Raw genomic sequence first — 144,179 nt, 5'->3', positions numbered from 1 at the left:
AAAACATCTTGAGTGCCCTCAGGTTTTTATGACCTACATTCCATGCATTAGATGGTCTCACCCTGCCCCCCAAAAGTGACAGACACCCAAGCACAAAATGTCAATAATATTTTCCCAGAAATAGTGATGATGCATGTCTGAGTCAGGGAGACAGAAACCAATGGGTGTATAAACAATACAAGCACAGAAAGATGAAAATGATGCAAGAGAAGATGAAAATGATGCAAGAGAATCTGACAGATTATATTGTGTTCTTAGTTTTTCATAAACAGTATATTCAATACTGAAACAGTGTTATTTGCCTTTCAAAGTATTGAAGGTGAAATAATTGTTGTTTCACCACTTTAAAGGTGTTAGGCACCTTTTTCTTTCCTTCCTATAATTCTCTATTGTGCAAAAGGGCAATTATTTTTAACTTTTATAACTCAAGTGTGTGATGATGCAATTCTAATTTTTTTACCTGGATATTTATTAATGATGTCTATTGGCATATATATTAGATAGATACTCTTGATATATGTCTGAGTAGTGTTATTACTGAAGTTCTGAAATAGAGTTTTGATGCACAGTGAGATTTGAAGACAGCCCAGAACAACTAACAATGTAGTAGGTTGAATCTGAAGGCAGCCCAAAAATATGTAGCCTTCCTAAATGTCTAAGCCTCCTTTTCTTTCTTGATCCATACGACTGAGATTTCATACTTTGGATGGAACTTTTGGAATGTAACTTTCTCAATAGTATGAGAATAAAGATTGTGATACTAATGGATTTGGTGGTAGTGGGTAATCTGTTGGTTTTTAGAACAAAAAGGCAGATCACAGAATGCATTGTAGAATGACTTGAGTTGGAAGGGACTGTAAAGATCTTCTGTTTCCAGCCCCCTGCCACAGACAGTGATGTCTTTCACCACACCAGGCTGCTCAAAGCTCTAAAGTGTCCTTGAACACTTCCTGGGATGGGGCATCCACAACTTCTCTGTGCAATCTATTCCAGTGTCTCACCACCCTCACAGAGAAGCTCTTCCGAACACCAAAGCTTAACCTACTCTCCTGCAGTTTAAAGCCATCCTCCCTGGTCACTACAAACTCCTGTAATCTCTCTCAATCTTCCTTGCAGGTCCCCATTCAGGCACCAGAAGGCCACAGTTAGCTCACCCTGATGCCTTCTCTTCTCCAGGCTGAACAATCCCAAATGTTTTAGCACTTCCTCATAGCCAACAGGTAAATAACAGACTTCAGATGGCACAGAAGGAGCAAAGGTCTTTTTAGCAAAGTATTCTGTACTTTTGTGTAGCCAGTAACATCTTAAATAGGGTAAGAAAAGGGCAAATAAACAGTAGTATGTAGTTCTTCTGTTATTCTACCAGGAAAATATTCCCCTATGATTTAGGGAATTTGACATTCAGGTTATCATTCAGTGATAACTGATGGGGTTGAGGGAATCCTAATAGAAATTTCATTTCTTGTGGTAAGGCATTAGCAAGACTTAGGACAATAACTGGAAAATGTCAATGTGTGTGATAGTATTTGTCTCTGTAATCCCATTTATGCTAAGGAGAAGTGAGTATACACTGAGCAAGTTCTTCCGCTTCTATTGGCAAATCAGTTGCACAGATTTCATCAGAATATGCTGGGTGGCTTCCGTGGCTGGATGAAAAAGTATTAATTTGGAATCACAAAGTGCAACAGTCCAGCCAGTATTTTTCCATGACTCTCTTATACACAGCTTTTACATCTCCATTTCTGTATCCAAAAAAAAAAAATCATTGTTTTGATTCTGTAATGTGTTTTGCAAACATTCTGCTTGTCGCACTATAAATTTTTTTTCTACTTTGAGGGTAAGTTTTTGGTGTCTGGATGTTTCAAATAGGCCAAATAAATTGAGACACCAAATTTTGTTACATACACAGACAAGAAATTTAATTATATGGATCTAGCCCATAGGTTGTTTTCCTAAGAGAAAACTTGATGCACCAGCATTTTTAATTCATTGACCCTCTGAGTGCAAATAATTAGTGTGTATGGAAGCACATGGGCTCCCTTTGAAGAGGAGGGGAAAAACTGGACATCTTGGAAAATACATAACACATGTATTAAGCAAGGAGAAGCTTAATGCTAACCAATAGGAAAAACTAAGAAAGGGGTTTTTATGTGTTATGAATACTATCCCTCTCCAGAGCACAGACTCTGGATTGAAGCCTACAGAATGATATATCCATACATTTTAGAGTTTAGAGGGTCTTCTGTGGCTAGAGGTTTACATCTGGTTTTCGAAAGAATAATGCTTCATGCTTTTCTTCAAAAATAGTTCTCCTCAAGACAAAAGTGGTTCCCTTGTTTTATGAGTTATGCTTTAAGCTCTTACCAGGCAAGGAGCTGGGCCAGACAGGCACTGAATGAGGGGCATTCAGGCATGCTGCTCATGCCAGATAGCAGTGCTCTGGCCTCCTGGGCTGGGCTGAGGAGAACTGGAGCTCTCCCTCTCCACTAAGCAAACAGAAATCCAAGGTCCAACAGGGAACAAAGCCAGAAGGAGTATGCAGCTTGTGGCTGGTGTGGAGGAGGGAGTCTTGTGTTTTGGTCCACTCTAGCACAGAGTAAACATGCACCGAAAATTTTTTGAAGAGAGTATGGGAGGAAAACTTATACTACATACAAAAAGTATTCTGTCTTCTTCAAGGTTGGGAATCTCTCTAAAGTGAATCTTTATCTAAATCTTTGGGCAAAGCTGGAGGAATGCCTTCTGCCTGTATCCTCGAGAGGCACAAGGCAGGAACACCTAGCCTGAGACATTTGGGCATTGCTACCTTTGTTCTACCAAAGTCCTCTGTTCATGGTTTAAGTTCCTCACTGGCTGTAGCTGTTAGAGACTTGCCTAAATCTGCTCTGTTTAAACAAGGACTGATTCCAGACCTCCTCAGTCTGGCCTACAGCCTTACTGCAAAGCCAGTAAGATTTATCTTAAAGCCATTGCTTTAAGGTGCAGCCTGAGGACTCCTAAATTTGTGAATAATTTCCTCTTCTGAAAATTGATCTACCCAGATTTCCTCCATTTCAGAAGGGTGTAAAGAATTTCTGAGAAAATCCTCAACCAGCAGTGTTTGATCAGAATTCTAAGGAGCTACCTTTCTGTCAGCCATGCTCTAGGAAGCCTTGGAGAGCAAAGACAAAATATACCCTGGTTTAGCTCAAGTAAGCTTCAACCTTTCTGCTGTAAGCAAGAGGAAGGATTCAATCCCATGGAGCTGAGTTTTTCATGTTTGATGCTGAGTGAAAAGGGAAGCTTTGCTGGCACTGCTGTGACACAGAGTGACTGTACAAAGTCAGAGGCCAACCCAAAATGTGGAAAAAACTGTGACTGACTCTTCCTAACCTCAACTGTAGGTGAAATAGAACTGCAATAGCACCTTAGGATTTTCCAACCACAAACAAATATCTGTGCTTTTTTGGTTCAGTATACCAAATTTAGAAAAATTATCCAGAACGGTTTGTAATTTTCTTCTTTGGTTTCAAAAATAAAGAACTGAACACTGAACTGAACTATGGGCCATATAAATTCTGAATATCCAGAATAAAATTTCTTAGATCAGGAACTAAAATAAGGAAATGTCATGTGATGAAAAAGAAAATACAAAAGGGACATTTAATATTTTAGGGAATTGTATGTGTCAGCACATGTAGAATCTTTTAAAATATTACAGACAAATCTAGAAACTAAAATCAGGCACTGATACCTTAAGAAATCAATCTTTGAGCACAAACATTTGCATTCCATTGATATCAAACAACATTTTCCACAAACTCACTGTATCATTATTGTACCAAATAAATTAACAAAGGCTTTCCAATTTATTGTTTTTCTACCAAATAATGGTTTTTAGGATATGAAGTATTCAAATTCTTTCATTGTGTTTTAGGCCATGTCCTAGATGGAGATTACTGTAATTATTAGTTAGGTGACCAGATTGTGCAGATGCTGTTTGTCAAGTTCAGTGCAACTTCAGTCAGATCTGAGCATTTTTCACCAAAACCTCACCAGAATTCACACTGACTATGGAAGAAACATTTTTAGGCTTCATTTAGAGATGATGGAGCCATTGGTACAGTTAAACCACCAGAGGAAATCAAATTTTTGGCTTAGATGGCAGTGCTGTCTTAAACTACAGTACCCATTTCTGACCAGGCCTATTTCATATCTCTTGTAAAAGAAATAGAGGTATTTCATCATATATCATTGCTGAGCACAGCTGGGTGCTGTCAAGCAGTTAAATAATTTATAGCAGAAATAAATTGACATAATTTATAGAGACCATCTGTGAAGAAGAAAAATGCATTATAGATCACCAATGGGTTTCACAGCTACTATCTGGCAACAGCAAAGGATCAGGCTTAGGAAGCTGGGTATCAATTGCAGGCTAAAAAAAGTATGTTATGACTCTCAACTTGTCACTTCATGTCTCACCTTCTCCAAATGTTCCTATGACAGCATTGATTCTTCTGGGCCTCTTATTCCAAGTAATTCATCCAGGCTCACTTTCCATCCTCCAGGAAAGATTTAAATCTTCATTCACTCATTTTGTGTGTCATTCCCTTCACTGATCTGTCTTTGCCCCCTCCAGTTCTTAGAAGACCATTTCTCCTCTGTGCTTCCTCTCATCCAACTTCATGTTTCAGCTTGATTTTTATTGCCTAGTCTCTCTACCAAGAAGTCTGACCACAAAGAAAGGAAATCTGGAAGATGCCCTATTTCCAACTCCGAGGGACCAGCACTACAGGAGAAGTGAGACAATCAGGACTGTTCACTGAGGACAGAACTGGTGCTGTTTAGCTTTTAAAACAGAAGCAGTTCCTGCTGAGCCCATTTAATCTATGATATCATAGAAGTTTATCTTGTAAAACTTTGTCTAGATTTAATGGAAAGAAGTGAAAACATGCTTCATGTAAGAAAGCATAATTTTCACTGTGTTTCAAATATGTTTTGTAGCACAGGCTTCCATCTTCTCCAAGAAAACGTCTGTGTACTTTTAACATCGCAAAAAATATTTAATTTTCTCAGTTTTGTTTTTGAAGAAATCTGGACAGTTGCACAATTTTGGCTGATACTTGCCAATAAAATTCAGACTAAGGCTGTATTTTCTGAGCTACATGTAAAATTGCAGCCCAAAACCATTCAGGTCTGGCAAAGCTATATGCTGTTAAATACAGAGCCTTGTAAGTGGAAGTGTTAGTAATGTTTAATAGTAGGCAGTGCTACCAGCTCCACCTCTAGGATGTCTTAAATCTACTATTAGGTTTATAAATAAGATCACGCTTAAAGTAATATTAAAACAATAACAAACATGTTTTTATCAAACTTGAATGTCATGAAAGGCTTTACAGTCTTGAGCTGATTTATAAACGTAGGTTCTGATCTCGCAGTATATTCTAAGAGGAGGCAGAAGTCAACAGGTTTCAGTTGTGGTGTCAGTATTCCCACAAGACTGTGCTGGCGGGGCTTCACTACCTTGATCTGCTACATAAAATTTCCGTGGGAGTTCCTGTGCTCTGCAGTTCATGACCTGAAATCTCTGCTCCCACTGAAGTGAAGTTTCCCTGAGAGAATATTGAGCAATAACTAGATAAGGACCTCTGTGTGTGTAGAAATGTTTTTACTGTAATGCTACCCGTGTAATGTAGTTTGTCGTGTTTTTATGAGGATGGAGAACAGGATCAGGGTGAACACATGGAGGGGGGAGTAGGCAAGCAGCATAATAATTAACATCTAGCAGACCTAAATTATTTCTAAGTTGCTGGAAAACAGCTCTTAAAGGGATTAAAATAAAGAAGAAAAAGCACAGTTGTTTCTAACAATAGGTTTGCTAATGTCTTCCAAAGTATATGTTGAATTTGTGGTAGGTAAGTAAATGGAGAACTGAATGAAATGTCAGGGATCAAAATGGGTTTTGTTGGCAGAGAAAGTTGTTTTTTTCTGTCTTCCTCTTTTTTTACATCTAGAATTCTTTGGGGTGAGGGGAACCTCAACATGGAGCAAAGAGAATTAAATATCTTGATAATTGTAACCCAACTCTCATAGCTGCAACACCTTTTTACACTTCATGATCAGTAAAGATGCCCTTCCACCTCTCTGTGCCCCTGGCCCAAAGAAACCATATAAAGTTGTTGTACCAATTTTAGCTAATCCCCAAACCCCTCAGGAATTCCTAATATCTCGTCTTTTCTCATGCTCGTTTTCCCTTTCCACCTTATGTTTTTGTGTAACAATTTTTGTTGCTTTAAAGGAATTTATTTTGTCTACCTCAGGCTCGTATATTGCTTTTGTTATCTTACTGCACAGAGACAGCTGCAAGCACCAGCTACAAGGTCACAGCAGAAACATTGGTTTATTGGATCAAAGTGTTTCTGATGAGATTTTGAGCTTGAGATGCCCTAGAGGGAGATGGAAACTAGGGGTTAGCAACTGAGACTGTTGCTCTTCTTGCCAGTGTTGAGGGTTTACTCTGCAGAATGAGAGTTAGAAAATGAATGAACTCTCCAGTCCCAAGCTTTGCTGATAATTATTTTCCTTTCTGAAGAAGTTGTAGACTGTATTTTACACCACCTAAAAGTCTCTCAGTATGCTTATCCTGTGCAACAATGCTCACAGGGACAGAGGGAAGAAGGAATGAATATCATTAAATAAAAGGTTTCCTAGATAATTTATTGCTACTCTTACTTATATTTCTTATTATATTTAAGAAATTATGAGATTTCTTAAATATAATTAATAATGCAAAAAAAAATCATTAAAAGTAAATGCAAAAAATGCAATTTCTAATTGCATTTGATGGAAATAATTTCTGCCCCTGCATTGCTCTCCAGATGCTCTTTTGTGGGGTTTTGGGTTGTTTGCCCCAATGGGCAAAATAAGGAGGATTTTCCTTATCTTGATTCAGAATTCCTGCCTCTACGAATCAGATTTTCAGCTGCCTCCACTCCTCTTATCAGTAAAGACAAAGGTGGAAGGAAATCAAGGAGAAACGAATTTTCAGTAATGGAGAAGCTCAACTGTGGACTCTGTGTCTAACTCTGAAACAAAGAGCCTGTAGAAATGACAGGCCACATAGCTCTCAGTCCTGCCTGAGAAGCTAGCCTGAGAAATTCATGGGAGTATTCAAAACAATTCTCAAAGACAGAAAACAGTCCTTGCAGGTGTTGTTGTCTGTCTCTTGTTTTCTTTGCAGGAGAAAGTCAGGGGGTGGTGTGCACCACTGACCAGTGATGGTGGTGTAGTGGTTTGCTGACCAATGAGAGTTTCCTTTCTATACTTTCCACGTATCAGTCTATAAAACAAAGCTGAAGTAATAAACTAAGAGATATTCTCCTAACCGACTCCCTTGAGAGTCTGTGTCGCTCTCCCAGCCGTCCCTAATAGAGCGACACTCAACTACCCCTTAGACTGATGATTACAGAGTGAGACCTCTGAGAGTAAGCATTTTTAAAGAAAACTTTTGAAAAAGAGCAGATTTTAGTCCTTAGAACACAATAGAACTGTATTGAACACATCAAGGATGATCATACTAAACCAATTCCCACTCAGAATGCCAACTTTCCTGAAAGTATTTAGAAGATAAATAACAATAGAAATGAACTATTTTTCTAATAATGCAGATGGATGGAGCCCATGCTTATGAATTCTTGAGGAAAATTAATGAAGACAATTTCATGCTGTCTCCTTGGCATAATGATAAAACAGAAGGTCTGTATTCCTGTACTGAAAAGTGATATGACTATTCCTGAAATCCAGAGTCATCTCTTCAGCTGTCAGATCTGTTTTCCCTATTCTTGCTGTGCAGGGAATGCTTGTTCTTAACACTCCTTGGGCTTTGTGTTCTCCTTGAAGTGACATCTCTGGTTAAATGGTGTGGCAGGATTAATACACAACTGGAATTCAGAATATTTGCTGAATCTGGGCTTTATAACAGCATGGCATGGAATCTCATTTCAGAAATGAATTAAAAAGGAGTAGGATAACTACACTTTCAAGCAGGCTGGCAAGCAGACAGGGGACTATAAATCAAGGTTAATGATAATGGCAATGTTCCAGTTTGGCAGGGAAGATGAACATAAGGAGTATTACAAGAATTGGTGTTAGGCCCAGCTTTACTAAAAGCCATTATTTATTATGTTAATGGAAACTAAGGAACACTGAAGTCACACCTTGCCAAAATCTACAGAAGAGGGAGAAGACATCTTGCCTAGCTTCATCTATCTGAGTCCTACTTGTTGAGAGCATTTTAGTTTTCTAAATTCTCTTGGAAAAAAAAAAAAGGTAAAAACATACCTCAAAATGTGACAAAGTTAAGAGGAAGGATGTACTGTCTAGAAGCAGCTTTCCACAGGTTTAGGAAAAGTCCAGATGACCATAGTAGTCACATCACTGAAGTACTTTCAGAATGAATAAATGCTATTAAATATGGAAAATGGTTAAATTATGTTTTCCACCAGACTTTCTCTGGAATGAGACATATAGTTGGTGAAAGATATTTTGAAATCTTGATGTCAATGAAGAAGTTTTAACACAGATCAAGAAGAAAAACCCATATTTTAATGTTGAAGAGTTCCAGAATCTAGTGGTTTTGTGCTTCATATGTAAATTTCAGATAGGTATTAAATAATTTAATTACAATAAATAAATGAATGTTGAATTTGAAGAGTTAACAGTATTGAATGAGGAATCAATGAGTTAGTTTAACAAAGCAATGGAAGTTCCAAAAAAGGGTTATTTTGCCGATTATGACTCAGAGAGAGAAGAAAACCTGCTGAAAGTATTTATTAAAGATGAAAACAAGAGGAGTGATAGCCCAAGGGGCATGAGTAAGGAGGATGAACTCAGTGTAACATTAAGCTGAACATTATAACTATTGCTTGATACTAAATTTCTTCAGACTCAGAATTTGGTTTTGCCAAAAAGAAGATGGAAGCCAAATAACATCAGAGTTGTGAAGTTGTTGGTTTGTTTTTTAACTGGTTTTACAAAACAATGAGTGCACACTGTAGAGTGTGTTCCTATGCTACCAATGTTGTGGGCAAATCCAAAATGAAGTGAAATAAGGATGTGGCCCACTAAGGTCAGAATAAAGATTTTCTATCAATGGTACTATTAAGTTTTGATCACATGCAAGGAAAAATGAATGAGACAGAAGAAGCAATGAAATCAACACTCTAATTTAGTGGTTGGGTCGTTTCCCTGAAAGATGCAAGCATGCTCTTCTAATTTTACTGCATTTAGGAGTTTTGTATCCTATTTCTACAGTATCCATAGTAATTGGACAAGATATTTAAACAGGTCTTACAGCAAGGACTGGAACATGAGTCTGCCCTCATAAAGGAGTATTTTAAACTGAAAAAAGAAGGATTATCTCTTGGCCTAGTGAATCTTTTATAACTCCAGCAAAAGCTGTCTGTCTAGAACTGTGCATGAAATCATCTTCCAACAGTTCAATGTTTAGATCCCGTTCCTACGACATGTGAATATTTGATATTCCTTAGGCTAAGAAAACAACTGGAAATAGGTGTTTCACAGGCTGCATGAGTGCTCAGCCCACTGCCTTAACAGATGACAAAACAACACAACAACTGCCAAAACCTTTGCTAGCATTTCCATGAAGAATCCTACTCAGTAGACACGCTGAAAAAACCTGTAATGTATAAGAGAGGTAGGAGAATAGTCATACTCTTCTGATGTAACTGATGTGCTGAGCTTTTCTGTGCTGTTGTCAGTGCTAGAGCTGTTGTGGCTGATGCTGACTGGGTGCTTAGGTTACTGGTGGAAATGGAGGCTTTGAGGGGCTGCCATTTTGCAGTTACACAGCCTGTGTCACAAACCTGACTTTTTCTTGGTGAATCTGAAAAACTTAATGTGCTGACAGCAGCATCTGCCTGGGAATTCGCTGGAAAAGAATGGTCACACAGACAATAAAATCTCCAGAGCTGATTTTCAGGAGGCAGGAATGGAGGATTTGGGTCTCTGCAGGCTGCCTATTTGCACAACATCACCTGTTTTATTAATCCTGAAAACCTTGTCACTGTCTGGAAACTATTTGCTTTGACTATATTCAGGACTTCCATTTCTACCTGGCCCAAAGCAATTCCCTACACTGCAGGTAGTCCATTAAACAACACACAATCCCTGTTTAGGGTTTAAAAAAATAGCCTTTTGTTTTTTGCAGCTCCATTTGGATTTTTATTGACTGACTGTAGTAGACTATTATGTCACTTGCTCTGTATAAATGCACAAGCCATGAATGACATCAGTGTCAGAGATAAAAAGGAAAGGCCAAGGTCTGCAAAGGAGCTTAAGGTACTTAAATCCAAAACATAGATCCTTGGACTTTTTCATACCTTTCAAAGAAATGGAATTCCCATCAGTGAACGTGTCTAGAAGTCTACATTTCTGGTGTTGGAAATATGGATTTCTTTCAGAAATTCTGATAGCAGATCAGTATCTAAGTCCTCTCAGGGTTCCTACGCTCCACATGTTTTGTCAGTCTTCCTCATGACGTCCCTGTCCCCTGGGGCACACTCTCAGGATGTGTTCCAGCTCTGCCTGCAGAAAAGCTGGGAGAAGGAGCTGAAATCTCTAGTCTTTGACAATGCAATGATAAAGACACTCTGTGCATGAAAATTTTCCCTTTGTCTGGTTTGGTCCAGATGTTTTTGCTGAGAGTGTTTTTTCATATAGAGATAGTGAAGCCTCTCCTCTCTGTAGGTCCCCTCAGACTTTAGTGAGCACCTTTCACAGAAGAATAAGTGCATGTCTAAGTGCCCACTGGTCCATCAGGACCACAGGGGTGTGTGTTTGTGCACAAACACGACTTTTGTTCTCTTGAGGTCTCTCAATGGATAATTTCACTGTGCAGAAGCTGTTGACTTTTATACAATTTTAAATAGTCCTTGCAAACAATTATTAGAAATCCAGTCACTGGGTGGTAGAGGAGAGTGGTGAAAAGTCTCTCTGTTTTCAGTGGCAAGGCACTGTGCCCAGTTTATGGGCAATACAGACCTGGCTGCTCTGCCTGCATGAGCGCTGCAAGTGTGTGGATATTCAGCAGTGAGGAGGTTTGCATCTTGGCTCTGTGAGAAAACTCCTGGGCTGAGATGGGGGCTCATCCAAGGCAAAAGTCATCCTGGGTTTAAGAAAGGGTACCAAACCTTTCATTTTCAGGGGTGTGACAAGCAATCCATAGAACAGTGATGAAAGTGAAAGATCTGGCCTAGGTTCTCTAAAATTTGAAAGTTTTAGATCATGGGACTGAGGAGGAGCCTCTAACCACCAGTACAGGTGCTATGCTAGTCTGAGTTAAAGTACCCACACAATATCTTGTAATGCAGAAGTATATTGAGTCTCTCAGCAGGTACAAAGAGGCTTTTAAGGATCAGGCAAAATGGATGCCTGGGTGGCAAACACACAAAAACCATCTGGAACTTCATCAAAAGGGTTTTCTTGTTTCTCAACTGGGTATACTATTACATGTATCATAGGCCAGTCTGAGATGGATGTTCAAAAAGTTCTTGTGCAAGCTCAGTTTGCACTAGATAACTTCAAAATGCTGCAAGCAGCCCTGCCATTGTCTGCAGGGTGTGTTGAAAGTGAGGCTGAAGAAGTGGAATTGAAAGAGCATTCTTGGGGTGGGTGGATCCCTTGTCACCAGCATTTGGCAAGGTAGCTGCTGTGTCAAGGCTGTGCCTGCCTTCAAGTCTGCATTTTGAGACACTGTGTTCTTGTCTCAGATCTTCAGATATCCCTGATGTTTCATGTCATTACTAATGGTAAAAAATATCTCTGTCTTTTATTTCTATTAAAAACCTGCTGTCTAGCTCAAAGCAGATCCTTGATTTTTTGAGCACTTTCTAGTATCTACCTGGACTACTGCTAAAATAAAAATCCATTTGCTTCTCTTTAAGTAATGCGCTCAAATATGGTGTCTGCAAAATTTAATTTCCATCTAATGCTTGAACTAGACCTCATGAAATAAGATGCTGAGAAAGATTTACGAGTCACTGAAGCTCAAGCTAATGTGCTGATAGCTGTGGAATTTCAGATGTTTAAATAAAAAGTACTCACAGCTGCAGCAGGAATTTCCCAATTTGCCAAAAACCCTTAAAAAATAATCCTCCAAAATTGTAAGTAAAGGTTTAGACTATATATGTACACTTGACTTTTATACAATTTTAAATAGTCCTTGCAAACAATTATTAAAAATAAATTCATCATCTTTATATGTAAAAATACTTCTGAGGTTAGAACAAGCAAGCAAGAGTGAGATGGAGCTTTCTGTCTGCTCTGCCCCTGGGAATTCTCCTGGATGCATACACCTGATGGCACCTAGTCTGCAGAATAGCTGCTAAAACCTCCAGAGTCCTCTGGGAAGTCTCTTACTGACTTACCATCCATTGAGAATTCCCTTGGCTTCTAAACACAGCATAAAGAGCATAACAGACCTGCTCTTGCCTTGAATAATCATTTGAAAGATTCAGTGATGTTAAGTGAATGTTTTACTTAGCTGAAGGCTGCAACACCAATTTCATTATTAAAAATAATGGAGGATTTGATGCAATGGAAAGCTGATTTACAAATATATCACATGCCAAATCCAAATTTCAGGTTTCTTGGTTTGCTTAATGTTACTTCAAGATGTCAAATGGACTGTACACTATGTTGTTTTCTGCAGGAAAGATAGACTGCAATCCACATTTATATGTTTCATCCTTATAGTAAGTGTCCGGAAGAAAGGATAAAAAGCCATTTGAGAAGACAGGCAGTGCTTATAATGTAGCTGGGATTGTTTAAGAGTATTATTATTTTTCCAGTGTATATATGCTGGCATAATTCTGCTTTGGATACAGTCATGAATGTATATTAACAAAAACTTTTTTACCAGCCTGGCCAAAATCAGCTGCACAAGTATAAGCATATGTATATAAGCACAACTGTGTTTATACTGTTACCAGCTGCAGTTGAAGCCTCTTGTACAGGCAAACCCAAGCCCTTCAACTCTTCAGAATACACCAAAATGGTACCAGCCTTTATGTTTAGAGATTTGACCTTTTTTTGTAAACAAGTTTTAAAGCACTTTACTCCTCTGTGTTTGGGGAATCGTCTATAAGCAAACGTGTTTAAAGTGATGTCGTGCTTCCAACTGAGGCATTGGAAACATTTGGAGATTTTTTTTGCAGTGTCTTTCAAAAACCAGCTGTGTCAAGCAGGCCAAGTATTTGATGTTGGTTTTCTCACAGGAGAAGTTAGAAATGTATTGTTTGGGCTGATTTTGGATAAAACAAATGTTTCTATGCTTTGATGAATCCTTGATGTTGTAGTACTTTAGAGGAAAGACAGCAACATCAAACTTCAGTCAAGGACCTTCTGTTATATTTCAATTATACATAGTCAGAAATCCAGCTTCAGGGTAATCATAGAATCCTAGAATGGTTTGGGTTGGAAGGCACCTTTTCTAGTTCCAGTCCCCTGCCACGGACAGGGGCACCTCCTACTAGATCAGGTTATTCAGAGCCCCATCCAGCCTGGTCATGAGCATACCCGGGGATGGAGAGTCCACAACCTGTCCCAGTGTCTCACCACCCTCACAGCGAAGAATTTCTTCCTTTTATCCAATCCAATCCAATCCAATCCAATCCAATCCAATCCAATCCAATCCAATCCAATCCAATCCAATCCAATCCAATCCCCTATTCCAGTTTTAAGCCATCCCCATTTGTCCTGTCACTACATGCCCTAGACAAAAGCCCCTCTCCAGCTCTCCTTTATTACCCTAAGGCACTGGAAGCTGCCCTAAGATCTCCCTGGAGCCTTCTACTCTCTGGGCTGAACAACTCCAGCTCTCTCAGACTGTCTTCACAGGAAACATGCTCCAGCCCTCGGATCACAACCTGGACATGGACTGGCAACCTCACACGTGGTCTCTTAGTGAGCACCATCCTATGAGAGAGCACTGTGAACACAGTAGTACTTCTATACTACTACTCAAAGTTAATTTCGGACCAGAAACAACAGTTTCATGTCGAAATTATTAAAAATGCACAGGGAAGAGATGCAGTACAGAGACATTTCTGGACAATATGTTGATTGAACTGGTTGCCTGTCCATCCATGACATTATTCTCAAATCAGATGATCTAATAGTTAAGGGTATCTAGATGCGAATGCATTTACTGGTGAAGAAATACATCTTCTAAAGCAGTGGGTATTTTAATATAGAAAATGATCTTCCTTCTGTTCCTGTACATGGACATAAGTTAGATGTAAATCCAATTAATTATTTTTTTAATTTGCTGGTCATTGGAGAAGGCAGTGCTTTTTAAGGCTTGACCCAAAGTTCATTGAAGTCTGTAGATGCTTCTCAGCTGTTTTTCATGCTGTTTCTCCAGCCTCTTAGTAAGTCTGTATTTGCAATGTCTTCCATGATTCATTCCATTGCTCAAACTTCACGCTCTGAGGTGACATGAATGTGTGATATCAGTTTAAGGAGAATAAAAATCGCTAGAGAATTGTTCCAAGGACATTTGGGACCACCTAGCATTAAATGAGGCTATGTATTTTCAGTTCATGTTGCTGCAGCCAGTCAGTATGTGTCATTCCGAGAAGATGCAGCTGACTTAGGACGATTTCCAGTTCACTGTAGGTTTTTGGGAATTTGCTGCAACAAATGAATACTCAGTCTCTCCTAGGAGAAGGAAGCTACTAGACATCACTGGGTGTGTGAAACAAATATCTTCCAAGGGATCAGCAACATCAGATACTACTTGACCACTGATAAAACAAGAGACAGGCAGTTCAGAACAGGCAATAAATTTTATACTTTGCAAAACAAATGTCTTTGCAAGTGCAAATTCAGCATTTAAACAGAGCTTGTGGTCACAAGAAAGTTGTCAGTTTTGTTTTCCCTTGTTCCTTCTGTTTTCTTGTGAGTTGCTTTTATTAACATTGTCTTTGATATTTCCTAGAAACTCTTCTCATTTTCTTGCTATTTTTAGGAGATATGCTGTTGCAAAGCTATTGCTGTCTGAAGCTCTCCAGTGTCAAACTTCTCTTTGTTTTCAGTGTTTTAAAAATAGTTCTGCATTTAAATATTCTCTAGCATTGAAGACAATAATTGATCCATTTTCTTTATGGCTCATATTGAACAATATGTATGTGACACAGTGCTGTATAGGACTTCATGTTTTATTCATTAATTTAGTTTGAGAGAGTAACTGTTTGATGTGCAGCTATTTCAAGCCAATTTTACTTTCAAAAATCCTTCTAATCAAATTGGATAACCTCCTGATATAAATATTTAATTTTAAAAATCCTCACACTTGTGATAATTTTTATTCTGCATTATAACTTTCAAACAGAAACTGATGTCACTCTCATATAAACATGAAGATATTAACATTTATCTTCTACCTTCTAGTCAGCTTGTGTAAACATGTTTCAGTATAATTAACTAGTTTAATGTTTGAGACTGAATTTGAGTGTATGACAATGCTGTGTCTGCTCTTGTTTGTAGCTCGATAGAGCAGCTAATTTGAGGCAGAAATTGCAGATTTCCTAATGAATTTACCAAACTTTGGGCAAAGCAAGGAGGGAAGCGTGGCACTGCCTGTCTCTGAGAGGGCTGGGGTCCAGCTGTGCAGGCAGCACCCTGTTCAATGCCCTTGTGTCCAGGCCAGTGCTGGAGATGGCGAGTGCTGGGCTGGCACCAGCGAGGGGGCTCAGGTGGGTGACGAGTGCCCAGTGCCACAGGCAGGCACCAGCAGCCTCAGAGTGCTGCAGTCCTCACCCACAGCCTGTGCTGGCAGCCACAGCCAGGACACTGGGTCAGCTCTCACCCCGCTCAGGTGCATCGTCTGCGCTCCTGTCCTGAGCACAGACACTCTTCAAAGGCTCAGCTCAGAGACAGCATTCAAAGAATAGCTGGAGGGAAAGAAGGCAGAGGCAAAACTGGCCCTTTAGGTCATACCTTAATGATTTCAAATTGGGCTAAAAAATGAGAGAAGTTGGGTGATTTTCTCTTTTTATTTTTTTCCTGCAGCCTAGGAGGGCTCCTGGCTGGGCTTTGCCTCATGCCGTTGTGTTGAGACAAGCATGGATGTGCAAGTGGGAGGCTTTACAGAGAAAGTGAGCTACCAGTAAAACATAGCTTCTTCCAGGATTAACAGCAGCTGAATGAGAGTTTTCCACATCACACTTAAAAACTTAGATTACTATTCAATTACAGCTGACTTTTTTGGAGTTAGCCTTTAACCCCCCTGCCTTTTTTTCTCTATTGAGGATATATACCACCCCCTTTGTACCTCAAAGAGGGGTTTAATATCTATCTTATATTACTTCATCCCTTCCATCTTCCCACCAATAAATTACTGCTCCTGGGAGAAGTACTTAGGATTTTGTGTGGTCCAGTTTTGAAAGACTTTGGACACAAGAAACAGCCTCTTTCCTTATGGCACAGCTTCACATCCTGCTTTGTTCAAGTGGTAGAAATTCCAGTTTAAATTTTCCTTTTTCCTAACTTCTTCCTGTGAGAGCCCATTTAATTATACTGAGCAATGGAGCCAATTCTCATTCAGCCAAATTGGTGTTGGCTTAGTCTAACTCCCTCTGAGCTTGGAAAAGCACCATGCATGTGACAGAGTGGTAAAGCAAAGACATTCCCCTAACAGTGTCCAGGGAGTGTGCTGAGACCTGACCCTCACACCTTGGTGTGAGCCTGAGGGAAAGCGAACAGCCTGGTCACACATCTCCACTATCCATCCAGATTTTCCATCAGTTTGATTGCTTTTTTCTACAACCTGCTAAAAATGTTGATTTTTCTATTTTAAATAAAATAAACCCCCTCTATTTTTGCCCCATTTTTATTTACCACAAGTGGGACTGAATCATGTTTCTGCATTTCCCCTTCCTTTTTCACTTCTTGAATCTAAGCTACAGGCAAATTTGAAATGCTCTGTGGCAGGCAGCAGGGCACGTGGAACATATGCTGAATATTTTGAATGGACTCTGGAAAGAAATTTAGCATTTATTAGAAGATGGAAACACTTTTGTTTCTAATGTGCAATTAGGGAACTACAAATCTTTCGAGAAAATCCAAATGGTCAGGATAAAATATTCCAACAGCCTAATATCCCTAGTAACATCCAGGCCTGGCATTTAAATTAAGCATCTCTCTCTTTCAAGGTGTGATCCTTTTCACTCTCCCTTCCATGGCCACAAAGCAACACTCAATGCCATTTGCACACTTACGAAAGTTCATTCCTTCTGCTCAATCAAGGATCACCCTTTTCTCCTGCCCTTCCCAAAGGCAGGGAAAGGGTTGCTTAAGAACTGACACTTTGTAAGAGAAGTTATTTAATTGGAGTTGGGCAAGTTTGGATTTTTTCCAGAGCAATTCCTAGTGCAGCAGCTGCGAGGGTCCTGTCAAAACACCAGCCTAAATCATCTACTTGCTGTCCTTTTCCATTCCTCTATCTGTGAGCAAACTAAACATAAACATGAACTATGGGGCTCCAAGTAACTACAGTGAGTGTAGCATTTGAGATGATGGTGTATATTTAACAAGAAATGTTTTATAATTTAACCAGAAATAGTAGGAGCTAAATATAGGTTTTAAATTCATTTGGACTCTGGAGCTGGCAGTTTTGTCTTTATGGTATTTGTATGATTTCCTTATTTGAACCAACATGAAGTGGTTTCATTTATTTTTTTTTCAGACTGCAAGCATTTCAATGATCCAACATTTTTGGTACACACCAGCATGGAATATTTGGCAAACACAAGTCAAATTTTAAAATCGGATTTTTTCCCCTTAGACAAAGTTCCTGTGATGAAATCAAACTGGGCACTAGTGAACCCCTCAAAGGGTAACAGAGGGAAAGAATAACATTTTTTTTTTCCAAATCTATTATTTTTGTTTAATTTTGATTAACAGGTCTGGGGTGGTGATTCTTTCACTCTATTTGTAGAGAGACATGAGTTACTTCCTCCCACACTGATGCCAAGTCAGAAGTGCTCAGAGACAACTGAGTCTGCTTTGCACAGTCTACTGCTGCCATGCCAAGCTAGAAAGTCCTCTTCTGTGATTTCCCCCTTGAAAAGTTCCTGAAGAAATCACTGCACCACATTGTGGATGTTCTCTAAATTCTCCTGGGCAAGGGGGAAACAGTCTCCTTTCCTGTAGGGCAGATGTTGCCTAGTCAATGAAAAGCAAAAACACATTGGGTTGTCATTGCCCATGGATACCTGGCTGTTGTGGGCAGTACAGGGTGTGGCAGAAAATAAAGCAGGGTAATAAAAAGCAAAACACCAAGGTTTTTCTGTCCTTAAATTTCCTGGTGAATGGGCAGTAAAACATCTTGAGCAGTCCTCTCACCTAGCTGTAGCTGCCTGTAAAACAGGAGTCAGGTCTCGGCTAATTGTCTCCCTCTAAGACTGGGAGAAGGAGGAATAATCCCATCCTAATGCAGGATTAGTACTGCCCATTGGAAGTGTGACACTTTAGTGGGTACTGGAAAAGTCTAGATGCCAGTTCAGAATCAGAGAATTCTGTTCAAAGAACAGAATTACCCAGGAAAACTCAAAGATCAATGTGGGCCAATAAATAACTTGAAAGTGTTCCTGTAGAAGAGATTTTATACACTTTTTTTCTTTCTAAAACAATTTATTTGCTAAAGATACCAACACTACTTCAGCTCAATCTCAATAGAAATAAACAAAATATATTTTTCATTAAAACCAGCAATTACTGAATCACAGGATATAACTTGCCACCACATCCTGTTTCTAGCTGCAGGCCTTTTGAAAACGCACCAGCATCCCAGTGGCAGAAGTGGCATTGTTGACTGAGCTCTCTGGTGACACAGCTTTCCAATAACAGCAAGTCTCATCTTCACCTCTCCATCAGGGCTGCCAGGGGGTGAGTTCAGAATTAAGTCAGGAGGGGCAAAGACAGCACTGCATCATCTTTCAACCCTCCGAATAAAAACAAAGAACACATATTTGGCAGCACTTTAATTTCTATGGTTACTTATGAATAACAGCACAGCTGGGGAACTGTTGCTACAACCCACTAGCAGAGATCATTTAAGAGGTCACACTTAAGCAGAACCATTAAAAAAGCACAGTTTTTTTTCAGAGATAATGAATCTGAGGACTGTAGGTTGTAGTCTTTATGTCACTATCAAGTGGACTGTCCTGCTAATCATAAATTTGCCCTCATTGTTTCGAAAGCAGTAGCAGGAAGGATGGCTCTTTATTCAAAACACTAACCAGGACTGATGATTTCTGGATAAAATCTTGACCAGGAACATGATTCACTTGGATTTTGTCAGTCACAGATGTTGATGTCTCCCATGCTAATGCAGGCCAGTGCTTCACACAGCTTGGAGAGGCTTTCTGGCTGGGGAGACCTGCATCAAGCCTTTCTATCAAGTAAAATAGTTTTCCAGCAAAGTCCAGAAAAAATAATTGAGTAACCTTGAATCAGAATGATTTGGAAGCTCTGACACAGACTTCCCGCACAACCTGGGTGAAATGGCTGATCTGTGCTTTAAGTTTTAATCTTTATTTTGTTTCTTAGTTATCAGGGCAGCAGTCATGAATCCCTGGTAACTTCATTGCAATAAACTATATCTTTAATTGGTGGAACAGACTTTAAAAGCCTTTTGGCCAAGGAAAGGTTATTGCTTTGTGTTTCACTGTGTCCTAATCAGGAGGGGAGTGAAGGAAAAATTCACCCTTATTTTGTCTGCCATGCACTTACTGTGGTGTCCTCTGAAGAAAATTCACTCCTGAACAGCCAGGGATAAGGACTTCACGTACTTATTTTACTTTTGCAAATTCAAAAAGGCAACATGTCATCAGGGAATGGAAAAATTGTTATTTTACATGTTTATGGGTAGAATTTTAAAGGACACTATTACAAATATAAAATAATTACTAAACTTAGAATCACAAAATCATAAATCATAGAATGGTTTGGTTTGGGAGGGAGCTTAATGATCATCTTGTCCATCCCCCCCTCCACCATGGGCAGGGATGTCACCCACTGGATCAGGTTTCTGCATGAATGCACTGAGCCCGTGAGTCTGCCCACAGAAATGCGCTGCTGCGTCAATGCAAATGTTGTGTTCTGACATTTTACTCACTGTAATGCAGGATTAGTATCGGAAAAGACAAATTAAATCCATGTAAGTCCTTTTTCAAGACTCTTTCTACATTCTGTCCCTTCACACATTGGAATAAGCACACCATCCCAAATAAAGCCACTGACATCAGTAGAGTTTCACCTGGGACAGATTTGGCATACTTTTGCTAATTGCATCATTACCCTCAAGCTACACTGAACAATTCATTAGTGGCAGACAGTTGAATTTCTGAAAGTGTGTGTAACCTAACTCTAACCAACAGCACAGTAGAAACTACTCTCAGTAGCTCCTCTGGGCAACCAAGGACACCATGAAACTGAATAAATAAACATAAACAAAGAATGTTTTTCAATTTGCTTCCCATCTGGAGTACTGGATACTTTTCCAGTTCTTGAATTGAGGCACCTTTGCACTCTATTAAGACAATCCCCTACCTTTTGCCATCTCTAAAGACCCCAGTGAATTTAAGATTGTAGATTAGATATTTCCCTTTTCAGCATTTCTAAAGAATAAGCCAATTTGCCATGGGTTGGTAAATTTTGAAAATTCCTGCTTAAGTATTTCTGTTGTTGTTTTCTAAGGGAAAGGTCAAAGTATGATTTTGATCTTTATTCATTCTTCCTACATTTTTCTCGCCTATTTTCACCTACCCATTAAATTCCTACAAATGATGAGGCATTTCTGGGCATGGCTCCTGGCTGAGTGGGGCTGAGCAGCCAGAGCAGTGGCTGGGCTGGGGTGACAGGGACAGCCAGCCCTCCTCTGCAGCTCCTAGGGCCATTCCCCATGGTGGTGTCCTCATGCTGCTGCCCTGTCCTGGAGGACAGGCGAGCTCAGGGGCAGAGCTTGCCCTGTGCCTGCTGGCCTGGGTGCCTGACAGCCTTTCTGAACCTGATTAATTTACCAGCAGAGGCTTGACCTTTCACTGGCAGGTACGTGCTGTGCTCCTTCTTCACTTTTGTCTCTAACATCTCTAACATAAAGAGGAGCAGTATTGCTTCATCCCTCTTGTGTTAGACTCTGGATAAACAGGATGTTTCCTACAGAACTGCAGAACTTTGACTGATGTGTCTAATACCCAGTGTAGGACTTAAAGAAATATCCTCCATCCAAACAATCTTAGTTGTTGGCTAAAGTTTCATTTCTTGAGACAGAGAAAGGTAATACCTAATTTAAAATGTCATGTTCTTGTCCTCTTGCTTGCTCTCTTACTCGTGGTCATACTTCCTCTCAGTAATAGTGCTTCAGGAGGAGAGGAAACATCACTCCATCAGTGGGATCCTCTTCTTTCTCCCTGTGACAGCTGGAAATGGCAGAGGCTGTATGTAGATACTCACAGCCTTGTTTCTGGATCTCACCACAGCTGGTGGGGTGCAAGTGCAGCAGATATTGGGGACACGTGAAATACACCTACAAGTATCTGGCCTAACACATATTCCAGTCAGGAAACAAATAACTTTTTAATGTCTGCAGAAAATGTGGTGCATCTCACCCCACCACAGAGCTCTGAAATAGCTGTTATGAACTGTGCACTGCAAGACCCTGTTTCTATTCAGTGATTATAAAGGCACTCTAGACCATCACCTCAGCTGCACCTTCAATTGACATCTAAGGCCAGGAGAGGCTGGTTCAGACACCAATCCCCTGATGAATGTAGGTGTAGGTGCAGGCTGCTTGCTCATCACTTGATGAAGTATCACAGATTGTATCAGGTTTTCTCACACAGATACTATCTACAGAGCAAAAATCTGAGATCGAGTCTTCTGTTTCTCCTACATGTCTCTCCCCACCCCTATGTATTCAGCACCCTCTGGCCAATGTCCAGCTTGCAGGCTGAGCCCAAGTTTTCCTTACAGCCTGCCTGACTTGTATTTGAGCAAGACCTACGTGTTCCAGTCCCAGAATCAGCATTTTCAAGATTTTCAAAAGCTGGGCTTGTGCCCAGAGAAGTACACTGGGGACTGCATTTGTGAATATTCCTGGTAGATGCTGACTAACATGCACCTGCTGCTCAAACAGGTCCCTGTCAACATCCTGGTTGTGGTCTGGCTTTTCTGTTGTCTCAGAAGTGCTGACTCATCAGAGCCTCTCCCATTATGTGCTGGAGCAGTCTCCCCCTTTGGAGTTTCTCCAGACCTTATTACCTCTAATAGCACAGGGTTCTCAGGAAAATAAATCATCCTTCATGAATGACCTCATAAGACAAGAATTTAATTGTCCCCCACCTCTGCTGAGCTACAGAAGTTCCATGTACATAAAGGAGCTGAATCATCTTTTTCACAAATCTTTAACTTGACCCAGTCTATAAAATAGGATAAGAAAAAGATTTTTAGAAACATACATGTCCACTTTGGCTTTAGCAAAGTGTAACCAAGAACTAGAGACCAGTGTTGAATAGTACTTGGTAGAAAGCTTGTTCCTTATCCATCTATCTATCTATCTATCTATCTATCTATCTATCTATCTATCTATCTATCTATCTATCTATCTATCTATCTATCTATCACCTATCTATCATTTATCTATCATCTATCTATCTAATCTCAGTGTGTTCAATCTTTCTTTATATCTAAAAGGCTGGTCAAGTTTGGGGATAAAGAAAAGATAAAGAAAAGTCCATTAAGGCCTAAATTAAGGAGACAGCACTCTAAAACTTAGTTGAGACCACAAGCAAGTAAATTTGAAGGCAGCTACTGTGCAGCCAAGTGCTGTAAATCCCTAACAAAAAGGAGCAGGGCTTTAGATGCACCTGTCTGCAGTGTGCCTCCTATCTCTGAGTCCTGCACCTCTCTTTTTCACAATATATACACCTGCTTATACTTGTGCTCTTGCATTTTCCACCTATAGTTATGCCATACAGTTTTGGGTAACGTGATTACAGTGAGTTCATTTAGCACTTCAAAAATAAAGTGAAAATTAATATTGGTACATTTAGAATGGACAGTTTGGATTGGGACAGCAAATGGTTGTCCCACCTTAAGCAGATTTATTGTTATAATTATTTAATGAAAATAAGTTTAATTTGTTGTGTGAAATGGCTAAAAGATTTTAGGGACCATTTAATAATTATGTACAGTCTAAGCAGATAAGTAGAATAGAAAAGGAGTTTTTCAAAACTTAAGGAATCATGCATGCAGCAATGGTAATTTGACATAGAGCTTACACAATAGATTTCATTTTTTCTTAACAGAACAATAATTGAAAACTGACTTAGCCCCTTAAATAAACCAGTGACAGCCGGGAAAATCAGCAGATTGGCCATTTGTGCCTGTTTATAGTAGATTTTGGCAGAAAGATAGTTGATGTAGTCTCTATAGGATGCAGCTATTATATCTTCCAGATGTGCTTGACCTTTATCTTGGATGAAAAAGCATCTTGCCATAGAAACTATCAATTTATGTACCCTTAGCCCAAGTCATCAGCCCCTTTAAAAACCTTTCCTGTGATGGTAATGATTCTTCTGCCATTCAGTACAGATATCTAACTTGATTTTTCAAATGTGAGTACATAATTTAGATCAATGTGCCCGTAGAACTTCTAGTATTAGGAAGATCTGGAACAGGATAAGAGTTAGGACATCACAGTGCTTGCAGAGGGACATTTGGGAGCTCCTTCCTTTGCTAGCTACTCACAGTGGGTGGAAGTAGAAAGAAAAATGGCAGTGGCTTCTTCACAGGTTGCATTTTTATTTATTTATGTGTACAGGGTGATGTTACTGTTGTCTTTAGGGCTTTGGGGAAACCATCTCAAACACAGTACCCAGGGAAGAGCCAAGCTGCAGATGGTTTGCAGTGGACAAGGGCACAGGCCACCTCATACCCTCTGACTCAATGGGACAATGGCACACCTGTGGCAATGTTAATTGTCCCACTGGCAAAACCCCAGGGACAGGAAAGGAAATAAAGGAGCCTCTGGCTGTAAATGCACCTGAGTCAAAGGAAGATTTCCAGTATGTTAATCTGATTCAAATTTGTATCAAAAACTACAGTGGTGCTCGGGGTGGCACAAGAACGGAGTGAATGTCAGACATCAGTTTTTATGGGGAGGAGAATAGGGGAAATAGTGAAGCAGAGAAAAATAGGGAAAACAGGTAAAGTGTTGTGGGAAGAGAGGGAACATGTGGGAACCCTGGGCTTGGCTTGGAGGCACAGAGGAGAGTTGAGAGCATCACATCATCTTGAAAAGAGGACTTGTTTTGATGGAAAATAAAGCAAGATGATGTCAAGTGTGTTGCACTGACTGTCACATACTCCAGCCTCCGGGCTAGTAGCTGAAGATTGTGTCTGACTACCTGCCTCCCAATGGTTTTGTGGCATCTGCTAACCCTGTGGTAACTGAATTTCTTGCTTTTCTATTTCATATAGGTCAGGCATGAGAACTCCTGAAACAGACTGCAGGTTCAGTACAGGAATACAGGCTGACTCACTCACTCAGAGAGATCAGTGTCCTGGTCAGTGCATCTCAGAAAACCCCAGTGCAGCACTGCAAACATTCTGTGATGCCCTCTCATCATCACATGATGTGCTTCCTCGGTCCCCTGTGACAAGGCAGGCTCATAGGTGTGCTTGTCACCTGCTCTGAGGCATAGTGCCTTGTGCTGGGAATTTAAAGGCTTGCAGTGGGGTGTGACAGGGTGGATTCAGGTTCCAGCAGAAGAAACCTTGCTGCAAGAAAGACTAGAGCCAAGCTGCACGAGTCTGTGGCTCACCAGTAAATGATGGATATGAGTGTGGGACAGGAAGATGAGCTTACAGAAAGATGGGAGGATACAAGTGATGAAGGGAAGAGAGAAGAAAGGGGCTGAACAACATTCTCTCATCTCCACATTTCACCTGGATATAAAACCTTTGAGATCCTGTGGCACAAAACTAAGCAAGTTTCAAAGGAGTAGGAGGATTCTGGAACATAGTTTCTGGAATAGCATGTAGCACTGTTTCTGCAGCTGATTTTCTGAGGAATTGTTTGTGGGAAATTAAAAAAGAAACAAACCCACAGTAACTGCTCAAATTGGACCTAAATTGAGCACAGATCAAAAATCTTGATTTTCAGCCTTTGCATCTGTCTTCTGGCTCTTCTACTGAGTTAAAAATGCCAGCTGGCAACAGATGGATGGTGCTTTCTGAGATGTTGTTTCCTGGAGATAGGAATATTTTTAAGAGAGGGGATAGGCAAGGCAGGACTTTGCTTCATCATAGGGAGCATCTGGTGTACTGTTGTTGGAGGGCATTGCTTAGTTTTGCAAAGTGGCAGCTCTAAACTGAGCTTTCTTCCTGTGTGCTATAGCATTTCCTGAAAAGGAATATATAAATATATAAATATATAAAGAAATATATTCCATCTATAAATCCTTGTTGAGGAAGATGTCATGGTATACATGCCAATTCAACCATGTTTGGGACTTAAGTCATTTCACAGCATCTTTAAATCTTGAGGCAAAACAAGGGAAACAGTAAAGCAATATGGTAAAATGTATTTCATCAAAATAACCAAAATGTTGAAATAGCAAAAAGAAAGAAAAGGAATTTGACTGGTGGGAGGAGGAAAGAGCTGCATCACTCATTACTTTGCTGTGTAAACAATTTAAAGCAATTATAAATATGTCTCTGGTCACACTGTGTTGTAAATAAAAAGGTTTTTCATGTACACTCTTCCTCTGCTTTCAGCGGAGTGCTGCTCTTGAATGACAGGCTGTCCTGGCAATCCAGTAGCGTGTGCTGAGCTGTGTCTGTGGAGTGACACGCAGATGTTTCAGACAGAGCCTGTGCAGATGCTCTGCTTGTGCTGGGGAAGGGCAGGTGCTGTCAAACCACAGGGCTGGGCAGCTGGGCTCAGGCCATGACTTATGCTTAGGCTTGGTGCCAGGCTAGACCACAGCTCATCTTCTCAGTGCCCCCCTTGTGACTCCTACAAAATGCTGCTCAGGTTTGACCCACACCTGTGATCTTTGACAGAATTAATCTGTTTTACTCAGATGCCTCACGACATTTCAAGACAAAGCAACAAGGCATTTCCCAAACTGCAAGTCCAGGTGACTCACCAGCGTGGCCTGTCCGATGCCATGGCCCAGCGAGGGGACACTGATGGAGCTGTTGCCCTGGGTCTCCTGCCCACAGGTTCTTGTGGCACAGGCTCAGCCACTGCACACCCCTAGTGCTGTGGAGGCAGCCTCCTGTGCATGGGGCACTGCCTGCTGCTGCTGCTTCTTTCAGCTTCATGAGCTGAAACCCTCTGGCTCAGAGACCTCTGCTACTGCAGACATTTCACTGTTGGTTTTGGGATTTTTGGTGCGGTTTAACCCCTGACTAACTTGCTGTGCCATAGACACACACCATAACCTGCATGAGACACGGCAGAACTTGCATAGGTCACAAATTCAAGGCATGAGTTTAGACAGATTTTGCCTTTCAAGTGTGGAAACAGTATAATGACATAATTTAAAACACATTTTATTGCCTCAGTAATCAGAGAGGGTGTATGTGTTGACAAGGAGTTTGCATGAAACCTTCAAACTTTTCTAACCATTTATAGTTTACATAGCTATATGTTAATCCACAGACAATCTATAGTTCTCAATAGCCTCATAGCAACCACAGATCAACAAATGATTTCCCTGGGCTCTTAGGCATACCACTGCCATTAGGTCCTCTGATTTTTAATTAAGAGGAAATGTCTCTAAACATCTTGAGGTAATTAAAGTGGTAAAATCTTCTGTAAGATGCATTTGATAAAATAACAGAAATTCCCCTATGTGACACAAAAATATAACTGCAACTTCATTGCAAAAATTAGATTTACTGAATTATTTTTGTGTATAAACTTAAAATGTAAAGTATTATGCTCACAGTTCAGCTGTAATTCTTCAATGTAATAAGAGAATTCCCTCTCCCACATTTTACAGTGTAACTTTTGATATAATGATTTTACTAACTTTTATTATGATTCTAATTAATATGCCATATTACAAATACCTCTTTGCCATTCATTACGCTTTCATAAGGAGATGATTACTGTGATAATGTTATGACTCTTAAAAAATATACATAATAACCTAAATTAAGACATTTATTTTTGGTTGAATTCTGACAGAAAGAAGTAGCAACCAGAAAGAGAATGATTAACCTAAGCCTGCTTAAAATTGTTTATTTTTGCTTCCGAACACAAATGTGTGGGTTGAGTTTTGTAAATAAGTGTGTGTCTGCGTGTGTATGAAATCTGTATATGGAAATGTTGCAACATGTTGCAGTGAACCACTGGATTTTAGAAGTTTTTAGAAAATTATATTATTCCAGGTGTTGCCTAGATACATATGGAAGCAAAAAACAACTGAACAAAAATTTTAACAGATGTAATTACTTAAAGTAGAGGTTTAAGGAGAGATTTCCAATGTGAATGAAAGCTTACCATCAGCCAGTCTTGTTTTTATGTCCAAACTATCTCTAGAGTTCTCTGTAAAAACTATTGACTTCCCTCTCAAACAGCAAAACATACTTACAGATGTACCCATTATTTATTTTTCTCTGTCCTTGGAAAACGCACCTCTGTCCTTATCATTTCCATGCCAAATACAAGACATTATTTGCACTTTCTCTTAGCACAGGACTTGGCTCTGTCCCTTGCTTTCTTTGTCTCTCCACTGACTTCATTCTGACATTAAGTGTAAACCCTTGGTCTTCACTCTCAGGACTCTTCATAGCGTAATCCTAAACTTGAAATCTTTTATTCACTGAAAGGATATTTACTCCAGCTCCATGATACCATCCTGGATGCTGAGCACTGGCTACCATTTTTCGAGTAAGGTTCTTTTCCAAATTAGGAAGACTTCAGAAAATTTTGGCTAAAAATGGCAAATGGAGCATTGAGGTTGCTGCACATAGTGCTAGCCAGTACTGACATATTGATTTGTTCAAACAATTTGCATAATTTCTTGTTTTCTCTTTAAATTGCAGTGTTTTGGAGATCTATTTCTGTACAGCACTTAGGATGGTGGGACCCTGGGCTGTGATTTCCTCTCTCATGCATTACAAGTCCACCAAGAATCTACAAAAACATGTGATGAAAAAGTATTAGATTTCCAAAACAAGCTCTATGCCTGCCTGTTCCAGGAAGTTATTTACAATTTACCATTGGATCTGTATTGGAGAAAATGCGAGATTTCACAACTAACACAACTACTATTAATCTGGTCTTGAAGAACCATATGGCACTTGAGTTTCTTCAGTTCCTATGATGTGGGAACATCTGTGAATGAGTCTTTATTGAACCTCCTAATTGTTCATCTTGGTTGCATCCCTGAACGGGAATTTGAATACACAAGTGAATCTCTCTGCTAGTTCAGAGGTGAAATGATGGTTCTGAGAAGTGGTGAGACACACCACACTGCTAATGATGATGCCACTGTATTCCTCCCCTCTAAAACAAGCTGTAATCAATCATGTTGCAGATTGACCTTCTAAGGAATGTGCTTTTCTGTAGAAGTTTTTTGCTCTCTACCCAAATAAAGCAAAATACAGTATGAGCCTTTTGTCTCAGCTTTCTTAGGTCAAAATGAAAAAAAAAAATAAATTTTTTTTTTCCTTTAAACAACTAAAATCCTGTCTTGTGAGATTAGTGGGTGAATCAAGTTTTGAATAATATTATTATGGGAGAAGTCAAGCAAACAGAAAGATGACTCAAACAGTTTACTGCCAGGACTATTTCTTAACACACAGGAAAATCATATCTGGTTGCATATGGAATCCTCCCACAATGAACAGGGAGCCTGGCAACAGAAATAAAACTGCAAATGCTCCAACTTTTGCTGTTGAACTGTCCTCACAACTGAAGTGTAATAAGAAGACACCAGAAATTTGGACACTGAGGAGGACAAACCATAACACAGCTAAGCACTTCTGTGCCTATTGCCTTCCTTCTTATCAAAACTCACAAGCTGGTCATTAGAAAGGTAAAATTTTCCTTAATTATCCCTCCCCATCCAAAGAACCAAATTGAAACACAGAACAAAAACTGATCCAGAAAGACAGAGGGAAAATCCCTGAGGACATGTTCTCTCCGTAACCACGGTGTGTTGTGCAGTCTAAGGACCTGTGCCTTCTGCTCCAGTGGAATACAGCAGGACAGCGTGGCACCACGTCCAAAGGATCTCCTGGTGACTGCCACAGGCCGCCCGGGAACAGAGCCCAGCAGTGAGAGCAGAGTGGCTCTGGCTGGACCTGTGCCAAGGGGCTGTGCCTTGGATGAGCAGCACTGAGTGCAACTGTGAAAAAAATACATGGTTTTCATCTACCGTAGAGCATAGTTCAACCATGCAAATATTTATGTGTTGAGCAAAGAACTGGGCTGCCACTTGCCGTCTGAGGCACTTGTGTGTTTGTCCCGCTGCCCCACACTTCTGGCTGCAGGACTCACCCACAGATCTAGGACTGGAACAGGATACACAGTTCTGCCGTGCTGGAAGACATCCCTTTAATAAGAATTTGTAAGGAGATCAAAACAAGCACAGAAACGCAATTCCACCCTATATGTGTCAAAAATAAATTTACAGCTGGGAATACTCCCCAGGAGATATGTTTTTCCTGGCTTCTCCCTCACACTAGTGAAACACAGCCAGTGCTCAGTTCTGGACTTTGCAAACACTCATCATTGATAAACTGGATGGAAAAAGCCAAGTGTTTGTGTGGGCTTAGAAAAAAATCATTATTTAGTGACACTCAGACAAGTATGTTTTTGGAGGGCAGTTCATATGGCACCAGTTGTTTTGATTTAAAGGATCTTGGTACAGCATGTAACAAAACCGTAGACTATGGTTTGGTCATCCCAAATAATGTGTATATGCACAAACCTTCAAAGTAAACCATACCCTTAAATCTCTTCCCCAGTGATCAGACACAAATTATATTTGTTTTGACGTACAACATTTTGGTCCATTTTGGAGAAGCCTATAATACTGCAACTGCTCCAAATTTTAAGCTCCTCTTTGACATGCTAAACATTGAGTTTGTTCAGTTTTCTCTTGTACCACACTTTTCTCTGGCTTTGAATTCAGTATTTTTGCTCCTTTCTGTTATTTTGGGCCCTGTAAGGAAAGCAGGAGTTTGGCGTATGGCTTCTGCAAGCACAGATGAATACTCATACACAATACAGCTTCCATTTTCTGGACAGGCTGGCATTTGGAGCTGCCTTTTTTTAACAGGAGGACTGGACAGGAATCAATTCTCTGATCGTATTAAGGTTACAATGATCTCACATTTTCTTATTCTTCCTGTGACACTCAGAAAAAATTCAATTCTCTCCCAAATACATCAGTTGAGGTTAGTCTTTAATGACAGCAATCAGCCAGTGAGGAGAGAAAAACACTCACCTCCCCTTAGCTCTGTCTGGCCTAGGATGACAAAATCTCTCTTTACCCCTACATTTTTGAAGGAGATGTTGCATACTTGGGTCAGCAAAGCCAGTCTGGTTTAAATATATTAAGCATTTCAGATTTTATCTGTTCTCACCTTATTTTCCAGTCCACCAATCCTGCACATTTTAATAGAAGAGATTTTAAAATTATTTCCAGCTCACTGAGGAAAATAATAAGCAGTGGCAGGTTTAGGATTATCCTTAACAACATCCCTAAAGCACAGAGAATGATTTCTCCACTGATGGCTTCCTGAGATCCTGTCAGACATGAAACTCCTAACCCAATTCAAGTGTGTTTGCTGATAGACAGCTGATTTTTCAATCTCAGTGTCATGAGACACTAAATATGGTGTGTTAGAGGTAAATGTCTATGTTGCGTGTCACATATATGCAAAAATCAGAGTCTGAGAATACCTGGAATAAAAGCAAATCTGTCTGACAAACTGTACTTTCTGTAAAATTTCTGATTTATATTTTTTGTATTACTATATATTAATTATTTTATTAACTTAATACCCCTTCAGGTTTTCCATTAGCTTGTCATAGAATAAACTTTGCCACTTTTCTTCCTTTTAAAATATTGGTAGAACAGCAAACTCTAATCTGGTGAAATTTCTTTGATACTCTTGAATATATGAGAAATGAGTATGCTTAGGCCAGTCAAGTCTTCACCACCTTTTGTTACATTGCTCTGCTGATTTTAGTGCTTGCCATAGCATGTGTTGCTTCACAGCTTTCTGGGTTACTGAGGGATTGGAAAGTATTTCATCACATCCCAGTGATAAGAACACGTAAATACAGTGCAGAACCACTTGTTGAATACTTCTTCTGCCTCTTTATAAACAACTTTGGTATCAAAGCTCATTATTTTTGCCATAGGAATTATGTCTGTCTATAGATTCTTGTTTTGATTCTTATATTAAAAAAAAAAAAAAACCACACACATTTTTTTTAAAAGAGTTTTCATTCTCAGGCAACAGTTGCCCATTGCTTTTGGACAGGCTGCCCTGTGGAGTAGTAAGGACGTGGTAAGTGCAGTATATAGAGTATATATTCAATAGAGGGGCAGTATGCTGGCATTCCTCTGGATACCAGGGAGCCTGTTCTGGCCCATGGGTCACAGGAGGAAAGCATGGAGTCATGTCCCAGTCACAATCGTGGAATAAACTCCAGATCCATGCTGGTCCTTCCACGGGAAGTTAGAAGTTTTCTAACTTCTGGTTATCCATGGCAAACATGCTGCAGGCAACTGCCCTTCTAAAAAAAGTGACATCATGAATTGAGGCATTTTTTTCTATCCAAGAACATGTAATCTAAAAATATCCTTTGCTTAAAAGGAGTAATAACAATGAATATTTTATAAGTTGACAAAAATAAGTATTTAGCAGAGCTCTGATTAGAGATAAGATGACAAGTGAAATGAGTTGGGAAGGGCAGGAGGATGGAAGAACATGGGCAGGTGAAGGCAGCTAATGCCCAGTGATGCTGGGTCTCTGGAGACTGACACAAATCTCAGCAGATGCTTTACACTAAAGCTGACCAAACCAAAAATGTAAAAATGTGTAAATTGTCTTCAGGAAATACATTGTGAATCCTTCTAGCCATGCACTTACTAGTCTATTATTTGACAAACACAGTGAAGAAGTTCCTGATAGACCTTGAATTTATTCAAGAGATATTCATGCTGTGGCAATGCTGAACAAAGGCATCCAGGCTGCAAACATCTGAGAAAAAAACAAGGCAAGGTATTCAGCAGAAGTGCTGTTTTCAGCATTTACCTCTCCCTTTGCCTTGCAAAGGCCTGATGTGAAATGCTCTGCTTGTACTTCATAAACCTGTGACTTGACTTCTTGGAGAAGAATGAAGCTTTCTGCTTCTGTTGCCAGTGCCAGTGCTGTGGGCAGCCCGCTGTGATCCAGCTGAGCCCCACTTGGCTGAGCTTGGCTCAGATTATACCATCACATGGATGTCTCATGCAGAGAGCTCCCCTTTGCCTCTGCTGCTCCTTAGGCCATTGAACCGAGTTAAAGTGATCTTGCTCTGATCTCAGGCTAATGAGAATTGGGAATAACAGAACACTTGAGGCCTGTGAAGGTACGGTGCTCCCAGAGGACACACTCTGTGGTGTCCAAACGGCTGGAACAGAGAGAGACTGGCCATGCTGGTAGCACGGGCTGCTATGAAATCACCACTCACCTTTGAAAACACATTAAGTCAGTAAAGAAAATATATGAACAAAAGCAAACAGTTGAGGAGCTTGCATCCCTGCAGAATGTGTGATAAAGCATTTACTAGTGAGAAGGAGGCTTTCAGGCAGAAATAGCAGCATACGAGTCTACTTATTCCTGATGAAAACAAGCACCTCTGAATCCATATCCACAGAATTGCAGATGTAAAGCATGGCAAGGCTTTCACCTGACCCACAAAACATTCCTCCTGAAACTACCACTCCTGAAAAGGTCAAATATTCATATATTTATCTTGCTACAGCAGCAAGGGAGGTGTGTGTATTTGGTGCTCTAATGCACATAAAAAAATTCACTCTTTCTGTTAGAACCTTTCTGCTTTGAGTCACATCAGCAGAAATATCTTACCATAGAAGAAAGACCTGTTTTGAAATACCCTGGGCAGGAAGGTGGTTGGACAGTCACAAAGCAGAAAACTGCCACTCTCCAGGAGAGGAGCAGGGCACAGGGCACTGGGGAAGCAGTGTTAGGGATCTTTCAGGCCTACTTGGACTCAGCTTTCTGGTGCCTGCACGTGGCAGCTTAAAAGGAGATTCCTGAGGCCAAATTGTTTTGGACTGAAGCTACTTGACTGACTTTGACCCAGCTCCCCAACCAGATAAAATGACACATCCAACTTCATTTGGCATTTGAAGTGGGAGGGAAATGACTTCCCTGTTCTGCCAGAGGCCTCTTTTATTTAATGTTCTATAAAGAGGAAGAAACTGCATATAATAATGACATCTTGTGGTAGTTGTTGAATTATTGCCCTATGATTTAGTAGATAATCGGATGCCAAATTTCATGACATCTCTTTCCATGCTGCAGCTCTGCAAGCTCTAAGTTACAAATCCTCCTGCTCTGAGAAGCTGGACATAAGAGACCTCTGGAACCCTTGGCTGTCGACTTCAGAGGAAAAGGGTATTTTGCAAAAGATATATTGCTGATAATTTTAATCACACAGATCTGGCTAAAAATGGAGGTCTGAAATTCATAGTCATACCTGATTAAAGAACCTGATCACAGTTATCATTATTCTATATAACATCATGTTATTCATACAGAAAATACTGCTTTTGATAATGAGTGCAGAGTGGCTCTGGCCCATAGAATGAGCCTGCCTTTGCTGCACCATGGGTTTGTACTGGGTGTGAGAGAAAAGCGTGACAGCCTTTGCTGCAGCATGTAAAGTCTGACAGCTGCTGAACACCTGCACTGGGCTTGCAAACAGCCCTGGTGAGCAGCCACCAGCAGCCAGTCCTCAGTGCTTCTACTTATTTCAGCTTTGGTGCTCAGGTCTGTAACTCTTGCCATGAACCAGGTATCCAAGGGTCCCATGAAGCTCAAAGCTTACTGCAGGCTGTGTGACATTTCATATTTAGGGTCCATAACTGGGCTATTTAGCCCAGTTATTCTTTTTTATTTACTCTGCCTGCCCATAATCATGTCCTTGCTGGTGCAATTTCTGCTGTTCTTGCTCTGGTTGAAGTTAGAGGCTTTTCAGAACAAACAGCACTTTTTCCTGCCAGTTTGTACAGTCCTTATCGACAGAGAGGGGCTCAGCTTTTATCAGGGAGATTGGCTATTGCTGGAATAGTCATAATAAATAAGATTACCAGGAATGGCTTAGGGATATATTTTACAGGGTGTATCTTTATCCTGTCAAGTGTTTGGTGAGTATCCCTGAGGTTCACCAGGTCTCCAGGTCTGTGCTACTGTGACACAGTTTTGCTGTGGTTTTTTAATTGGGATGCAGGTGGCTTAAACTATATGCCAAACACCTTTGTGTTTTCTTCTGGGCTACCAAGGCCTCATAAAGAGACTCACAGCTTATACACAAGATTTACACATGGCTGTTTCCCAGATGTGGGGAAGGAGGCAAGAAAAGACCGAGTCACTTATGAAGACCTCAAAGGTGATGGTGAAATCACACACATGTATGAAACAATGCTGCTGATCAGCTCTGGTAGTACAGAGTGCAAACTGACAGATCACTGCTACTACATTTAATGTATCATGGCATTTCTTCCCCATTTGCCTTTCTCACTGCCAGATCTCCAGGTGCTCACATTGGATACTGGGTGTAAGAAGCTCTGCCTCTTTCCTTCAGAGACACTCGCTGGATTCCCTATTGATATGGAAAATTCCTAAAGATAATCATGAGACCCCATGACTCCATAACGTCTAATAAGAAGTGTTCAGCTGTATTGATCTATTTCTTTTCCATAGAATGACGCCACCTACTGGACTTTATTAAAAGAGGCAAAGCAGTTCAAAGAAAATAAATACTTTATACTGGGTTGTTTCTTTTTTTTTAGCAAAGAAGGTTAAACTTTCCTACAGTTCAATTGCCAGAAAAAGATCTCCTATTAGGACATCAGGATGGTTATGGTACCTCATTAGAGAAGAAGAAAGAATAGAGGCAGAAAAACCACAGGCAACACTGACTATCTCTGGGGAAGAAAAAGAAATTAAGGAAAAAAATTACAATTTAACAAGACAGCTTTTATCCCTTTTTCCAGTGGGACTATAAACAACAGCCACAGAATCTCGGACTTTTTGTTTGTTTTTTTTTTTTTTTAACTGAAGTGTGTAGAGGGTGATCATTTTTAATTGACTTTGAACGTGCAGTGGTAAAATCATTAATATTTAAGACTGCTCTCAGTCTGGCTAAGAAGTTGTCTTTACTAAGAGAACATTCCTTTCAGCTAAAAACCAACAGTATGACTGTTTCCAACTTCCCACTTGTGAGCTAAGACAACACAGGGTGTGTCACTAATCAGAGCCATCTTTCCATATTGCCACGTTGCTCACCCTTTGGTTCCCCAGAACTGGGGCAGTCAGCAAACTGCTGAAGGCATCCTGTGCCTCCAGGGAGGGATACCTGGCTTTGTTAACATTGAAATGATTGCTTTTCCTTACCTCTTCCTTTCTGTCTTTCTGAAAGGCAATACAGGTTTGTTCTCTGCAATCCGAGGACAGGGGAGGAAAAAGATGCTCCCCCAATGTTCTCTCACTATAATCATAGTTAATACAGGTTTTGTTCAGCCTGTCCTAATTTTTGTTTTTATCAGCTTATTCATAATCCCCCTGGTGGCAAATGTTTTTTAATTATTTACCTTCTGTAATATGAAAGTAATGACAAGATACTGATTGGAATTTTTTTTTAATATAAACTTTGCAAAGCAGCAATTATAATAAATCTTCATTTTTTAAAATTTAATTGATTAAATATGTATAGTGTGCAGATGTGTTGCTCTTGCTCTTGTCATTATTATGTTAACAGTCCTTCAGATCAAGTTGGACTTGATTTCAAAGTTATTTTAAAACTTGGCACCTCTCAATGAAAATCACTTCCATTTTCAGCATTAGACATATGGTCTCATTTCCTCCTGATGTTTGTAACAAGGTATCCACCTCAGGCCCATCCAGACTCTTAGGAGTTGCTTGGTTTACAATCTTGACCTCAGCCCGCCTATAACAGGTTTATTAATGCAAAATTCTGCCCACCATGAAGGTCTGTTCAGAGTTTTGTTGCCTTGAAGGATCTCTCCCCACATATTTTTATATAACTGCAAAATAATAATAAAAAAAAGGATTAATACATAGAGAAGAAACAAAACTTCTGCAAGATGGATTATTGAGTTAACTTATTGGATGAAATGAGATTTTGATTGAATTTCTAGATAAAAAATGTGAATAATTATGTACAGACCAGAGCAAACAACAATAAGTACAAAACTTCAAAGTACTGTAAACATCAGATTTCTGTGTGAGTCATTTATGCCATCCTTGGAATAAGAGCAGGAAACCAGTAACCTTTATTATATCTCATTTTCAACTTGACAAGAGTCATATTATCAAAGGTAGAAACTTGGAAAAAAGATTATATTAAGTTAATCTTTGTTCTGTCCAAACCTGAGGACAGTGTCTGAAAGCACTCATGGATGGTTGTTACAAAAGCTTAAAACTTTAAATAACTTGATAGGAAAATCAGGAAAGAAAGAACTATTTTCAGCAGTAAGAGAGTACAGTGTAACAAAATATTAACATAGCATAAAAGCAGTCAGTGAAGTACAGTGAAATGCCTTTTTTCTTCATCAAAAGATGCTGTGGCCCTAAATATCTGCCATGACTTAAATAAATATTGAAATATATTTAACATTAAATATATTTTACATTGATTACATGGGCTAATGTTAACTACTTATTCCATTCTAATTCTGATTAAATATTGTCTAAATTTTTTAAATTAATCCTGAAATAAATGTGGCAATGCTTTCACGGACTTAGGCTAAGATTGTCAACTCTTTATGGAGAAATTATGTCCATGCTATCGAAGTTTCTTTTAAACAGAATTTGAATTCTTCTTTAGGGATTAAACTGCCTATAAAAAGATTGGGAACTTTTCCTCAGCTCCAGCTATGATCTGTGGCTTATGGTGCAAGGCACTCCACTACAGTACAACACAACTTATCTTGAATTAAATTCACCTTTTTGTTATACTTGGATAATCCATTCTTTACAATACTGTAATTTTTACTAAAATGTTTGCATTGGTTCTTGGAAGCTGCAAAGATAGCAATGAATAGAGGACTGAACATAGACAGCCAGGAGACAAGGATCTTTATTAAGTATTTTCTTTGAGTGAGGGACTGGCAGCCTTTTTTGAAATTCAGTTGAAAATAGTTACACAAGTTGAAAACCACAGACTTACAGGCAGTTCAGAATTCTTACAGGCACTTCCTGAATTCTATAGAACACGGGTTGAACAGCATTGCCACAATGATTCAATGAATTTATAAGAAATTAAGTACATGAGGCAGTGTTTATATTCCTACGTGCATTTCTCACGTTATACTTCTAATATTAGTATCTAATCTAAATAAGTCTCTGTGGCTTCTGCATTTGCAAGAGCTAAGAGCAACCCAATGAGGAGCCAGCCAAATCCATCATGACAAGAAATCTGCAGGTGACTGCTAGAAAGGGGATACTATTCTAGGAATGTATCACTGTGTACTTGTACCATATTTTATATTTCTGCCTATAGCATCTGCTCACAGCTTCTGCTAGAGACAGAAAAATGTCTTAAAATAGGCTTTTGGCCAATACAGATACTCTTAACATTCTAATAAACTGCGCTCCGCTGAAGAGTTACCTTTGGAACTTCCCCCCCATGACCTCTTGCATTAATTTAATCCTCAAAAACCTACAGAAATGGAAACAAAGTTTCCAGTGATGATTATAGCCCTCTAGAAGATGGCTGGATAGGTAGAACCAGCCTTTCCTGCCTCATTTGCAAAGGCTGTGCTAACAAAGTAATCATTGTGTTAGGTCAGCTTAGGAACATCTGTTCTGCCCTCTGTATTGCTGGATCACCATGGGAACAAGGGGCAACTTCAGACAAGCAGTCGCAGGAAATACTGAAAACCACGGAGTCTGATGCAGCATTCCTGTCAAACATCTGGCTCCAGGGATTATCTACAGTGTCCATCTACAGCCACCCAAACTACTGTACTGTGACACTGCTCTCTACAGAACAGTTATCCCACAGCTTGGCCCTGATGAGTAGGTTTGGACCAGTAAGAAAGACTTTTGGTTTGCTGAGACTTTGGAAGAAAATACAGATCTTGAGATATGTCAGGAGCAGGAGCTGTTGTAGCCAACGCCATGGTGCATCCACATCCTGAGTCCTGCTTGTAGGTTGGGTTATGCCACTTCAGAAAGGATATGGCAGAAGCAGAAAATAGCAAAGGAAAACAAGGTCTGTAAGAGGAATGAAAAGGCTCCCACAGACAGTAAACAGATATGGACTGGGACTAGGAAGTATTTTCTCACAATACTCATAATTAAATTGTAGAAATGATGGTGTGATATAAGCCAAATGACAGCTGAATTTGAAAATGGATGGAAAAAAATGGAGAATAGACACATATGTGGATACTAAGCAGAATGATACAAACAGAACCTATGGCATAAGACACTTCTTAAACTGCCAGCAGCTGAGATATCAGGAAAAGAGCACCTCTGTTGCTATTTCATCTGTCTCACAGTGTTCTTTTTGGCCATCCACCCCTGTCAGCCACAGAGTATCCTGTGAACTGAATCCAGTGTAGCCCTTCTTATGCTCTTAACTCCTGCTTTGTGTAAGTATACCAAAAAATCTCACTCAGCCCATTTTTGGTTCAGTGCACAGATGTCCACAACAACAACTACAGCAATACCATACAAGTTTTCCATCGAAGCTTAAGCTTAAGCTCTCCATTTTCTGCTGAGATCAATTTAATTCTGGTAGTATTTTCCACTGAAAAATTATCTTTCTTTTCTTTAGTACTTGTAAAATGTCTTGAATATGTTAAGGCTAATTACAGGCAATAATCTTCTTCATGATTAAACTTAAAATTTTACAATGGGTTTTCTTACCTCTCCATTTGCTTTACCAATGGGAGAATTGAGAATGAAGTCAGAAGGAGCAAAGACATCAACCAGGGCAACTGCATCATCTTTTAACTGTTTAAAACCAAAGGACATATATTTGACAACTCGTAGTTGTCTATAGCTAAAGTACAGAGCAGAATAAAAATTATTTTTGTAAAGTATCAACTTTGATAATTTAAGAGAAATCCACAATAAGTAGCCTAGTTTTATTTTGAATTTTCACTCCCCGGGTAACTGCAAAAAGAGACCATATTTTAAACATTCTCCTCCTTTACCTAGGGGATTTTAAACGTATTTTAACAAATATGGTGCTGCTTACACATATAAACACAAATACTTTTGGACTTTAAAAACAAAATTACCAGATTCTTCTTTGAAATTTTGCTGACCTGCAAAGAATATATTGCAGTTTGGAAAGGTTTTGTGCTAATAAAGATAAAAATCACAAACTAACTCACTAATGAAATTTAAAAAAAAAACGCTGAAGTATTTAATTGTCTTTCCAATGAAGACTGCAAGGCCACAAATGCTATGGTGTTATTTGGTAGGACAAATTGTTTTCCATTTATTGATAAATAAAGACTAGATTCAGAGTCAATGAGTTGCTAAACTTTACAGAAAATTATTCAGAAACCATTTAAGTAATATCCTGCTAATGTACTCCTTGAAGTACAGAATAATCTGATGACTATAAACCATGTATCTCTTTTTTAGTGTTTATATACTATATATTTAACCACAATAAACAGGCTTACCCTGTAGCAGAGCTCCAGAATAGCATCCTGAATAAATTTCCCAGGTTGTTCACCTGAAGCATAGCCACCTTAAAAACATTCACAGAGAAGCTTATACCACTTAAGATTACACTGGTACAAACTTTTTGACAAGTTCAGTAGTCAAGACTAACTAGCTGCACCAGTGTAATTGAACTGACAGTCTTTCATTGATGAGCTGACTGCACAACTCTTAATCTAAGCTATTTAGAACCTTTTGCAGTAAGGAGCTGCACTGCAGCATCCTGCTGCCTATCCCTCATCCTCTCACACAAGCACTGGATCATAGCAAAACCTGTGATCTCTCCACCATCTCCGAGGTAAGTCAAGTTTTCGCTGCAGATTCCTGCTCCTGAAAATTTGGTTGAGAATGATTGTTTTGTACTAAACAAGCAGTAAGAAAATGCTGTAATATAAATTGTTGCTAGGATTCTCTGCCCCAGCCAAGTCAGTACTTTATAAAAGTGACATGCACAGCACATTCAGGGAGCCGATCTCACCTTGGTAGAGCACAGCCAGGTATTTATTCAAGGACCAGAGCCCGTAGAGAGCACTGAGATTCCTGAGCACTGGCTGCAGAGCCACTGGGACGCTGGGATTGTGAGTGTAGTCGTGGTAGCGCTGTAAGGCTGCTTGCTCAATAAAAGCAATAGCCAGAGATCGACAGTAGTACACCTGAGGAGACAGGGAAAAAGGACACTGAGTAACCAAATACAAAGAACCAGTCAGCCTGTGAAGAATGGCATTGTTCTGGTGGAGTTAGTGGAGTTCTGCTGATTTAGGTCTGATGATTTAGCTTGAGAAATTCTAAGAAATAGTAGGAGAAAACACTTTCCACAATGTCTGTGCAAATGTTAGTTACGAAATGTCTCTTGAAATGCCTACAGAAGTAAGACAGAATGCCTAATTATCAGTGTAATTTGGCAGCTGCACCCAGGGTTTATGAGATCAAGAAGCTACATCAGAGAGAAGACAGTATAAACTCAGGTCTGCTGAATTTAGGATTGTTAAGAATGCCACATAAATCTAAGAAGAAAAAGGTAGGTTTGTATTTATTTAATATGATCCAGAGTTTTAAAAATCTTCCTACTGAAAAATTATTACAGTCCCTTCAAATAATAAACAAAAATCTGATCATGTCAGCATGAGTGGATTCTGTTGATGGATTGTAATAGATTGCAGTATGTTTTGAAGGAACTATGCAACTAGTCCTTGCCAACTATCTGATGAGAAAGACAAGTCACCAGTTTCTGTTAATGCACAGTATATAAAACCTTAGGTGACTGTATGTACTTACATTGGAACACTTGTCTACATTTATATACTTCAGCTTTGCTATACGTGCTGCTGTGGAATAGATTACTGACTGACAACATTTGAGCTAAACAGCAGGGGAATGTGATGCCATTGCTGTCCTGGCTGACTTGTTGCAATGACATAACTCATGTTTCTTTTTAGTTTGTTTTGTTAAAGTTTGGGTGTTTAATCTTTTTCATGTAGAATTAGTTGATTAGTTTTAATTATTTTCTTTTAAATACTTGCATTATCATTGCATTTAGATCAACTGAAGCATGTAAGAAAGGCATATTCCAAAGATCACTGTCTCTCTCAACAGCAGCTGTCCAGTGGCTCACTTATGTCTATGAACAGCAAAATACACATCTGTTCTCTGCAGCATTACGGAGGACTGCCCCCTTACTAGATGGTTTTTTGAGATATGCTAATTCCCTAGTCAGAATGAAATAAGTCTGAACATCACAAACGAAACACTGAGGATTATTTTCCCATTGTTCTCCCCTATAATTTTATTTTCCTCTTTACCACTGCTTGCACTACTGCATTGTTTCTATCAAGCTGCCCCCAAACCAAAATAACCTAGGGATAGGCTAGGAATCTCTTCCAGATCCCCCACAGCATAAACAAATATTTTGTATTAGTCAACCACTGGGCTAACAGAAAAGTGTTTCTTCATGCCCAGAAAGTTTTAAATCAAATATGTACATGTCTTCAAAGCAAAGCTTCTAAATCATTTTCAGATGTTTTTGAGGCATGACATTTAAAATAAAAAGTCCTGCTGTCCTGAGGATGAATTGTAGGGAGAGAAGAAAAACTAATGACCTAAAGCACATCAACACCTATCTCAAAAGAAGTTGTGTGCCTGAACCTCTTTGAATTTTAAATATTTTATTTAAATACTTTTTATTTATAAAATAATAAAATTAATTAATACAGTCAATAATAAAGATTAAATAAGACAATCTTCATAGTTTTGAGCTCACCATTCTCTCTAATGCACTGGCCCCACCACCAGCTTCATCAAAACCTGGCTAACTGACAGGCAATCAGACTGGAGTATCTGGAAATTCATATACCTGGATTTGACCCTGAAGAGCCTCTCTAATAAGCTGTTTCTAGGGTAAAAGCAGGAAAGATTTTCTCCCCTCTACCAGTGGCTTCACACAGATCACCGCTTACTGAAGCCAGGCTCGGTCTTTCTAGGTGCAGGGTTGAATATTGACTATTCCTTCCTGCTGTTTTTTAGCTTTGCAGATAAGGTAAATGACACTGACCATCCTCAGGGAACTGAGCTTTCTCAGTGACAAATGACAAGTATTCACTCTTCATGTGAGCCAATTTTTCTCATGGAGGTAGTAGAGGAATGTGGTGAGCTCGGGGATAAATACTGAAATTTGGAGTTAAGCCATCCCTAGCTGTTAAACCTCTCTGGTGAGAGAGTGGATCTGCTATATGTAAATTGTCAATGTTTCCTTTCCAGGTTCCAGTGCTGTCAGTCTGGTATCTCTCATGAGTACTTTGCACTATAGGAATTAGAGATGAAAAAGACCTATTAGGTCATCTAGTTTACCTACCTGCCAGAGCAAGATTCTTTCCTACATTATGTATTTGGCCACAAGCACAGATGGAGAAGTAATAATCAGATGCTGCAGTGTATTTAATACTCACAGATTTAGTCCTCAGAAGTTGTGCTATCAAAATTGCAGACATCACACAGCACATGCCTGCAACTTTTCTGAAGAAAAATATGTCCTGAATATATCCTGGAAGACTTCTGCTGATGTCTAACTGTCCTCATGCTATCATGTTTTATGCAATGCACACGGTCAGGTATTAAGTTTTATTAGTTTTTTTACTTGCTGCTTTATGGTTCAGGAAATTGTACTTTATGACACAAGAAGATAAAACTAACAGAAACTGACAAACTTGGGTGAAAATAAAAAATAAGAAAGGTTTTAATAAGTATTACCTGACAGTTGTTTTTTGCCTCAAAATCACTTCGTCCAGCCTGCTTCTCCTTATTCATTTTTAGGTGACTTTCTCGGAGCAGGTAGCAAACCAGCCATTTATAAGCTGCTAAAGGAACTATAAAAAAGAAAAAAGCAAAATTCTTAACATTCATGTTTATGATGCAAGAAGTCACATGAAAATTCTGGTGCAGTCACAGATTTTGTTTCTTGAGATGGAAAGTGAAAGCATTAGTTAATCAATCCATTGACATGCCACTTTGTCCATTAATGTAGATACAATAAATATCTGGAGAGAACAGTCAGATTGAGAGTGGAGAGTGAAGACATAACCATGTCTGGCCACACACTACTTCAAATTGACCCCAAGCTGAAAGACAAGGTGTATCCACAGCTCATCTTAGACTTCTTACTTGAATAAATTTTATTATTTTTTTTTTCCATATTAAGACTTAGGCCTGCAAGGTACAAAGTCTCTTCTGAGAATACAAGAACAGAAGGTATTCCACAATTACTGAAAGTGACTTGCAACATTGTTTTCACTGGTGGCTGAATGTAATCACATTTAAATTACTATCTTTGCACATAATTGTGTCATATTTCTAAGAGCAGCTTAGAACTATTAAGGTAAAAAGTTATTCAGCATAAAGTGCCTGCATGAATCCTGCTTGCTTGTTTCTTAGCTGAAGATTTAATGTAGAATATACCTTAGGGTATAGGGAGTGTTTACATGCTGCCTAAATTAAGGCATCTAAATTAACAGTCCAGTTTCTAACAGAACAAATAAAGAAAGAGATTCAGGTATTTTTTAAACTATGGTCTGGTTCAGTAGGTATTACATGAGACAAGAGAACATGTGCTGTTGCTCTCTCATTATGTGTTGGTATTCTTTTTAGCTTCTTTTTAACTTATGAGTCCAAGGGCCAATCTGGGCTCACAGTGATGCACAAATGGGAACAGCATCTATCTAATGTCATACTTGACTTGATTATAGCAGAGTAAAGCAGGAAAACTACAGGGAACTCCTTTTCCATCATTACTCATTTTTCTCTATACAATCAAAAGCAACTGTCAAAAGCAGATGAACTTCATGGCTTTTCAACATGTAAATCCCTTGTATAGTTTTCGAAAAGAAGCTATTTAGTGATAGAAGGTAGTGGCAATCAATCCCCTTAAAGCTGGAAAACATCAATACACTAGTGAAAAACCCTAACTCAGACATGTTATTTTAGAGGAACAAAAGAGGAAAAATAATATCTGATGCTATCCTCCATTCCAGAAGAGAATCTGGGGAAAATAGAATGTATTTTGAAATGCAAACTATGTTCTTAGTAAATAAAAATGCATATAATACAAAAAACGTCAGCAAACATGACAAATATCTAATAAACAGCAGAGGTTGAATTTCAAATTTCTGGATCCCTTCCTTTGGAAAGGAATTTAAAATTCTAGAATCAGTTTAATAACAGCAGAAGCCTACCTGAGGAGTCCATGCAATCTTCAACACTAATGGCTGTGAATTTCCAGCCAAGGATATGATGGTAGTCTTGCAAAAAGTTTATTGTTCCCAAAGGGGATTCAAAAGGAGCTTTATCTGAAATACCAGAGAAAATAAAAATGATTTATGAGAAAAGAAACCAGACTTTTTGGAACTAAAAGCCTATTACAAAGCCATGCATACACTTGACAGGCCAGATGCAATTAGGCCATAATACTTATTTTATTATGGCCTAGTCCAGCCAAAAGAGGACTGGTGGACAAGCGTGGAAAAACCTGACATCACTGCCTATAATTATTCCCCATAAGATTAAACTCCAACTGCTGAGTTTTCCAGCTCTGTATGATGCTAATGAAAGTCATTGCTGGAAAACTGAAACAAAATCTAGAGAACTACAAGATGTGGTGATGGATATTGCTACCAAGTCAGGTGATATGAATTGTTCCAAGTACAATAAACAGACCTATGATGACTTTACCAATACAGAGTCACAGAATCATAGAATGGTTTGGGCTGGAAGGGACCTTAAACACCATTTTGATCTAACCCTCCCATCCTGGACAAGGACACCTTCCAGTAAACCAGGCTGCTCCAAGCCCTATCCAGCCTGGCCTTGAATATTTGCAGGGATGGGGCACCCACTTCTCCTGCCAACCTGTGCCAGTGTCTCATCACCCTTGCAGAGAAGAATTTCCTCCTAACATCTAATCTAAAACTCTCATCTTTTAGTTTAAAACCATTCTCCTTTGGCCCATGACTATCTGTCTATGTAAAAAGTAGCTCTCCCTCTTTTTTGTTAGTACTGGAAGGCCATAATGAAACTTCTCTAGGGTGAAGATACCCAACTTTCTCAGCCTGTCTTCATAACAGAGGTTCTCCAGGTCTCTGAGCATCTTGATGCCTCCTCTATCACAGACCTCTATAACATGTCCCCATCTTTCTTCTGCTTAGCACCCCAGACCTGGATGTAGTGCTAAGGAATTTCGGTTGAACTAAACTACACCTCTCAGGGAGCAAGATATGACTTAACCTGATTAGGGATGGCAAAACATCTACAGCTAGCTTCTGCAAGACAGGGAAAGACTATTTCTTGCAGCAAATATTTCTGTATTGTGAATGTACCATATGATGGAGTCTGAAGCACATTATTTATGCTCCACAAAATTATGAAATGACTGTCAACTGCTTTCAGTATGAAATTACCTCCTAATTCCATTAGCTACACACTGTTGAGTACAGCATAAGATTCCACAATGAAAACATACCTCTTATGCAATCCATCCAGCTCATTAAGTAGTTGCTGGTTTGCTGAAGCAGGACATTGTTATCTCCCTCATATGTGCAGTTTGGATCGTTGTCATTTCGGATTTCACCCAGACGATTCACTTATGAAGAAGTGCACAGTTTAATATATTGCAACACATCAGAAAAACTAAGAGAGATTAAATAATTATTCTGTGATAAAATGCAGGAGAGCCATCTCTTCCTGTAAAACTAAAGTTATAAACAGATGAGCTTGAAAACTCACTCATTACCTTGTACAGTAAAGATTTTAGAAGAGTGTGGCATTTAACTTACAAGAGAAACTTTCATCTATAAAGTCTGCATCTTTATATTCAAAATTGAGACTGAATTACTTGTACAGTCTATCAAAATGCTGGTGCGGATCCTGTATGAGTTTAGGGCGATTTTTTATGACTTCAGGTATGAAATAAAGTTTAAAAATATGGATATGAGGATAAAATACTTTCTAAACATATAGCTAAAATTCAGAAATCATAGCAGAATAGAAGTCGAAGAACTCATCAAAATAGCCATTCTCTTTCTGATCAGTGCATGCAGTGTCTGTGACTTACTGGCAAGGTAGCCGTGTCCTCCACAAGCTTCTCGGCACTCCTGGGCTGCCCGCTGAGCAGTCCAAGATGCCAGTGGTTTGCTGGCAGAAGATAAAGCATGTATCTCACGTCCCAAATCAGCCTTTGCAAAAAACAAATTATAAACGAGGAATAATTTTTATAGAAATTAATTTGGTGACCACCTAAAGCATAGATACATGTATTGCTTTATAAAGAACAGTAACTGGAAATACAGGCATAGAACTCTCTGAGATCTATGTACGTGCAAAGCATATTCTTTGGTGCCACAGAAAAACCCTGCCACAACTGAGAAACCTCCAGCACCAACTTTCTTATATGAGACAGCAATAATTTGTGTCAGGTAATGGGCACATGGGTGCATCTTAGCTGACCTGTACCAGCTGGCACAGCATTTGAGTGAGTTAGTTCACTAACCGCCAAGCTTTCCCTCCCAAAAATGGAGAAGCAGGTGGTTGAGGGTGGCCTGTCCGGAAAAAGCTTCTATCCTATCTCTCCCCAGCCAGCAACATGATATTTATAGTATTTATTGCCCTACATAGTTTTCACTGATCTTTTAAGCATCAGTTTTGCAAAGAGCAGGAAAACTTTTATGTACACCCTCAGAGACTCCAGAGGATCACAGTAGCCTGCATTTACATTAAGTCTGTTGACCTTCCTTTGAAAATACATTTGGAATTCTGGTTTCTGGAGACAGGGGCTTGATACAACCAAAGCTTGTTTAAGAGCACCTCCCTGATTGGTGGTATTTGTTTTAAGATCTTTTGTAGAGCAAAAAATGTAAGGATTACATTCTTAAAATTTTCAGCAATGATATTAATTCCTATCATGACCTTTTTCTGATAGCCACTGTTTTCCCTAAGATTAGTGACTGCACTGCAGATCTCCAGAGATGAAGTATCACAGAAAAAATCAATTAAATTCTTCTGTGTTTTGTGCAAAGAGGAGAAATTAAAATACCCTACCATTAGTATAAATTATTTTGTGAGCTTTATTCTAGCTGAAAGATCCTTGAGGATTTAAGTAAGACATGAGCAATACACAGCCAATATGTAGGCCCTCAAATTTTTTATTGCCAAAAATTATAAAAATAAATAAAATTTATATGCTGTAAAAACACATTATTGCAGTTAATTTGATTCAGAATCAGTCCTTGCACAGAGAGTGATAGATTAAACTATTTCCTCTGTAAAGAGATGACTTCCAGCAGACTGATTGTGGATGAAAAATTCCCCATTAAGACTCAAAAGTCAACTTTTTTCACTAACATTATTTATTTTAATGCATGAATTTGAATTGCAAACTCAATCCAGACTTGGAGAGTCTGTGAAGGAATTAAGGTTAGTATATTTTCAGAAAATCTTTGATATATATGTTCCCTGTAGAATCACTTCCAACTATTATAAACTGAATTTACACCATCATAATATATTTATGATAAAAAATTCTGCAAGAGACCATAACCTTCAATCTCACAGAAATCAATAATACTTTAATCATTCCATCAAAACTAATTTGATTGCTTTTCTAAACGCAACTTCAATCAGTACTTTGTATGCCCCATATTTCTGAGAATTGCTCTGTCATTCTCGATCATTAGAGAGCCTAAGACTTTAAATAGGTCTTCCATTTAACAGTTTACACTTTATTATAGTAAGAATTCAGTGAAGAGAAAATATGTAACATCTCACCTGTCTCTGACTCCTTTGCTTTGTCAACACACCTGCAAAGAACTCTACAAAGTTCTCAAACAGGGACTTTGAGAAATAATCTAAGGCATACGCAGCAGCCAGGTAAGGTAAAAGACGCCATTGCTGGGAAAAAAAAATAATTAAATTGATTTGATCACAAATTGATATATGTTTTAAATAGTTATATTGAACCAACTCATTCATTTTTACTGTGTTCAAAATGGAAAACCGCTTAATGGAGAAGAGAACATTAACCACCTATCATCTAATTTAATTACATTTAATTATGTTATAGGTGGTTATTGTTCTCTTTATACAAGTTATGGTTGTATTCTTTTAGTTCTCATGTTTCATGAATTTGTGATAAGCATTCTCTTAAACCAGGGAAAAAGTTCACTGAAGCTTTGGGGACCAAAGACATATTTTTGCCATGTGTTTATAAAATGTCTGGCATGTCAGGGTCAGTCATGATTCATAAGTTTCTTCAGTAGAAACATGACAGAGGTTCATGGGGCCATTTCATGGGGCTCACAAAGGGCTCACAAAGGAAAAGAAAAATTGCTTTAAAGTGTTTGTGGGAAAGGAAGAAGAGAATTAGAGTTTCAGTAAGCAGAACCCACAGAACAACCCAAAACTGAGAAAAATTAAGACTCAAAGAATAGTGGAAAGCAGACCCTGGCTTATTCAGAAATGGTGGAAGGACGGCACCTTCCACCAGGTTGTATAAATACATGAAATCTTTCAACATTGCAAGGTAAGTGTCAACTTGGTAAAAGGCTTGGACTTTTGCAAATTCCTTGGACACTGCAAGGACCAACTGGGCAGGTTTGTCTTCAGCACTTCTTATGTATTAACCTTTGTCATTCAGCAGATCTGAGTTTTCTCTTTCCCCCCAGTTATTCTCAATGCACTTTTTCTAGTTTTTTTCAGTCCAAAAATTGTTTTTCATCTGTATAAACTGCAGGTAAACCTTGGTTATAATCCTCTTTAATTCAATAATTCAAGTATTAGCTTGAGATTTCTCTACAATGAATGTCATTGAGTTCTATACTTTTAAAGCATACAGGCTACAAATAAGAAACTTACTGCAGCAACAAAAGAAGCAGTGGTGTTTTTCTTTCTACATCTGCAGTACTTTTGCATGTGCCTGTAAGACAGTCATTCTGTTAAAAGGTTACTATTTTAGAAGACAAATGTCTCTAGGTACTTCAGAGAAACATGATTTTTTTTTTTCGTTTTGCTATTCCAAGAACTTATGTTAAAAGCCTGGTCATGCCAGAAGAAGATTTTGAGTTGGAATGAACCCCCACAGCTGTACTAGAATGTTGCTTCAGGTAATTTCACTAACTTCAGAGTCACTACTGTGATCTGTAGTGGTTCTGAATGTGAGTTTCATATATAGAAGTCTGTAGATTGAGTTCCAAAGTATTTACCTGTGTTTGGTATTCAAGGACAGGTATTTCTTCATCCTCAGTTGGTCCAAACTGACGGCGAGCAGCTGAGAAGCGAATGGCTATTGCCAAGGCAAGCTTTAAATTGGTCACAGAAAATGCTGTGATCATAACTCTGCCACTGGACAAGGATCCCAGAGCTGTACTGAAACGTTCTTTAACATTCTGAATGAATAGAAAGCACAGAATGGATGTTGAGGTTAACATTTCATTTTACCCCCATAAAGATGCAACCTGGTAACATGATCAGAAGCAATTTTGCCAATATTGTTTCTTGACTCATTCAGATGAGGTATTCACGTGAGACTCAGAACAGTCTTGCCTGAACACAGTCAAATTCTAAACTCTTTGGGATCAGTGGGGTTGTGCAAAGAGCATGAAGTTCAGTCAAGCCAGCAAGGTGAGTTGAGACATCTCTGAAATGCAATTAAAAAAACCAACATTCATACCTCATGTGAAACTGTCAACAGCCTTAAGTTCAGGTATCCAGAGCTTCCTGATATACAAGGCTCATTGCTCTGTCTTTCAACCTACATATACTTTTATATATTTAATGAAACAAGACCTTTGTTTCATACCTTGACAGAACTCGAGTACGTCCCCTCAGCTGTGACATCTCCAGCTATATTCAGTATGTTTTCTTTAGGTATCCTGACATTGTGGAACACGGCAAATCTGTTTAAACAAATACACAAACACAAATGTCTACATAGTCTGAGGTTTCTTATTACAGAAAAAAGGTCACAAGAAAGATGAGGCTGCAAAATTATCTCAGGCACATCAGTGATCTGAAAGCAGTGCTCATCAGGCCAGGTCGGCAATTTTAGGCAAATGTGGCTGGGACAACAAGGACTTGCAGACTTATAGCAGCACAATAAATTCAAGAAGAGAAATTATTTGTTGTAACTCTTCTGATTTTTAATTTTGTTTTTAAGAGGTGATGTTTACAAAACAAAAAAACCCCACTTCATTGACTCTAAGAGACCATTTCAGCAGCTTTGTAAGAAAAGAAGTAACAAAGTAATGGAAGGAAGAGCAATGTATTCTGGTTAAGGGAAGGGACAAGTGAAATTACTTATAAAAAACCTTGTACACAGGCAGTTTGCCAGATACTTTCACTGACACCTCAGAAAGCTGAACTGAATTCTCAGGCTGCATGACTTAGGCTGCCTAGGTTGGTATCTCAGCTGTCAAAAAGCTTGGGAAGATGAACAACTTCCTTCTGCTGCCTAGAACGGGACTGGGCCATTCTCATTCCAAGTAATTCCCTTCTTCAAACAATTCTGCAGAATATTCTTGAGGTGTTGTTTAGTCCAGTCTGGAGACTACTTTGGAATAGAGACACTATATATTTTTATGAGTCTAAAATACAGATCTGTGAGGATCACTCATTCTACTGCAATACAAATAAGGACATAGCTGAAATAGTGCTCTGAGAAGGGACCGAAAGGGAATTTTTCCTTTGTTTAAACTCAAATTAGGAATTCTGTTCCCTAAAATGTGGCATTTTGGAATAGCAAGATAATCCTTTCTAAATTGCAGCACTCTAGCAGAAATACAGAGGGAAGTTCTTAAGATAGGGAGAATGTTGATATGTTCATATTCTTCAGGAAGAAACTGATTGAACTGTTTCACCCAAATGGGCAACACAGTTTGGCACAATAGCAGCAGTATCAACCCGTCACAAGTATCTCACTATCTAACAGCACTTGAAAAACTGTATTTGTAATCAAAGAAAATTCCTTTTTTCCTGCCAATAAAGGCTAATCTATTTAATATGGCTCATGAGAGCCAGGTCTTCCACATTAATAAATTACATAAGGGGTGCATTGCTGCATGTGCTTTTAAATTATGAGTTGTTTCCAAGGAAACATATCTGAATACTGAATTTATTCAGCCTTAGAGAAACTCAGTATTTTCAGACTTAGAGAAAGACATGCTATCCCAACCAAGAGCCAGCTGCCCCAACAACGCTAATAAGTGCTTTGTTAAAGGCCAATTTCAGTGAGACTACACTACTTTGTAATAGAAGCAAATTCAGATTTTCCAAAAAATCTGATTTCCATCTACGTTAATATTTTTTTAATATCACTGAAAATAAAAAATCTCTTTCTAGAAAGATCTTTTGGCTAAATTCACATTCTCTGCTCCCTATATCCCAAACAGAATCACAACTAAAGCTATACAACAAGCGATATTTTTAAGCAATAGCATGCATCTTAGAAAGAACTTGAGCTTTTTAATTATTATTATTCATTACTTTAATTATAGAAGAGGGTGTGTGGCAAGGTTCAGGTTTCTGGTTTACACTGTATTTTTCACAGTTGCTGTCCATCCATAGAATTCCAAGAAGGTGCTTCCTCCTAGGACCTTACAATGAAAGCATAAGGCAGGAAGCTACAAATATGTTCAAATAGTGAAGCAGACACTAATTACTGAAGAATATTTTCCTGACAGGATGCCTGCCAGTCACAGCACACCAGCAGCTCATCAATGGCACTTTTTTACAAGCCATTAGAGCAAATGAGAATTTTAAGAAAAAAGTCAGAGTGATGAGCTCCATGGATGTTTGTAAGGATCCCTCACAAGTAGGAGGGGATGCATGGAAGAAAGCAATGAAATATTATTTTAAAAAGCTATTGAATGGGTGATAAAAACTGGAATTATAAGACAGACTAAAGGAAGAACTGACCTAACAGAGAGATGATACAGTATTTGGGGCACATATTTATATAGACAATATTTTCAAGGGCTCCAGCTCTTGGGCTTTCTCTCTGCAAATGCATCTCTGGAAGATGCTTAGCCTCATACGTGATGAACGTAAGATTTCATGGCAGTGTTTATAGCCATTAGGGTGGAAAATACCTCCAATATCAGAGTCCAACCATTACCCCAGCAGCACCTTGTTCACCACTAAACCATATCCCCAGGTACGATACCCATACATCTTCTGAACACTTCCAGAAATGATGATTCCACCCCTTTTCCCTGGGCAGCCTGTCTCAATGTCTGAACACTCTTTCAGTGAAGAAATTTTTCCCAGTATCTAACCTAAACCTCCCCTGGTACAAATTTAAGACATTTTCTTTTGTTCTGTCATTTGTTACCAGGTAGATAATGACAATGAATAAAACAGCAAATTATCCTCTGTTATGTGTTGTGTTTTACACTGTAGTGATTTGTTCAATTCACTGAGCAAAGTTGTGCAGTTGTAGAAAATTTTTTATATTGACCTGTGACTGAGACTCAAGCGTTCATAAAAAGCAAATTGAAAGCTGTTACTTTATAAATCTATATATCAATTGCCTACTTTTAGAAATTCCATGCCTACTCATAATGAACATGTGACAGATGTGTGCTGAACAAAAAGGTCCCAAGATTACCTCAACAATTTTACCCACTTTCACTTGCTGTAATACAATCCCAAACAGTTAAATCTAAGGGAAGTCTTCTGTTGGAAAGAGTGAAAAACCTTCAAGAAAGTTTTATTATAATCTGACACAAATATAAGGAAGCTAATTCTGTACCACATAAAAGATGACTTAAAATTATTATGATTAAAAAAAACAAGCACACCCATCTTTAATAACTGCTTTCACAGCTAGTGAACCAGAATACTGAATTTCTTATCATTATGATAGTCTATTTTCTTAAAATCAAAATAAATTCAAGTAACAGGTTTTTAAAGTTTAGATTTTCCCTTGATATTATCCATTATAGATATATTATAAAAAGATATATATGGATATGCATATCAGATGGCAAAGATTTTAAGAAGCAAAGCAGAGAAGCAGAACTAGCAATTAAAAATTCAACAGAAAATTTCCACGTGTAAAGAAATAAGATATTTTGCCTATAAGCACGAGTGTTGAAAATAAAAGCAGAACCTCACAGGACTGGTGGGTTAAGCGACCTTGGGAGATTGCTGCCAACTGCTGTTATGCTCCTTCTCCAAGAACTTTGCTATTGGGAATTGTTAGACATACTGGCCAATTGGAACTTGATACTGGAACATATTAAAAATAAATAATAAGATTTAATGAAGTCAACGATCACGTTTTTAATGGTTATTAGCCTAGAATGCATAGACTTGGCCCACATCTGTCAACGCATTTAGGGGGAAAATCTTCTTGAAGAACTGAAGAAATATCTTACAATAATGGAACTGTATACACAGTCATGGGGATATCATGTACCAGCAAGTTTGGAAAATGGCTAAATTTCACACAGTGATGACAAGACCAGAGGTTTGAAAGCTGCCCTACTCAGGGCCTCTTCAGCACAGCAAGTAGCATGACTGAGATTAAGACCTCTCAGCAAGACAGACAGACAGCTGTCACTTTAAATAAATATCACAGGGCTCTACAGCAAAGTGCAATTCTTCATCATATAGACAGATTTTTTTACCACAAATGAAAAAACCCAACTGTATCACACAGATTTCTACCAAGAGCAGCTGAGCAGGGTGAAGTGCCATTCCAATAGCAGCATTCTTGTTTGGGTTCTTTGGCCAGTAGTTTAGGGAACATTTTAAACTAAGTTAATCTCACTGACTTTAAATCATGCATTAGTAATTCATCTGGTGTGCAGTAACGCTGATAAAAGAGGAGCAGCTGGAAAAGCTACGAGCTCCTTTTGCCAGTACTAAACTAATAAACTGTTACCTATAGTACAAATAGCTCAAACATGCTTTGGTGAAATTCAGACTCACTAAAATGCCTTTTCTGCCAGCTTTTGTTACTGACTACATTAGAGATGGTGCAATCATCTCTAGTGCCAGACTTCCAGCCAGAAACAGAAAGCAGGTGAATGGTATGGGAAGGCTGTGAGTCAATTGATATCAGGGCTGTTTATGGGATACAGTAAACCTTGGGAAGAATAACATTTCAGAGGTTTGATGAAAAACTTGCAGAAGGAAAGAAAATTGCCACATATTCTAGACTAAAGCTCACAGAAATGCTAGAGCTGAAAAGAGTTATAGTGAAACTGGGGAAAACAGCACTATTTTAGTTTTATTTTCTACAATCAAGGCTCTAATCTAAGAATGCAGCTCTGTTCTGCTATAGCAATGATAAAACAACATAGCAGTTTATAGGCCTCCTAATCCTAATGGACTCCACAGGCACACAAAGACCCACTCACATTGAAGTTCTTACACTCCAAGTGCCAATGTTGCGAGGAGCTTTGGATGTGCAGCTCCTGCAGCTGTTGAGAGCAGACAGAGCTCTGCTAAGGAACAAAAATGGTTGGTTGAAGTTCACTGCAGATGTGAGGCTGTCCTTCTGTAGGTCAAAAAACAAATGTGTGACCAGATCTAAATCTACCTTTCCCTATTCGCACCCACATCAAGTACCTTTCAGTGTGAAGTTGCTATGGCTGTAGTTTTGAGGCATATGAACATGACAAAAATGAGGGGATAAGGCAGCACTCTGCAGCAGTGTGACCACAGCCTAGTAACAGGCACAGCACTGTATGTACCCACACAGTGTCCAAACCTGACCGCAGAAACTGCATGAGGAGGGCAAAGCAGGGAAATGTCAATGATTCTGCTGCAAAAATCATGGCTTTAACTTAAACTGAAAACATGCAAGATGTGTTTGCAAAATAGCTAGTTTTAACTGTGAAAGTGGCACTTTTCACAGGGACTAAAGTTCTCATGATAACATAAATACAGGTACGAGCATTTTAACATTCTTTTTTCTTCTATAACCACTTCACAGATATTGCTATTGCAATTGTTTGAAACTTAGGTCAGAAGCTATAAGCCAATAAAAAATATTAAACAAGCCCAAGCTGGTTTATTTGGGAAGCAGGACCGATTTTTACACTTTTTTTTTACATTTCTTACATCTCTGTTCTTTTTCCTGTACCAAAACTCTTAAGGCCTTGCAGTGAACCAGACCTGTCAAATTATCTGACTGAAGACAGCAAAAAATGGTGGGTTTTTTTTATAAGTTTTCAGGCTGTTCCAGTTCCCTAGCTGAGTCCCCTATAGCTACATAAATGTTCATCACAGCAGAAAAAAAAAAAAAAAAAAAAAAAAGACAGTGTGAGAGTAGACGCAAATAACCAAAGAAGCTGATTATGGATACTATCTTCGCTGAGCTACTCTTTCAGATTGAAAGATGAAGCTCCAAAGACAATTTAGGCTTCAACCATGTATTATACCTCCTATCTTCCTCCTGAAATAGCTGCAACAGTTGCAAAATCTAAATGATCATTAAGAGGATAAATAGTAGAAGACAAAAAGAGCTAGACTTTAATTGCTCTGTCCTTAAACTAGCAATAGCAGCATCATAATGTATTATTGGCACTGATACTAAAATAGTGATGAAAAAACAAAGTCAGAACTAACATTTAACATTTGTAAAGGCTTGGAAGTCATGTGATATATCCTATCTTTGCCAATAAACAAGGAATTATAGTGAGGGCTTTCTGAGCCATCTCTTTCCAGAAGGGATTAGTTTACACAATTTATTGCTATTCTGTCCAATAAATCCCCTTTACCCATTCCTTCTCGGGTGTTTTGTTTTGTTTTCCATATCCAGAAAACTGAATCTGGCCTCACTGATTGCTAGAGAACATGCTGAACATTTTAGTGTGTTGTATGTGTGCAAAGATTGACCCCATTTTAATTGTACACAAAAGGCTGCTGAACTGCTAATAAACATCATCAGTTTTCCCAGGCCCACGATTATCATTAGATCCAGTTAACAATTCTTCCTCCAGAAAGACCCTTTTCTTCCCTACAAAGGCTTAAGGTAAAATGAGTTTCATTACTTTAGTTCTTCCCTTACAAAAGATTTTATCTGCTCAACAAACAGTATATATGTTATCAGTGGATGCAGCCGAATAAGCTCAGAATGTGTTCTACAAAGACAGGCATGGTAAGCACCACTTCAGAAATACAATTATAGATGATTTTCACTCTTCCCCATGCAGATTCAGTTGGGCATTTCCATCTCTGGAGAGAGGAAAGGAGAAATTTGCTACTAGTTAAAACTGGATATGAAACTGGTTCACCAGCAAATCAGTGCCAATCATTTACTGATGTGCACTGAAATAATGGGTAATCTGGGACATGTTCCAGTAGCAAAGGTACATCCTTCCCCAACCCCCCCCCCCAAAAAAAGAACCAAACAAACCAACAAAAGAAACCCCACACTAAAGGAAGAAAACAGAAATGCACATCAACACATAGCCCAGCTCCTGCTTTATGTGTGTGTCACCTCCTGACTCCTTATGCCTTCCACACATTTTATTGACAAGCCCCTGAAATCCCAGATACCCAGGGATTTTTTCAGCAGGTTTTGTTTTCCCCCAGCTACTACCATTTTGGGTCCTCAGTGAGCAGCATATATCAAAGAGTGCCAGAGCACTAGCAACAGGTGGACATTTCAATATTATAAAATAAAGACTGAAGCATTTGCATCCCCTGGTGGTAGTCTGATTTAATTTTGGTAATAAAACACAAAACCAGTCTAAACTCTCCAAAAGAAAAAATAGAGATCTATTTTTAACCCTTTCATGTGTTGAATACACAGATTATTGCAAATGTCCTAGAGAACAAAAAATATTTTAAAATATTTTACAATGATTTTGTCTTTTTTTTTTTTTTTTTTTTTGTCAGGTTAGCTAAAGTTACAAAGACCTGCAAACACCATGTGATTTTTGGACATCCAAATTATCAAACTATGAGAATTATTTGGAAAGTTAATTTTAGAAATGGATTTACACTGCAAAATTCCCATATTAGTTCTGAAACCCTTTCTCTTACTAAAAACATTACACTCTGCATAAGTAGGAAACCAGTTTTCAGTCAAATAACCCAGGAGATTGCTTTTTAAAGCCAGAATGGACAACTACAATCAACTACTCTGTTTTCTTGCATAAGAAAGGAGGCTCTGGAATTTCTCCTCCATGACCTCCATTACTGCTCAGAAACTTAACTCTCTGTCCATATTGAAAATTATTAGCATAAATTTCTTGAAGCACAGGAACAAAATCAAACATCTCTGTCAGAGATGTCAGACTCTGATCCCCACTCTGACCACATATCCTGAGTGTAACTACATGGAACCTGATTTACTAGGTGTTCATGGTAGTCGGAGCAGACTTCACAAACACATTCAATAAAGCCTGGCAATGCATGTAGTGGAGACTAATACTTGTAGCCACAGCATAAGGGAAGGTTTTCTCCTCTCCACATACAAGTCTGTGCTTTATCTGGGATAAACAAGAACGTAAGACTGCTAAATGGCCAAGGAAAGCACCTGACAAGGCACTATCTGGTGAAATGTCTCCCTGGGGATCCTGGCATTTTGCAGATCATGCAGCCAAGAGCCCATTTTCTAGTGTGGCATGGCTTGCTGTCTCTGCAAACAAATGCAGAACTTCCTCTCCAGTCCCCATCCAGACCTTCTGAGAGCTGACATCTGCAAGCCCTGACACTTCTGACATCTCAGAGTGAGCAGGAAGGCTGCAGAATAAAACGTGGTTCCCTAGTTCTTGAGAACAGTTGGCCTACCTCTAATCTTAGACCTCTCCAAAAAGAAAGCAGCTAAGGTAGTCCAGGAACGGGCCCCTAGAGTTTTTAGCTGAATGAGGGGTTGTCTATGGGTAACCTTGGGCTCCCTCATCCTTCTCTCTTAATCTGCAAGTGCTGTCTTAAGGTTTCTAATGAAGGGACTGTCTTAATGCATACTGAAGAGATATATATCCATGATTAGGGCTCTTTGGGAACTACTGTTTGAACATAATACTATTTTTTTTGTTAAACAACATATACAAAGTAAACAGAAATGCCCTATGACTGCTTTAAATGACATATGATATCAACTGAGATAAAGGACTCCATCCAACATTAAGATAAGAAGTCACTGGTATCACATTTAAAGGGTATTTTATGGATTATAATTTCAAACTATTCAGTTATTACCAATATTTTAAGAAATACTAATTTTTTTCCCAGTAGATAATGGAGAAATGGATTTAAAATCATGTACATTTTAAAGTCACATAACAAGCTTACTCTTCTTTCCTGTGTTGCACATAAATCTACATTGCAATATAAGAATGAACAGCAGAATTTAAATACTTCTACAGAAATATGAATAACATTTAGATTACTCAGGCCCATGCTGCTGTGCCATCTGGTGGTTACTAGTCTGTAATGCAGAAGCAGGAAAAAATACCCACCGATCCTTAAACATCCCCTTTTTCACGTCTTTCTCATGGTTTTGATCTATGAATTAATTTTGGGTTGTTTTGGGTTTTTAAAATTTATTTCTTCTGTGTCCTTAGGAAACAGAGAATCAACACAATGAGGTAAATAATCATAAAATTCCTACAACCTTCTGGAAAGTCAGTCAAAGCCATAATATTTGAAACCAGGATACTTTAAGATGTCTATACTGTGTTTACTGCAATGGTCTGATTTAAAGGACAATACATAAATCTGTAACAAACTGAATCAACAGAAAGAAGCGAATTTGAGGCATACAGAAGTGAAACCACTCTTCATCATTTAAAGTTTATGTCTTTATACAGAGCTACGTTAACTAATGCAAGAGTTTAAATAATTTTTACATAATGACTGTTTTAATGCAGAAATTGACCTCTGTTTCCTCACTGTATCTCCACCCCATCAGACACCTTCGGTTAGTAAAGTAGACAGAGAAAGGCCCTTGGAGTCCATGACTAAAGAAACAGAGCCAAGTACATTTTTATTTCAACTGTACATGACTAAAGAAATGGAGCCAAGTATTTAATTCAACTGTACACACATAATACAGAAGAAAGTAACTAGCCTTCTCTTTCTTGGCTGCAGTCTAGAAATCCCATAGTGAAAACAAGATACATAGTTTCTCCCTTCAGCCTCATTAATCTTAATCTTTACTGAAAATAAACCTTGTCTGGGGACCGCCACTAACTTTCCTGTGGGCTGGAAATCAACAGAAAAAATAATTAGTCTTACACCCAGATGGGTGCAGAGGCTGATAAAGTTCTTTACTCAGAACTTACTAGATATTTTTTTTTTCCATTATTATTGTTGAAGAGTCTATAACTGCAAGACTGCTTGGGGACATTCACAGAATACCAGGAGCATTTCACATTTTAAAGAGTGAGAAAGGCTGAAAGGCCGTTTATTCAGATAGAAAATACTGAAATTCAAGATCTTTCAGTCTGGGGTCTTTTTCTAGAAATATCAACAATTCAAAACCACTAGTGAACACTTCAGGAGTAAAGACAGAACAGATATAGGGGGATCTTTGCACCACTACATTGTGATATAACCTAGAATGTTTTCTCTTTCCAATGTAATGACTTACCCATTATCCAACCCATTCTGTCCAAGCTTCTTTCCTACGTCACCTACCATCACACCTGGCATTGGTAGGAGAGTTTTCGTGTCTCGAATCTGTAGGAAAGTAAAACAAAACATTTCAGTAATGGAACAATGAAAGTTAGCGGCTGAATGTTTCAAAGGTTGAAAGTATTCCCAACTTGTACCCTGTTCCTAATGATAAAGAGATCTCATTGTTTCTTTCAAGCACATAATCCTGGATACTTGTGCATCCTCTCATTCAGGACATAGATATTTTAATTAAAATTACTTTGAAAGATGACACTAATTACACCACTGTGTTAAATATCCCTTAACACTGATGACTTCTCTCATCAGACTAGCACTGAAACCTCCTTCAGGTGTACACAGACCCAGCAGAAACCAATGGGATTTTTATGTAACAATCAGCTTTGAGGTATTCCCCAATTCTGTAATAAACTTTGTTCAGTCTGCAACTAGTTCATTTTACTACATACAAGTTTTTTATTGCACCAACATATTTTCTGATGCCTTCAATCTTTTAAAATTATTTCTGTGGTGGAAGTTTGCAGATTTCATGGAGATCAGCCTGCAGTACTGGCAGACATAAATAATCTGATGCCCTGTGCAAGACTTTCAGCACCTCATACATAGAATACAGATGAATTCTAACTATATAAGCACCATGATGGTCTAGAGACTTTTCAGCTCTTTTGTATTTTCAAAAGTTTTTGCAGAAAACTGACAGTATAAAACTAGCTCGATAACCTTCATAAAATCAGTGAACATTTAAAAAAAGTTACAACCTGGTTACAACTGCAATAAACTGTGAAGGTATTATATAAAGAATCAGCTGGTCAGATATAAATAATAGTATAAAAAAGTCTTTAATTTGAACCCACTCTTCCCCAAAAGAATAAAAGGATTAGCAAATTTCCACCCTACCTGTACAACAAAGGAATGTAATCCTTGGCACTGTCCATCAGGAGTATAGAGTTGGGCATATAAAACTGCATGTGTGGCATGTTTCCCCATATTACCAACCCAGAACTTTGCAGCTTCAAAGTCAGGTGTATTGATGACAAATTCCTGTAATCAGGAAAGGAACAGAAAATTATGTAAATAATAAAAATCAGGTCACAGCTATTATTTTTTCATCACCTTGGCAATGTTTTGAAAATATTCATTAACTGCAAGGATTTTATTCTGTACTGCATCCCAGCACTTGAGATCTCTCTTATTGTGTTCCACTTTGGAGAGAACACATGCATTAAGGAAAAAGTTTAGAGTTTAAAAAGCTCATTGCCTCATTATAAAGCCTGAAACTCAGCTTTGTTAGTTGCTCATTTAAGCAGTCAAAAAAACAGAAAAGCAGGTCTTTTCCATAGGCTGGGAAGCATTTCCTAGGTCATAGGTTAAACTGAGCTGTGAGTTCAAGTAAAGAACTGACAGTGCTGTTTCAGCTGCGACAGCTGAAGCCTGTGCAGTGACCAACTCCTTACACAGTTCTGTACAGAAAGGAAGCCTGGCTGACAGTGTGTGTCAGGAACTAACCTGAGTGCTAGGATCAAATGTGGCCGTAGTCCGTATGCCTTTGGTGTTAGTTCCATGGCTGAGTTCAGTCAGAGCAAAACATCCAAAAATCTAAATAAGGAGATACAGAGCACAACTCAAGACCACTTTATTACATTAATTAAAACTGTAAGACTTTCAAATGATTTAAAATTCAGCTACTGGAGAATAACTTGACGAAAACCCCCCAATACAAAACAGGAAGTGATAAAGAGCAACAAAAGAAGCACAAAGCTCAGTTTAAGTGCACTCAGAATATTTACCTTGAAAAGTCAAAGGGGGTTTGGCCAGACAGTGAACACTGCCCACATGGCCTACACTGGAGAAACTATTTAGGATTGGCACCTTTTGTATCAGACAGGCTGCATTTATTCTGCGGAGTACTTGGTCCCGAGTCCCCACTGAACTCCATGTGGCATTTCTTTGGCATTAAGAAATTATTATTTTCCATTTTATAATTTTAGAATGGAATTTTTATGGCAACACGTCATGGTTAAGAGTATTCTAGTAGGATACTCTTAAACGACTCAGGACAGAACCTAAACTGGTGGAATGTCATCTATTACTGCCTTTTGGAAAAAGTTCCCAAATTTTGTCTGGATGTTAACTTCAACAGCCTAAAACACATCCAGGAAGTGGTTTATGAGCTAGTAGTGAGGACAGTCAGAGCTCAATGCCTGAATCTGCTCCACGGTATTTTCTTTTGCCATTTAGAGATACCTAGGTATGTGAAGAGATCAGAAATTACACAAAACTGCAAATAGTGACACAGGTCTAATAGTGTCCATTTCTCACAAATTATTAGAAAAAATTACCTTCATGCTATAAGCCTGTTTCAAAATGTGTACAAATCTCTTAGAAGCACTCATAACTGAAGATGCAAATAACTGTAAAAAGAGAATAATGAATTAAATCAGTGCCCTGTGATGAAAAGCACAAAATGCACATGATTTTTAATAGTGAGACATCACAGACAGTAAAGAGACCAGGGAAAGTGGGCTGCATAGTAAACAATAATTAAACTATAGCTGGGGGAGGTTAGTCAGGATTTGATCTTGTCAATGCCCCTTTACAGATGACTGAACTTCTCCCAGCTCTAACCTGTTCAAGCCTTCATTGCAAATGCTGAAAAATTCTTCCCACTTGTCATAAGTGATGTTCCCTTGAGCAAAGGAAAACTTCAAGACTATCTTAGTTCATTTTATTGCAAACAGATCGGAAACTGAAGGTAGCTGCTTCAAGATCAAACAAGAATGCTGATTTGAAAGCTACCTTCAGTTTTCCTACATAGGTATTCACACAACAAAACTCCAATTCCTAGATGCTCCCCAGCTATGTGAACATTAATAATTAATTTATTAATTGTTATTGAAAGTGATAATATTTGACCAGCTATGTTGAGCATTCTTTGTGAGAGATCCATCTGGGAAAAAACTGATTAATAGAATACAGCCACTGATGTCAGTGAGAAATTTTGAACTGCTTTCCATTACTTCTGGGTTCTCCCCTTCATTAAGACACTGGGGCTTAGAGCAGGTAACTTTCTGATACCTGCAAATCTTTAGCAACACCAACAACCAAGTTCTTTGGCTGCCCTAGAGAGGAGGCAGAGGAGTAAACAAAAGAAGGCATCAAAATTTTTTCTGCTCTCTGTCTGTACTGCATTACCTTTACTTTCCAGGTGGGATTCCAGTTGAGACAGAGGTTTAACAACAAGGATTACCCACAGCTCTCTGACTCTTCTAAACAGTTAAAACTTAATACCATTTTTGAAAATAAAGGATGAGGAAAATATCAAGTTTTAATAAAACAGGCATAAAGCAACAGAATTATGGTATTAGAAGTTACTTAAATACAAACATACATCACTATAACCCTTGAAGTGTACTTACACCACTATGTAAGACAAACTGGAGACATGGAGACCAATCGTACATTCCTAAACAGAGCAGCATATTAAAAAGCCTTAATGGGTTCTCCATCATCTCTTGATGAGTAAGAAAGTCATACTCAAAGAGCCTTTTACAGCGCAGGAATGTCACCTCCTGATATTTTTCACGGCACAAATCTTCTCCAGGATGGTGTGCAAAGAGAGGGTCATTTTCCAGAGCAGAGAAGATTCTGTTCTTGGAGAGGAAAAAACTGACATGAGAATATTAACCTAAAAGCATTAACAAAAACAGTTAACTTTCTTCTAGAGTAACACTGGGTCGCAAACTACAGTCATTTGCTGGAAGGTATAAACCAAAAATTCCAGAGAATTAAAAAATACATTTAAATGGCCTGTCATATACAGCTCTTGCAGCTAAATTTTATGACATCTTCTTCACCATTAAATGATTCATTGATTATTTCTGAATCCACAAGAACAGTATGGTCAAACTTACTTGCTTTGTGTAGCAGCTTCACTGTCTCAATATATGAAGCTGCTGGCAGAATCTAAGGGGAAAAAGTCCCTCACTCTGAGAATAAAGGTAAAACTCCAGGGCTTAGAGTTTCAGTTAGAAATATGCAATGATGGTAAAGCCATTAAGCTACCACAACTGCTCTGTTCCCAGATGAAAGTAAAAAAAGGCTCCATTTAATGGAACCATCAATATGCAGCCCTTCAGTGTGGGGATATGCATCTTTTAATGTTGTCATTTGGATCCTTTTTGTATTAGATAATATATTATGGCACCTTGTTTATCCCAGAGCTGTGTCTTCAAGATATCCACATCTTCTTAATTGTCTTTCACATAAGAAGGAAGAAACCCAGACCTCCTGTGCTTTCCTTTGAAAGGCAGTCATTCCCTTTCTCTGTGTAAACAACTCCACATGCCCACACAGGTTTGAAACTCCTTCAGACACAGAGAACTTGTGTTTTTTTCTGTGCTTTAACACACACCAGTCAGATACAGAACCAGGCCTTTCCGATTCCCCTGACCTACCAGCTAGGATTTTTATAATTATGGTGAAGATTCAAGATTAGCTTAAATCCATACAAATCTAGATCACCTTCCAAAAGGTCGCCCTTTGTCCTCCCATATATCTCCAACGCGTGCATTTCCTCACCATCTCCTGTGCTGCAGTTAATCTCTTTTCTTGGTAGAGTTAGCTTTCGGCAAGATTCAAATGCTAATCTCCAAGTGCAACGCCACATAAGCATTAATGCAAACACAGAACATCGTTGGAAATCAGGTCAAAGACAGAAATACTGTTCGACAGAGGCTTGAGCTTAGCTCTGCATAAGTACCTTGCAAAACCATAGGGTCTATGATTCAATGCAAACAGTAAAGAAGTATAGTATAGTTCTCAGTCTGAAATGAACACTCAGGTTCTGAAATGTAGCACCTGCTGGTCTCCCCTCTAGTGATGTTCAGTAATTAAACTGGTCTTATGAGACAGCAGAGTAGATTGCTTAAAATTTCAGCTCTGTTCTGAAAATTGGCTGTGCAAATCAAATTTTTTCATGCTCCATATTTACAAAATATTATTAACTATAATTTAGGTAATGTAGTTAAAGTATTATTAGCTAGAATATGTTTTTTTTTAAAAAACATACTTACTTCCACTGATACCTCCACAATTAAAACATGCTTGCAATTCTTGCAAAATTTACCTTCAGCTGCATGATATCTTCACCATCTATGAATATTGCCATCTCCTTCCAGTTGAAGGAAGCTTTGTCACGATATCTGGAAAGCGGGCCTTTAGGGAAATCTGGCAGCAAACTATCCCATGAGTTTTGGTTGCCAGTCACTTTTTTCTGATTCAGTGTGGATGCCATTGTTAGCTAAACTGTAGCAAACAAGATAAAACACAAACTGAAGCACCACAGATGTATGGGTTTGCTTTTTTTTAATTATTAAAATAAATTAAAAGAGTTGTTAATTAAATCCATGATGAACTTGTTTAAACGTATGAGGGTGATAAAAAGGGGGTGATCAAAGTCCCAGGCGAGAAAATACCATGTCTTAAACAACAAATGGAGAAAGGCCCCATGAAGTCTGCTGGCTACTTGGGTGCATCTATGGGTCAGGTAAGAGTACTACAAAACTGCACTGACCCTGCAGAATTTCCCTGTCATTAGGTACAACTGCACTGGTTCAGGAGAGGAGAATCCTGCTTTTCATTAGAACCCGGCACAAAGAAGTAGAGGCTGAGTCTCTGCTGCTTCCAGAAGCTGCTGCTGGAGAGCCCTCTGCTGCTCACGGTACACCCAGCAGTTCCTGCCATCACAGAGACAGCAGAGATCTCTGCTGTGCTTGGAGGGTGCAAAAACCACAGGACAGGGCAGCAGAAGCTGGACACAATTTAACAAGACTGGCTGAAAGAAGCAACTCAAAGGTATACATAGGAATCCTGGCCGAGGGCTGGCCAAAGGCTCAGTACAGACCTTGAACATAATGAAGTACAGAAACTACTTCAGCAGTCTGCTTTTTCCCCCTCATAATCTTGATATACCTCCTTGATACCTCTCTTTTCTTTCAACCTTATCCTTTCATGGAGGTCATTCCCTAGTTCTGAACAGTACAAACACAGTAGAAGAGAACAGCAGTACAGTATTTCTGCATGTGACTTCCAAATCAGTTCAAGGAAGATGCAGCTCCAGTATTGTGCAACAGTTTTGGAAAGAAAAAGAAAAAAAAGAAAAAAAAAAAAAAAAAAAAAAAGACATTGCGAAAGTGTTTCAACCTCCAGCCAAATAAACAGATATTACACTTCTATATGGAAAATAGGTAAATCAGGCAGCAGTTGGAAGCTTTCACTCAAAGAAGAGAAAAAAATACATTGGAATGTTGCAGTTATTACATTTAACTTTATTTACATTGCAAATCAGTGATATTACCCAAATAAGAAAACCTAAGAGTTAAAAAAAAAAAAGCATTCTGTACTAAAATATATTACAAATTGTCAGACTTCATATAATTTGGCACCAGGTCAACAGTTTCAAAACTAATTAAGAAATCAAAAGAGGTGGTTACAATAGGAAAGTAACAACGGCTGCCCTAATGAATAAATTCAGTGTTAATTTCAGCCTTGCTCTGAAATTTTGAAACGTGTGTGAAGGTGGAAGTTAAAACCACATTATTTTCAATTTGCAAAGAACTGCTGCAGTTTCACTGCAAAATGTTGACTTGGAAACCTTTTTCCGTGGAAAGTGCTCCTGCTAGGAATTCAAAATCATACCCGGGCACCAAAGAAGTGTCATAAATCACAAGGCCTAAGGTCAGTTAGCAGGCTACTATCCTCAGCTATCTTGCCTAACAAATGACACAGCTCAGACAGTTGGTGGTTGTCAAGAATAATGATAGTGTACCGTTATGGCTAAGAGCTTCTATAAGTAGTGATTTATTTTATTTTATTTTTCTAGTGGCTCTGTATTGCCGAGCAATCTGCTGCCGGCAGTCGCTCAGAGCAGGACAGCCCCGGGCAGGGTGAAGGGCAGCCCCGGGCAGGGTGAAGGGCAGCCCCGGGCAGGGTGAAGGGCAGCCCCGGGCAGGGTGAAGGGCAGCCCCGGGCAGGGTGAAGGGCAGCCCCGGGCAGGGTGAAGGGCAGCCCCGGGCAGGGTGAAGGCAGGGTACGAAGCGCTTCTGTGCGGGCTCATCGCACGCCCGCTTTTCGAGCGGCCCGAGCCCACGGTAGGGCCTCGCTTCTGCTCAGACAGGGCAAAACCAGACTACAAATGTACTGTTATTTGCTTAAAAAAATGTACCGAGATGTCTCCCTGTTGGGCCGGGCTGCCTGTCCAGTGTCAGTCAGCCGTCCCGGTCTGGATTTTGCTCTCAGGAGGCGTTTTCACGCACCTGTTCTGCACCCGCTGTCACAGGGGCACAGACCTTCCCCCGACAGAGCCGCACACGCGGTGACGACCCTCCAGCCTCACGCCCTGCTGGGAGCTGGCGGCTCCCCGTGCTTTCAGCCGCAGGACGGCACCGCAGCGGTCCCTCGCGGCATCTGGAGCCTCAGAGCCGGAGGCCGGGGCGAGGGGACCCGGTACCTACCTGCGGCGGCCGCTGTCTCCGCCTCGGGAACTGACGGGGGCAGCCTGCGACGCGCTCCGCCTCCCGGCGCAGCGCGGCGGCAGCGGGCGGTGGATGGGGCCGGTGGGGACGGCGGCCGTGCGGGATCCCGGCGGCACCGCGCTGCCCCGCGGCTTCTGGGCGGCCGTACGCGTGTGGCTGGAGAAGCCGCAGGTGGCCAACAGGCGGCTGAGCGGCGCCGCTGTCCAGGCGGAGGGCACGGTGCCGCTCGGCGGGGGGGGAAATACATCCTTCGCCGCCGCGTGGGCAGGCGGGGGCGGCGGCGGGCAGGAGGGGCGAGCGGCGGGGGCCGCGGAGCTGGGCCGGCTCTGGAGGGAGGTGCGGGGCCAGCTGCCTCTGCCGCCGCCCCTCACGGCCTGGGGCGGGCCCGGCGAGCTCCGTGCCGTGCTGAGGACGCTGCTGCCCCGGGGCCGGCCCGCCGCGGCCCCGGCCCGGGAGCTGGCGGTGCAAGGTGAGAGGAGACGGCGCTGAGCACCGGGCCCGGGGCGCAGCGTGTGAGAGGCCGGGGCTGCCGCTGACCTGGCCCCTCAGAGATTGTCTCGCAGATGAGAGAAATGCCGCTTTTTCTCTCCCCTATTTGTGCAAACGAAGATGGTCTTTTGTCCCGATCGTGTGCTTAGGGTTTATTTTTGCCTTTCGTTGTTGCGTTAGGAAGCGCTGAAGTTTCAGCAGCTGGAATACAAATTACAGAGGCCAAAGGCCTGTGCCACTCAGGAGCTCCTGTCACGAGTGAGCTGCCCACGCACAAACGCTGCTCGTGGTGCAGACCTAATGAGGGGCTTGTGAGGAATGACTAGAGTTTGGAAGTGCAGAACTACTGAAAGGAGTAGGCAGCTATGGCACCAGCCTGGACAAGTGGAAGTGTATCGACTTTCTTAGTGTTTAGTTTTGCTTAAGAAAGAAGCTCAACTTTTTTTTGTTTTGTTTTTGTTTTGCTTTGGGATGTTTTCTTACACTGTATGATGGTAATACGCTGCAATAAATCCTGCTAATATAAAGAAATGTACATAGGGTAGAACTTGACACCGTTTTTAAGATAAATTTTGGAAAAAAAGGTTGATGGGGATTAAATTCTAGTACTAATGTTTTGGAAATGATCAGAATTCCAGAAACAACTCGACTTACAATTCAGAAAGACTGATAGTCATTTATGGGGCACACTTGGGATGTTCTTGAGGCTTTTGATTCTTACCTGATGCCTTCAAAAAATTGATGCCTTCAAAGAAAACATTATATGTTTTGATTTATTTTTTTCTTTTGTTGCTAAGAAAATATGTTCCTGAGCTGCATCTGTTGAGCTTATCTCTAAGAAAAAGCCTAGGAGATTTTTTTAGAACTAATTTGTTTACAACTAAAAAATATTAGAAGTGGAATTGCTAAGGATGAGATGAGATAGCAAGACATAACATTTTTTCTACTGCTAATTAATTCTTTCTTGTCTAACTCAGAAAATTTTGGAGTCCATTTGAAAATTGATTATGTAGCCAGTATAGTATTTTTAGCAGCAAGAATGTTTGTTGTGACAGTAATTAAAAACATTTTCAAAACTGAGAACTTAATAAGTTATTCTGAAGCAACTGCCCAGCGTAAACAACAGCAAGAAAAGGTTTTTTAGTTTTTAGAGTAAGTGATACTGCACACACACCTGCTTCCCAGGGCTCTGGATTTGCTGTGGGGTATGGAAAAGCAGCAGTCATATAGTAGAAAAATCTTATTGTTTAGTTTTTACTTTATTAAAATAGGTAGGTTTGATGAACATGAATATGCCTGGTAAGCCCTAGATATTTTGGAAACATCATGCAATAGAATGCTAGATTTGGAGAATTCAAATCGTAGTTTCATATGTTAGAAACACCAAGAAACAGATCTATTCCTGACATTGTGGTTCTTTCTCTGTTATTATGTCTTGCCTCACTAGTTAGCAGGCAGAAGCTCATTTTGGTGCTAACCAGGGTGGGTTGCTCCATGGAATAATAAACTCTTATTTGCATATCTTTTCAGATTTTTGCAATGCAACTGTGACCTTTCTGCCCTTGGAGGAAAACAGTGAAGGAAAATACCTGGTTAAAAAGTGCAATATTTATCAAATTCAACTTAAACACATAAAAGATGAGGAGTGGTAAGTATGGGAGTGAGAGAGGAAGGAAACAATTATTGCAAGAGTCACACAATGGTTTAGTATTCGTACGTTGGCAATTTATATTTTATAATTTTCTGCTTAATAAATTACAGTAGTGGTGTGGTATGAGTGCATAGTGTTCTCTGAAAAGAAACATCTACAATACCAAGAACAACATAAAACAAACCTGTTTCACCTTTGAATGTAAACATTGACTGTACCTGTGTGTGGTCTAGAAAAAATATGCCTCTTCTGATCACAAGGATGTAGCAGTTTCTGTTGAAAAGGTTCTGTGGGTGTTAGTAAGGGTGAGGGTCAAACCAGAGTTGCTGTAAACCCACTGAGCTTCAGTCACTGAAATGTAGACCAGTTTGGTCCTGGGCATCTGGGGATGTAGGTGTAAAAATATATGAATAAAGTTAGAGATAATGAAATGTGAGTTGTTGCAATGGATATATTTTTCTCCTAAATTGTCCTGTTATTTTTCAGGAATTTCATAAGTTGATTTTCACTGTTTAGTGTTTGGCTGTTGTGTGAAATCAGGTTGCTCATTATATGTGAGTCCTCATTTAATGTGTTAAATGCATCATGGACTCTTATGTACAGTGTTTAAATTGAGAGATAATGAGCTAACAAAATTCAGGGGAAACCTGAATGAATAATAAAGTTCCATTATTCAGTAACTTCATCAGTTTACTTTCCTTTTGTTTGTCTTATTCTAGAGGTTAGAATAATTCTATGGATGTATTCTCCAGTCTAGTTTTATATCTCTGATCTTCTGATTTTCTCCACTTAATCCTTGTTTTCTCTGTCCTTGAGATAGCTGAAGTAATGAAATACTGTATTTATACTGTTTTTTTGTTTGTTTGTTTTTAAGGTCTATATCTGTTGTAGCTCCATTTCCAGAAGATTGGTTTTCAGATGGAATTGTGTACCCAAAACTAGCATGGCTTGGAAATGAACTTTTGTCCAAACTGGCTAAATGGTCTGTGGAACAAAAGCCCAGTGAGTTTAAAAGTACACTCTCACTTGTTTCGGTAGCAAAATACAGCAAGGTTTATCAGGACCTCAAAGAAAAGTACAAAAAGATGGTAAAGGTAAGTTAAGCAGTAATATTATCCTTCCTTTTTATAAAAGAAGCAATTGAATTATAATGTATGTTTTTTGGTTTCATGTTTTGGGGTTTTTTTTGGTATATATGGAGAATAAAACTGTTTAGTACTTGGAAGAACTTAATTGGAAAAGCAGGATTTAGAGCCAAATTTTCAATAAATATTTGGAGGAGTTAGGCATATTCCAGGATGTATCACTTACAATACAAACGAAGCAGGTCTAGTGGAATAAATAGTCATCCACATTTTAGAAGGTATAAATATAACACCTCCTTCTCAAAAACCTTTTTATACTATCTTAATATGTGTTTGAGTTAGAGGAGCAGCACTGTAATTTTTTTACTTATCCTGAAGAGCAACAGAGCACTGTATGAAGCAATATTTGTGTTCTTGCAAACTTGGCTTTTGCTGCAAACAAAAAAATTGGCAAATGCTTTTATAAAACATCCAGTGAAAATGCTGAAAGGTTTTACTGTTAATATTTGAGTACTTACAGGAAGATACATAGGAGAGGAGAACTATATTTTTGGGTAAGACAGCAATGTGGTCTTCAGTTCTGCAGTAGAATTGCTGGTGTTGAGTATTTAGTCTTTGTTTCAATTACTCAGTTACAAAGTAACACTTGAGAATAATACTTTCACTTTCTGTCTTCCTATTTAAGATTTTGATTCTTCGTGTCCACTGTGCCAGGATAATTCTAGGCCTGTTCCCTTGTGAATAGAAATTTACAAATGTTCATGTTCTTAATCTTGCAGAGGTATAGATAAGATTTTTTTTCTCCTGAGAAAGTGAAAGATCCATGGTCTGTTACAGAACAGATGCAGCTGTTTACTTGTGCCTGCACTGTGTGGAGCCAAAATGTTCTTAGAAACCTTATTGTTTGGTTGAATCAGTCTTTATATTCTCTGGGTATATTTTAATGAGGTTAAAATGCAAAATCTGTGAAGTCCAGAAACTTACTGAAGTGAATAAGTATCCAAATTACTGTGTCTGAGTTTTTTTTAGGTTATTTCAGATACAGAAAATAAATTTTCATCTAGTTTTTCATTCTGTTGTTTCTTGTTTTTTTTTTTTTTTTTCTGAAGGTGTGGCCTGAAGTGACAGATCCTGAGAAGTTTGTTTATGAAGATGTTGCCATTGCCACTTACTTGCTGGTAGGGAACTGCTTTATCTAGTAGTATGCTGTAAGGTTATATTTCCTAATAATAGAACCTCTCTTAAGAAGGTAATTTTAGAGGTAAACAAAAACTTCTTCATGAAGACATAATGAAGATTTGCACTCTTCTGTCACAGGAAATTTGTTATCTACATACACAAGATTTATTTATTTATAGGTGAGAAAGGCAAAGGCACTAATATAGAAGTGATAAGATGGATCAGTTGGAGTTTAGGATTCATTGTTGTATAAATTTTTCTACTACTTGTTCATTATATACTATGAACAAATAAAATCTTAATGGTTTTTCACTGCTGTGCCTTTTCTTGATAAAATTTCAGCTCAAATCCCATCTTCAAGTGTAATAAGGTCAACTGCAGATGCTAGGAGTGCAGATAAATGCTTTGTGCAGTTTTCTTAAACATATAACTACTTAAGATTCTATGAAAACTCTGCTACCTGCAGTTCTTAGAAACTTCAGGTTTTTAAAAGGCAGGCACATAAGTATTTTTGTTTGCCAACCTGGCGGTGGCAAGAGCATGTCTACATTGAACTATACTTGTAGCATCTTTCTTAAATCAGTATTTGTGAATGTTAGCTCATTTACAGTACTCATTCAGGACTAATTTATTTTGATAATTAAATATTTAACCCCTTAGAACCTTAGATAATGGCTTGTGGAAAGAGCTATGTAATAGACTCATCTTTACTATTTTTACCACCATCTTAGTATTCAATGTCGAAAATTAGGAATTTAGTTGTAGCCACAAGAAAATTCTGGAGTGATGGCATTTTTATACATGTGAATGTTGGTTTACAGTGATTATGTTTTGGCTAATTAGCAGCAGTTTTCAGAAAGTTATTAAAGTTATTCAATATATAGTTTATGTAAATAAAAACTTGAAGTATTAATAACCTAACCTGCTTCAAAATGTTCAGGTATCTATATGATGGTGTATGAAACTCATTGTTTGGAAGTGCATTACACAGGTGATTTAGAAAAGGTAGGTCCAGTGTTATTATGGGTTTATGACATCTCCATGTGACCTCATTTTATTCTGCAATCATATTGAGATCACTCACTGACCAGGAGCATGGTCAAGGATGTAGCTGTTGAGTTTGTGTTATGAAAAACTCTACAGGAATTGGAGGACAGGTAGGATTGGTGAATGAGGTAATTAAGGATTTCTGGGATACTGCCTAGAGTGCCACAGTACAATGATAGGTAAACCTAAAAACAATGCATGAGATTAGCAGACTATGTTTGTCTTCAGCTTCTTTCCCTCTAGCAAAATTGATATTCAAAAGTGACAATATTACAAATACTAATTTTCATAGTTAAGTACTCTTCAGGATTTTTGGTAGTCATGGTAAAAAATCAGAGTGCATAATTAGGAATGTATGATCTCTTACTTCTCATTGAAGGAAAAAGAGTTGGAAAGTGGTAAAGGTTAATCCGTGTTCTGCAGGGAAACAGCCACTTATTAATTGTGGATTACATATCTGTGTAAAAGTACCTACTTGTGTACAGATCAGGGACTAGAATTTGTCTAAAAGCTTTGGGGTCCCTTAGCTGGTATAGAATTTGGGACAGTTAACTTGCTAGGTAACACTTGCTTTGTTCAGTAAAAGAGATGTTACTTGTACCAGTATATCACCAAGTGATTACAAAGAATATTTTGAGGTTTATTTTCAGCTCTGCCATCAATGCTTTCTTTAGTACAGTGGATATAAATGCATCTGTGGTGTTACTTGCAGAGTCTGGTGGAGTGTACTTGATACTCCCCTTGCTTTCCACTGTTCTTCCCTTGCACCCATTGTTTTAGCAACTTGCTTTACATTTATTCTCATTCTAGCCCAGAGCTGTAAAGCCCTGATTAATTTCAACTCCCAATGACTCAAAACACAGTGGAGGATGGGCTTAGCACTTAGAAAATTATTGATATTTTTTCAAATTAATTATTTTTCTACTTCATAAACAGTGGTTTTCTGTTTTTTGGGTTTTTTTTTAGTTGTTTTTTTTTCCCCTCTAAAGTTATTTTTACCTCTGAGTACAGTGAATGTTTTCTGTCAAGTCTGCATTTCTAGCTTTCTCCTTTCTTCTCCAATAACCTTTGATGGTTTCTTATAGGGAAACTTGAGAGTGGAAGCCTAATATGTTCTGTTTTCTTGTCTTAGATTCTTTGGGAAGAAGAGAGAAAAGAAAAAGGGTTAACCAAGAAACAGTCATTTGTAGATCTTGGATGTGGAAATGGTTTGCTGGTTCATATTCTAAACAATGAAGGGGTAAACAGAATGCTTTTTAAAATGCTTATTAACAACTAGTGTCAGTATTTGTTATACTTTCCTTTATTCTGGCATGCAAATAGCCAAAATAAATTAATTCATGTTGCTAAAACAGGATTTTGTCACTGTAGTTACTAACTAGAAAATCCTACCAGAGGATTAGAAATCATTCATTTATTTATCTTAATTAGTGTATTTCATTTAAATTCAGTTCTATTTTTTTCTGAGTTAAACTAAGAAGAAACAGCAAAAGTAATGGAATATTTTACTTATGCAAAAAGCAATATGGAATTTTGACACAGATTCTCTCTTGCAAGATGTTGAACAACAAAGATGTTATCTTGCAAGATTCATGAACTTATTCTTATCCAAACTACTTGTGACATCCTGAAAATATTTTTCTGTATCTTTGAAAGAAATCCTGAGATTTCTTAATTAAAAATGCCTAGCAGCATAATTTACTTTTGGGAGTAAAAATGTGGCAACAGTATAATTCAGTTTCTTGGAACGTAGTTTCTGAAACAGTAATGAAAGAAAAGTGAGACTAAACAAAACCCATTGAAATTGGGTCTGTCTGTTTCAGAAAATTGCATTTTCCACTTTTGGGAGATCATAGGAAAATTTATAGAGGAAATGAGTATCTCTTAGATAAAGAAATGCCATTGCGGGAGTAGGGAAATGTTCCAAGTTCTAGCACAAGTTTTCTATTCTTGTGTCACCAAAAAATTTTGTGTAACATAAGCTGCTGTTTTCCATGTGGATTTTTCATTTAGTCAGTGATTCATGTGCTGACAAACATTGACTGACAAAAAAATAATGTATGATATTTTTATGAGACTTTTTTTAGTAATTGATTTTGCTTAGTTCTGCACAAGGTTCTTGAATTTCAAATACTGCACATTCTTCATTCTTGCTTTAGTTTCCAGTCTATTTCCTCTTCCTTTTAATTCAAGCAGGGGAAAAATTGTTTGGGCTTCAGTAGTTGAACGGCGGTTCTCCACTAAGAACTGCTTAGAGTAGCATTCTGCTCTGAGCCCTGTGGGCACTGCAGTAATACTCACCCTGTGAAAGGTTTTGATATTTTAAAAATAAACCAACCAAAAATCAACACCTCTGCTTTTACATTTGTAGAGATACAGATTTTCAAGAGCAGTCTCAATAGGTGTGCCCAGGTAGAATTTTGAACCAGATATATTCTTAGGGTTTCCTAGTAATTCCCTTCATATTTCAGAGGGAAAGAAGGGAATAAAAGTGTTCAACTTCTGCCCGAAATGGCAAAGCTGGTTTTTGTTACGTGTCTAAATTTTAGCGTGAATTAAGTAATCGAAGTTAAAATGTACATTTACTGAACTTATTTGAAATTTCTGCTAAAAGGAGTACTTAAATTGAATCTTTCTGTTCAAATATTTCAGCATTCAGGCAGAGGAATTGATGTGAGGAGAAGAAAAATATGGGACATGTATGGACCAGAGACGCATTTAGAGGTATTATGCAAATGTATGTCAGTCTTACTGATATGTACATTTATTCATTTGTTTTGATGCAAGTGTAAGGAAGCATACTGGGTTACAGACAGTTATCTAAAGAGACCCATAGGTTTGGTATGATGCTACCCATATCCCTTGGGGGTAAAGTAAGTGGTAAAGGGAATTATGAGAAAAATCTTGTATTGGACCCTTGCATATTTGCAACTAGCTTATTTCTCAGCCAAGAATGATTGGGATGATTTCTTACTGCATGCACAGATACACACACCATGAAACAAGCTTCCTTTTTACTGGAAGATCAATATTAAGCAGTTTTGTTTGTGCCACTAGCACATAAAAGATAATAAAGCCACTCATAATTTTGGATATTTTCTTGAAAGTGATTCTGATCTTCTAGTGCTGTGTTCTGTTCTGGGAGCAAAATTGTTGTTAAACCTCAAAGGAGCCAACCTAAATAATTGCAATAATGGCCTTCAAAAATGAACAGGAAAATGAGTGTGCAAAAGGGAATATTTCAAGTTTCCTGTTAGCATTTTTATGAACAATTTGAGCAAAGGAACATTCAATTTGATTCCAGGCATTCTTAATCTGATACTCATGAAAGCATAGTGCCAATGAGCTGTTGCCCTTTGGAGGTGAGGTATTCCTGGTTTCTTGTTCTGCAGGTCTAAAATTTCTTACTCTGTTCTGTCAAAAGCTGTCAGCTCCCAATATAGTAAAATAATTTTCCACCTGTGGTTATTCTCTAGTAGTGTTGTTTAAAGTTCATTCAACATATCTTTGGATGCTAACACAGTAAATAAGGAAAGAACATCAGTTTTCACAGATGAGAGCTCACAGATTTCATGTTGTGTAGCCTTCTCTTTGCCACCCTGCCATTTTGCGTACAGGTTGCCAAAACTACTGTATTCCTTTACTGCAGTCTGCAAGCAGATCTTACTGAAAAGCTTCAACAAACAACCCAAAACATCAAGCTGTGGTGCTCCTTCGTTCCTCTTCTACTCTATTTAAAGTCACATCTGATCATGCTGAGTAACATTGTCTCTTTAGCTTTGTGCTACATGTTCCTTTTTTTGCCCTGAAAGAAACAATAAAAATATATGCTGAGGAAAGTGATGATTTATGCTGGAAGGAGTTAGACAATGAACAGGAAGGATGAAATGATTTTGCAAGGCTCCTGTAGCCGTAGCCTGAAGCTAATTTTGTTTTGATCTTTATTTACAACATGAGTTGCAGGGTGTATGTTGCCATCTGTGTGGTTCAGTACAATACTAGCAATGTAAATGGATGTAACAGGTGGCAGTCTGTGTTTCCAAACTGCTGTCAGACATGTGGATACAAATTTGATTGGGGGTGACTGTCAAAATGGGCAGTGTGGCACTGATAACTCGTCTTATGCCTAAATTGAATGGTCAAAACTGAAATGTAAAGTATGAGTAACATGTTTAACCAGCCTTAAGAAAACACTGACCAAAGGCTTGGTGATTTAGCATCCAGTAATCTGCCAAAAAAACCCCAACTTGCTACATTCATTATCTATAAATGTTTATACATATCTAAAAATGAGCTGTAGTATTTAAAGTGAACAATTTTAAGTGAACAATCACCATATTGATCTTTAAGAGGGATTTGGAAAGTAACCAAGATAGTTTGAAATTCCCTAATAAGTGGTTTTGTTTTATTTTATTCTGTAATTCCTGTACAGATACTGCTTTGCATATACATCTGAATTTTAAGCTCTTAAAACATATATTTTCTATATAATAAGAGATTATGGGCATCATTTTCAGAACTTTTTCTAAAGATCTGTGGAAATTCAAATGTAAAACTTTTTTCAAATTTGCCCAATAATTCTTTTAATGTTCATATGCATTTTCAGGGGAGAATATCTAGTCTACTTCCATGGTGTCAATATCTTTCAGTACTTTCTCTGCTGAACTTCGTTCAAAGTGAGAAAACATATGTGAGGCACAATCATTATGGGCACTGTAGAACATTTGAATTCAGCCTGTATGAAGAATTCAACCTGTTGCTTTAATTTGGGCTTTCTTTTGTTTGTTATTGTTTTATTATATATGAACTATAGCATATGAAGAGTGGTGTTCTGTATACTGGGTTTTGATTTGGGCAGCACCTGTGAAGGAGAAAATAACAATGAAGCTGTGTGAGTCCTTTAGGCTGCAAAACAGCAAATTAAGTGCCTTTCTGAAAAACTGAGTTCAGGCATACAAGTCATAGAAGGAGATAGGCAAGAAATCATAATTTAGTGTATAATATTTGTTATATATATTTAAATGCTAGATATCTTAATCAGAGTTGCTGTTCCACTTTTTTTCTGACCCATGTTTTGTGGGTGTTTGTTGCTTAATTACTTCTCTGTGGCTATAAAATCTGCTAATTGAGGAAAACATTGTTGGTGTTTGTGGTGCTCATTCACCTTATATTTGTCATCTGGTATTACTTTATATTATTACTTAGTGGTTTAAATAAAATGCTTTAAAGATACCTGTCATAGGATTCACTTACTGTGTTGTTCTGTTTTTTAGGAAGCTACGATCATTCCAGGTGACAGTCATCTCTTTCCAGATACTGACTGGCTCATAGGAAACCATTCAGATGAGTTAACACCGTGGATACCTGTAATTGCAGCTAGGTATTTTTGCAGAAGAAGGGGAGTGGGATGGAAGGAGTTATAAAAACAGGTAGAAAACAAACAAACCCCTCCATAATTACGTATGTGGGCTTGGTAAAAACTATCAGCTTTGGTTCCACACCTGTTCTTCTTGTAAGATGGGCTAGTTTTGATGGGAGTTGATTATTTTTACAAAATGTTTCTCCTTCTGTGGAGAAGCACAGATGCAGTATTTACTTTCTCATAGAATTCAATGCAGCATTTTACTTTCAAAATTCAAAAGCCAAAAATTTTTTATTCCTTATACCTGAAGCTGTTTGGAAGTTTTTTTTTGTGTTTTTTTTTCTTGTAAATACAAGCATATGGTTCTGCCTTCCCTTGAGCTGTTGTGCTCTTTTCAACCAGCAGCAGTAATTCAGAGTTTTACTTCTGTAAATTAAGTTGGCAAAGTAAGTTGCTACATCAAGTACTTTGTGAAATGGTATTTTTGACTAAACTAATAGTTTGACTGAAAGAGGAAGTTATAAATATTATTGCATGAGGCTCTGTTGCTTAATAAAAAAAATCCATTGTTGCTTTTATCTGATAGGTTGTTTGTTAAATTTTTGTGTTTTCTGAAATAATTTACTGTTCAGCAGTTCATTATCCTTCTTGTAGGTCTTCCTATTCATGTTGCTACTTTGTGCTGCCATGCTGCTTCTTTGATTTCCATGGAAAATACAGCCGAAGACAAAGTAAGAAAACTCAGTACAGAGAATATCTTGATTTTGTTGCTCAAGTGGGATTTGTATGTGGCTTTCATGTGGAAGAAGATTGCCTTAGAATTCCGTCAACAAAAAGGGTAATTTTGGCTTCTGTAGTGCTTTTGTATTTTTTTTTAATTTGCTCTGTTTGAAGCATATGGATGTTTGTTCATTGTTACTGTTGTAAGATAAGACAATAGTCAGCTTCATTACTTGATACAGGATGCTCTGAAAAGAGATTAAAAATACTCATTGTTTTCTTGAGAATTCTACTCTTAATGTTATAGGTACAGTGCTAAAACAGGAAAAAATGAAACGTTTCATGATTTTGTCTTATGTCACTCTAAACGATGGAATACTTCAAAAAACCCTTATTTTTTTGCCTTAATTTTTCTAGCTGCCTGTCTTACTTTTTTTATACTTAATTTTGCTGTATTTCTTGTCCAACGACATTCAAAGTGAAATGTTCTCAGAGTAGGAAGAGATGTCCAGCTTTAAATAATCTGAGGGTCACAAACAATAGTTCTGCTGTGTGATTGTATAGCATGATGGATTATGATTTGTTCACTGGATTTCTTCTGGGGCACCAATATTCAAAGAATGGAATTAAAAACCCTTCAGGTGTTACTGAGCATTGAGTTGATACTGGATTTTATTGTAGGTTCTTTATTGTAGGTACTATAGGTTCTTTATTGAGAAGTCTCCATAAACATGTGGAGGTTGGTGGGCTGGGTGTAAATTCGGGACTCTGATAGTGATTTACCTGTTTCTACTAAAACAGGTCAGCTTTGTTGGGAAAAGCAGGACCTATCCAGCTGGAGAACATGCTCTGGTTGACCAGCAGATCACACAGTTTATTAACAGTCGTCGGACCTGTGCTGTGGCCACACGTGACAGAAGGGTTGGATTTAACCATAAGGATCACTGTGGTGGTCAGTGCAAAGCAGGCTCAGAATCTCTTGAAGATGAGACTGAGACAGCGGGTACAGTTTGGATGCCTGGATTTCAACCGAGAGAAAAAGTAGAACAAATCAGAAATTGTGCTTCCCTCCCTCGGGATTTTGTAGATGAAGTGGTTCTCAACGTGGCGAACTTGCTGTTAAATGCAGCCCCCCAAAAATCATGTTCTGATAAGCAGGGTGGAAATATGAATACCTGGAATCAAGGAGGTGAGGTTATCTTTCCTTTATGCTATCTTTAGCTGATAGAACATGTCTTTTCCAGCAAATTTACATGTTTGTGAATAGATTTTTAGAAACACTGAGAACAATACAGTTGCAATCAAAGATGCTTTTTTTCCCACTATGTTTTATTGCACATAAATACATAAATATAAATACACAGAAGAATATTTTGAACTTGGTGTGAGATTTTTTCCTGATTTACACTTAAATACTATTATAGAATCCATTTTTATTAAACCAAACCCAACTAAACCCACAACTCTACCTTATCTGGGAAGAGTATTGTGGTTTAGAATATTAACAGAATAATTAGCTATAAGTCTGTAAGAGTTGGTAAGAAGTGCTTTGAAGTGGCATTAGGTTACAACATGATTAGGAATTTTTAGTTTTGTTTTAGGAACAAAAAGAATGTTAAGTTGCTGTTAATTGCATAAGCAGTCAGTTCTCACTACTACAATCTTTCAATTTTCTTCCATCTGTTCTTTTTACTCACTGTAGTTTGTTGTATGTTACTGACTTCTAACTACATGCTTATAAACAGTGCTTATTGCAATGAGGATTACATGCTACTATAAAAACAGAGCAAGTAAAAAGTGTGTCTTACTGTGGAAATTCTGACCTGAGTCCTGTAAAATGAAAGCTGTTGTTTTACAGACAATATGCATATCAAATATGTACCATACATCATGTTGTGAGAAAAAAAGTTGCTGTCATACTGGTAGATAATTCTGACATTCTGCCCATAATCATTACCTTATATAGAAGTTGAGTTAAGGCTTTATATACAAAAGTTTTTAATAATTCTGCCATTTTTTATTGCAGAAAGCCTTTCCTTGAGAGAAGTGGCAGAACATTTGAATAAAGAGACTTTAAAAAAGCTGAAAAGTGAATATGGAGGCCTGCAAACACTACTCAAGAACAATCATCAAGTATTTGAAGGTAAAGGAGTCTTGAGTTTTTTCCTTAATAATTTATTCTATTTCCTTTATATGCAGTTAAACTTAACTGAAGAATTACTATGGTGGTGTTTTTTTAACTGCTTTTTGTATTTTTGTGGAAAGCTGAATATTCTTTATGTGCCCATTGCTTCAAGATATTGTTAGTAAAGTTCTTACGAATGAGATTGGTGAGGCATCTATCAGCAAAATGTTCCGCACTGACTGTATCTGAAAAGACAAACCTTTTGTTCAAGTGGCTAATTTGATGCTATTCTTTGATCTTTTATTTTTGTTTCTTCCTATGAAGTACTGATGATTTTGAGGCTGTCAAATACAGAGCAATTTTACTAAAGCATTTAACTGAGGCTTAGTCTGACCATACCAAGCCCCAAAGTATAAATGCAGTCATGAAACAAAATTAGCCTCTTTAAGAACCTATAATTGTGAAGCTTGACGTGTTTATGTAGCTTGTGGTACCTTGCGTTTTTGCAGCTTTTGGTAGTGTGGCAGAAAGAACTCAGTAGCAGGTTTCTGTGGCTGGCTGGGTTTGTTAATAGCAGTTTTTTGGGTTTAGGCTTCTTTTCCCTGTTGTACTGTGTGGTGACAGTGTGCTTTGTGTAATTGCTTTAGAGCTTTTTTGTCAGTGTGAAGTTTTGCAAAACTAAAATGTAGCTTTGCAGTAATAGGAGATCTTCAGGGTTTTATCAGTATTAAAGCTGCTTCCAGTTTTGAAGTGTGCTATGTCCTAACAGTTCTATGTGTCCTGTAAAATACTGATCAACTAATCCATGTCAAGTAATCCTGAGTATGCAATGTTTGTTGCCAGTGCTTAACTTAAGCAAGTTTAGCATCCACTAAAGATTTCTGTACACTTGGCTTACAAAATCCTCCTGAATTATGATCCATTAAAAAGAGTTGGTCTCATGGAGTTTATTATGTGTCTGAATTTGGTTTGCTATCATTAGGAACAGGTGAAATCAGTTTTGCAACGTGTTACATTGTAAATGGAATGAGCATTTTAAATTGGCTCAGAGGCTGTGTGCACATTACCTGCAAAGAAAGGTCTGACTTAATCTGAGTTAGCTCAGTAGTTTACGTCACATAGATACTCCCCAGGGCCTGGGGAGAGACCATGTAATTCCTCCCTTAGTAGATGTCACCATAGCAAGAAACTTCTGGAGGTGTCCAAGGACATTGCTCCTGCCCATGAGGACAGAGAAGAACATGGTTACAGCTCTTTTGTTATCTTTACTGAATTTAAAACATGGAAATGGATGGATTTGCAAACACACACCAAACAAAAAGTGGGTCTTAGAATAACTGATTGGTGACAGTTTCTATACATAAGGTATCTTGTCCAATACAAGACTGAGTTTCTAGGGAAAAATTATGCTTGATCATAAATAGCTGCTAATTTTTCTTTGTCATTTGTGAGGGATTTTAATGCTCAGCTGAAATTGCTTCTTGATTGGCCTAGTATGAGTTCAGATCTGCGTATCACAAAGAAACCTGGAGAAATTAATTCATCCAGTGCAGACTGTGTGATGCTCAGCCTTCACTGGACTTGTTACTTTTTGAATAGCAATTATCAGAGTGCAGAATGGTATTGGTTAACTATCCCAAGCTACGAGAGTCTGGTGCAGAAGGTGTGATTGAAGGAGAATATGAAAATAGAGCATAGCAACTTAAAAGTGGCAGATTCTTCCCTCTTAATTTTCACTCTTGTTTGTCATCTTTTTTCTTCCTCTCTGGCTAACTTCCTTTCATCTATTTTGTTTACTTGTTTAAGGAGTTGACAGAGAATCAAAAGTGTGTGCATGTGCAGTTTATGGTCCTACCACAGCAAATGAATTAAAAAAGCCCAAAGTGCTGAATCCTTATAAACCAGTGATAGTTCAGAGTTGGTTCACATGAAGGATTAGACATGTCATCTTCTCCATGCAGTGCATTTTTGGGTCAGTGAATGACCCTTGTGAAAGACACTTGCTGGTAATCACATTTTAAATGTGGAATCATAAAGATGCAAACATGAGAAGAATTATAGTTCTTGAAGTTGAAAATTCTTCAGTTAGAATTTGCAATCTAAGTTCAGATGATTTTAATCTAAGTGATCCCAACTGCTATATTTAAAATTAACTAAAAAACTTCTACAAAGATCATGCAAAGGTGCCTCAAACTATTCTGCATCCCAGTAAAACATCTCTCAGGGAAATCAATCAAGTCTTCTATGTACTGTGTCTGCATTGTCTTGGTTTGTTGTGTACGTCTTTCTGTTTCTGTACAAATTGCTCATCTGGTTTTGCCTGAGTGATCCATTTGTAGAATGTTTTTTATTCACAGAATGTCACTGCAGTTTTTTCCACTATAATTGCCATGGCTGTCTATTAACAGCTGCATTTTTGTTTATTTTTAAATCATAGTTCAAAATGGGAGAGTTCATATTCGTGACTGGAGAAAAGAGAAACCACCAAGTAAAACTAAACCTGAAGTGAAACGGCGCCTTTCAGCTGAAGCATTTAAAACACGCCTCTGTTGGTTTTACATTCATCATCCTGATGGTTGTTCTTTACCTTCTGAAGCTTGCCCATATGCCCATGGGACTGAGGAGCTAAGGCAGTCTCAGACAATTAAAAAGAAAAAGCATATACAGTAATAAAATGTTGCAACTTGTGTTTAGGCTTATGTACGTTACAGAATCTATGATTGACTTTGGTACTGCCTAGTGCATGAACATCTGTACAATATGGAGGGATTTTCTTCATTTCTGTGCATGTTATTTTGCACTTGGTTTACAAGTTCTCTTGTATTTCTAATTCTTTATTTTTTTATTAACAGGGAATAAGTACAGTAAAGTACATATATATTTTTGGATTTGTCATGGCTTGTCTAGCATGCATTTGTATAAGTCGAAAAATTTAAAAATTGATTTCTTGGGAAACTCCTCATGATTCTTAATCGGTTCAAAAGTACATGATACAGCATTTTCAAACCCTCAAAATTATCCTGTTTTGTTCCACATTTACAAGGAGTGTTAAGGAAACTTCTCTGTCCAACCATCCAGGTGCTGCTGTGGCAGCCACACCCACAGCACCTGAGCTGGGACTGAAGCTCCTTCACAGCAGGCAGCTCCAGTGAGCTCGTGGTTGCCCGGCTTGACTCTCTACACTTCCCACACTCACACAGTCAGACAAGGTTCCTTTACTCCCTGACCCCAGGAGTCCCAGAGCTCAGTCTCACATGTCTCAATCCTTAAAATAATTTAAACTTTGTGGTTTCGGTGCAACAACAAAATAGCAGCTCAAGTTGCTGCCTCTGATGAGGGACCCTGAACAAAAGAACTCCTGGGCTTTTTTACCCTCACAGGGTACACAAAGTCTGGGAGTCCTCAGCTCCTGTCTCATCTCTAAGTGGCCACGGGTCCCCAGGCCCTTTCCTATTCGAAGGGTTGCGTTTCTTGGCCTCTTGCCTGGGGTTCCCACCACCCCGAGCTCAACCTGCTGCTCACACCGCTGCTGCTCACCTTGCAACCTGTGCTGAATGTGTTCTTCAGCAGGAGGATTTATGGTTTCTTATAACTCATAGTGGCTCTTGGAAGTCAGAGAGATTTCACTCTTTCCTGCCTTCATGTTGCTGTGCAATAATACAATAGAATACCCTTCCTAGTCCTTTCCTTGATTATTTTATTGATTCAAAGTAATTGGTTTGCAAGAACAACTTTCTGGGAAATTCAGATGTATGTGTAGGTTTTTAGGAGTGTCGTGGTTTTAAACCAATAACTAAGAAAATTACTTATTTCTTGCTGTGAGATATGGATTAGAACAAGAGCAAAATAGGCATAAAACTTAAAAGGGAAAAAAAAGAAAGTTTATTGACAAACTACAATAAGAACACCAGAATAAACTTCCAGAAAAACCTTTTCATCCCCTGTCTACCCACTATTCCCTTGTTCACATGACAAAAGAGACAAAACCTTTGGAACTTTGATGGTTAAAACAGTCCCAATTCTTGCTACAGTCTTTTCACCAGTCTTTATAGAGAAACAGAAGTTTCTTCCTGTTAATTTATGGAGTTTCTCACAAGAAAAACTATTTTTGTTATAGTTTTCCATTGCTCTAATGTTAGCTGCCCAGAGCTGCTGTTATTAGAGCCCACTCCTCCCATTTTCACATCCCAAGTGTGTATGGGCCATGAGTCTAGGGATGGGATTTTTAAGGATAAGTTATTCAAAGGCAAAAAGTCTTCTTCATCTGTTTCCGTGAGCTTCACCAGAAAACAGTTTTCTCATTGCCTCTCAAGGCTTCAAATCTTCCAGCACTTCACTGTACCATAATTACTCTACTTTTTACTCAAAATTTACACTTTGAACACTCTATTCCTCCCTATATACTGTCATGAATTAAAGGAGCGTTTTCAAGACCTTATTGTCCATTTCCATAGTTTTAACAGAAAGATATTTCAGCTTAATTAAAGCATCTTCTTAATTCTCTACCTTTTCTTTTCTTTCCTGTCACTAGTAGTTTATAAAGTCTCTTTTCATGTTGATCACTCTCTTTTCTCTGTCTGGATAAAAAGATTAATCCGCAAGTCTCATCTGGGAAATGAAAGAGTTAAAATCTTGCCCAGGCTGTTGTAGGTAGTTCTGTGGCCTCGGCCGGTGCAGGAGCTGGAGCCGTCTGCGATGGAAAGTTCCTCATGGCTGCTCTGGAGAGTGTAGTCGCCGCGCCCAGCCCGCTGCAGGTCTAGAGCCTCTCTTTCTTCACTCAGCAGTCTCCAGTGAATCCAGCCACAGCAAAAAACCTGCAGCCGAGCCAGAGATCGGCTCGGCCCGGCCCGGCCGGAGCCCGGAGAAAACCCCCTCCACAGGGCCCGCATCCCCCGGCCGGGAGACGCTGGGCCCAGCCCAGTCCCCGCCCGGCCGCATGGCCTGGGCAGGGAGCGGGAAGCCTGGGGCTCTGCCGCCCTTCCCAGCCAGGAAACAAAGAGAACCAAGAGAGCTCTGGTTTTACACTTTAAGGTAGGGTTCACAAGTTGATCCCACTTTTCAATGGCCTAAACTGCTGTCAATTCTCAGCAATGACCGATAATTGGTCAGGAGAAAAGACGCCAGGCAGATCCCAGCAACTTAAACTTTCTTAAAGGTAAAGTAACTCCATGACAAGGAGTTTGTAGGTCACACTGTCATAGATTCATAGTTAGAATGAGTTTCATTGGAAACAACCTTAAAGATCATCTGGTTCCAACTCCCCTGCCATGGGCACGGCCATCTTTCACTAGATCAGATTCCTTGAATCCTCATCCAATCTGGCCTTTCCTTATTTTCAAAGTAAGAAGTAAAAGTAGAAAATGTGTTTAATAATATTGGGATAGTGGGGGTTCTGTGTATCAGCTTACAAAGGAACATTTAGCACCTTGAGCAAGTTGTGATTTTCTTTGCTAGACTATTATTTTCTTGAAAAGGTTTCATTTTTAAATGCACATCCTAAGAAGAATAATAAAGCTGATGAAGGGTCTAAAGAACATGTTCTGTGAGGAGCAGCTTGGGGAACTGAGGCTTTTTAGCCTGGTGGAAAGGAAGCTCAGAGGGCTCTTATTACTCTCTACAGCCTGAAATGAGGTTGTATCCAGGTGGGGATCAGTCTCTTCTCCCATGTAACAAGTGACAGGTTAAAAGAAAATGGCTTCAAGTTGCACCAGGGGAAGTTTAGATTGGATATTAGGAAAAACATCTTCACCAAAAGAGTTGCCAAGCATTGCAGCAGGCTGTCCAGGGAAAGGGTGAAATCACTCCACTATACCTGGAGGTGTTTAAAAGACACGTAGGTGTGGCATTTAGGAACTGTGCTCAACTTGGCAGTGCTGGGTAAATGGTTGGACTTGATGACCTTAAAGATCTTTCCCAATCAAACCAATTCTATGATTCACTCAGCTTACCAGTGAACCTAATTATTACTCAGTGACAGTCATTGAACTGGTGTCATATTTCATACCTGTTAAGTACTTGTAAAGTACTGTATGTGCTGTACAAGCTTTGTGACAAGGACTTGTGTTCTGGCCCAGTTTGTACATTGATAGTGTGGAAACTGCTCTGATTTACTGAAGCAAGACTTTGATTGCAAATCCTACTGAATAAAGGGCAAGATTAAAATTACAGAAAAAAGTTACTAAAGAAGAAATGCGGAGGTGGGAGCAATGGCACAGAAAGTGAGTGCAGGTGAGATCTAGGGGTAAGAGTGAATAAGCCATGTGAGAACTCTGTGAGAGCTCAGGGAATCTGAAGAAGAAAGGAAGGAAATAATTGAATACAAAACAGAGGGAAAAATGAAAGATGACACTGGAAGCACTTCAAAACAGTTCCATGCACCCTAACTTCAAGCAACAGGGTGCAGTCCATTGCGTGAAGATGCATATTCTCCTTTCTTGCTTTGCATTTTTATTCCTTTGCATTTTTCTTCTGATCTTGAAAGAATCAGCACTTGCTAGATCACAGTGACCCTGATAATTGCAGCAACATCTTGCTCATGGATCATGTACCACATTTCCAATATGCCAGGTAGTACAGGTACCTGGCCTATCACTGGCAGGAGCTGTTGTGGGCTCTGAGCCTTTCCTGTAGCTCTGGTTTGCAGTGTTGTGTTTGGTATCACATCCTGAGTTCAGCTCTAATCAGCACTGTGTTACAGACAGTACAGAATTTGTGTATTTCAGAAAAAAAAAATACCCTGAGGTAAATTACCTACTAAGGGGAATGTTGGATATTCAGTGAAGGTGATTGGACTAAGGGAAAGAATAGAACAAGCCAGGAAAACTGCAGCCCCCATGAAACAGAAAGGGAACACAGCTGATGGAGTAGTTACTGTTGCAAGAATCAGAAAAACATTTTGCTTATCAAGAGAGCAAGAGTTGAGAAAAGAGTTGAGAAATTGCATGAACCTGAATGTAATCAAGGGATGATGTTGCCTGAGTTAGCCTTTGGCTATGTGCAGAGTAAGAAGAATTCCTCAAGACGTTTATTTATTGTGGTAAACATGCTGGTATGTTTGTTGAGGAGGAGGCCCCTGTAAAATTAAGTTCATGCTGTCTCCAGATGGAGATTATTTCCAAATGGTGTGAAGAGGAAAAACAGACTTTCAGTTATTTTCCAGTCGTTGGTGTCTACACTGATAATTCACCTTTGGGTAGGATGTGTTTACTTGAAAAGGGTGATTTCCTGAGTTTGCCTGTGGAGCCTTTTAGGTGGGCTTTGAGGAAGTCAAGGTTAAGAAACAGGAAGAAGGTTGGTTTTGAGGGGTTTTTTTTCTTCTTTACACTAAAAGGGGAATGAAATACAAGCTTGCCTCATTGAAATTGAAAATACACACATGATAAGACCAGTGAATTGGTTTTAAAGTTACTTTTTTTTTTATTATCTGTGCAATGCTATGATAAGTAGAATAGCTGCTGTTGCTACAGCACAGTGCCTCCTCTGTATGGGCTTTGTTTCCGAACTCACCAGCATGCAACTCTGTCACAGATGTGTGAGGGCTCTTCCCCTCCACGTGTGGCATCCCTGCAGGTGGTGAGCCAGCCAGCAAATCTGGAATTACAGAAACTTCCCTGTTGTTTGCAGAAGTGGTAAGAGAACATTTTTTGCATCCAAATGCCGACCTTATATAATTCCACATTTGTATGTGAAAGTAACTGCTGAAGGCATAAAATGGCTCTGTTTTATGTAAATTCTCTATCTTGTTGCTTCCTGTGTGATCCACAGCCTTAAAATGGCATTAATCCAGCTTTGGCAGTGGATGAAATACTATGTGGAGTAAGAACCAGCTCAACTCCATAAAAAATCTCTTGATCCGCAAAGAATACAAACATAAAGTCTCAATTTTTCACGTGATGCTCCTTAGTTTTTTACCATCACTTCCCATTAGTTAATTCAGCTTTATTTGAAGCCTATTTTATAGAGGCTAAATACTTACAGTATAGATATCTCATGCGAGTGAGAGTATAAAGAGAAGTTAGATGTCAAACTGCAATCAAAAATTCTGAGATTTAGAGATTGTCTTTACCTCTGTAGATTAGCTGCAGTTTCATTAAGCCTGAAGAAATATTCTAAATTAAATAACAAAGAAATATGTGTTTGTCTTTACCTTTAAGCATCAGTAAAGGACTGAATTTATTTTCTCATCCCTAACCTGACAGCAAATTCCAGGACTATATTGTTACTTGTGGAATATATATGTATAGCTTCAGAACAGTTGATTTTTTAAATACATTTCAAAGCAGAAAATTTTCTCTGTGTATTATTTGGATTGTCTGTTTACAATATTACTGTCTCTGTGTATTATTTGGATTGTCTGTTTACAATATTACTGTCAAAACTTCAATTATTAGCCTAGATTTAGAGCAATTCCTAGAGGAACTCTTACAGCTTGCTAACATTAAATACAAGTTTCTGGCTATGCTTTGTAATAAAATTAGGCTGCTTCTTACAGGTTTTGGGGCTTGTTTGTTCAAGTTTTCAAGTTTTAAATGCTAGTTTGAATAGACTGTACTCGTTGAACTTCCTGAGGTTCGCACACGCTCAACTCTCAAGCCTGGTAAGGTACATCCCCCTTAACTCTTTATCTTTGAAGATCTTACCATATTTTTATGAGCTGGAATCTAGCTTTGTATAAAATAGGCAAGAGTGAGCAGTCAATAGCCTTCCTTAGGACATAGTATTGGTATATATTTGAGAATCAGCAGAGATGAAATATTCTAAAATATGCAATAATCCTTCCAAGTGACAGCTAAAACAAATAATGAGGCAGGTATCCACTAAAATCTCTATAAACATTTGCCATCAATTGATGTCAGACAATGTTTTGTTATTGCTGATTACTTCTGTTCATATCACTGAAAGTGTACTTTTGTACAAAAATTGCAGTTAATTGGGAGGTCACACAGAACATAATGCCAACATTGCCACAAGGAATAGTTTTCACAATGAAGATTTTCTTCTGTTGTGTGGAACTGTGAATAGGATCTTACGGTTTTTCTCTGAGGCATTGGCACGTTTCTCTTGTGGGAGCCTGGTGCAGCAGTGCTGTGTTCACATGGCAATGGTTTCGTGGTGGGCTTTGCGTGCTGGGAGCTGGATTCAGTGACTGTTACTGAAACCTGAGCACACGTGCTAGTGCTCATCTACCATCTCATAAACTGCTGTAAGCCAGTTCTAATGGGGGGCTATGACAATAGTCAATGAAAACTGCTTAGCAATTGCAACACAGCTCCTCTCTTCCCCCTGCAATTTCTTGTAACAGGTTTTAGCAGCTCTAAATAGGTGAATATAGCTTTGGTTGCCTTTGTGGCAGGAGCATCACAGCAAAGTTTTTTTCTAAGATCAGTGGATCCACCTGCATTAATTTCTCTGTGAGCCCTCCTGTGCTTGGCTCAGAGCTGTGTATCCAGCCTTTATATGGGGGGCTGTGGATGGATGCCCAGGGAGCAGAACTTGCCTGCTGAAGCTGGATGCACCTGTCAGAGTGTGAGAGCACCCTCCTGCAAGCTGCCAGTCAGTCATGTCTGACAGCTGGCCAGACACTGCACACAAAATCCAAACAGTCTCCTCCTGGAAGGGCTGCCCTGAATAAGCAATAAGGGAAGTGCCCTCGCTGTTAATTTATATTAAGAGTATATTAAGTAGACAGAGATACAACTCTTGTGAAATTAGAGCCTTTTTGCTTTGCTTTGCCTTTCTGTTTTGCGTAGAAATTTTTAATCCAGTGGAAAAAAAAATGGAACTGGGAGAGGAAGGGAAAATTGCTTGTCCTTTTCTCAGGTAGAAAACATTGAGAGAGCAGAGATTTTTCAAGATGACTGTCTTTTGTCAGTACATCATGCTTTTTTCTTTCCTTTGACTGTATAGCCTTCCTAGGAGCAATGCTTTTACTTTCCACCAGCATGGTGTGTCTTCACTGGCCTTTGGTGCATTGTGAGGAAATCCATCACGTACAGCCACTGCTATCCTTATCTCTGTTATGCCTAATGGAACAGTAGAGACATAATAATTTTAGGTTTGTTTTTGTTTTTTGTTTGTTTATTTGTTTGGCTTTTTTGTTTTATTTTTTTATTTAATGTTTGTTTTGGCAGATTATTTCAGTTACTTTAAATCCCACAGTGAGCACATCACCTGTTAGCTGTAAATATAATTACAGAGTTTAGCCTAGCAGCCATATTCCTTCTTATATCTGGAATTGAAGCAAATGGGGAATGCTTTCAAATGAAAGAAGTCTTCTCAGAAAAGCTTCAATGATCAGATATTTTGCACTTTTTAATGTTTTTAATGTTTGGGGTTTTTTTTACTCGGATGTCTCATCAGGGGTTCTAATCTCAACTTTAACAGTAAAAAAAATAGAAGAAAAATTTTATGAGAGGCCCTTGGAAGTAGCACAGAATCACTTGAGCTGGATGTTTTCCTGTTACAGAGTACATTGGTGCTGTGCTGCTTTCCAGCATGACCAGCAGGTGGGGAAAGGGACAAGGCAGCAGAGACAGCGCAGCAGGAGCTGCCAATGAATCCCGAGTTCAGCGGCTCCAGGGGCTGCTTCTCCAGCTGGGGAAGTCAGGCTGCTTGGCTGCGTTGTGTCTCTTTAGATGATGTAGACAACTGGCTCTCCAATCTTTCTTTCAAAGTCTTCCTGCATTTCTCCCTTTGAAAGATAACCTGCATTTACTTCTCTCTAGGATCTTCCTTCTGAATAAACATGAGTACCTGAAGTATGTTACCAAGTGAAGTAACTCAAGCATGCCACAAGTAAGTGGTATTATTTTGATAATTGCCCTAATCAAATGAAAGAGACTAGTCAAGTAATTTTTTGGTAAGCTGAAATGCAAATTATTATTAAGAAGATGGGTATTTAATGTTACCTCTTTTTTTTACCCTCTATCTCAAACATTGCTTTACTTTTTAAAAGTGCTTGTGGTGTTCTAGGTGTTGCAGTCGATGGGAAATAATGGTGCTTTTTTTTTCCAGCTCTTCTCATCTGGTGAGCTTGTAATTCCTGAATGCCTCCTGGTAAACAGAGAGCTGTCAAAATCTTTATTTCTAAAGGCTCCTTGGAACCTCTGTGACTGTAGTGGCCAAAACAAATTACAGCAATGCTTCTCACTGGTACAAATTAGTGTCTATAGGGGTCCCTATGTGGAGAAGTGTCTTTACGGTGCAGTTGAGTGCCTTTGTGGATTTTTTTTTTTTTTAATTTCCTTGCTGTGTCAGCTTTTGGAGGTAAAATGATGATTATGATAGGAAACGGTGTTTTAAAGAGGTTTCTGAACCTTGTGCCATCAAAAGAATACTATTAAACTAAATGAATAACCAACTTGAAGTGTCTCAGTAAAAATAATAACAATAAATGTATCTTATGGGCATTCAACAAGAAAGGGTGATCAGCAAGATGCCAGCTGAACACAGCCAGTTACATTCTTAAAATGTGTCTGAGGCATGTAATTGCTCATAGCTCAAGTTCCTGAATAAAAGAGCTTGTCATCTTCTCGGTCTTTGCCACCGATATTTAACATCAATTTGCATCTGACACAGGGCTTGCAGAGCTGATTTGCATGGTGTCTCAGTCACTGAAGCACTCTCTGTTTAAACATTGATGCTTTCCTCAGAAAATATTTATTCTTTGGATTAAGGGAGTCCTTCAGTTTGTAGTACCATGTGTTTTTTATTTCTTTGATGGTCCTGTTTCATATTGCAATGCTGCTAAAGCTTTGCAAATGTCTCAGCAGCATTATTATGATAAGGAAAATGAAAGAAAATGGGTAGTGTTGGTGTTGGCTACTGTAAGAATAGTAGCAAGGCAAATGGAGAAGGAACTTCCCTGGACAGCAATTTAGTGAAACAGTGAGTTTTAGGTAGAGATATTCTAACTTTAATAATAATAAGAAATACATTGAGCTATATAAATGGCACTCAGTTGTCATGAAAGAAAATTGCAGTGCTGATCTATCACACACCACTTTCAACCTGGGGACCATACCAGTGCATCACAGCTGGACTTGGACACTTTGATTACAGGGCAGAGGTACCTCTGCAGCTGCACAGGAAGCCCTACCACTCCCATGCCTCCTTTATTTACAACCAGATTCTGGTGTTATGGAAAGAGGGAAAATCACCTCGTTTCTCCTCAAAAAAAAAAAAACCAAAAACCAAACCTTTATTAAGGCCCTGCAAAGGCCATGAGTTATTTTCTGACAACTTCTTTGAGATGCAAGACCAAGCCTTGATCAGTTTCAGGTTCCTTTGTACACCTTTGCTGCCATTACTCATCTATCACAGCACTGCATCTCTGTAATTAGTAGATTATGGGCTTAATTTTAGAAAATCCAGATTTTTTTAACATGTTGTCAACAGGCAATCAGCTTTGGCTGCAAATACTATTCCTAAATGTGTGCCCTGATGGGAAATGGCTTTTTATGTGTGTTTTTTTCTTTGACTTGTCAAAGCTTAATCAGTAGTCTATTCTTATGAATAGGGCACTGATGTTTCTGATGAAAGAAGCAGGTTATGCTCCAGCTGCTTCTTTGAAGTACTTTACTCTCTGAATCATTGTTGGACCTTCTGTAGGGCCAGGAGAAATTTGCTGCTCTTTGCACAGTAACTAATTTTTGCCAAGCACTGTGACATTTTACAGATAGCAATGATTCCATCTGTGGAGAGTCAAATGGTGAATCAGCTGTATGTTCTTGACAGAAAAACCTATAGGTTGTGTTTCCTTCTCCAAGTGGGTGTTGAAGAGAAAGGGAGGTAAGAGAAATCCCAGTAGGTGAGCACAAACAATGGCTTTTAGAGAAGAACAAAAGCAGGATAGCACTTGTATTCCTTGGATCCTTCTGAAAGAAATAATTTCTGCCTGCATTACATAGTATATGTCCATCCACAAGATTAGTTCTGGTTGCTGGCTGTCTGGCACTGAAAATAGACTGTACCTTTTGTTACTGAATGTGTCAACCATTTCTGCATTTTCCCTGAACAAGTGGAAGGTGTTTAGGCAGAGATGAGATCTGTGTATGCTCAGTTCTTTTTAACATTTTTTTTTTAGCATACATCAAGCAGCTTTGAGAAATTCTTCTTTGACTCATTAGCTGTCGAAAGCAAATGGAAGACATAAAACTGTTTCTTTCAGAAAAGAGGAGTGTAGCTGCAATATAGTCTTCCTCCAATGGAAGCATCCTTCACATCAGTCCAGGCTTATTCATAGGCAAGCACTGACACATAGCATGATATGTTCACCTTGAGTCCTGAGGGCAGTTTTGGGCACCACAATACAAGAAAGACATTAAACTATTACACAGTGTCCAAAGGAGGGCAACAAAGATGGTGAAGGACCTTGAGGGGAAGCTGTGTGAGGAGTGGCTGAGGTCACTTGGTCTGTTCAGCCTGGAGGAGACTGAGGGGAGACCTCACTGCAGTTACAGCTTCCTGTGAGGGGAACTGCAGGGGCAGACAGTGATCTCTGCTCTGTGGTGACAGTGACAGGACCTGAGGGAATGGCCTGAAGATGTGTCAGGGGAGGTTTAGGTTGGATATCAGGAAAAGGTTTTTTGCTCAGAGGGTGATTGGGCAGTGGAACAGGTTCCCCAGGGAAGTGGTCACAGCACCAAACCTGACAGAGTTCAAGAAGAGTTTGGGCAATAGTCCAGTTTTGGATGTTGATTGTTGGGGATGGAGCTGTGCAGGGCCAGGAGTACAACTTGATGATCCCTGTGGGTCCCTTACAACTCAACTTCTGTGATTCTGTGATATTTATAATAAGAAAATATATGAAGAATTATAAAGTTGTGTAAATATGATGTTCTGTGCTGGTTTCAGCTGGGGTAATATTTAATCTAATTGGAAAAGATATTTGAGATCATCCAGTTCAACCATGCTAAATAATAAAACATTATGTAGTATATACAATGCAGTGATATGTATATTATGAAAGAGGAAAGTAAATCTTAAAATCTTTGTGTTTGAGCTTTGGTGTAGCAAATCCTAAGGTGGCTCTATAGCCAGCAGTATGCCAGTGCTGTGCTGCTTGTTACTTTGCTTGAATGAAATTATTTTGATGCAGAACTGAGTTTGGAACTAAAAAAGACAGTCTGGCTGGCAGGAGGCTGTTCCTGGAGGAAAAATGAAAGGGAGAGACACAATTACAATTCAAAATTGTCTTGATTAGTTGCATAAGTGATTTGAAATCAGTGAAATGAAATTTAGTAAATTCAAGTGCTCAATACATGGGGGAGATGTGTGTTTGTAGTCAGGCAGGGAGCATTAATAGTACAGCATGTTGAGTTACTGACTGGATGATGATCTTAAAATGGATCAGAAACTAAATAAGGATTTGCAAAAGAGGGATAAATCTAATTCTGGGATTTATGAACAAAAAGATGAGACAGGAAGCAGGAGGTGAGGTCAGAGGTGAAGTAGGGGGTGTGGTTCTGTACACTATGATTTGAAAAAGAAGGCTGCAGGAGATCGATAAAAATTATTAGATATTTAAAGATCAAAGGGCATGATCTTCATGTGATATAAATCAATTTAGGGTCAAAACCTCCCAAAGAACTGAACTGATTCACATCAGCTGAGAAGCTGATTAAAAGGCTTATTTCTTAAATTTTCTTTCTAATCTAACCTTAACAGTAGCAATTTATGTTAAGTTCTCAGTGATATCAGGTTTTCCTCAGGGCTTACAGGAAAGAATTATTTCGGTGTCATAATTTAACTCTCTCTCTCTTCTTTCATTTTTATTTTAAACTGTGCTAAAGATTTTTTTTTTCACTTTCTATTTTAGCATTATTTAAAAATGAACACAGTTAAAATGGAAAAAGGAAGTACTTTTTAAATACAAGGTACAATTAACCTCTGAACCTTACTGTCTCTTGATATCATTGCTGCCAGAAGCTTAATAGGATCAAAAAAAGGGGTAATAGATAATGAGAAAATCTCTTGATGTATCAGAGGAGATTAAAATAAAAAAGACTGTAAGAAGGAAAAAAGTACAAAACCTATGCACTTCAAGAAAGAAGGCACCCTTCATATATCTGGATGGAGGAAGCTTGTTTCTTAAAGCTTGTGTTGTCCTGTGGTTGCCCTTAGTGGGCTTTTCTGACTTTGAAAGATCTCCTGTTAACCCTTGTCAGATGGAGGATGATGAAGCAGATGGGCTCAGCTCTCAATGAATCTGGCAATAGTGCTTTTTCCTAATTTGAATTCTGTGCTCCTGCAGCTAACCCCTGTAAAGGTGACTTTAAAGGGCTATTGAAAAAAAAAACCAGGAAAGGTAAGCTTCTATTTTTGTCTGTGTACTCATGTCTGTCTGCTGAACATGGTCTGTTGTTTCAACATTCTTTATGTAGATATGTGTTTAATTTCCCTTAGAGGCTGAATTGAGGAAAGGTTTCTCCAAGTTTGATCTAGGAAAAGGTGGGTATCAATAAAGAAAAACAACAAAAAAAGAATTTTTTTACCCAAGCATTGCTTGGGTACTTAGGTACAAAATTATGAATGGCAATGCCCAGCTACAGCTAAAAGCAGCAGGGATTAAGGATGGTAAGATTAGAGTAAAAAATTATGCCAGCTACTGGTGGAAATTTAGGAAAAGAAGTGTTGGTTAAAAAGAGCCTAATGATAGCCGGTGGGGAGAAAACTGAAAATCTCAAGACCTTTTTTCCTCGCTATTAACAGGCAAATTTGCTCCCAGGCTTCTCCATGTACTGCCACAGCTTGCCACAAGGAGATGGCAACTAAGATGTGGGAGCAACAACTGCTCAGAAAAGCTGATTTTCTAGAAATTGGTGAAGGTTTTTGGGACTCACCTGAGGGTGCTGGTGTGGTGACTATGAGGCTGCTGTCAGTCATTTATCAAAACTCAGGGAAAACAAGACAGTCAAAGAAGCAGGATTGGGAACTGCTGCCCTGCATTCACAACTCAGCAAGGTTGTGCACTAGTCTGCTTGTGTGAATCCTCAACAGAGCTGATTTAATATCATGATTAAATTTTTGTAGTTCTTTTTTCCCCCCAAGCCTACATGTTACTCTCTGGAATTGCCAGTGACTCATTTCTAATGCTTAATGCTGTTGGAGCAACATTCTAGTGACAAGATATGTAAGCTTCAGCTGATTTCTCCTAGGAAATGTTCTGAAGGGAGAAACTAGTTTTTCACCCTTACTGGCTCTTTGCAGTGATCCTCCTTAGATCCTTCCTTGGGAATAAACAAATTATGTAAGAATTAAATAGACCAAAATCGAATGCTGAGAAGATTTTTACTTCTGCACTTTTTAAGGTGCAAGTTAAACGTCAGATGTGGGTTGTTTCTGATGTAATCTCAGCTTTACAGAAGTGAGAAGCAGTAAACTGAGTTGGAAATTTTGGTTGAATTTATAGATCCTATGCACATTTGAAAACCTTTTGTAGCTTCTTTCACACTTTCTAACCTGGAAAGCCTTTCCAAGCCATTTGAACAGCATCACAAAATATTTTTGAATTCTCTTGCAATTATTTGAGCAATATGTTCATGCTTCTTCTAGGTTATGTGAAAATCATGTCTGTCAAAACCCTGGTTTTTGGAATTTCCTCCTTTCCTCTGAGACTGAGCCAAAAAAAATGTGATTTCAACGATTTATGCTAATAGAGGATCTAGCCTAATCTATTTTTGTTATACACAGAGTAGAGTCTGTGTGTCATTTATGAGCTGTGGTCTTTCCTTAAAGCACTTTGCAAATAAGTGCCCAAGGCAGGGAAAAGAATGGGCTGAGCTGAAGGGAACCTTCTGTTTCAATTTCAAGTGTTACTTTAAAGGTTGAAAAACTTCATAAATGTCACAGTTTCCTTTTTGTGGTCCTTAGCTCAATGGGAGATGTCATCAGATGGCAATGTGCTTCAAGCTGGTTTCCTATTACTTTTGACAGGTTGTTCATTAAGCTGTAATAAATTGATAGAACCAAGGGCTGTAAAAGGTCTGTGACTTTCTTCCAAAGATGTACTTGGTCTTGATTTGAAGGTCTTGGTGCTTCATCACTCTTGCAGTTGAAAATTAGTTGAGTTTCCAATTTGAATATGTTCAACTTGACCTGTATTCCTCTGGTTTTCCTGCAATGACTCAGCATCCTTGTAGGTCTCTTCTTGAAAAGGTAGGCAATATAACTTTAATTTGTTCATATTTTCTCTTCAGTTTTGGGCCATGACTTTCCAAATGTGGTCATCAGAACTGGAAACATCATTTCCATTTCAGTGCTATCAAAAAATGCACTGAAGTTTTCCCAGGTTCATATACTGAAGGAATATAATAACTTTCCTTGTGTCTTTATAGCATTGAGACTAATGACAAGATTATTCTGTTTATCATTTGTTTGTGCATTTTGACTCTAGATTCATTTTATGTCACTGCTTTGCCAATACACCCTTCACTCTGTAGGCATGATTTGTACTTTTCTTTCTATGGGTATAATGTGAATGTGATTTTATTAAATTATTTTGTGGGCTTAATTGTTTCATATGCTGAATTATTTCAGATCATCCTATATAACTCTTCCATCTTTGCTCTTCATCATCCTGCCTGGTTTTGTCAGCTGTAATTGTTCAAAGATTGCATTAGCCTTATTTCAAAATCGTTCATGAAAATGTTATATATTCCAAAATCCATTGCCAAACCTGAGGGATCATATTAAAATTATTGAGTTCCATGGTGTTTTCCCTTTCATGACTATTTCTAGGGGTTTGTGGGCCACTTTTTAGTTCACTAATTATGTACTTTATTAAAGCATAGTGTTAATTTTTAGATCAGATGATCAGTTGGTTATGCATAAGTCAAATGCCTTATAAAAGTTTAAATATATTCTCACAGATATCCTTTTTAAAGGAAATTTTTACCTCATCAAGTAGGTAAATAAAATTTGGTTCATGAGGTCTGTGTTCTATAAAATCATCATCCCTGGCTGTAATTATATACCAGCATTTATATTTTAATTGATAAACTGATAGAAGGTTTAATTGAGAATTTGTCCATGTTAAATTGACTGGTTTGTAGTCATGATGACTGTCTTACCTCCTTTTCTTGAAGGTATGGGCACCAATTAGCAGTCTTCTGAATTTGTTAAAAATATACAGCAGAGGCAGTTACCTCATTAGGAAGCTGTAGCCTGTCACTGAAGTGTAAGAAAAATTTTCAGCATGTCAAAATATTTTATCATTGAAAAAGGCTAATCTAGAGAAATTATTTTTGTCACGAGACCTTTCTTACTTTAATACAGTTTTCAATGGAAGAAAAAATTAAATGAAATACTATTAGTTAATAGTTAATGTGTTTACTTAATATGAGCTTAACCAAAGCATCTCCTCCTCTCAATGAAATCCTTTGTCTCATGTAAATAAAGAAAATTAAATATAATTTACATCAAATCACTAGTTAAATACCATGACAAAACAGGAGGATGATATAATTATTGGTTTTGTCCACATTTTAATGCCCCTTAGAAATCAAATATACCTGACTATGATTGAAATTCAGAGCATGTGTCCTTGGTTCAAGGACAGATTGAGCATCTGGTAAGAGTGGCAACCTCATTTATTGTATTGGCAGAAAATAAGCTGAATCTACTTTAACCAGAAAGAGGCAGGGAAATTCAACAGTTATGGCTGAGAAGAAAGAGGCAGAAGGGGAGGCATTGTCAGAGGTGGCTGAGAGGCAGCCTGGAGCTGTGTGCAAACAGAGCACCCAGAGACAGCTGTAGTCGAGCTTCAGCTGTCACAGAGGTGAAGGAATTGTCTAAACCAAGAGATTTGGTGCCTTATCAGGATGAAAAAGAGCACCAATTAAACAAACATGAGAAGAGGCAAAGGAAGAGTATGGCAGAATTGTGCATGGGGAAGATGAACCTTGAGCTCCTGCAGATCTGAAAAGGGAAGAGTATAAATAACAGGTTTCATTTTGCAGTAAAAAAATTAATCTGGCTAAAATTCTTGATGGAAGCTTCCCAGCAGGACGAGAAACAACCATAACCAGGTCACCTGTGTTCACCAGAACAAGGAGAAAGCTCTGATGGTGGTAGGCTGTGTACTTTGCATGCCAGGATATGGATGTGTCATGTTGGCATCAGGAAATGGTGTTCTCCAAGGTAGAGAGCCCACGTCAGCCCCATCCTAAGAGGAACCCACAGCGAAGAAGAAGGGATCATCAAAGTCTGTATGTGTATATGTATATGTAGTACATATTGTAGTACATTTTACTCTATCTTCAATGCTGCTCTATGTTCCAGGAGCAAGCAGACATACTCCTGTAGCCCAATTATTATGATGGTTTTGATGATAAATTCTTCAAGAGCAACTTTGTTCCACTTGAGAAATAATAGTTTTTTATGATTCATTAAAATATTCCTGCTTCACTCCTATGCACCTGTTTACTCTCTTTCTGAAACAATGTGGTAAAGAAGCAATCTTCAGAACTGTTGTGACAGTAGGGGGGTACCTTAATTTATTGCTGGACAGGGTTGGTTGATAGCTCCCTCTTCATGGGGAGCAAGGGTAAAACAGGAAAGGATGTGCATTTAGATGGTTCCAGAGCTGATCTTCTAAAACTTAAAGCATTAAAGCAATTAAACTCACATGTGTCTTGTTTGATCATAATTGAAATAACTGAAATAATTAAAAGGTGCATATATTTTTTCAACCTAAAGCATTGATAAAGCAGTACTTAAAAAACCAAAGGGCATCAAGCCGAGGACATGAGCAGCAATATCAGAGTCAGAACAAGGCACTTTTTCTCAGATTTTTTTTTTCTATTTTCTCTGCACTCCTTATTAGATAGCAATGAATATGTTATAAGGGTTATCATGGTATCCATGTGCACTATTTCTTTCTGAATGTTTGATCGTATTTAATTGCCATCAGATGACATTGTGTCTAGAACTGCTACAGAGTTAATTGTGCAGAGTGAGATGATGGGATGTCACAAATACCTAGCAAGGTTAAATGCACCCACAATTTACAAGGATCAGTACAGCTCTGTGAGCAGATTCTAGTTTACATTTTTGTACTGTTATTTCTTTGCAAAATGACCCCATATACTACATTGTGTTTACCTAGTTAACAGCAGGAGAAAAAAAGTCAGCACTATGCAGTATACTTGTGCAACTAAGGTAGTGGAAAAATAATCTTTGTCTCTAATTTACTTTAAGCCAAAATTTATTTTGTTTTCTTATGTTTTCAGCATGCATTGTGGATTCAAACGACAACACAAATCATGCTGGAACAATAAACTTTGTGAATCAGAAATGTGAAATAATATTTTGAAGCCATATAAGAAGTTTCAAACAAACATTTGAAACTAATTTTGGTTTGTGCTCTTAATTCTGCCTTACCAGTTTGGGACACAAGACAGAGGCCCTTTGAAGTCTATTTAAAAATAAGATTTGCACTGCTTAGTTTGGTATTTAAGAGTCATAGGCTTTGATAGAAGACCCAGCTTCAACAAATGACATCTGATTCACTAAATAAATGATGTGCTTTCATTATTTGCAGAATATCTGTCCTTAAATTTTTTGAACATGTGTGCTGATAAATTTAGTGTATTACTCCCTAGAAGCTTTGGATATTCTTATGTAATGAAATAATTTCAACAGGTGGTTAGTGAATAACCCCAGAATTCCAGTGCATGTCAGCAAGATGTGCACGACTAGGTTTAGCCTTGGCTTAGACCCACTGAATCAGATCTTGCCAGGTAAGAAATGGGTCTGTGTACTCTGCCCTTCTGGCATTCCTCTCAACAGTTTATGTATGTCCAGGATTCTTATGCAGGACCAGAAATATTCTGAGTCATTTTTATATTGTGAATTAATTTTTTCACCGGAAGTTATTATTTTATTTGTTCTTCCAGGACATGTACTTTTCTCCTGCATGTTTTACAAATAAAAAGGAAATCTGCAATGTTAATGATATTTGCAGATAACATGAAATTTGAAAGAGATAGAGAAATAGTCAAACAGGAAAATGAGAGCAATTCTGAATGCCTGCAGAAGACAGAAAGAGTTGATTCTATGTGGTCAAATGCAAGAGGAAAAATAAATAGACCGAACAATGGAAAACTCAGTGGTAGGGTGAAATTTTATACTAAGCACTGAATGGCAGACTAACAAATTCAGTTATTTTAAGATTAAAATTCTCTAATGGTTTTTGTAGCAGTATTTATCCAAATTCAAAATAGTAGAGAAATTATCCTCACAATGCATTGTTACAACACCATGACATTATTTTATAGATTTTACAGCTGAGAAGGTGGTGCACATGTAGATGTAGTCTTCAGAGAGCAGAGCATTCTTAAGAGAAGAAATCTTCTGGCTTAAACCAGACAAGCTCTTCCAAGAGGCATTCATCAAGTGAGGCCATGGCACTTCTTCCAGACTGAAGCCAGAGAGGTTCTCTTTGGCACATCAGGAAAAGAAGTTGTGTTACTTTAGTGCTGATATGAATTTTAACACTAGAACAGTTCAGTTTCGCTAAAAAAAAAAAAAATAGATGGAGTTTACAGTAAATTATGGGCAGAAAAGCCTTTTTATGTGTCTCAGCTAGTAAAATGTGAGGCTATTTACCCTTGGATTGAGAAGATATGCCTGCTTTTTTTTGTGACTTTTTTGGACCAGAAAACTTTGGGTTTCAGTTCTGGACATGACAATATCAACAATAAACACACTGTTCTTCAGTAACTGAAGCAAAAAAGAAAAAAAGGTCTGGAATTAGCAAAAGAGATAAAAAATATTTATGCTAAGGATACTTTGTGATAATTAGCAGCTAAATTAAAGATATGTTTCAAATTGTTAATACCCAGCATCTCCTATGCAATGTTGGCTTATATGTGTCAAATAACACTATTGCTAGTGTTATTCAGTTTCAGTAGAAGGATTGCTTTAGCCTTCAAGGTAGCCAAGATTTCTGCTGCAATGTTTGAAGGAAAAGGCATTTACCCATGGAGGAGACAGTGGCTTTTTGTCTAGGGCACACTTGGGCTCATGGATGTGACCCGACCTGGTATGCTCAGTCTGCAGCAGAAACTTGAATTGAAATTTGCTTTGTTCAGTAAGTGGGGTGTCTGAGTTATCTGTCTGAAGGTAATCTTTCAGTCCTTCTTCTTGGCATTTTCTACTTTATATTAAAAATATACAGTTAACTTTCAATATTGTTTTACCTCTGAGGAATTAGAAAGGAAATCATCTACTGTTCATTTTTCCTCCACAAGATCTAAATTTAATTTGCTCTATTTTAGATCTACTTGTAAGAAATCTCACAAAAGAATGTTTAAAACTTTAAAGGAAAAAAAAAAAAACAAAAACCTGACTGCTGATTAATATTTTAATATTCATTCCCACTTTCTTCTGTTTGCTGGGACCATTTTGTCACTGCAGAGGACAGGATCTACTACTTACCTGACATGCCATGCTCTCCCTTGCTCCCTCCCCTTTGCAAAAGCATTAAGCTGAACTTCTGATAATGGTGTGGGACTGTTACTGTGCCTCCTAGTGATTTGCAGAGAAATGTGTGAAACAGGCAGTGTTGTGCCCCCAGCCACTGCTCAGGAGCACAAACTGCACTATCCCAGAGCAGCCCCACAGTGTACCTTTCTTCCCCAGAATCTGGTCCTCACCTCCAGAAACCTGGATCAGCAAGGAGAGTCCTGGGCAGTGTTTCTGCAAGTGCTGCTTGCATTGTGCAGGGACAGTCACTGTTGTCTGTCTGCTTTCTCAGTCAGCATTTCAAAATCTTTTGTTGCTTTAAAGAGAGGCAAAGGAATAGGATAAAAATCTTCACCAGATGGCAGCCTCACAGATGAGAAGGTGCTGCTTTTTCTCACTTTGTGATTTGTTGAAGCTTCCTACTCTTGCTGTTTTAATTTCATTTTGTTGGCGTGTTCCCAATGAACCTGTTTTCCCCATATGTGAATATTTGTTTTTTCTAATCCAAGGTAACACTGCTGGCAAATGTCCTTGGATGTAAAGTGCTTCTTTCTTTTTCACTTGTGATCAATAGTACTTGTTTTTCTATCAAACATGTATTTATGGGCCAACATAAAAGCATTGTGTTATTTGACCACTTTTTTCTTGTGTATAAATGGATGCTCAAGGATTTTTCTTTGCATCTGAGGCAAATGGTGAGTTTATGTCACATCTCTTGGGTTTCCCAGACATCAAGATAATGTATTCCCATATTCCTGAGATTATTTTTTCACCTGTTTTTCTACATAACTTGGCTATTGCCACATGATGGGTATGCATTGCAGTGTGCAGTCTGCCTATTTATACAAATAAAGGGAAAAAGAATTGAAGTTTATCCCATCATACATAGAATGAGTGAAAACACAGAGGAAGTAAACACTGGTTTGCAGCAGATACTTATCTTTTGCAGGACTGAACTTCTAGATCACCACTTGCCTTGTAAAGAGAGACTAGTACAGTGAAAAATAACAAGGAGAGATAGGTTGTCTATGCTTGTTTTAGTAAGAAAGTGTGCAAGGGCATTGATAGTGGCTTTGATGAAAAATAGCATGGAACCTTTTGCATCCAACTTTTCCCCCTCCCCAGAGTGGCCTCAACTACTTCACAACCTGGACATTTTCTGTGAGATTTGTAATTAGCATAGGACAAAGCTGCACTAGAGAAGCCAAAAGTTTAGCAATATCAGCTAACATGGCAAACTTGGTCTGGCTTATATTTTTTTATTATCATAGATGTAGCCTCAAACCCAACTGAATTAACTTAGACCAGATGGAGTGTGGTTTGAAAACACTTAAGATGTCCGGACAGAAACCAACAGATTCATTCATTAACTTGGCTAAAGTCCTGCTTAAGTTCTTCTACTTAAGTCTTGTTTCTCCTTCCATAAGGAGAAGAAACCTCTTAGAATAGCTATTAACCCTCCCCTTGGGGAAATTCCCAGAAGTTTAAGGCTGGTTCCAGCTTCTTCCTGGACTGACTGATTTGAAAGAAATACTTGAACCCACATCTGCTTCCAATTTGGAGGAAGGAGATGAAGAGTTCTTTGTCTGAAGGCTGTGGTTTGGAGCCATTCTACTCTAAACAACCATCCAATGTCATGAGAAGGTGAGAAAATAAGAGAACAGACAGTATTTGCAAGCAGAGTTGTGAGCCTGCTTAGTGGTGGCTCTGCAACTGATACATGGTGACTGATCCTGTGTTTGCAGTCATTTGTGATACATAGCAAATCAATAATAAAGATGATTTGTGCTCCTCCTTTTGCTGATGAACTATCCTAAAATATGTGAGTTTTGGAGCTTACAGCTGGGTGATTGTGGAACTGGTTGTCAACATGAATGTTCTCTTCTTCAATAGAAATGGATGTGGGAAATGGAACAATTCCTGAAGCTGTGCCCTATTGATACTGGTGTCTTGTGATCAGGAGCTTGTTTTGCTGGGTCACTGTGCACATCTGTCTAAATCCTCATCCAGAGAAACATATATAAATATATATATATATATATATATATATATATCTCCACATTTATGTATAAATTATCAGGGAATAGATTTTCTGATTTCACAGACCTCTGCACATTAACCAATATTTCTAAAATGATTCTTTCTTTTGTTTCATTTAAACAACTTCTGCAGACATTCAGTGTGGAGAAAATAAAGAGGTTGAGAGATGTATTTTCTTTTTCTCATTAATTCTGTTAGACACATAAGGACTGTAGAGTAATTAACATATTGATTTAGAGTAAATGTAAATTAGCCTCATAATTTCTCACGTGAAAGCTTGGGGAATAAAAGCTTGATAATAGTGCTAGAAAAATGTTTTGATTTGCTATGGATGTAAATTTTATGGTCAAGGAATGAGAAAGAAAGGAGGGTTATACATCAAGCACTGACATTCTCTTTCATCTAACAGATTTCATCTTTCTAGCTTTCAACATCAAGAGCTAAAGACAGACCCTAATGACTGTGATTAAGATATGGCCTCTTACATCAGGGCTGAACATTATGCCTGGTTATTTGAAGGGGAATAATAAAAACCACATAGCTGTATTTTACTTGGCTAGAGCTCTCCTTGTATTAACCAACATACTGCAGAAAAGTTATGGGATAATTAAATTTTTTATGAGGACTTTTAAACATAAAATGAGTGTAAATTACTGAAAATTTATGGATCATTTATTCAACTACTATAGTGTTATTCTGGCTATATCAAACATTTGGCTAGTGGGCCAGAATTTGAAAGAAGTCAATAAGAAATAGTAATGTCCTCAGACCTGTAGTCAGCAAGACCTCTGTCTCTTGTAGATTCTTGTGTTCAACTATAAAAGGTTGCCCTTATCATGGGGCTAGGTTCTGAGCCTACAGAAAATCTATTTGCTTCAGTGCAAGAAGGAACAGTAATATTTTGCTACTGTATTCAATCACCATCTGTTAATTAAAATGAGACTTAAAGGGACCCATACCTGGAAGATCAGATCATAAAATCTGGTCAATAAATACTTAAATTTAAAACACCTCAGTCAAAGCTGCATTTAGGATGGAATTCTTTTGGGGAAAAAATGTTCAACCTTGCTCATTGATGATTTCTAGCGTGTAAGTATCTTTTCAGGGTGCAAGTCTGAGAACATAACAGTGTTAACTAATCATAGATCTTTTGATCAGAATTTAAGAGGAGCAAACTGAGTTCAAATTTAAGAACTGTCTTGCTCAGACTGTGGTTCTAATGGATTCCTGGGGAAGGAGAGCAATAAACAAGGCAGGTATTTCCCTGTTCTGTCTTGCGGCCTGCACACAGCCTAACATGTCCCAGGGCCACGTATTTCTAGCAGTTATTAACTTTATCCACTAACTGCCTTGGATACAGAGCTTATGGAGATTACAAACTCCTTTGTGTGGATTTAAAGCAGAAAAACAGCACAATCTTTCTGTTTGTCTTCCTTCAAGGAAAGATACTGTATTTCTTTTCTTGCTTCACTCTCTCAGCACCTGCCACCTTCCTCATTAGATATTCAGGTGAAGTGAAGGGAAAGACTTTGGCTTAGATCTTTCTGCTTCCTTCTGCCAGGAAGAGATTCACTGAATCACGTCCCAGATCGTGTTGAATTTGAATGTCACCCGTAAAGACAGATGAGCGGAGCCTTATCGCAACACGTCCTCCTGCCTGGGGTGGTGATGAGGTGATGGGACTGTGACAGTGAATCTTCTGGGACTGCATTATCCAGGTTCAGAGCATCCATGTGTCCTAAGTGTGATGAAATGAAAACTCAAGAGGGAATTTGTATTGCAGGTTGTGTAAACTGGCAATTCCAAGGCCATAAAAAATAAAATTATCTATGGTACAGCACTTGGAGACTTAAACTCTAGGGTACAGCTTGTGCCTATCCACTCTGAAATTTCTCATGTACTTCAGAGAGTCAAAAAAGTGAATGTGCTGTAGTGCATGCAGATGAAGCCACATAAATCTCTGCCCTCATAGACAAAACCGTAGTCTTGCAGTCCAAGCTGAAGCCGTATATTTAAAATAAGGGAAGGTGCTCTTCTTGTCCTAGCTTTTTGCCTGATACACTTTGGTGAAGTTAAATACAGCTCTGTAGCCAAATGAAATAAATTCGTGGTGAGAGTGAATAAGGATGTATGGAGAGAAAAATATTTTTATTTGTCTATTCAAGTCTTGTGTAAACTCCCCCAAAAATTGAATTTGATTAAATGTCAAAGCCAATTGACCTGGGATCAGAAGCTCTGCATTTTGAAGGAAGTTCATGTCAGGATAAACCTCAAAAGATTGTTACAAGCCTAGTACAAAAGTTCAACTTGATTCCCCTTTTCCTGGACTTATGCCAGCTTGACTGAACAGGACCTGGAGGCTGCTCTCTAACTACTCCCTGGCAGTCTTTCTCAGGGGAATGCTGTGAAAATGTCACAGGTAATCATAATATTTAAAATCACTGGCACTATTTAAACATCCAGCATTTTTTAAGGAACATTAAAGAAAAGCAATAAATGTTTTTTTGCGTAGTTTGAGATCTGGCTGTACCAGAAACAAAATATTTATCACATCAAGAGCTTTTAATGATTGATTATATACTAGAAGTAAACATGCCTAATGCAAATAATTTGTTGGTCAGATGTGAAAGCTGGGGCTAGCCTTAGCTCTGTTCATTGCTGGAGATCAGGGTCTTTCAGTGCTTTTTTGCTTTTTCCTACCCCCTCAGACTCTTGTCCAGCCTGTTTTCCCGAGGTCTGCCAGAGCAGCCCTCCTCTGTGTGCTTGTAAATGGCTTTTTGTGCATCTTTTCTGCTGGATTTGTCCCCAGACAGTAACGCAATGAAGCTGTTGTTGATGCCCTGCTGTGTAAAGGTGGCTCTCCAAGCCCCTGCTGTGGGGCACAGGATGAAGCACAGGGGCAAGCTGGCTGCCCTGATACTGCTGGCTCCTGCTCTCTCTACCCACCCAGCAGGAGTGTGCTGCTAGGAGCAGTTTTCTATTGCTGAAGCAATGAAAATGGGTAACCAGGTTCATTAAACTGGACAGCATTTCTAGGGATTCACCAGGGCTAATTGATGTTTATAATGATTAGCATAAGAACTAGCTCCCCTAAATTCCTTTTGCAAGGAATGGGGAGCAGTAAACACTTTAAAGGGAGTGTTCTGCAGTCTGGTTAAGCTGTCTGCTGCTGGATGAAAGGGGATGTATTCCAGAAGTGCCTGATTTTCTCTGTGAACTCTGAATGAATCATGTGGTGCCTGGCTCAGGTGTTGCTGTTGGCAGGCCCTACCTCTATAGCTTCTTTAGAGAAACACCTAGTATGGATTTCCTTCCCAGATACATTTACAGAATAAGAAAAGAAGCTAAAAATCACTTAGGAGAGAAGTGAATGATGTTCTCATGAAATGAAAATGCTTGCAAAGTCCTCTACACACTCACCAATATCCAGAGCACATCTATTCATTTTAAGCTGTGTAAACAAAACTGAATCTAGCAAAATTACTCGTAAGACTAGTTTGTTTCTTGCTATGAATTTTATAAATGTCATAGCAGTTTTAGAATCTAAACACTTTTTATTTTAAACCCACTGATGCATCATTAATTCCTGCACAGAGTAAACATTTCATCATGAGACATTGTAGAAAAAGGATTACTTATTTTTGCAAGTTAAAGAAAGCTACTCACTAATGTGATCTGTGACTAGACCACAGTTCAGTTTGGATTAGGAGATGATACTGAGATCCATTTTTAAGGATCTACCTGTATTTTTCCATGGAACAGCAAGCATGGCTTTTTGAATAGCCTTTTTTTCCTTTTAGCAACTCAAAACACATTAAGGAGCTATCCAGTTTGTGAGAAGTGCTTCATTTTTTTATTTTCATTAGCATAAATATTTGTAGAAAGTTTTGTTCCTTGCATATTATAAATACTGATCAAGTGTTGATAAGTCTGAAAATCCTACGAATAAAGGTCTCAAAGGAATAAAATATAGAAATTATGCAGTTACTGATTATTATCTCTGTGTGATTTTTCAAGTCAATATCTAAAAACAGGTTAGTTTGTTACACAGGCTGTTTATAATGCATATTTTTCTTGGCATTTTATATACACGTGTGTGAATATTTATATATGTGTGTAGGTATGGGTCGTTTACTTAGAAATGCAGTGTAAATTAGTTATTCTTAACTACCCTGTAGCTACTGCCTGACTTTCAAGCAATCACAGGACAATCCATCATAAAAATTCTTGATTTATATTCTGATTATAGGAGCATCGATGCCATTTGAATACATTTGCTGTATGCATTATGCATACAGATGTATGCATATTATGAAATACATTTATCTATTTTCTCTACTTGTGATATTTTTTGCATGCTAGTCCAGGTTTCCATAAGCAGCTTTTCAAGGGGGAATTTTGATCACCCAAATGAATTTAATCTGATTTTATCTTTTTATTTATGCTGAACAGAGACAAGGCATTTGCTGTGCACCTTGTGAGATGACTTTTTAGCAGACTAAATGTTGACCAGTGTCAGACTATTACAGCTGTCCAGGAGCAAAGTCAAGTTATTACCAGCAGCCCATTATCTGCTGCACCAGAAATTAAGCTTTTTGGGGGAACTACAGCATTTCAGCATTCCTGCCACAGCTGGTGTGAAGTTTGTGTGTGGCTGCTCTCAGAGAACAGGGAGCTCCTCTCCCTCTGGGGCTTTGCAAAGGCCTGGAGAAACCAATATGGGCACTGAAATGAAAGCTTAGACATCTCTTCCCTTCCACCTCCAAGGCAAGAAAACACAATGCACAAAGGGTTTGTGTTCTGCACCTCTTACAGGGAGTTTATGCAAGCACAGAGTTTCTGTAAATTCTGTTTTCTGCAGTGGAAGGCTCTGACATGTGTTTGCTCTGTTTCACCGGCGTGTGACGTCAGGCCGTGGACCATCAGATTCAAAGATGTGCTTGGGCTGCATGAGCCGCTCCTGTCTCACATAATAGAGAGCCCAGTGCACAGGCAGAAGGTAGGAACACAGTGTCCCTGCTGTGAAAGCAGTCTGAACAGAAGAAAACCAGTTAAAAATACTATCTTTTATCAGCTGTGGGCTGTTGTCATGAGTGACAAAAGCAAATATGCCTAGCTCCTGTGTCTGGCTGGGAGCAAACAGCACTGCAGCCTGACAGAAGCATTAAGAATTGCTGTTTGCCTCAGCATGGGAAACATGTGGCTGATATTGATGTGAGCTGGTACTCACAGCCTGAGCTGAAAAGCCTGGGATGTTCCTGAAAATTACATGCAGTGCTGGTGGGACCTCAGAGCAGGGATGTGTTACAGCTACAGAGAAAATGAAAGTTGGGCCCGTGGAGGGAGAAAATCTGTTCAGCTGCCTTCAAAAATGCACTGAAGAGGTGAGATTGAACTAGTTACCTACCAGTGCTGATGGGGGGAGCCCTGGCTTGCCACTTAATTTTCATCTTTTCAGTCCTATAGCACTAAGAAATGTCAGCTGACAGCACAACACAGAGTTCTCAGAGGCTTAATGTGTTAGTGTCAAATGAAACAAAACCTGAGATTAGCTTTTTAAAGGATTTTGTATGCGACAGATAGGAAATGAAAGGCTTTTATAAATCAGCTCTGTAGCTTTGGGGAAGGAAAGGGGGAGATGAGCATTAAGAAGGAATAGTGATAGAATAATTAAAAGGATTAATGGATAGCAACAATAAAATGTTTCATTTGCCTACATAATTAGTACCTGCTTGGGTCTCAGAAACTCAAGGTAATTGACTGAAGATGCAGATCATGCTGTAAGCTGAGAAGGATAACAAATACATTTCTAAGACCTAGAAATCTAGAAATTGTGACAATAATTACTAAATTCTAGGTTTGCTGGTTTGAAAAAAATCTTATGATTGGTGTGATAGAGAGGTGCTGAGGGTTGACTGACTGTGCCTACTAAGTAAATCTTTCCATCCTGCAAGGAGGAAGGAAAGCAGGAGAAAGCTCATGCAGAGGAGCTGGGTGCCTGGGCTTGCATCTTTCAACACAGGGAGTAGCAGCTCTGCTTCCGTCCAGGATGGAGGTCTTGGCTCTTGCCAGTAACCTTCAGCTGCAGGCTGCTGCTGCCTGAAGTCTCCTGCTCATGATATTTGTGGAGTTGCTGCCTTCTAATTTTTATGAAAGAGAAGAAAATTATTTGAATAGCAGTTTTGCAGAATCGACTCTGAGTGACCCCATCACACAAGTGGCTGAGCAGGCAGAGGTGAGCACACAGCTTCCTGGAGCAGCAGGGCAGCAGCGACACCCTGGGGAAAAGACCTCCATCCAGCATGAGAAAACTCATTCCTACTTGCTTGCAATGAGGACATGGTGCAAATCAAGGAAGAACCTCAGAAAAACAGGGAAAAAAATTGTTCAGATCTGAGATAGATGTTCATGTCACAGGACTATCCATGAGCCATTCTAGAGCAAAGGAAATGTCTCTTGGTCGAGCTGTTCAATTGGTGGTCATGTTTCAGTGGGTAGCTTGGCTTTTGACAAGCAGACTTCTTCCAAGCCAAAACTGTTTTGCTAAAAAATCCCCAGGCAGTCATAATAGTGACAGCACACTCTGAACTATTTACTGTGGGTATCTTCTGTGCCATCAGTCTTCTCATGAGCAGCTGCTGGTTTCACCAAGGTGTGTGTCCTGGCACGGGCTTGACAAGTCACCCTGTGGGAAAATTGAGATTTCATAAAGGCTTCTACATCTTGGTGCCTGATTATACGTAGTACAAGTGTGTGCTGAGCAGATGGCTTTCCAAACCTATTTAATTTGAAGAGCTGAACCTGTCTTTCTGGAGGATACACTCTTCAGTTGTATTTATATGGCTTGAGAAAACAGCAGGGAAACTTTTCAATTATACTATTGTTTCTAAACTACTTATGTGTTTCCAAAAATGCCAATTGCACTAGTGACGTCCGCCTAAGACCATTTCTCTGGCTGCATGCAGATAGTACAGGTAGGAGAAAATTCCATTTAACTTCAGTATCACTCAATTTTTCATAGTTCTGGTAAAATTTTGTAGAATTTTGTTAGGATATTCTGTAGAGGTTGCTATCTGGCCTAAGTAGTTAACAGATGATGCCATTTACGAAATTCACAAAAGCTTAGCCTGGGAAAATACCACAATGAATAAAACCCCCCTTTATTGCATTTAATTTCCATTTGATATTTACTTTCCTTTCTTTAACCTTTATTTATCCTCAACTCCAGGACTTCATGGCTGGTTTACACTTAATTAAATACTTAAGCAGAAATCAGTACGAGGGTGTCTCACAAATCTGGTTCTTACATAACTTTGTTAACTGTCAAACAATGTGAAATATTTTAATAGGACACCATAATTTAGCAGATAACATGAGGGAGTTAATCTAGCACATGCAGCTTGCTTTTTCTTATGAGTACTTGCATGTGATGATTTCTGAGGGCTTGTGAGCAGCAGACCCCCAGCCTCCACTGGCACTTAATACTGATTAAATTAAAGAGTATAGTCCTTCTGAGAACACCTACATTCAGAATAAAGTAGCCTTTGGTCAGTTTACCAGAAAGGTTAATTATGCTAAATTGAAATTACATTTTTATTCCAATTAAAATGCAGGGTTTCTGCCACAGGAGTTTAATGTATGATCACTTTACAACCATAGGTGTGCACTCTATCCAGATGTTACTGCTGGGTAAGGTGGAATTAAAAAACCAGAGGCAGCTGTCTGTATGCACACCCTAGGAGATAAACAGTGGGTAAAAGGGGTAAATTATCTTCCATTTTCTGGGTGGCAGAAAGATGCACAAACACAACTGCAAGAGTTGTTCAAGTTTGGCTCTAAATTCACAGCATCTCACACCTTGTATCTTACCTGTGTATTGAGAGCCTTCACGAGTTCAGAATGACTTTCTTTACTGCTCCCAAATAGATGAGCTTTCAATCTTTTCACTCTCATTATCTGTTAATTTGTTTGTTTTCTTTGCAAGAAAATGTTATTTCAAATACCTCCTGTTGGTTATTTCCCCTAACAAACAACTGTCATTTGTTAGCTGAAGGGGACAGGCTGTCCCAGGAGAATGCAGCTCCCCTGGAATTTCTGTATTCAGAGTTCTGTCTACACTGTCACTGAGGAAGCCGGGAATTGCTTGGGAGCTGAATTTGGAGAGAAGCAGTCCCAAAACAGAGCAGTGGAGCTGGCACCCAGTTCTACTGACAACAGTTGAACTACAAGCTCCATTTTTAGCATAGCAGAAGCCCCATCTGTTTCCAATATTAAAGTATACACAGATAAAATGCTGTTCTAGCAAATTGGATGTAAAGGTGGTTTGGCCACAGTTTGCAAATATGCATTTCTTTAGCAAGACTGACAAAAACTGTATTTTGAAACGTGAGCAATCCACAAGTCCTTATTTTAGTTCTGAAACTTCATGCTGCTGTATGTCATGGTCACTTTTTATTTGAGTCTGATAAGTCTCTTGGTAGCTGTGAAATGAGCAGGCACCTGATTCGTTCTAGGCTGTCCAGCTGGTGCAGTAAAACCTTTCAAGTCTCTTTAGTAAACAGATTTTTTTTAAAGAGCATCCCTGTAAGTTATGTCTTTTATTATCAAACGTCAAAGTATTTTAAGTCCATGATGGCAAGCAAGGGGTAACCGCAGGTGGCTTCTGATGTCACCACAAAATGAGATCCATGGTAATGTCCTCTGCTAAATCTAGAGAACATCTGATCCTCATTCCTTCACTACCAGGATGCAGGATGAATCAGAGCTACCTCAGTTAAATGTAGTGGAGTTACAGTAGCAGAAAATAATTTTAAGGTGTTGGTGCAGTGCCAAAGTATATGTCATGTTTTGTTTGAGATACAATGGAGAAAGACAATAATTCATGCAATTGTCTTGACCATACAAACTATTTCCATTAGCCAGCTAATTTTGGTGATTCTTTAAATACTCTTTTGTTTCAAGCAAAATAGGTGTTTCAAGCCTCCTACCTTTTACTCTAGGACATAACTGTGTATAGCTTCCCAGAGGTAACTGGAGAAACAAACACAACTATTTTTCAGAGGATTCTTATGTAATAAGGCACTTGACTTGCACAGAATATTGTTGTTCACTGGCAACTAGTCAGAAATACACAGAACATTGGAAAGCTGAGAGAAAATAAAAAAAAAGAAAAAGAATAGCAATGATAAAAGCAGAATGAGCCAGCATAAACCAAGAAGTTAAAGGAACAACAGGAACATAAAGAAATAGAAAGGAGCCAAAACAAACCAAACAAAGCTGTAGAGACAGATAAGACGTTAGCAAAGTTGTAAATGGCTTGAAAGTTGGGATGAATTTTAGGAGAGTGCATGTAAATAAATTTTAGTTGTCTGTCCTTGTTTTACCTTTCTTTCTGTAGGCAACACTTCCAGATGCACTGAGTAATGCCTTGTCTTTCCCAGTCAGTATAATTGTCTAGTGTGATACCCAGACATCCCATATAAAATGTAAACCCAGAGTTTTGCAGCTGCTTGGACCACTGCACTGCCCATCACTCGGACTGCAAGGACTCAGAAAGAGCTAGAGCCGGCTTCCCCATGGGATTATTCCCTTCAGCTGACCTGCTTGAAGTGTGCTTGAGCTCAGCCATCTCCACCAGTCTTGTTCTGAGGAGTCTGGGCTGTTTCAGAGGTGGTGAGACTCCAGCCAGGGAGAGGTGCAAGCCCTGAGAGGGCTCTTTGTCCTTGTGGAAGGCAAAGCTGAGCAAGCAGCACTGGGATAACTTGGTTTTCCTGTTCAGACATCAAGTCTACTGTGCTTTGGATCAACTCTAGAGCTTGATCTCAGGAAGATAATAATTCTTGATACTAAATTTCAGGTTTAAACTCCAGTAATAAATGTTTTCTGCCCCCCCCCCCCTTTTTTTTTTTAAATTTCTCAACAGTCTCATGAGAGATCTTCTTCTGTATCTGAGTCTTAAAATACAAAAAAGCACCGAGAACTTTTGGGCTGTTGGAGCATAATGAAAGGGATTATTATGGGCTTCTGCTGTTGTTTCTCTGCTAATAAAGAATTAGCTATTTGAAGTAAAGGACATTGTCTGGAGTTCTACTATGCAACAAAGTTATCAAGGAGAAATAATGTAGCAGACAATGATTATTTCATAACTCATACAGAAAGCTATGATTAAATCTCATGATATGATTTATTGAATTTTGAGAAGAAAAAAGCTAAGGCAAGATAGTAGAATAAGAAGTACTGAATGGGCGATGATTTACAGACAATAAGAAACTGCATCTGTGATTCTGCCTCGGGTGTCAGACTTGGTCATCTCGCAGATATGCACTCTTCAGTGTCATTAGAGGGAAAATTAAAAGTAATTTCCAGTTTTTTTCAAAATGGAGGCATTGCATTTAAAGAAGCTTATGACTCACACTGTGTTTACTTCATCAGGGAGCCTGACATTCAGAAGGATGTATTTAGTAAGAGTGGTTGTATAGAGGAAGAAAATTAGTTTCTCGTAACTACACTTATATGTTAAGCACCAGCAATATGTTTAGATCCACATTAGAGATGGGACCTAATTTTCTTCTCAGTCATGCCTCTGTCAATTAGCAATAATTCTAGTGCAGCAGCAAAGTGACTTGGTAAAGTGACAGGGAGTATGAGCTTTCCCTTTCTATGTTGTTGCTACTGTTGGCAACAGATGAATTTTGATACATTTATTTACATTAAACAGAACTATAATGCATTAGACATACCAAAGAAATGCTTTATTTAGAACTGGAGAATTATAGATTTTGTGTTAATTTTTCATTTATTATAAAACAAAAGTAAACATCTATGGAGACACTAACTAGAAAACACAATTTCAGTCAGTTTTTTGTGGCTTGGCAATAAGCATTGTTAGCCTTGACTTTTTCAGTTGCACATCAAGCTGACATTTTCCTACAACAAAGGGAACATTTTCTTCTCCTTTTTAAAGATTTAGCTTGTACTTTTCTCAGGAATTATTCTTTGGTTATTACAACAAGCAGTGAGGGCTGCAAGACCAATTTGTTTCAGAAGCTTAAAAATCCCTGTTCATGCAACAGAGACACATCTTTGCAGCAGAGAAGGGCTATGAGTGCCAGAGTGGGAATGGACAAAGCCTGCTTTTCTGAGAGTATCGTGTTTTCCCATTGGTCACGTCTTGCAAGAGGAAGCAAACTTTTTCCCCCTGACTTGGCTGTGTGATTCATTACACTTTCAGCTCTTGTAGCAATTTTCTAGTGGCTCTTCTTAGTGATTCTGAGACATTCTTTACTGATTCAGGGGAAGGAAATCTCCAGAATGACTTCTGCCACCTGGAGTAAGACCAAACCATTGATGAGAAGGGCTGTATTTCTGGGATCTCTAAATGCAAGTACAGGTTTTGGTGCTACAGTGATATCCAAGGCTGAGCCACAGCCAATTATTTTTTATACTTTTTTGGTGAAATTTTCTACTTTCTGAAGGAAATGTGGATTTTTTTTCCTCATAGTGGAAAAGAAGCCATATACTTTAACCAGCTTGGGTTCAATTTACTGGTAGATCAAAGTAAATCTTTTACCATGCTAGTGAGAAACAGGCACTGTTGGAAAGTCGATGCAAAGTAATGGCCGTGTCAAGAGAGACAGCAGCACAACAGAAACCTTTTGCTGCACTATTTGCTTTCATTTCTTGCAGCCACAGTTTCTAGAAACCCAAAACTGGGAGGATTTCTTGGTGGTACCTGCCCACACAATCTGCCTGCCCCTTTCAAGCTCATTTATCTTCAGGCCTCAGAAAATATCTTCAGGAAAACTACAGTCCTGCCCAAATTGTTAGCTCCTAATGGATTCATTGGCTCAGAAGAAAGAATCCTCCAACTTATTCACAAGAACTGTTTTTAGTGACCTAGTTAAATAAAAAGAAACAACCCTCTGAGATGCTGCTCCTTTGCTGGAACCTTTGATGACTATATCACTTTACCTCAGTTTTGTACAATGTTTTACCTCAGTTTTGTACAAAGAGTTATTAAATTATCTCAGAACCAGTCTCTGCAGTCTTTATAAATTCTGATTTTGGGCTTCCCAGTGATGTTTCTTTCCATTGTGAGATCATAGATTCTGCAGGCTCTGTGGTGTATGTTTACAATTTCTTAATATGCATAAAGATAGTGGGGTCCTTCTCATTTGGATAAATTTAAAAAAAAAAATCAAAGGATGTTTTACACCGTCCCTATTGTATTGAAATGGCTGCTCTAGGAGTGGATTGAAGCTCGGGCCAGTGTGCAGTGCAGCCCCAAATAGCTGTGTTGACTTTGTGAGCCTGAACCTGGTTGCCTTTTAGGTTCTGTCTGATAGTCAAGAAAAAAACCTTTGTCACCTGAGGTGTAACAGAAACTGAAAACAAACAATCAAAGTCTGGAAAACATCATGTGTGGAGTTGGGATACAGCTGGGAGAGGTACATGGGGGAGTAGGTGAATTAGTTTGATGGCAAAAATGTAACACTGGAATGAAGGATGAAGGAGAATGGAGTTTTGAACTAGCTGGAAACTGCCTTGGTACATGAAGACATATTTTAAAAATTGAGAGCAGACTGAGGTTTGTGTGCTTGTGACAGCTTGTGAATCTGACTGCACGCCTGCTTTTCCTACACTGTGTAGATGAAGTGATGGTGTCTGCACGAGAGGTCATTCCAGGATAGCTACTCAGAGACTCAGAAATACCTCCATGCATTAATTCCTGTGCAGATCCAGCTTTGGAAATATGTCTTGCTTTAACCATATTTTTCAGGATTTTTTTTTTTTCAGTGGAATGTGTTCTGTCTGCTCACTCAGTGCTGGCAGTGTTGCTTGTTTCTTTGCTCTGCCATATCGTGGTTCCAGCAGAAGGAAAAAGCTCTACAAAAGTTAGCAGTAACAAATAGCTCAGTAATGGAATGGCAAGTATGAGAGCCATTCCCTTTTGGACTGTCAAGCACAGAACAGGGATCACACAGCTAAGCATTGGCTATTTTTTACAGCTGTTTTGCAGTGTAGATCAGAGAATCACATATTTGCCTGGTAAAATTAATGCCTTAATTAGAAAAGCATACCCATTGCTATTTTGGGTTAAATTGCAAGGAAACCTACAGTGAAGATTTAAGTCTGATTCCTCTTTTCTGGTGATAGCAGCTAAATAAATGCAGTCTAGCCTGACAATACTGCGGAGTTACTGAGAGAAATGGAGGTGGTAAAAGTGAATCTGTAAGGTACAGAGAAAATAGCCCAGGCTGAACAAGATTTCCTGGCTGGTACTGGGAGGACAAGTGGTGAACACTGCCTTTGGTTGTTTTGGGGTTTTTTTCAGGGGAATGTAATATCAGATCAGTCTGCAAATACACAAAATGCAAATTGAAAAATGCATTTTACTAAATAAAATATAACTATTGACAGGGACTGCAAAACCAGGGAAAAGTACAAAGCCATAACTCTTCCTAAATAGCTTTCACTTTTTAAGATTTAGGGATATCTTGTCTTGTCCTTGAATTTCAGGGAGATAATTCATTCCCATCCCCAAATCCCTTTCCTCTGGGTTTGCATAATAATTATAGCCCTTTCCTTCTTTACCACCTCAACATACCAGTTACCTTATAGACAGAAATAGCTGTTACAGTTCTGACCAAGCTGCCTTATAAATAGTCACTACATCTTCAGTATTAGGCTTAAAATCCCTTTTAGTGGGTGAAGAGGAAAAAACCCTTATATGGAAAGAATATATTGCTAGTGTTCTTGAATTCTGAGTAGTCTATAAAACCTTTCAGATTTCTTGAGGAGGCTGTGTTTGGCCAGTTCAAGAAGTGGAAAAGTCCACTGCCCTAAACACCAGCTGAAAGCAAGGCTCCCTAGGGCAAACTGGGTTAGAGGAGGAGCTGCAACTCTGCAGCAGCAGTGGCAGGTTTGGGTGGGGGTCTCCAGCTGACACCCATCTTTGCCTACAAGAATGCTTGCTCCAACCCTTGCCCAGAATTCATCCTTCTCCCCATATTTCTATTTTGAGCTGATTTCTTTCTTTCACTGTATTGCATTAAAAAAAAAAAAACTCCTGTGCATTCTTTGTTACTTAAAAAACCCCAAACCCCTCAGTTAAAACGGGAGCTCTGAGGAGCTGGTGACCTCTGGTAGGAAGGTGGAGTGAGAACAGTGGAAGGGGCTGGGGCTGACAACTCCCTGCCTGGTGCTTTTGAATTTGGTGTAACTGATGGGTTTGACTGAATCAGGTTAGGGAGCCGTCCAGCAGCTTGCAGTGGGTGATTTGAAAGTGTGCCAGTGTTTCCCAGGGAGGTGCTGGTGAGAAGCTGCTGCTGAGCTGGGCCATGTAACCTCTTCCCCCAGCTGAGCTCCAGCCAGGGCAGGGGGTAACCAGATCTTCCAGCAGAAATAAAACTTCACAGATATCTGTCGTAGATAGCTGGGAAGAAGAGGGGGTGAGAAAACACTGATTTAGTATGAAATGCTAAAATTTAAGCAGAGTGAAATTTGAAAAGGAGTGGGAATTTAATAGCACAAGGATTTTTTTTTGTACCAATATGTCTCTGGGAACGATTGAAAAAAAATTATTTTTTTTCAGCCTCTCTAAAGAAGCTCTGGGCAGGTTTCCAGTCAGAATCCTCTTCTCTCTGCATTTTACTTCAATAAAACAGTTCCTGGGTGCTCCTGCCCCACTCAGAGCTGCTTGTCAGCCACCAGCACTGGAGCCTCCTCGGCAGGACATCATTTCCCTTTGTCAGAAGGTGGTTTGCTCTTTCCTCGGGAAGAGAACATAGCACAGCAAGGGTTAAATTGCAGTCTCTGCCATCTACTCAGGTGGGCTGAGAGCAATGCTCCACATCAAAATTTAAATGAGAAAGGAATCTGAAGGGCAAGGAGTGTGTCCATATAGTTTCTTCTTTTAAGACATTCACCCATTTTTCTAGGGCTGATTGATTGCTTTTCAACCCATTGAACAGTGCTAAAACCTAAATTCAGCATGAATTTGTGGGGATGTGAACATAATTGCCTCAATTTTCAAGTTTTTAAACATCAGTACCTCAATATTTTGTGATATAAATTCACTATATAATATTATTATATCTATGTATAATGTAACTATATAACATAAATGTAATTTACTTTTTAATTTAATGCTTAAAAATTATTTTTTAATTTTATGTAAGAAAATGAATTCCATAAATATGTGAACTAAGATAATTGCTTCAAATTATTAAATTAGCTTTCAAGAGGTGTGCTTTTATTTATGCTTTCATCATAATTACATTAAAGTGTCAGCATGAAGTACTTTGAATTAAAAATTTTAGATCATTTTTTAAGTAATTTTTAACTCATTTTTTAGAGAAAGATATGAGAGGTGATACATGTTACCTCAACATGCAACAAGAGATGAGAAGTAAATTTCAGATGTATTTATTAGATTAAAAAAAAAAAAAGTTGATTTCCTATTTTGATTGCAAACATTCTTCATATTACCTGGAAAAGCCATATGATAAAATTGTACTAAAAGGAAGATGCTATCCCATTAATGTTTGCAAAATATTTCATGGTATTCTTGAACAACTCTGATACTTACATTGACAATGTAAACCACACATTTAAAATGCATTTCCACTAAACACAGGTAGAGTCGTAGTTTGAGTCATCTGTGTTTACCACTTCTACTTTATAAAGCTGGGAAACTTTCTCTGCTTCTTGACCAGCCTTTGCAGTCATGGGGGTCTCGTGTTTCCTTTATGACAGAGGCAAGAGGTTGTGACTGCTGGGATACAGCTGAGCCTTATTTTGCAGCTCCTGACAGAGGGCAGGTTTGATGGGGCTGAGAGGAGCCAGGGGAAGCTGCTCTGGCCCTGCAAGCGGCACGTGTTGGCTTCAGCAGCCTGGCCAGTCATCCCCACCTGGGACACCCCAGCTGTCCTGGGGCTGTCACCAGCAGCAAATCTGGGCATCCCAGGCAGCCCCAGTGCAGGGCCTTGGGTTTGCACTGAATGTGTCAGCAGAGCTGAGCCAGGGATAAATGAGTGCTTCTGCTCTGTTAAAAGCATTTCCCTCGCACACATACAGTCACACGCTTGCTTTAGAGGACTGTACTGACAGTTTGGGGTCTGGCAGCTGATGAATTAAGGGACAAGAAATAAAAAGAGTCTCTGTTCACAGCCCCTGAGATTCACTGCTAGCATGGTATTTTTTCCAATATTGCAGTCTGGTGTAATGACTACTCTTGTGGTAGTTATTTTTAATTGTAAGGTATCTAAAGTGTGAGGTATTTTAGGACCACAAAATAATATTATCTAAATCTTAGCAAGCTGAGCTTCTGACACATTATCTTGATTTTATTTTCCCCTGAACCCAATTCTGCAGTGTTATCTTAGCTATCCAATACCTGAGTCAGGCTCCTCTTTTTTTCTTTTTTCTTTTTAAGTGGTGCCTTTCTGATATTGTGACAAGCAATCTGTGGAAAATGTGGAACTGATAAAAGAAAAAGAAATTGTTTACAGGTAAGCCTGCTTCATCCTTGCTCTTTTACCAGAACAAACAAAATTGCTCTGTGAGCTTGAGCAAGAAAATATGTTTTTCAGTTCCTGAAAAGTAGATATAAAACAAAATAGGACTTACTGAAATAAGCTCACATTGCTGCAAGAGAAATGGGATATGTGCTATATTATCATGCAGCTCTTTGTTAGCAGCAACTGTTAATTAATCCCTCAGAGCCAAGGAGTCTGATGAAGACCTTTGGATTTAGCATGTTGCTAATAAGAAAGGCACAACACATGTCTGTATTCCATGGTTTGGTTCCAAATTTTCTGTCCTAGTCTGTTTCCTGGATAACTTCCCAAATCTTCCTTTTCCAGCCAAATTTAGGAAAAAATAATTAACAAGCAACATTTCACATAATCTAAATTTTCAAATGTTCAGATGTTTCCAATCCATCTGCTAGTCCAGGTCCTTTTACAGAAGTACTGTGAAGTTTAAGGAAAATTGTCCTTAGCTTGGACCTTCTGGAGCTATCTGTCTCAAGGATGAGCCACACAGATAGGTCACATATTTTTTCCTCATCTACTTCTGCTCAAAGACAGGCCAGCTAAAAAAGCCCTGAAATGGTTTGGACCAGCTCAGCTCCCTGTGCACAGGAGATGAATAGCAATTAAACAACCCTCAACAGATTTGGATTGCAATTAAAACCACACTTGACTATGACAATGTGGCAGTGTCTTAAAAACTAACTAGCAAAGTTTAGCTTAAGTAGCTGAGCTCTAGGATGCTTTGGTGGTGCTGTGGTTTTCTGGATCTGGTAGATATTAGTGCTGCTTCTGGGCATTGGAAAAGCCAATTGATTATTGCTTGTCAAGTGGTGTCCAATCCACGTTCATCCAGCACTGCCTGCTGGGTCCTCGCCTTTCTAAGGACATCTCGGACAAAAATTTTAATTTACTGTCTTCTTGGGGCAGTGGAAGTTCAAATCTATTGCTTAGGACTTGTATCTTTAGAACATGACAGGCTTGTACAGAGCTGAAAGAAGCTCTGCCCCTAATGACACACAAATGCTCGCCTGTTGTTGGAGGTGGTGTTTTTTCCAGCCCCTTTCCTTCCCCCATGGCTTCCCACAACAAACATCCTTTGTTTACTAGGAAAACAGTTCCTAGGGTTCCAAAACCTGTTGACTTCTTTTCATTTTACCTGCTGCTTTGTACTCCTGCAGCTCTCTGGGGACTGATGTGAGTTGTCACAGCAAAGGCCGCCTTATTTTTTGTTTTCTGTTGCGTAAATGCCAGTGATGAGAACCCTTACTGGAAACCCCTGTGCTTGCTGGGGAATTTAGCAGGGATCTGCATCAGGAGCCTGCTGCGAGCTGGAGTGGCTGGCCCAGGGCAGGACCTGGCAAAGGAACATTGCCAGCCTACTTTTAGGCTGACACATACTGTTTTGCCCAAGACACCACAGGGCAATCATTTCTATGGCTTTATTTTTTTGTTTATTTGTTTCTGTTAGCTGATTTATTCTAGAAATTTGATCCATTCAAAAGAAAAAAAAAATTAGACAAAAAGAATTCCTTTGAAGCTAACCAATGGTATTCTAGTTCTAACAAAAAATGACTGCTTGGTGGACTGTAGACAGCAAATAATTTATTCACTGAATTTAGTGCTTTCATGTTTCCTAGTTGCCAGTAAACAGATGATGACAATAAAATCCAGAAATGTGTATGTTGCTCATATGCAAATCAGTAGAAGACTATTTTGTGTGAATAAACAACAACTCAGAGATTAATCTGGCCATGAACTTGATGGTGCAGGTCTGTATGTATGTTTTATAGCCTCAGTTATTTTGATTTGTACTACACAGATAGGTACCTCACATTATTTTCATGAAGGGATAAGTGTTAGTTTTAGGAGCAGGACCAATCAAACTTAGCTGCTAGAACAATATCCTGAGAAACCAGCAATTGCTAAAAAGCATTCATGTGCCAAGATTGCTTTTTGAACTATGCCTAAAATAATGTGCCTCATTTAAGTGATTTGGAGTATTAAATTCATAACTTCTATCAAAATTACTTAAGCACCTGGTATAAATGCAGTGCTTAACAATCTGTTAGCAGAGAGGTGTGTTAGTGGTGGCATGGTAGATGGGGCTTCTATTACTGTGACTTTTTAAAGAACTGTGGGGATAAAAGCTGTGGGGAATGATTTAAATATAGATGATCTTTCCTTAGCACAGAGGGATGGACTTGGGAGGTCTCTGTTTTCCGGGAGTGCCTCTGCAGACAGCAGATTTGTATACAGTGGGTCAAGTGATAGGCAAGTGATGGTTTGAGCAAACCGTGTTGAAATTATTAGTAGCAAAATCAGCCTGCAGGGTCCAGTTTGGCACAGCATCTGCAGGATGACTGCAGATTACACAGCCAGAACAAAAGCTGGGCCCCACTCCAGGGAATTCAGCCTTATTCTCCTGTCCTTTGCAAAGCTCTTGATGAACAATTCAACCCTTAAAAAATAAAAATAATGTGATCTTGTCCAATAAAATAGGAATAGAATGAGTTTTTCACATAAGGTAATAACTGATTGTACATTACTCTTTGAAGGCAAATTGCTATCAAATAAATAACTACTGCTCTTTTAATAACTATTTTTCTTATGCTGCTGTTACGTACATTTAATACCAATCTATTATGCTATGAAATATGCATATGGAACTAAATACGTTGACCAGGATTTCTCAAAAGAGCAATTTTCTACTGAGTACTTCAAAAATTCATCCCGAAATCATTTTACTGCTCCTGGCTTGGAAGAAGGGACAGACATTTTATTTTATAGAAGATTAATGTGTAGTCGGAAGAGAGTGCTTATATTTGGATCATTCTTCACAAGCAAAGGGCTGAGTTTGTTTCACAGTGATTGCTTTTGTTTGATAAACAGTTTGTGGTTGAAATGGAATATGTAAACATTTAGGGACATAAATAACTCAGTCATGGTAATGACTTGTAGACAGTGATATATCAATGCCATTATGGAAATTTGTGTTCAGCATCTTAAACAAAAGCTAAACCGTATAAAATGGGAGGATGTTTCTATATAAGGATTCCAGGAATCAAAAGTTTTTTCTGTGTATGTTGCAGATTAGCCCAGATTTTCTGAAGTGAGGTATAATGAACAAAACTGGTTCTGCAAATATGTGTAGTCAGTCTGTGCAGAACTGACCTAAGGCTGCTCTGAGTATTGCTGCAGGAGTACAGAATAGGCACGAGTCTTTAATATATAAATAATATCAGACTGGCAAAGAACTGCCCCTAGTAAAGATGGCAATAGATGGTATCAGCTTAGTGGAAAGAGGTCCCTTGAGCATCTTGTGTTTTGAGCTGACCTGGGCTGGCTTTATTCAGGTGAAGCAAAACCATGGGCAAAACTAGCATAGAGGTGGGCTTGGGTATCTGCCAAAGAATGCTGCTGCTCTCAGGCTGGGCAGCTGGAACTCCTTGGTGAAGAATGTGCTGCCAGCCAGAGATGACACTGTTTGGTGACCCTGCCTTTTCACATTTGTTAACTTCTGGTCCTTGATTTTGTTAGAAATTTTAGCATGAGTTGTGTTTATTTGTTTATGTTGTGGGTGGAAATATATAGAATGTCTTTAAACATGTGTTACCATCTGGGAGCAGGGATGAGAGCCAAAAAACACAGCCAGCTCTCTTAAAAACTCCACCCAGGGCTTTTCAAATCCCATCAAGACTTACTGGTCTATAGGATATGCAATTGCTGAATATTGTGAAGCACATGGAGCCTGAGGAATGATGAACTTTAGAGGAGATTTTATAGCTTCTTCAGAGACTCTGAAAATAAAATGGCTCCTCTACCCTGTTCAGCTATGGCATGCACTGGGTTCAGACAAGTATTGGAGTGTGACTTCCAAAGATTATTGTTATGCTTGTGATGTACTTTCACATTTCCAAGAGCCCCTCAGGGCTCTTTTTCTTGTCAGCAAAACTTCTCCACTTCTCAATCAAAAATTGACAGGGAACCTTACTGACACAAATGTCCTCCTGAAGAAAGAATTTCCCCCTTTCTGTCTGGGAATGCTCTTGTCAGAGTATATAAAGCACCTCAAGAAAAAAAATCACAACTGTCTTATTAAAAAGAAAAGCTAAAAGATAGTAGGAAGAAGGAAACATTTATTTCAGCTTCTCTTAAAATGATGTCTGCATTGTTTGCCAAATAGTGTATACATTGTTTGGAGCATCCAAAAGCCAAAGAAGAGATAAAGAATATATTTTAGAATAGTACATTGCTAGAATAACACTGCCTGAAATGAGTCACTTTGGTGGCTTTTGACATACCAGAGCTCAAGCTGTTTAAATAGAAGACTAGATCTCTTCAGGTTCATAGGTCTATTTTTGTGTGAAGCAAAGGAAAATTCCTTTTCTGTTAAAGTAATTTTTAACTTCAGGTGATTGCTAATTTATTAATTTGTCATCTTATCTTTTCTCTCCAGTGAAAGCAATGTGTGTTCACCTTCCAAATATAACCAGGGGCTGGAGGAGGCTCTGGAGGATATATGTATACAACATTCTTCAGGAACTTCTGGTCTTTTTCCTCATCTGCCTCTAATTTTGCTCTCCTCTGAAGTAATGAGCAGCTTAGAGTTCAAGCAGCCAATTTCATTTGCTCTTCCTGCCTACACTGTTTGCACAAAACTTCTTTTCTTTTTTTCCCACACTTGTAATAACCTGCGTGAGCATCGGGAACTGTGAAAAAGCTGTTTCAAAGAAAAAAATAATTAAAGCTGTGGCTAAAAAATTCTGACTAATGTTTATTTATTGCACATTTCCTCCCTGCAAGGGAGCAGAATGGTGGTGTCAGCCAGAGAAAGCACATCATGGGGATGGGGACTGGGATGTGACATGTCTTGGTGGGAATATATGTCACACAAAAACTTACTATCCTTCTCTTCCCTGTCAAATGGCAGCCTCTGTTTTCCTCTAGGATTCATGCCAAAGCCTGAGCAGCAGCACAGCCTGAGTTTTGGGAACATGAATGTGAGCAGTCATGATAGAGATGGAGGGCGAAGTCACAGCACTCCTACCATGGCTGGGGTTCCACACCACAGGGTTTAGAGACAACTGATTCTCAGCCAGCTGAAAAAACAAATATTAACCCCTAAATGGCCCTGAGGTTATCTCAGTTGGTTTGAGCATGAAGGTCGTGGGTCATAAAGTGTGAAGGTCCTGATGCCAAGGTCATGGGTTTAATCCCTGTACAAGCCAATTATTTAAGAGTTGGACTTGATGATCCTTGTGGGTCCCATCCAACCCAGAATATTCTATGATTCTATGAATTTTCAATGTATGCACTGGAATCAAGCTTGACAGCATTTAAATGCAATTTTACTTATATTAATAAATATGATTTTTCATCAACCATATTTATATTTCCATATTAATTGAGTATATAAATATTTTCCATGAGGTAATCCTTACAAGATCTCATAGAAAATTTTTTCTTTTACGGATGGACAGTCAAAGCCAGGAGGCTGCTTGTGCCAGGTGACAGAGGATACCTGTGTGGTCTTTCACATCCATCAAGGAGTAAGCTTGTTGAACCATCTGAATGCAAGGCAGCTCAGATTAGAAATGCTGAATTATCCAGGAGGATTTAGCCTTTCAGCAAGGAGGAGCCTTTTCAGCACAACACCAGGCTGGTATCTTCAGCTGAGTTCATGCATGAGCTGCGTTTGTGTGCAGGACTCCTCTGTTATCATAGAACTTTAAATTCTGTTAAACTTTTCTGTGCCCAAACAGAAAATCTGTGTAATCTCCGGCTCCTACAGAATCCAGCTATGGAATTAATCACCTAGGGAAGCTGTGATTCATTGTCATTACCCACTGTGTGTGTCTCCTGTGGTCCAAAATGTAGGTAGTGCAGAGCTGGGACAGGCTTGCTCTGTGCACTGCAGACACAGGGAGACCCAGCCTCACCAGGGGACTCCCAGAGCTGCTGAGCTGGATGGGCAAGGCAGAGATGCTGGACCTCTTGGCAAGCACACAGCTCAGAGACGAAGACAAAAATCTACATTTTTCAGATTATTTTTCAGGAGTGAGAGGTGACCCATTCTGAGCAAGGAAAGCCACCATTTTCTAGGGTAACTCCCTTTCAGTTTCAAAGGAGAGTGAGGTTTAACACTCAGTGAAGGGAAGGCCATAGGAATGAAAGGAGAAGCTACAGCAGATGAAAAGTAGTGAGAAGAAAACAAAGTGAAGCCTATCAGACCTCAGCTAAAATATTTATGTATAAACTCCAACACGCTACCAAAGAGATGAAATGCAGCAGATCACTGCACAGAAGAACTCTACTAAATGAAATTATACAGTGCAGAAGTCAAAAACAGGTGGGGTGAGAGCTGAGCAAAAGTGAAAGTAATTTTCCCCTTTGCTTGCTGCCCATGATGGAAATTTTTGCTGCTTGTAACCACACATGGGCAACAGAGCAACAGGGACCACATCTCCTGTGTAAGTAACTACAGAGTGCAAGGGACACAGAGTAAGTTTGAAACTTTCTTGTTCAGTAGCAGTCTCTGCCAAAGGGACATTATCCTCCAGGATGAAGAACAGACCTTCACTCGTTGTCCAGGGAAGTGGCAAAGAGCCCAGCAGGGAGTTAACATCACCGTGCCTGCTTTTGGAGCAGTCCCATCAGCTCCAAGCTTGTTCTTAGTCAAAAACCTCCATGTCCATTCACAGGAAGGTCCAGTACAAATGTTCTACATGGCTGTTCCCTTGCTTTTACTCTTTGTCCTCTTGAGTACAGGGGTTTATTCCTGAGATTAATGACAACTGATGGTGAGATTTCAACACATGCAAAGGCAGCTAGTGCTGGTTTAGGTGGTGAGGGTACTGACAGCTGTGGGCAACCACAGCACCATGGCTGTCAGGATGGGCTCATCTAAATCCAGAGAGAAGGTGATTTTGAAGAAACCTAATGTATTCAATTTACCTTTTAGCTGGCATCTATCTACCTTTTGTATATCTAGAAATGCTACGTTGCTGCACAGCCTTTCTGTGTTTCCCTTTTCCGCTTTGCATTTTTCAGACCTAAAAGAAGCAGCCATTTTCTAAAAGTGATCTGAGCACCAGAAGCAGAGGCATGAGTTATGCAGGGAAGGGAGGATGAAGAACAGTACTGAAAAGTGTCTGAAATTTTTCTCTATAGGATAATCACAGGTTTTAGAGATTCCTTGTTCCCAAGAATGACAATCTCTGTATAAAAATGTGTTTTCATTCATGCTCTTCTTTTTCTAAAATTGTCATAAAATTTAATTACATCCCATTTGCTCTAATCATTTTTATGCTGAAAACAACCATTGTGTGTCATTTATCAAGACAAGGTGCTTGATACTGCTTTCTTTAGCCAACAGGGAGTTTGGCTTTTTTTCCCCATTGCTCTTGCTGCAGAGATCTGATCATATTCCTGATGGATTTAAACCAGCAGGTGTGTGGTTTGGTTCACACTCTGGTATTTATAGTTTCTGTTAGATTAATAATGAATCTTTGAAGAAGCCCATCTGTTAAGCAGCACAGCCACAACTTTGAAGACTTTAATTTCTCTTGAATTGCAGTATTCTCAGCTGCACAATGAAAGTCATCTTTTGATCAGTCCACATCATTATAATTTCTCTGCCAAGCTTATTGATTGTACTTACAAATGTTCTAATTTGTATGCCTGTGGTGCTTAGGACCTGCACTACAGAGTAGCCAGTGTGGGAGCATCACAGATTCACAATCAAGTTACAAGGAGGTGAAAGAGAAGGGGTGAAAGTCCCCTCTTGTTCTTAGCCCCTTGCCTCATCCAGCTGGCAGGAGGGGCACCTGATAGATTTTTGCTAAGTCTGAGGAAAATCTGACATGAAATATTTAATGAGGATGCGAAAACATATCAACATAAAAAATTACAGAATGGCTGAGGCTGGAAGGGTGAGGATGCATTGCTGGCTCATGGTCAACTTGGTGCCCACCAACCTCTGCTCAGACCCTTTTCTGCAGGGCTTTTCTACCTGGCTGGTCTCCAGCCTGCTTTGGTACATGGGGCTACTTCTCCCCAGGTAGATTTTTATTTCTCTTTATTAAATGTTATTAGATTTCTTTTGGCACATTTCTTCCCTTTGAGCTCCCTTTGAATGGCAGCACAAACCAAATCACTGGGACCCAGCTTCTCTCCAGGCCTGTACCCCACAGGACTCTGGCAAGCAGGTCCCTCAATGGGTCAAAATGAGGGCCAGCTACTAGTCTTCTTTCCAGATATACAAAGTTTTTGTTGCCTGAAAAGTTTAGATTCTGCACTAGTTAGAAGTTCCCAAAATGTAACACAGCAGCTCCAGGCAATATCAATCACAACAGAGATATCAAGAAAGGAATTTTGTTGCTGCTGTCATTGGATCTTCTTCTGTAGTCCTGACCGGTCTGTGCTGTCTCTTTTCAAGCAAATGCCAAACAATTCAATGTGTGAAGAACTTCTGACTCATGAGGTGAAGTCTGACTTGGGGCCAGGAGAAGAAACTGGGGAAAGTCTTATGTGGGAGTCTGTGCTTCCTTTCCTGGAGGAAAATTTGGGTTATTTGCACTGTGCTGTAAAAGTGGAATCATAAAATAGGAAAATGGGCTTAGTTAGCATTCACATTGCTTTGGCTATCCAGCGGTAAAGAGCAGGAAAACATTTACTTGAGCACATACAGTAAGTCCATATATTTCCATATGACATTTATTTTTATATTTTCCTTAAGAAATTAAAAGAAGAATAAGCCCCAAGTAAAATAAATGGGAACATTTTTGTGTCGTCTCCATTAGCTTAGTTGATGAGCAAGGCATTTATAGTTGTTTTGCTAAAAAAAACCCTCAAAACCCACTTGTTTTAACATTTTTGTTGTTTTGTTTGTTTTTATTTACCTAAAAATCCCAGAAATCAATTATTTCTTAGCTTCTCACTTTCCCTCAAAAGCTGGGGATGGCTGAAAAAGACATCTAGATATTTATGAAAATACCACAGTGATTTATTTTGTTTTACTTGGAAATATTAAAAAGCTCATGTGATATAGATCTAACTCACTTTAGCAGGGCATTAATTTTACTGTGATGAGCACTATGAAAATACAGGACTTGGAAGGACAAAAGAAAACATGGATTTTCACAGATAAAAATTGTCATGTTTCTAGTACAACTGAAGAGGACATGCAAGATGTGTGTTAGCTGCTGGGTGTGATGTGTTTGCTGAAGAGAACTGGCAAGGAAAGCACAGGAATGACAGCACCAGAGCTGGAATAGAGATTGCTTCTCTGCTGTGCTCCTTGCCAATGCAGAAGTGCTGGATTTCACTTCCAGACCATTTATTGTATTTTACAGTCTAATTTTTACTGAATAGTTTTATGCTTCTATTGGGAGACTGGCAGACTGACTAATGCCCATGTCGACATGACTTTTTTTTCTGAAAAGTAATCTCTGTCTTTCTTTTCTTCTGTTACTTATGGTTGTATCATCGATGATTCATCTCCTTTGTTTAAACAGTTTAAGTCAACCCAGCTTTGCAAAGCCATTTATTTAAGGAGTTCTGCTTTATCAAATGAGTTAAGCACGGGTCAGCAGGTGATCCTTTTCACTGGTGTGAATTAGGGAAATCCCTCAAATCCCTGAGATTTCATCTCTGCTGAGTTAAATGCTAGCATTTTTCTTTCTTATTATTTCAAAATTCCTTTTCAAACAGCTCATTTGAAAAAGAATTTGAAATGTATGATTTCTCTATGTGCACATGAAAGATGTAATCTGTCCTGACAATACCCACATAAAAAGTTACACAAGGTTACACAAATTTCTGTAATTGTATATTTTATAAAAGTTTTTCCAAGATACTCCAGAAACAAAGTACCTTCACATACTTTTTGTTGTATTTTTTGTTTCTTATAAGCCCTTTCCAAATGATACTTCTGCAAATCTTTCCCCAATACGTATCTTGTACCTTGATACATATATTTTTATCTTTCTAACCCTTTCAAATACTATATTTTGTCTTCCTTTTGTTCTCATTCACCTTTTTATAAAATACTTCCACAGACATTTGGATGCACATACACTGCTGACAAACTACCAGCTCAGAACTTTTTGTTCTTCTGACACTAGAAATGTTATTGTTATGTTGTGATATTCTCTTTTCCTTATTTTCTATCCTATCTGTTGCAGTCATTTTCCCTTATCTACCAAGTATGAGATATTTCAATTTGCCTTATCTTTTATTAACTTGAATTACCTGTTGTACTCGATATCCGGGTGGGAGGGCAGGGATTGGATAGTTGATCACTGTGATTCTGTGACTTTTGCTCTAAGAGAAGAGAAACAGAGACACCAATACAGAACCCAGTAACCAGAGCCTTCAACCAGCTCTTTGGACAGATGGGTTAAATTCTTGTTAAAGAATATCTGGCCAGGAACTCATCCTGCTGGGGACTTGGTTACCTTGCAGGCTGAGGAGTGAAGGTTTTGGGAGTCTCTGTGCCTGACATTTCAGAGCACTTGGCCCAGGGGTAGTGGGTGACTGTGAGGAGTGCTTGAAAGCCTGGTGCTCTCAGAACACTGCCCACTGCACTTGTGGGGTGTAGGAACTCTGGGGCTCAAGGACCAGATGCTGCAGGAAGCGGAGACCAGCAGGGGCTGAGACACCCTCCAGTCTCTGGTCTGGACAAGTCCTGCAAGGTAAACAAAGAGTCTTTGTCCTGCTATTTATTGCCCTCAGAGATGAAATGGTTCTTCTAAAAGTATTTTAAATATCTTTATGGCATAATTTGTGTGGTTCCATTGATCAGACAACAAGAAAAGAAATCTGTGAAATCTTCCTTAAGAACAAGCTGTCTCTAAGTGTCACAACAGAAACCCAACAATGTGCTTTAGCAGAACCTGTACTTCAATCTCACCTCAAAGAGAGACTTGAGGGCCAGCCTTACAGCTTTCTCAAGATCATGGGAAATACAAGTTAAAAAGAGGTGGGGTCATTTTCACAGAGGATCTTCTCTGGGCTATTTTAGTCATAGTTCTCATTTCCAGGGAATTGTGTTCTTTATGGGATGGGCTGCCCTCAGCAGTATGTGGTGTATATGTGTTGAGGCTGGTGCTCTGATCTCACAGCCACTGAAAAGTGCCCTGGCTCTTTAGTCTGGGTTATCAGCTGGTGAGAAACCAGTCTGGATCTCTGCTCTGAATTTCCACAGGTGTTTAAGAGAACGGGGACATCAATGCTCAAAACCGACATGAAGTTCTCATAAAACAAAAATCTAGATGTCAAATACAAAAATTGTGCATTTTTCCATCCCTTCTTTTCTGCCATAATTTAAGGGTTTCTTTTGGAGTGCAATTCTTCTATGGCTATTGAATACCTCTATGTATAGTGTTGCTACACATAGAAGCCATTCAGCCATTTTTTTTCCCAAAAAATATCATCTCAGGTCTGAGGGCTGAATGGATGGATAGGCTTAAACAATTTAATTAAACCTTTTTGGTGTTTGAAACTCTGCAGCATTCTGCAGCTAGACCATTAATATTGTATTGTTTATAATTGATTGAGCATCAAAAGTGTCTTTGGGAACATAAAAGGAACAAGAGCCATGTGGTTTACATACCTGAAAGTTTGTAATTGGATCCAGACAGCCCCAGATTTCATTTGTGGCTACCTAAAAAACTAAACAAAGATCAACAGCCGGGTCTTAGGATGGCAGAAGCCAATGCAATTTCATAAAACCATGAATTACATTCTTTCCCTGAGAGCCTAACTCATTTTTACCTTCAGTCAATGTAAAGGGACAAGGCTGATAGCAAAGCAAAGGAACTTCCTGCCTTGACAGCTTTTCTTTCCAATTGACTGATGTTATCATATTGTCAGGCAATTATTTTTGGTAAAATAGTCCAAAGTTCAGCAAATGTGAAACTCATTTAAGCTCCACCATCTTCATTAGGAAAAGGCAAAGATCAAATTGATAGTGATGAAGAATTGAATCTAGGCAACCAGTATGAAATTGTAATTTGGAAAGCGGGCAATCTTGGGCAATGCATTGTGCTTTATTTCTCTTGTGTACACTTAATCAATAAGATGAAATCGATGTATAGTTTTTGCCAGCTTCCTTTAATTCACTTTTAGTAGCATTTAAGGAACTACTCTTTCAGGAACAGTTTTCCTCCAACTTTATAAAATTTGTTTAAAACCTTAGTTTGTGCTGGGACATACCTATTTGCAGTGGAACTCAAAGGCACCAGCCTGTGAAAAGGGCTGTACACACTGAATCCCTGTGCTCAGGAGGGTTGGCTGAAAACCTTCAATTAACATAATGACATACAGATGGCCTTCAACAAAGAGCAATGAAAGGGTTTGCGGTTCAAAAGTAATTTATGTCTGAAACTGTTGTCCTTGGCAACACACCTACACACTTTGTATGAGGAATGTGCTACTGTTTTGTCTGCTGGAAGGAAAAAAAAAAGAATATTTAATGAAAACAGGAGGAAAAATATACTATTATAAAGGGGAAGGGGAAGACTCTAGATTAACACAGCATTTCACTATTTTCATTAATCCTGATCAAGACTTATCACAGAAGGATCTGCTATGTTTTAACTCTGTATAGATGTTCTGTCTTGAGGACAGAGAATTAAAAAAATGTGTCTTTAAATAACATCCACACAGGAACATGCCTTGAGGTGTTTCTAGATATCCTTTACCTCTTTTAAGACGTAAATTTAGAGCAAATTTCCTCAGTTAATAATTGTATAGCTGTCAATTTTCCTTTATAAACCAGAGGACAAAACACTGAAAGTCATATAAAAATTCATGAAAGAAAAAAAAAGTGAGCACAATGGTGGCTAGGAAAGGTTATTACTGGAGCTGTTTGATAAGGATATGCTCATTGCATTTTTTTACCTGGAAATGCCACTGCTTCTAGACTGGCACATCCATAAATATTTACCATGTGCTCCAGGCAGCCATGCAATGGTTCTGTCTTGAAGCCTGACTCCATTACCCACACTCTGCATATAAACTACAGCTGCTTCTAGGATTTTAAAATGCCTCAAAAACTTTCCAGCAGCCCCAAAACAGAAAGACAAATAGAAGCTGTTTTTGTATTCTGTTTTTTCCCTATCCCTTCCTCACCACTTGTTCTCTCTCCTTTCACCTCAGCAATTTCAGAGGTTTCAGGCTCACATTTCTGACTGGCTTTGTACAAGCATTTCTTTCTGGGCATGTAAAATGAAGTGAACACAGGAATTCCATGACCTAGGCCATTCCATGGAGGATCTCCAGCATGCACTATCCTGCAGCAGCTGATTTCTCTCACTGGACCTCCAGGTGCTTGGCAGGCCAGGGGAGATTTTCCCTTTCTGACCAGACAAAGCTTGGGAGCAGAGAGGAGGACGTACATGGGAAACCCATGGATTCATTGCTTTGTAGAGAGCACTTCTGAAAATAAAGTTCAGCACCTAGGGGAGTACCCTAGGAGAAATACTTGTTTGTGATGTGGGAGGCATCAGAGTCCCAGCACTTTTTAAAGAAAGATTTTTCTTCTGGTCCTGGACAATACTTCTAAGCAGACCCTAAGTAAGATACATGGTTTAAGGTGCTTCTGAAATTACCTTTTTTTTTTTGGGACTGAAATTGCAACAGAACCAGGAAAAGGAAATCACATCACCAACTCCATTACCACAGTCATGCCATATAGTTTCTGTTAGGCATTTGTGTGTTTATGTTTATTGTGCTACAATTACAAATGTCTAATATACCAGAGATTATTCTGCATCTTTTCTATCCTCAGATTCATTCAGCTCTTGTTTCTTTTGACTGATCAGACCAGACTGTCCATGCTCTAGCACTCAGGAAATTTCATCTTATTTCCAGCATGTGTTCACAATCTATTTATAGTATCTTTTTATCTGTTTATTCCTCTGTCAGTATTATCAATAGAAACAGTTTTTCTCCTCCTATATTTTTGGAGGATGATCACATCCAGTTTTCACCTTTTATGTTTTGAGAGTGAACAAACGCATCTGTGTGGTCTCCTTTCATGACTCTCTTTATTCCTGAACTTTTTAGTAGCCTGTTTTCACACTAGTCCAGGTTGACAGAGAAACAACAATCCCACTTGTAAACACTGTGTGATTGAAGGGTAGCCTTGAACATTTGACCACTTAAATTCTGCTATAAAAAATAACATGACAAAGTACCTGAAAAATTCTTAATTACCCAAGAACTTGAACACAGAGGGACCAGAAGGACCCCCTTTAATTTCTACTGGGAAATATAGAGGTACAGCAGATCAGAAAGTTTGGAAACCTTGCTAATAAAGACAAGTTTTGGAAAATGCATGCCTTGATTATGGTATGAGCAATTTTGCAGTCTATTTGAAGAATTTTTAAAGGAAATATTGTAGAATTCACTTTTAATCAACCAATCATTCAGAAAGTAATCAACATTCTGAAGTCTTAGGAAACTGTCATCATCAAGTAAGTGTTGAAAATTTAGAAAGGGACAAATAGCAGCTAAAGATTGAGGAAATATCAAATCCAAACTACACTATTAATCAGAGAAAAATGGAATACATTTTTACTCAAAACTTCTAAAATGCTTTGGAAATGATGCAACTCTTTTCACTTAAAGTGAATTTGCACTAAAATTAAAATTAAGACCAAACTACAGAAGAATTAAGTTTGCAGATTTCATTTTAGATTTTGGTATTCCCCTCTCCCCTGTCTCAATTTCCTTATTACAATGAAGACAATTAAAAGATAAACTGAAGATTGGAAGTAAAGATCTTTCATCCCTTCAGCCTTCAGATTTGTGACTGAAAGGTTGTTGATCAGAAATAATGAAAAATCTGGTGCTCATTTTATTAATTCATTAACTTCATTTGAACTTGTGAATTATCTAAATTTATTATTGTAAGGACTTGTAGCAAGAAGGGAAAAACAACTCTTTTTTATTTTTTTTTTCCAGCATACTGGAGGAAAACAGTAATGCATATAATAGGTCAGCTTCACAAGTCACACTTTAATGACCATCCCTACTTTTATTTTATTTTATTTTTACTTTTTGTTAGTTTTCATTGAATCTTCCAGAAGCTCAGTCTTTCATTTCTTCATGAAAGCCAAGACAGTATGAATTTTGTCTGTCTTCTGGGAGCTCCAGGAAAATAATTTTTATCATTATGAAATTTTAACCAAATCTAGCAGTGAAAGATTAATCTTGAAGATTAATCTTAAAGATTAATCTTTCTCATTTTCCTAAACAGCATTCCTACAGGATAATAGACTCTAGGAAAAGGTTGCCTCCTAGAAAAAGATGCTCCATCATATTTCTTCCAGATGGGGAATGAAATACAAATGCAGGGGGGGCAGTCTGGCCTGGGTGCCTCACTCTGAGTGTGGGGTGCAAGGCAAAGGGGTGGCCACAGGAACAGAGGAGGACTCGATGTGTTTGGACAGCAGTGGGTGTCTCTGTGGTCCTGGGAGGAGAAAACCATTCCCTGGGCACTGGGAGCCATTTGGAGAACTTTCAGTCAGGTCCTTGGGAAAAGAAACTCAGGCTCTTCAGCATCTGCCTCAGGAGCCTGAACAGCCTTTCCTGGCAAAGCTGAGCCTTTGAGAGTGTCTTCAGAGACTCAGATCCATCCTCTGGAGACAAGGTCACTCTAAACTCTGAGGCTGGGCAGGACATCTGCCAGAGACCTGGGGGAGATGAATGCAGGTGGGGTCTCCTGGAGCATCCCTAAACCAGCCTTGATCACAACAGCATCTTCCCCTCTCCTTAAGGAAAGGCTGCAGCTGTCTATGCTTTTAGCCTGGGATGGCTGAAACACAAATATTCATTGAAATCTTTCTTCTGCTGACTTTTTGTTGCCACAGCTGCTTTGTTGCCCATCTAGCACCTATTTGTTATTCAGGAGAGAAGAGAGACTATTTTTGATCTCAGTCTCTCTCAGTGCACCTGCCCCTGAGGCTGACAACGCTGCAATAATGTCTGGAACTATCTTCCATGCTTTTGTTTCAAAAACACCTACATTTTTCACTTGATCTGTGTCATTCTGCATCTCCTTCCTTTCCTCTTGAACATTTCCTCTGATAATTCCTGCTTACAGCTGTAGGTATAGCCTTTATCATTCATTATAGCAGAAATCACAGGATCTCAGAATAAATCCTCATTGCTGTATGATTTGGCATTGGTAGCAGCACAGTAACATTTCCAGAGCATTTTTAGGTGATCAAATATTTTAGAGATTCAGCTCTCAATAAAAACCCAGCTGTCTGAAGACTCTTGTGTTCCTGAATATTAGCTGGAATCTTTCTAATCCTTTATCCCTCAAAACCTTCTGGGTCTGTGAGCTCCTTCAAGAAAACTGGAAGTAGCCTTGATTATTTTGTACTGAGAAAATAAACTATTTTGTAGGAGGAATATTTTAATTCAGGTGGTAGTAAGGTCTTGTGCAGATTCCTTTTTTCCCTGCTTTGCTAGCATTTTTTGACACTATAAAATGTTCTTCAGCATGGCTTTCTTTCAGGAATGTGCTTGTTATCTCCTCTATTTTATTGTTTAGAAATTTAAAAACCATTTTAACTCTGATTTTTTTTTTTCCTTCCATGGTAGAATAAGTCACCTGTTCTTCTAACAAGCAGTGAGACAAATGATCTTCTAAGTACCATGCCCACATCTATCAGTGGGAGGTGCAAAATGTCAAAAGCTTTCAAAAGCTTTTGAAACTTATAATTCAAAGACTACACTCTACCTATGTACCAAGAGCCTGCAATATCTAGAAGATCACCCTCATTGCCACCACCCTCAAGTCAGTGACACAGTGGTACAAACTGACCTAATCCCCATTTGCATCCAGAGTCAAGTCAGACTTCTTGGAGGTGAGTTATTTTCATGTAATTCGACTCTGCTGGACCAAGGGAAAGCTGCCTGCTTAAGAAGCACTGAAATCCACATAAGAAGAAAGTTTTAGTGTGAGAACATTCCTTTGGGGCTTTTGAAACGTTTAAAGTTTTCCTCTATTGGAGTGAGTAGTCTCCTGAAAATCTACCTTTATAAAAGCAAGCAAATGTCAGTTTGGAGCTGTAAAGTATCATCTACTGATAGGTAATGAAAAACAAATCAGTATAGCAAATGAAAATCTGTTTTTTACCTGAAGTGGCTTGATATAAGGTATTGTTTATGATTTTTACATCCAAGTCTCAAGGCACTTTCAGAATGTTTTAAATTCTCTTATTTTTCCTGGGTAGTAGTTTCTGATCATGCTTTCCAAATGCAAAGGAAAGCATGAGCTGTATCAGTTTCAGTTTAAGTAACATGCTTATCAAATGCCACTCATATATTTGTATTAATTTTAGCTATTATGCTGCATCTGGTATTAGAAATGCACTGATGTAAAATCTCCCCCTCCTATTTCCTGCAAGTCATAGGTTTTTTTAAATTATCTGCATAAATGCATTTATTATCACTCTTAACCTTTAAATAGAACTCACATTACTGCCATCAGTCATCTGTTAGGCTTTCCTATCCTACTTAAGCTTGTTACCTGTTCCTCCATCTTTCACATCCTCCTCCTTTGATGCGGGGAACTGAAAACCCAGCACTGCACCCAGAGCTCAGCCAGCAGAGGTTGCCTGGGCAACCAAGACAGGACATGTGCATAGTGAGAGGAGGAAAAGAAAACCTCTAAAAGGAAGAAAAAAAAAATATTCCAGAATACTCTTTATGAATATTTTTTTACTTTTAAAAATGTTGTAAATATTCCAGGGCAGCTTTGTAGCAATGCTTGAGGAGTAAGTCTCATCTCTCTTCAGTGAGAGTTTACAACAGCTCAGGCAGCAGTTTAGCAAAGGGGAGGTTAATATGATCAAAGCCTAGAATTATCCAGAGAGAAAGAAATATTCCTGATACAATAAGACTTTCTATTTTAGAAGAAAAGTTATAACAGTATCTGACAGCCAGATCTAGCTGAAGTTAAATACATTCAGACAAGAAATAATGTATGCGTCTTTATTCAGGATAACAGTTAAACTTAGAAGAAACTCACCTCAGGATTTGTCTCTTTCTCTAACTTAATAATTGTCTCTCTCTGAAAGATATTCTCCAGCTTCTAGATAAGCTTTAGTTTTCACAAATATATCCTTCAGTATAAGTCATCAGACTGCTCTTTTCTCTAGCTCATTTTTTTTTGTAATGGATTAAAGTCTATAGGAAGGAAACAGAGAAAAATAAAGAATAATTTAAAAAGGTACAACTTATTTATTATGAGGAATAAATATTAATGTGTTGGATCAGACCAGTACTCAAGCCAGTCTCATGGTTTTCATTTTATACATCCTGAAGAAGATTTTTGAGAGTGATATTTCAGCTTTTTCTGGAGACAGCCCAAGCTGCAGTGGGGCTGGTGACATGGGGTGGATGTCTCCTGCAATCATGGACAGCCTTAGGGTGAGCCTGGGCACTCACTTCCCATGTAGGATCATAGGGATCATGGGGATCATAGGGAAAGACACTCTTTTTGTTAATTCTCCTGTTACATGACAGAGATGTTGCCAAACCATGGCACACACCTGTCCCCTCCCTCCTTGGTCACTCAAAAGGACAACTGCCAGAGTACTACCAGGCAGATAAAACAAATCCAGCCTGTACTGTCTCGGTCTGGGAGATGGATGCTCCCCTGAGCACACTGGAGCTCCACACCCTCTTTCCCTGGGTGCCACACAAGCCCCTGGCAGCAACCCTGGCGATGAAGAAGCCACAGCACAGCAGGCAGATCATTTGTGGAGGTGTCCCCAACCACAGTGGGGTTGGTGACTTGGCTGACCCAGGCTGGCTGTCAGGAAGATTATGGATGGACATTCTTAGTGTGATTCTGGGGGAGCCCAAGGAGGCAGAGGCTTCATGGGGTTCATTGTTCCATTTATTTTCACCTCAGCTCTTGACCAGAATAAAAAGAGTTCCCAGTACAGACTGCACAAGGCTGGGCAGTGTCAGGACTCCCTCCATGGACATTTCCCCGAGGGCTACAGAAAGGCACAGCCTTGGCTGAAGTGAGCTCTGCAGCACCCACCTTCTCTGTTCTTTGTTCTCTTCATGATCTCTGTCACGATCCAACAGGCAGCAGGACTGTCCCTGCAGCCTCATGCAAAGTTCACTTCACACAACTCCCCTTCTCTGTAAAGTTTATCTCAAAATAAGTATTCTAATTTGTGATCCCATTGGCTCTTTTGTGCTTTTTTGGAAAATCTTTTGGGACATGTACCTCAGGATTGCATAAGCCTCAATTTCTTAGAAATTCATGAAAAAATAATCACTGCATATAAAGCATCATATCTAAGATTAAAGACTGCAGGCATGCATACGTAAACAACTCTCTCCTTTATTTGTGCAATGTAACACATTTATATGATAAAGGAAAGAACAAGTATTTCATCTGAACCCAAATGGCTTGTGCAAGCTTACAAGAATCCTTTTCTTATATAAACTAAACTCCAAAAGTCTGATGATGGGCTGTGGAGAATTCAGGAATGAACAAATCTTAGGTTTAGCATCTGAAGACAGTCTATGAGCACAGTAGAAAAGCTGAAGGACTTGCTTTGATTTATGGACATGAAATGTCAGACTTGATAATGAGTTTCACTGATAGGGCTGAGATCGGTGTCTCCTTAACACAACAGTGTCAGGAAAACCCTCGGGTGAAGCAGCTGAAAACGCCCTCATTATGAGTGTGCAATATTTAGATGGAATAATTTTTTGTTGCTCTTCTGGAGGGATTGCTAATGCCCCAAGAAGCTGAACCACTTGCTACTTAGTAAAATAAGCTTTTTTTAATGGATGGGCAAATGCCATGTGCAGTGAACTTGTGTGTGAGGAGCATGCTCTAAAGGATAACAAACACACTGCAATGGCAGCCAGCTGACCTGCATTTACAGCTGAAGATGTAAAGCTGGCCCAGGTGGAGTGCTAGTCAAACAGACCATGCATTTAAAATTATAAATTATTGCAGCAGCACAGGGATTGGTTTCTTGCTGCCCTGTGTAATAACCAAGCCAGGTCAATAGAGCATGATGAGCCTCTGCTGGTGGGGAAACACGACTCAGAGTGACTCCTGTCTCCTCAGCACACTGCTGCAGGGAGGGGAAGCAGCCTCTGGGTGTGCAGAGACAAATCCAGCCTGGATGCCAGCAGTACCTGGGGTGGCAGTGTGGGCTGAGCTGGACAAGGCAGGGGAGCTCGGGGGCTCTGGCGCAAGCAACAAGGCTGGAGCAGTGCCAGTGCCAGCGTGCACTTGCTGCCACCAAGGCTGTGGCATCACAGCTCCCACAGTGAGTAACACCCAGCCAGAAACGCAGCTCGCCCCCAGCACAGATAGCCTTCCACAAAAGCAGAGGCAGTGCATTGTGGGGTCACTGGGCTGGAAAGAGAGGAGAGTAGGAGACAAAGACAACCTTTCTCAGGCACAGTGGTGATAATTGCATCAGCACCAGGAGATAATCACACATGCACAAGTCTGGATTTTTAGCCCCCACCAAACCATTTAGCTGTGTTGAGATCAGCACGCCGCTGCTCTGCACTGTAGGAGGATCTGCCTGCTGGCACCAATCAGCCTTAAAAAACAGGCTTCTGGATATTTTGCTGGGTCTCCCAAATACATTGTCTGTTTCTGAGCCTTCCCCATCCCTCTGTGGAGCTGTGTGCTTGTATGACAGGTAATAAGCATATGAACAATTCCTGCTACAGCAGCAAGGAAAAAGGAAAATTGAAAGTTGCTACAAAACAAAAGTGTTTATCCTAAACCCACCCTATCTTTATTAAAGCATAAACATAATTAAGCCACCTTGTTTTTAGATAAATTGTTTCACACCAGTGTTTTCTAGGACAAAACCAGAACAAGGGAAATAGCTCTGCTGTGCTCAGTAAATGTATGCAAACAATAACAGCATGAAAGTATTATTAATAAAGACCAGTTAGAGAGGTATCTCTCTTTTTTCTCCTTTTAGAGTACAGAAATCTTTTTTCAAAACTTCACACATACAAGAGTTTTCCTGGGATCAGCTGGTGTGTTTCCACAGGTTCAGGGAAAGCCTGAAACATTTCTGTATACATGCAGGATCTTAATGGAATTTCTGTGACCCTGATAATAAGTGTGATACCTCTGTGTTCAAGCTGACATACAACAGAAGCTTGGAAACAAAAGTTATGGTTTCATGTATGGTATCATTGTCCTTCCACCCACATACAGCCTTGTATCACAAAAGGACTATAAGAATCTGACTAAATACTTAATTCCTTAAATTAATCTTTGATGGCCAACATATTAAATAATGGCAAGAAGGACGAGGTTTGGTTTGCAGCCCAGGCAAGAACATTTAATATAAACTTCTAATCTGATGTGATGGAACTGCTTGAGGAAATTCCTGTTACTGGCACAGATTCTGGAAGAATGAAAAATAATTCGTGTGTTCACTACTTCTTTCCTGAGACCAGAGCATTTTCCTTCCATGCTTAGTTTAAAACTTAATCACTAATAAAGGTCACAGTGTTTACCCTTTACCATCCCTTCTCAGTCCAGCAAGCCACTTCCAAGTCTTACCCCTCATAGGCAACATTTCAGCAAAGCTTAGTGGCCAATAGTGTATGCTTTTTTACTTCTGATAAATAAATAAATAAATACGTTTCTATTAATTCAAGGAAATTAGACTAGAGAAACTTTTGACTCATGATTACCAAACGTAAAATCTTAAACTTCTAAGCCACTTCTTAAAAGTGATTTGTAA

General features: G+C 38.9%; 2 protein-coding genes across 4 annotated transcripts; one reads left to right on the top strand and one right to left on the bottom strand.

Annotated features, from left to right (window-relative positions):
• Window positions 1-35,955: 35,955 nt before the first annotated feature.
• ACOX3 (acyl-CoA oxidase 3, pristanoyl) lies at window positions 35,956-67,813 on the bottom strand. 3 transcript variants are annotated; one of them, XM_088056502.1, is made up of 18 exons: window positions 67,680-67,813; window positions 65,294-65,472; window positions 63,585-63,818; window positions 62,508-62,579; window positions 61,675-61,764; window positions 61,066-61,209; window positions 60,125-60,213; window positions 50,372-50,468; window positions 49,776-49,958; window positions 48,343-48,465; window positions 46,634-46,754; window positions 46,043-46,162; window positions 44,760-44,873; window positions 43,282-43,397; window positions 40,517-40,691; window positions 39,999-40,066; window positions 39,229-39,315; window positions 35,956-36,377 (listed from the first exon to the last, which is right to left on the bottom strand). In XM_088056502.1, exons 2-18 carry the CDS (start codon window positions 65,459-65,461, stop codon window positions 36,258-36,260), a joined length of 2,121 nt encoding a protein of 706 aa, XP_087912628.1. In that variant the 5' UTR covers window positions 65,462-65,472; window positions 67,680-67,813; the 3' UTR covers window positions 35,956-36,257. The 3 variants fall into 3 exon arrangements, with proteins under 3 accessions (XP_087912628.1, XP_005517923.1, XP_014118674.1); XM_005517866.3 differs by lacking the exon at window positions 67,680-67,813 and adding an exon at window positions 67,482-67,673; XM_014263199.2 differs by lacking the exon at window positions 67,680-67,813 and having other exon boundaries at window positions 63,585-63,813; window positions 65,294-65,411.
• On the top strand, window positions 67,773-84,241 carry TRMT44 (tRNA methyltransferase 44 homolog). Its single transcript, XM_014263200.2, has 11 exons — window positions 67,773-68,169; window positions 69,720-69,837; window positions 70,715-70,934; window positions 72,035-72,103; window positions 74,284-74,391; window positions 75,804-75,875; window positions 78,425-78,531; window positions 79,168-79,351; window positions 80,035-80,422; window positions 81,260-81,376; window positions 83,796-84,241. Exons 1-11 carry the CDS (start codon window positions 67,773-67,775, stop codon window positions 84,026-84,028), a joined length of 2,013 nt encoding a protein of 670 aa, XP_014118675.2. The 3' UTR covers window positions 84,029-84,241.
• Window positions 84,242-144,179: the final 59,938 nt, after the last annotated feature.

The sequence above is a fragment of the Pseudopodoces humilis genome, chromosome 6 (assembly GCF_049639895.1).
Source record: "Pseudopodoces humilis isolate 2021_Gansu_Grassland_sample_001 chromosome 6, ASM4963989v1, whole genome shotgun sequence".
In the NCBI taxonomy this organism is placed as follows: Eukaryota; Metazoa; Chordata; class Aves; order Passeriformes; family Paridae; genus Pseudopodoces; species Pseudopodoces humilis.
The sequence above is the reverse complement of the archived record's forward strand: the minus strand, read 5'-3'. Positions and strand labels throughout refer to the sequence as shown.

Coding starts and splice junctions, on each gene's coding strand:
- ACOX3 (XM_088056502.1), bottom strand. CDS start 65,461: ATGGCATCCACACTGAATCAGAAAAAAGTGACTGGCAACCAAAACTCA. Junction 61,765..62,507: donor AACAGGCTTATAGCATGAAG/GTAATTTTTTCT, acceptor CTCCTTATTTAG/ATTTTTGGATGTTTTGCTCT. Junction 43,398..44,759: donor AGATTGCATGGACTCCTCAG/GTAGGCTTCTGC, acceptor TCTTTTTTATAG/TTCCTTTAGCAGCTTATAAA.
- TRMT44 (XM_014263200.2), top strand. CDS start 67,773: ATGGGGCCGGTGGGGACGGCGGCCGTGCGGGATCCCGGCGGCACCGCG. Junction 69,838..70,714: donor CACATAAAAGATGAGGAGTG/GTAAGTATGGGA, acceptor TTTGTTTTTAAG/GTCTATATCTGTTGTAGCTC. Junction 80,423..81,259: donor GAATACCTGGAATCAAGGAG/GTGAGGTTATCT, acceptor TTTTTATTGCAG/AAAGCCTTTCCTTGAGAGAA.